Below are 129,055 nucleotides of genomic sequence, written 5' to 3'. Positions count from 1 at the left end.
CCTGGGATGAGGAGGTTGTAGTGAGCTGAGATCCAGCCACTGCACTCCAGCCTGGGCGACAGAGCGAGACTCTGTCTTAAAAAAAAAAAAAAAAAAAAAAAAAAGGACCTCTAAAGACTACTTTCTGAGAGCTGGGTGGTGACTTGTCATCTGACAGATCTGACAGGATGAGGGCAAGGGGCTCTTGGCGCTGGGTGGGAATAGCCAAAGTCGTGGGCAATCCTGTGTGACTGCTTTGAGCACCTGGAGCTCTTCTAGTCCCTGGTCTTCTCTGGTGACCCACTGGAGTGCCCAGTGCTTGTGGAGGCTTGCTGGCTCAGGGCTGACATGACTGAGTCTGAATCAACTGGGAGGAGACCAACTTCAAAAGTTTCATGAGCGTGCCTGGGTCTCAGAACTCTAAGGGGGACCTACTCAGGACATGAGGACGACAGCTGCCACTTTATCTGTTTGCTTTGCAGCAGCCACAAAGTAAACGGCTCAACTCCACACCATTGAGAGTCACTTGCTTCAGGGCGCAGACTCCAGCTGTGAAGACCCACTGCTAAGGTCAGTGTTGACCCACAGCCTGGGAGGTTTGACCTGGTACTTTAGAAGGCTACACGCCCTCCACCACAGGATTGAAAAAAAAAGAAAAAGTGAGTATATGAAACTGTTTCCTAAGGCTGGTGTTGGGAGATAAACCATCTTGTCAGTCATGTTTTATCTGGCTTTTACCATGTGCAGCCACAGAGGAGGGATGCAGGTTCACCCCTAAGTTTCCAAATTGTGGTGATAAGGTAATGAACGACTCGACCTAGTTGTGCAGAACAGGCCTTCCATCCTCCCTTGGGGAGAACTGGGGGGTTTGTGAAGCCAGATGAATGGGGAGGGTGGACAGGGAAGGAAAGAGAGGAGAGAAGTGAGGGTGTCATGGTTGGTGCTGGCTTGGCTCCCACTGTTGGTTCAGCAAGAGTGGGTATGGTGCCCCCTGCACTGAGCCCCTTGTCCAGGAGCTCAGGAGATGCCACCTTACTCGGTTAATTTTAAAACATTTTGTAGAGACAGGGATCTTGGCATTTTGCCCAGGCTGGTCTTGAATTCCTGGGCTCAAGTGATCCACCTGCCTCAGCCTCCCAAAGTGCTGGGATTACAGGCGTGAGCTACCGTGCCCAGCCGACACTTATATTTTTAAGAAAAAGAGGAAAATAGGCCAGGTGCGGTGGCTCACGCCTGTAATCCCAGCACTTTGGGAGGCCGAGGTGGGTGGATCACGAGGTCCGGAGATGGAGACCATCCTGGCTAACACGGTGAAGCCCTGTCTCTACTAAAAATACAAAAAAATTAGCCGGGTGTGGTGGCAGGTGCCAGTTGTCCCAGCTACTTGGGAGGCTGAGGCAGGAGAATGGCGTGAACCCGGGAGGCGGAGCTTGCAGTGAGCCGAGATCACGCCACTGCACTCCAGCCTGGGCAACAGATCAAGACTTTGTCAGAAAAAAAAAAAAAAAAAAAAGAATGACCATAGTCATGATGCCCAGCCTTAGCTGGGGTGTCGGTGTAAAGGTATTCTTAAACAGTCTTGTCAAGTGCAACATGGTAGCTTTTTTTCCTCTGCAATTTGGCAAAAAGTGTCAAAATTTCAAAGTGCAAACCATTTCATTGATTTCACTTCTAAGACTTCCCTAAGGAAACAAACAAGTGCCAATGATGTAGAGCAGCGGCCCAAACTTTTTGGCACCTGGGAATGGTTTGGTGGAAGACAGTTTTTCCACGGATTGCTGGGTCGGGGGGCGGGGATGGTTTCAGGATGAAACAGTTCCACCTCAGATCCAGGCATTAGATACTCATAAGGAGTGCGCAACCTAGATCCCTCGCATGTGCAGTTTACAAAAGGGTTCACGCTCCTATGAGAATCTAACGCCACCACTGATCTGACGGGAAGCAGAACTCAGGCGGGAATGCTCACTTGCCTCCTGCTGTGTGGCTCCGTTCGTAACAGGCCACGGGCTGGTAGCAGTCAGTGGCCTGGAGGCTGGGGGACCCTTGCTGTAGAGTATATGGAGGATGCCCCTTGCATCATTGTTTCTAATAGCAGAGCATCTGAAACGTGTGCAATCTGTCGGGGATGCTCCACCCAGGAAATCTTCACTTGCTGAAGTCCCTCAGCTTCTATGAGGGTCAGAAAATTACCTGAGGAAGCTATGCAAGGGGCGGGGAGAGCAGATTCTGGTGCCAACAGACTCCTTGCTCCAGAGCTTCCCCTTGGGTTCACCAGCTGACTGAAGCTGATATCCAGCCCAGAGACCACTTTCTTCCTTGGAGTTTGCTCCCTGCCCTTTCTGCTTCATTACACTTCTCTTCTCCTGAGAGCACTCCTTCAGCAAATCACAGGAACAAGAATCCCCATCTTAGGCTGTGCTTCTGGGGTACATGATCTAAGATACAGCCATTAAAAAGGGGTACCTGTACTTATATTCACTGACCTGGAAATATGTTCGTAATATATTAAGTGGATGTGTAATACTCGTTTTTTTATAAAAGCCCAATGAACATGTTTTAAAAACACAACAGAAGAACAGATGTCAAACCATATATTCTGTGCAGACTAATACACTGTGGAATTATTTTCTTAAGTGTGATAACGGTCTCATTTCCATGTAGGAGAATATCCTGATTCTTAGGAGATGTATGCTGAAAGGGCGGAGTCTTTCTGCAGTCACCATTCCGACGCATTTCCAAAATATGGGGTTGGGTGTGTGTGTGTGTACGCACATATATATATAGAGAGAGGTGCATGTCTGCATATATACACATATATGGCAGGGAGGAAGGGAGAGACGTAGGACCAGAGGACAAACATAGTGAATGCTGGTAATTGTTGAAACCATTAAAGGGCATATGGAGTTCACTGTATTGGTTTTTAAACTTTTTCATAGGTTTAAATGTATTCAAAATGTGGAAAAACGTTATCTTCTGAATGCTAGGATTACTATGATTTTAGCAATATCAGGAATTGTCGGACTTGGTGTCTCTGTTTTTGATTCTTGCATCTAAGGACTTTGTGTGCCTACACCTGCAATGCTGATGTCAATGTTTGTGACAAAGCTTGTTCTACCACTGTGGTGAAAACACTGACCCCAGGGGCACTGTACTCGGTGCTGGCTTGTGCCACCTACTAGGGCTGCATGTGAGCACTGCTTCTACTTTATAACTTTGACTTTAATAGTCTGTCAACTTGGTAGCTATATCTCAGCTGAACCGTGTACCTGGTAGCAGACTAATAATACACTTCCAGCATGAGCACGCCCTTTGATCCAACTCTTCCACTTATGGGAACCTAGCCAAAGGAAAAAACAGCACATGTGCTGATACTAGCAAATCATTAGAGACAATCTCAAGGTCCAAAAATGGAGGCTCGACTTCAGAATCTTATGCAATCCATGAAAGTTGTACTGCAGAAACTTTCACAGAAACAGCTGTACAGCTGTACTGTGTCAGCTAACAAGGAAAAAGATGGTCACAATATACAGTGAAATAAGCAAGTTAAATAATTGTATGGTATAGCTGGGCACGGTGGCTCATGCCTGTAATCCCAGCACTTTGGGACGCCCAGGCGGGTGGATCACTTGAGGTCAGGAGTTCGAGACCAGCTTGACCAACATGGTGAAACCCTGTCTCTACTAAAAATACAAAATTAGCCGGGTGTGGTGGCGCATGCCTGTAATCTGAGCTACTTGGGAGGCTGAGGCAGGAGAATCACTTGAACCTGGGAGGCAGAGGTTGCAGTGAGCCGAGATTGTGCCACTGCACTCCAGCCTGGGCAAAAAGAGTTAAACGCCATCTCAAAAAAAAAAAAGAAAGAAAAAAAAAAGAAAAAAAAAAGAAAATTGTATGGTATGAGCAAACTCTTTTAAAAATTACAATTATATCCACAGACTTGGAAGAACTTGCACTAAATGCTTAACTTTGGCTGTCTCTGGGTAGATGAAATTTTTGGTGTTTTGTTCTAATTGCTAATCTCTATTTTCTGACTCTTCTGTAATTACATGCATTGCCAAGCAATGAAAAAAAAAATACTAAAAGTAGTTAAGAGAGCTTGATACTTAATAAAGAAATCCAATTATGGCACTTCCTCATACTAAATTATAATTTAAGCATGGGGTTGCAGCATACCTAAATGTCTGATTCTTCTTATGTATCTACTTACAAGATGCAGCCCGCATTGTGGTCAAAACTTCAGGTTCTGGTCTTGGGGGAGCTGGGTTACATCTTGGCTCTGCCACTAAGCTGAGTGACTTTAGCCAGCCTTCCTAGCCTCTAGATCTGTCTTCATCTGCGTAATGGGGATGGTAATGATCATACTAACCTTATGGCTTGGTTGCTGGTTACACAACACATGGAAATACAGAATAAACTGCTTGGCATGGTGCCTAACGGTGCCGTGTTCAGTACATGGGACCGTTACTACTCAATTAGATGTCCTCGGCTTTCTTCAGGGGCCAGCAGATGATGTGAACGTGAACAGGAACCCCTGCCGAAGCCCAAAGGACTCCTCCAGGCATTGACAGCTATGCTGTGCATCTTGCTGGATGTTTTTCAGAGGAGGGTGCAGGCAAGAGCAAAAGCAGCAGTCCCAGGCTATTCAACTTCCACAAAGCCTCCTCATCTCCAGTTGGGAAGTACAGTTGCTGATTAACTTTGTTAACACAGCACAGTGCTCAGAAGGCCAAAGGTCAAAGACTAAGGTCTGAAGCCCCACAAGGAGGAAATACCCCTCCTCGTCATTACTGGGGGGAAAAAATTACACTTGTAAGCCACTTAGAAGGGAGCACCTTTATTTGGAAAACAGTAATTTCAAAATCATCTCCCGAACTCAGAATCGATGGGTCTGGGTAGATACCCTAAGTAAACAGGTGAAATCTTCACTAATTGTTCACTTATTAAGTAAAATTTTAAATTAACCGATTATGTACAGGAGTGTTTTTCACATTTCCTGATAAGAATCACTTGGAATGCCCTGTAAACACAGCCTCACTGGAGATTAATCCTATCAAATTGATTCAGCGAGTCCGAGATGGGCCAGTAATTTGGACATTTTTATTTTTACAAATGCTTCCTGATGATGACCAAGTCCAAGAAAATTTGGTAAACAATGGAAAGTTATCTGGAACATAACTTTCAGTTTTCTCTGCAGTTTTTAAGTGCTGAACTACTGATCATCCTAGAGATAACCCACTGAAAAGTCTTCTCTAATCCAGTTTTACAAAAGGAAAGTCTTTTTAACATTTGGTTTGATAAAATGTTTTCCGAAGAAATACTTTACTTGCCTGTTTTCATTTCTGGCCCATCCGTTCTACTTCACGTTTTCTTGAAGGGTCCATCTTCTATGGGTTGAGGCATAGCAATCTAATCATTTTTAAAATAAATGGTTTTTTTTTTTTTTTTTTTTGAGACGGAGTCTCGCTGTTGCCCAGGAGTACAGTGGCGCAATCTCAGCTCACTGCAAGCTCCGCCTCCCGGGTTCAATTGATTCTCCTGCCTCAGCCTCCAGAGTAGCTGGGACTACAGGCGCCCGCCACCACGCCCGGCTAATTTTTTGTATTTTTAGTAGAGACGGGGTTTCACCGTCTTAGCCAGGATGGTCTCGATCTCCTGATCTCGTGATCCGCCCGCCTCGGCCTCCCAAAGTGCTGGGATTACAGGCGTGAGCCACCGCGTCCGGCCAATAAATGGTTTCTTATTAAAGGATTGTGACATTTAATAGCCGTTGCTTGCTCTTGTCTTGCTCCCTTCTCTCTCGAAACTTGTTAAGAAATAACTCAATATTCTGGCTTTTCCACTTTAAATCTCATACTGACCAGCCCGTGTATGCCAGCCTCGATCTCATCGTTTTCTTTAACCGGTCCAACTCCCTTTGGCGTCCCAGTCAAGATAATATCTCCTTCTTCCAAGGTTATGATCTTAGAAACATAGCTGATGATGTAGGGGATGGAAAAAATCATGGAGGATGTCTCACCCTCCTGTCTGAGTTCGCCGTTGACCTTGAGCCAGAGCTTCAGCTTGTGAGGGTCAGGGATCTTCTCCTTGGGCACGAACGCGCTGACCGGGCAGGACGCCGTGAAGCTCTTCGCCAGAGTCCAGGGCAGCCCCTTCTTCTTGCACTCGTCCTGCACGTCCCGGGCGGTCATATCCAGGCACAGGGCATAGCCGCCCACGTAGTCCATGGCCGCGGCCTCGGGGACTGCGGGGCAGCGCTTGCCCATCACCACGCCCAGCTCCAGCTCGTGGTGCAGGTTGCGAGTGTACGCGGGCATGAGGATGGGCGAGCCCTCGGGCGCGTAGGCCGTGGACGGCTTCAGGAACAGCACGGGCTCGCTCAACACCGCGCTGCGCATCTCCCTGACGTGGTCCGCGTAGTTCCTCCCCACGCAGACGATGTTCTTTCCCCACTCCCAGAAGCGGGACAATGGCCTGGATGCTGCCATGATTGCCATCAAGTGCCCCTATAGTCACGTGGGCTGGGCCGGTCAGCTGATGCCTACGGCATCCCGGAGAGGACCAACTGCCTCGGAACGCTGTCCCCCGCAGCGACGGCCCGTTCCACCTCGCGATCTGCCGGGTACCCGGGCGGCGTGGCGCTCGGCCTCCAGGGATCCACTGTGCGGTGCCAAAAAAGAGGCGGAGGCTCGCGGCACAGCTCTCCCGGCGCAGCTCTCGGGCCGCCGCCGCCGCTCCCAGGCCCGTCTCCCGGCCCGTGGCAGTCGGGGCTCGCGGAGAAAACAAGTTGAGCGCGAGCGCGTTGATTGGTTGGCGGACGGTGCGAGGTGGACGCTGATTGGCTGAGGGCAGCGCGAGGCGGGCGATGATTGGCTGCGACGCGCCGACGCCGGTGTTTTGCAGCCCTGGGCAGCTCGGCAGTCCAGCCCGGCCCGGGTCATGGTGGTGGGCCGCGGGCTGCTCGGCCTCCGCAGCCTCGCCGCGCTGGGAGCCGCCTGCGCCCGCCGAGGCCTCGGTGGGTGCGGCGGGGCGGGGCGGGGCGGGGCGGTGCGGGCCGGGGGACGCGGGCCTGGCGGGGCGGGCAGCGGGCGGCGCCGGGCCGTCGTTTGGCGACCGCTGACGCGGTGTCTGTTGCGCAGGTGCCTAAGGCCGCTCTGCCGGGCTCGAGCGGAGGCGGCGCAGGCGCTGAGGCTGGCGCGGAGCGGGCGCGGGGCCGCGGGTGCGGAAAGCGCTAGGTAAGCAGGGCCAGGCCTGCGTCCGCCGCGGCCTCCACGCTCGGGCTGGGCCGGCCGCGCCCCTGACGCCTCCAGGGCATCGCGTCCTGCCCGGGCCGGCGCCGAGGAGAGCCTGGGGCGCGGCTCTGAGGCGCAGCGGGCAGGGCCCCGGGACGCCTGGCCCACCCCGCACCTGCTGCCCCGCTGCAAGGACCGCGGTCTCGTGGCGCCGCCTGCGGTGGTGGAGCTGCCCGCCCGGCGCCGGAGCCCCCCTGTCTGGGGACCCGGCGTGTCATTCGCCCGAGGTGGTCGCGAGGCCGGGCCAGGCCAGCGCCCCGGGCGGGTGCGCAGCGCAGGGCACTGGGCGGGCGGAGGCGCAGGCGGGGAGGCGTCCCTGGCGGTTTCCAGATCTCGCCGAAAGCTGTCAAGGCTCTGCAGGGGGTAGAATGTCGCCATTGCTAAGGAAAGGACATGGATTTTGAGGTCCTCAGAATTACAGTTTTAGGGACATTCATAAGGGTCCAGGCAGAGAGTTCCAGCGGGACTGTGTGCATCGGTAGGGCGTGCGTGCCCCATTCTAAGGGAGGCCCCAGCCCCCGTATTTGGTGCCGCCCAGTTCAAGGGAAGCAAGATGCTGTGAAACTTCCTGATTTAAAAAAGAAGTGCAGTGACGCACGCCTGTCATCCCAGCACTTTGGGAGGCCGAGGCGGGAGGATCGCTTGAGTCCAGGAGTTCCAGACCAGCCTGGCAACATGTTGAGACCTCATCTCTACAAAAACTAAACAAAATCAGCCGGGCGTGGTGGCACACAACTGTAGTCTCAGTCACTTTGGAGGCTGAGGTGGGAGGATCGCTTGAGTCCAGGAGGTCGAGGCTGCAGTGACCCGTGATCGCACCACTGCACTGTAGCCTAGGGGACAGAGTGAGACCATATCTCAATTTTTTTTGGGGGGGGCCAAACCGAACATGTTTCTGGACTTGGCCCAGGCCCCAGGCTGCAGGTCCTTGACCTGTTTGTACAAAGTATTACAGTTACAAAACAGCAAGCCGGGAACATTTTCCAGGCAGTGTTGGGCTGAGTGATATGGAAAGGGAATAAGGTTTCTGCTGGTGTTGGCACCAGCTGCGTCTTCCTCAGAAATAAAGGCACCTCCCTGGGTTGTCAGCTTCTTCAGGAGGCTGTGATGGTCCCCAGGGGAGGCTGAGCACCAGTTGTAAATGACATTTTCTTCACCTGGGCAGTGCAGTGGCCAATCTCGGCTCACTGCAACCTCTGCCTCCCGGGCTCAAGCGAGTCTCCTGCCTCAGCCTCCTGAGTAGCTGGGACTACAGGCACTCACCAACACGCCCGGCTAACTTTTGTATTTTAGTAGAGAAGGGGTTTCACTGTGTTGGCCAGGCTGCTCTCTTAACTCCTGACCTCAAGTGATCCGCCTGCCTCGGCCTCCCAAAGTGCTGGGATTACAGGCATGAGCCACCGCACGTGGGCAGTATTTTTGTTTGTAATGTTCTGCTCCTTGTTTGTGATGGAGCTCCTTTCCAGGAGGACGCCCGGCACTCGGAATCCTGTCGCAACCCTTCTGCACCCCACCTGCAGCCCCCAGCACCCACACTCTGCTTGGTGTGCTCCTTGGGCTGGGGTGGTACTGAGGCTAAGGGGAAGGGGAATATCACAGGAAGCTGCTCATATAGAAATCTTGGTATTATTGTTCCTGAGGAGAATGATCTGGAAAATGCCCAGCTGGTTGTCAGGCGGGTAATACGATATCTTTGTGCAGTGATTGAAACTATAGTTTGGGCAGTTTCCCCGGCTGTGGAAATAAGGTCGGATTCCGCATTTCGATGGGCCCTGGAGACGCGTGTGTCTGTCAGTTGGTGGCTGCTGCCCATTTCTGGATCCCTTTTGGGAGAAGCCCCTGCCGTGGCACCTACCCCAGGACTGCACTGTCCTCTGCCACCTTCTGTGGTTTCTTCCCCGTGTAGAGTGGAACTGAAGGTATTGTCGGGGCCCCCATGTATCTTTAGATTTAGTAGGAGTTTCATTGCTGAAAATATTTTTGCATTGGTTGACTGGGTGGCAGACACTTTTGTCCCTTGGTCACCCACTCCTCCCAGCTCCTGGGCCTTCTGGGCCCCTGTGGCAGAGTCCTTTGGGTCAGTTGGATGGTGGTTTTGTGTCCTCCACACTTGAATCTGGGGCAGTTGTGGCCAACTTTCCGTCTCAAAGGAACTGCTGATTTTTGTGCATATTTCACATTCGTGCTGTTCAAGAGCAAGTATTGTTTTTTTATTTTTTTCTTTTTTTTTGAGACTGTCTCACTCTGTCGCCCAGGCTGGAGTGCAGTAGGGCAATCTTGGCTCACTGAAACTTTCACCTCCCAGATTCAAGCAATTCTCCTGCCTCAGCCTGCCGTCAATTATTGGTTCTTTCTGGCTAGAGGCTGAGAAGGGCTGTGAGTAACTGCATGGAACGCAGGCTCGCTTAGTCAGTGGTGGCAGCACAGCTTGCTGCAGGGCAGATGGCCAGGCGGGGGCACCCCCAGTCTGTGTTCCCTTCTTCACATTCTGTCCCTGAGTCCGGGGTGTGAATAACCCAGCACTGGCAGTGGTTTGCCTCACAGTCACAAGCTGGCCGTCCTGTCCTTTTAGAGTTCTCAAAAAAGAAAATAGAGATCATAAGTCTGAAACAATTGATTTCCATGAATGTGAGCATGAGTTAGTTCCTGTGTTCTCCTCAGGGATATATGAAGATATTCCTTTTTTTTTTTTTAAGGAACAGGTTATTGTCTTGTCACCCAGGCTGGAGTGCAGTGGCACAGTCATAGCTCACTGCAGCCTCAAACTCCTGGGCTCAAGTGATCCTCCTGCCTCAGCCTCTGGAGTAGCTGGGACCACAGGCATGCACCAGCATGCCTGGATAATTTTTACATTTGTAAAGACAAGGTCTTGGCTGGGCGTGGTGGCTCACACCTGTAATCCCAGCACTTTGGGAGGCCGAGGTGGGCGGATCACAAGGTTAGGAGATCGAGACCATCCTGGCTAACACCATTAAACCCGTCTCTACTAAAAAATACAAAAAATTAGCCGGGTATGGTGGCAGGCGTCTGTAGTCCCAGCTACTCAGGAGGCTGAGACAGGAGAACGGCGTGAACCTGGGAGGCGGAGCTTGCAGTGAGCTGAGATCGCGCCACTGCACTCCAGCCTGGGTGACAGAACGAGACTCTGTCTCAAAAAAAAAACAGAAAAAAAAAAAGACAAGGTCTTGCTATGTTGCCCAGGCTGGTCTCAAACTCCTGCCCTCAAGCAGTCCTCCCACCTCAGTCTCTTAAAGCACTGGGATTCCCGGCAAGAACCACCATACCTGGCCAGAATATTCCTTTTCAAAGGAACCTAGAAAGGCTGGGAAGCACTGCAGCTTGCGCGTCCTGTCGTGGACAGCCTGGCGCGGACGCCCGCTGAGTTGTGCTCTGTGTCTGCAGGTCCAGCCCTGCTGGGAGTTTTCTACCACACACATTTGCGGAAGAACCTGACCGTGGACGAGGGCACCATGAAGGTGGAGGTGCTGCCTGCCCTGACCGACAACTACATGTACCTGGTCATTGATGATGAGACCAAGGAGGCTGCCATTGTGGACCCGGTGCAGCCCCAGAAGGTGCGCATGGCTGTGCCTGGCTCTCCCTACCCTCGTCACCCAGCTCGGAGTCCTCACCCCCGATGGGTTTCCTAACCGCAGTGTCCTTGCAACTTTGCCTAAGCTAAATGGAAATTAGTCTCCGGCCACTCTGTTAACAGGGCCCCAAGAAGGGTGGAGGCGAGAGGCAGTGACACAGAAAGCGCTGTGCAGTACAATCCTGGGCATTTGACTCTTCTTGGGGGCTTTCTGCCCCTGCATTGCTGCCTCTGGGGGTGGTGCCCTCAGAGCTGGAGGGGCTTGGAGCGGTCGTAGGTGGTCGCAAGAGTGTCAGGCTGAGCAGGAAGAGGAATATGCTTTCACTGGCTCTCCTGGAGCAGGGCAAGCCGGCAGGGTCAGGACGGGCCATGTCAGCGGCCCCTCATGGCGTGTCCTGGGTTCTGCTGGGCACCCTACCATGTAGGCCAGCAAGCCAGGCCTAGGAGTGTGACAGGCCCTTGTCCTTCCCCGGGGCCACTGCAGGTCGTGGATGCGGCGAGAAAGCATGGGGTGAAACTGACCACAGTGCTCACCACCCACCACCACTGGTAAGTGCCGCGTCTCACCTGGGGGTGCGGGACCTGGCTCACTTCTCGCCCTGGTGGGTTTAGGGACATCAAGGCCTGTCTCCCCCCACGGCTCTGTCTGCTTTGTGAGGACAGGCCCCCAGCAGACTTCTGAGAAAGACCCGGGACTCACCGTAGCCCCCAAGGGGCAAGTCTGGTGCTCAGTGACTCTGAGGCCCCGAGGGTGAGGGGAGAAGGCTACAGCCTTACCCTCAGGCCCCACCCCCCGGCTCTCTCCTGGGCCATGCGGGCTTGTGCCCTGGCACGTTGGCCTCAATGTTGGGGAGGAAATGAGTCTACAGGTGAGTGGTTTTTAAAAAAAAAAAAAAAAAAAAAGCAGCCAGCCGGGCACGGTGGCTCATGCCTATAATCCCAGCACTTTGGGAGGCTGAGGTAGTTGTGTCACTTGAGGTCAGGACCAGCCTGGCCAACACGGTGAAACCCAGTCTCTACCGAAAATACAAAAATTAACTGGGCGTGGTGGTGGGCGCCTGTAATCTCAGCTACTCAGGAGGCTAAAGCAGGAGAATCACTTGAACCCGGGAGGCAGAGGTTGCAGTGAGCCAAGATCGTGGCATTGCACTCCAGCCTGGGTGACAGAGCGAGACTCTCAAAAAAAACAAAGACAAGCAGCCATATCTGGAGAGGTTGGGTTTTAAAAAATCCTTGAAAATGGATGAATAAAATGCCCTCTGTGGGTTCTAGGGCTGGCATTGCCTGCTCAAGGCCGTTGTTCGGCTTTTAGAAATTTTTGAGGCTCTTCAAAGCTAGAGAGACTTACTTCTTTTTGCCAAGCAAGCGCCCAAGGGCAACCGGCACCTTTCTCCTGAGCCAGGACCCGTCTGGCACTACCCTAGGGCCTCTCAGCTGTGGCTTCCCCAGCCTCTGTGTTGGGGTGAAATGAAGCCTTTGGTCCTCTCCTTGGTAGTGGGAGCGCCGTGCTGGTGGCTTGGCCAGGGTTTGATGGAAGCGTCATGGTTCACACGCAGCTGGACTTAGGCCTGGAGAGTCTCAGGCTCTGTGAGTCGGGCCCCACGAGCCTCTTCTGGGTCATCAGAGGTGTCCGTGCAGGGACCTGGGCTTGAGGGGCGGTGCCTGCAGCCTCCCTGGCCCTTGTCCTGTGTGGCTGAGCTGCTGTCTCTCAGCACATTGGCCTGCCTGTCGTGCGAGGCCCCTGCTGCCACCATGCCTCCTCCTGGGGACCCTGGTGGTGGCCTCTGTGTGGCTGCCTGGCGCATCACAGCTTGCTGCAGCTCCCTGCCTCTCCCGGCCTCGCCGCAGACGTCTCTTTCTAACACTGTGGTGCTTTTTAGTTCCCCGGCCCCTCTAACATTCATGCCGGCACGTGAAGTCCTAAGCCAGGCCCTAGCTTCAGCGGGGTGGGGTTTGCTCACCGATGGTGGGTGGTGATGGGCAGACCAAGGCCTGTGGTGCCGCGCCCTCCTGCAGGGTGGGAGGGGCAGAGGGCAGCGGCCACCACTCCACCCTGTTATCTTGGGGCCCAGTGGTGCCAAGGCAGGCGGTTTCTGGTGTGGTCGCTGGAGTGTTCATGGGAGGCACACGAAGGAGTCTGTGATATCATGTGAGACCCGGGAAGGGCCCCTTCAACCGCCCCTTTCTGAAATGCGGGTCAGGCAGGCTCCCCTGGGGAAACCTGGGCGCGTAGGAGGCACCTCCACCTGCTGGAGCTGGCCCAGGCTGGCCTCCCCTGCAGACAGACCGCGTCTAGGGCCAGCTGCTCATCCCAGATGCACCCCAGGTGACTCCCATGCTGAACAGTTTGATCTCCTGCCAGAGTGTCGGGCCACAAACTGGGCAGCACATCAGGATCACCTGGGGGCCTTCAAAAATCAAAAATCCACCCTCAGGCCACGCCCCGGACCCACTGCACCAGGACAAGAAATCCGCCCCAGGCCTCTCCCCAGACCCACTGCACCAGGACAAGAAATCCACCCCAGGCCTCTCCCCAGACCCGCTGCACCAGGACAAGAAATCCACCCCCAGGCCACACCCCAGACCCACTGCCCTAGGATGTGGGGGTGGGAACCAGGTGGTGCTTTGTAAAGACGTGCAGGTGGTAACCCCAGGCCCCCACGCTCGGAACCCTGGCCATGGGATCATCCAGGTGTCTGTGATTTGCTTCCTCCGTTTCCTTTGTGAGTGCAAAATAAGTGTTGCGTTTGACCAGAGCTTAAGAGCAGCAGGCAGCCCCCTCAGCTCAGCAGGCAGCCCCCTCAGCTCAGCAGGCAGCCCAGGTCTCCTGTTTGACTTCCAGGGACCATGCTGGCGGGAATGAGAAACTGGTCAAGCTGGAGTCGGGACTGAAGGTGTACGGGGGTGACGACCGTATCGGGGCCCTGACTCACAAGATCACTCACCTGTCCACACTGCAGGTAAGGAGTGAGCCCTGCAGGTGCTCCAGCGTGGCCCTGCCAGGAGCGTGGGGGAGGGGGGGTCCCTCCCCGCATTCTCTCTGCTCCCTTACCCCAGTGACCCGGGAGTGTTCTCAGTGCTCCTCTGTGGCAGCGTGGATGGTCTTCTCTGTCTGGGCACAAGGAGAGGAGAGTGCAAAACGTGGCTGTGTGCGGGGTGTGAGGCAGGGCTCTGGGACCCTGGGGAGTGGGCAATGTGGGCAGGGTCTTGGTGCCAGAGCACAGCACATAGGTGGGAGGGCACTGCGAGGGGTTCTTCAGCCTTTTTGAGGGTGTGAACATTTTTGAAGTAAAGAATTGGGGCAGATGGGGACAGGAAAACAAAAGGCCATGTGTGGGAAGGAAAGCCGTCTTTCCTAGCCAGATGGCGAGCGTGGATTTGGCCCAGTTTTTTGAAGGAGGAAAAAAAACAAGCCCCTTGGTTTTTTACACGCTCTTGTTCCAGGGTGGCCCTGCACTTGGGGCGCACCCATGGAGTGAGTGAGTCCCCCAGTCCCGTGGTGGGGAGCACCTGCCCCACCTTCACGGGCATTTCCCTTGGAGCTGAGGAGGCCCCATAGGGCCCAGGCGGCGCGCCGTGACCCCGGGAGATGGCTCTCCAGGGTGTCTGGGAGCACACGCGGTCGCCTGCTTTGTTGAAGGTGGGGTCTCTGAACGTCAAGTGCCTGGCGACCCCGTGCCACACTTCAGGACACATTTGTTACTTCGTGAGCAAGCCCGGAGGCTCGGAGCCCCCTGCCGTGTTCACAGGTGCGTGTTCGGGTGTGGGTGGGGGCGGGGGTTCTTCGTGAAGACCCTGTGTCTCCTGCCAGGCAGGCTCACGGGGCAGCTTCGTGGCCTTCTCTGTTGCACCGGTGTGAGGGGGCCCAGGGGTGGGTGCTGGGGAGCCTCATGGTGGGGCTGGCCGATTCCTCCCATGATGGGTTTGGATCGTGGTCTGGAAGGAAGTTACGCCTGCAGCAAGGGCTGTGCTGGCGGAGGCTGCTGGACAGCTGGGGTCCGGGCGGGTCCCACGGGAAAGGAGTCAGTTTCTTCCAGCAGGGCAAGGGGTGGCTCAGCCCTGGGGCCGTGTTCCTTGATGCCGTAGTGTGGACTCAGGGACCTGTGCTAGTCTAGGGGCCCTGCCTGCCTCCCAGGGTGGCTGCAGACCTGTGGAGCCGCCTGTGGAGGTCATATGGCCAGGGGACGGCCTCACTGTAGGCCGGGCCCTTCATGGCTGCGGCCTTCTAAGGCAGTGTGGAGGCTGCTGGTGGTGGGGGCTGCCTCCCGTGCTTGTTACTGTGGCCTCGTCCCGACTGGCCTCAAAGTGCGGGGTTTCACCCGGTGACTCGATGTGGGCCTTGTACGGCTGGGAGGCCTCCTGGTGGGAGGTGGCAGCCCCAGCCTTGAACCCAGGTGGGAGTGACCCAGGGCCACACTCGGACCCCTGGGTGGAGTCAAACCAGGGGTGCAGGGAGAAGGTGTGGCCAGGGAGTCCCAGAGGAGGGCGGAGGGCATGGCGGGAGGGACGGGCGCCTCGCTGTGAGGGATAAGGCGCCTTCAGGCTGCAGTGCACAGGGCTGGGGGATGAGCCTGGGTGGTGCCGGTGTGGGAGGGATGGAGTTGGGGACCTCAGATTTAGGATTCTTCTCAGGGCAGCGAGCACTGAGTCCCTGGGTCTCACCTGTGCCTCCTGGGCTGTGTGCCTGGCGCAAGGACAGCCCCGTGGAGTAGAAGCCCCAGGCCCCAAGTTCGCCTCTGTCTGCCCTTCCCTATCTCTGGGGACTCCATGGCCTCCTGCTGGTCCTCAGACTCGAGGTCTAGGGCCCTTCAGGGGAACAGGCTCCCCACCGTCCATTCCCATCTCTCGTGCCCAGGAGGACTCCTGGCCTTGGCCTGTGCCCAGCACCGCTGCAAGCTTCTCTGCCCCAGGCGGTGAGGAGAAGTGGGGCGGCCTCCACTGTGCTGGGTGCCGGGCACCCTCCTCTCAGGGGACTGCCCTGTTTCTGGGGCCGACGGCCACGTGAGGTCAGCGAGGCCAGGACAGCCATGAAGCAGCAAGAGGAGGGCAAGCGGGGACAGAGGCCTGGGCAGTGATGGGGTGGGGATGCCGTCCTGAGGCCGAGGCCGGAAGGAGCCTGGGTGCGCCTGAGGTGCCCAGCGGTGTGGGCCGCATCTTCGCCATGGGTGAGAGGTGGTCCCGCTCAGCTCAGCCAGGGTGGAGACCTTGGTCACAGGGTGGCGCTGGCTGCTGGGGCCAAGGGAAGATGGGAGCCAGGCATGGGCCTGAGAGGGGCTGCTGCGTGTTCGGGGAGAGGGCTGGGTTTGTGAGGGTCTCAGAGCCACAGTTGGTGGGATTGGGGGCAGTGAGGGAGGAGTGACTTGGGTTTCGGGTCTGCACGGCCAGTTGGGTGGTTGGACTGTCAGCTGAGACTTGGAAGGAAATGTGGGAGCCGGAATGCAGGGGGGCTGAGTCTGGGCAGCCGTGGCTGGAGGGCAGCCAGGGTTCGGGGCCTGGGCCTTGCCGGTGAGTGTCACCCTGCTCCTGGCCCCCTCCTGAGTCCTAGCCACCAGCCTCGAGTGGCCCCCACCTCGTGGCTGTCCTTGTTTGCAGGTGACACCTTGTTTGTGGCTGGCTGCGGGAAGTTCTATGAAGGGACCGCGGATGAGATGTGTAAAGCTCTGCTGGAGGTCTTGGGCCGGCTTCCCCCGGACACAGTAGGCAGCGCCTCCCTGCGGGCCGGGGGGTGGGGGGCCTTAACCAGGGCGGGGCTGCTCTCCCTCCTGGCACCCTCTCACCGGACACCCCCCCGGGGGCATCCAGGTCCCGTCCCTGAGGACTTTCACGGGTGGTAACAGCCTTCCGAGCTCACCTGTCACCTCTCTCCTCAGAGAGTCTACTGTGGCCACGAGTACACCATCAACAACCTCAAGTTTGCACGCCACGTGGAGCCCGGCAATGCCGCCATCCAGGAGAAGCTGGCCTGGGCCAAGGTGAGTGGGGCCGACACTGCGCAATGCCTTCCTGTGGGCTGCTCAGGGCTGCTGTGCACAGCGGGGTCGCCAGAGTGGGTAGACACTCACACTCTTGAGCCCAGAGAGCAGGCCTGGGATTCAGGCCAGTGTGGCCCAGCTCACCCTGCATGGCAAACCCAGGGGTTCTATCGAGATCCCTCTGCCTCGGAGGGTCTGGAGTAGGCCTCAGACGCTGCGTGTCTAAAAAGTGCCCAGCCTGTTGCCACATTCTGAGCAGTAGGGTCAGGCTGGCAGCACGTGGCTCTGCTGGCTCTCCAGGCCACAGAACGTGGCTCTGTGTCCAAAGGACTGTTATCTCCATGGTGGCCCCACGTGAGCCTCCATAGCGTAGCCCAGGCCAGCTGGGCCAAAGACTGCCAGGAGCAGGACGGGGTTCTCCAGGGGTGTGTTTCCCCGAATTCACTGGAAACGGTGTCACAAGCACGCACGCCTGGGTGGTCTCAGGTCCACTCTGCTGAGTGGAGTGAGAGTCGCTGCCTCTGACAGGGCTGTTCTTTTAAATAAATCACCCGTTTTTTTGAGCATTTTTTCAATTTCTTAGAGTAGAGGTTAACATTATTTTACAATATTCACTCGTACAAATTCAAACGCTAAGTCAGATGAATCATAAATACTCATCTTTTTTTTTTTTTAATTGTTTTTGAGACGGAGTCTCCCTCTGTCGCCCAGGCTGGAGTACAGTGGCGTAATCTCGGTTCACTGCAACCACCACCTCCCGAGTTCAAGAAATTCTCCCTGCTGGCCAGGTGCGGTGGCTCATGCCTGTAGTCCCAGCTACTCAGGAGGCTGAGGCAGGAGAATCGCTTGAACCCAGGAGGCAGAGGTTGCAGTGAGCCAAGATCGCTCCACTGCACTCCAGCCTGGTGACAGAGCGAGACTCCGTCTCAAAAAAAAAAAAAAAAAAAAAAAAAAAAAATTCCCCCTGCCTCAGCCTCTTGAGTAGCTGGGATTACAGGCGCCAGCCAACACGCCCAGCTAATTTTTCTACTTTTAGTAGAGATGGGGTTTTGCCATGTTGGCCAGGCTCGTCGTGAACTCCTGACTTCAGGTGATCCGCCTGCCTTGGCCTCCCAAAGTGCTGGGATGACAGGCGTGAGCCACGTCACCTGGCCCGTGTATCTGTCTTGAGTGGACAGATTGCAGTTTGAGGAATGTTGATGATGTTTGCACTTGTGTAGTCCCCTCCACAGTCCAGATGTGGAACTTTCCACTACCCCAAAGGCTCCTGTGTCCCTCCCATGTGGCGTCCCCGCCAGCTGTTGCTCTGCTGTGACCTCAGGTCACTTTCTAGTTTCCCATGAACAGAATCTCATTGCTCCGTCATCTCTGTGGCATTCTCGGCCCCGCTGATGTTGGTGAAGGTCAGCCACGCTCTTTGCTTCTGAGTAGCCCATTGTGTGGAAATGCTACAATTTGTTTATGCATTTGTCTGTTTCCAGTTTTTTGCTATTTGAATAAAGCTGCTATGGACATTTGTGTACAAGTCTTTTGTGGACATGTTTTTATTGCTCTTGGATACTACCTAAGAGTGGAATTGCTGTGTTGTGTGGTTAAAGGTGTGAACCGTTTTCCAAAAATGGTTGTACTGTTCTACAGTCCCCCACCAATGCTTGAGTTCCGGGGCCTCCATGCTGTGCCAGCACTGCTTGGTGTTGTCGGTCTCTCCAATTTTTGCCATTCTAACTTGCCTGTGGTGGCGTCCAACTGCCTTTAAAATGTGGATTTCCCCAAGACTAGTGGGGTCGACCATCTTTTCATGTGTGTCGGCCTTTGGATGCCTTCTCATGAAGTTTATGTTCAATCTCTTGTCCATTTTAAATATTGGGTTTGGCCTGTTGGGCTGCTCTTGTAAGAGTTCCTTATATCATCTGGAAACAAGTCTTTGTGAGATATATATAGATGTGTGTGTGTGTGTGTGTGTGTGTGTGTGTGTGTGTATTTATTTATTTATTTATTTGTTTGTTTGTTTTTTGAGACAAAGTCTTGCTCTGTTGCCCAGGCTGGAGTGCAGTGGCGTGATCTCGTCTCACTGCAAGCTCTGCCTCCCGGGTTCACGCCATTCTCCTGCCTCAGCCTCCTGAGTAGCTGGGACTACAGGTGCCCGCCACCACGCCCAGCTAATTTTTTGTATTTTTAGTAGAGATGGGTTTCACCGTGCTAGCCAGGAAGGTCTCGATCTCCTGACCTCGTGATCCACCCGCCTCGGCCTCCCAAAGTGCTGGGATTACAGGCGTGACCCACCACGCGCGGCTGAGATATATATTTAAAAGATGTTTTTCTCTCCCAGCTCATGGCTTGCCTTTTCATTTTCTTAACATTGTCTTTTGGAAAATAGTTTATAGTTTTGGTGAAGTTCCATTTACTTATTTTTTGTTTGTTTCTTTTTTTTTTTTTTGAGACGGAGTTTCACTCTTGTTGCCCAGGCTGGAGTGCAGCGGCGCGATCTCAGCTCACTGCAACATCCACCTCCTGGGTTCAAGCGATTCTCCTGCCTCAGCCTCCCCGAGTAGCTGGGATTACAGGCATGCACCACCACACCCGGTTAATTTTGTATTTTTAGTAGAGATGGGGTTTCTCCATGTTGATCAGGCTGGACTCGAACTCCTGACCTCAGGTGATCCGCCCACCTTGGGCTCCAAAAGTGCTGGGATTACAGATGTGAGCCACTGCGCCCGGCCTACTCAATTTTTCTTTTATGTTTCTTGTGCCCTTTCTAAGATATCTTTGCATACCCCTAGCTCACAAAGACTTTCTCCTGTGTTTCTTCCTAGAAGTTTTAAAGTCTTAGCTTTTATATTTACAAACAATTTACAGTGTTCCCTTTCAAGATGGTGTTTGTGTGTGGTGCGAGGTGAGGGTAGAGGTTCACCCTCTTGCAGTGTGATCCCGACGTGTTCAGCGCTGTCTGTCGAAGGACTGTCCTTTCCTCCCTGGATTGCCTTGGCACCTTTCTGAAAAGAATGGGCCCTCTATGCCCGAGTCTGCTTCTGGTCTCTGCTCTGTTTCGTTGGTCTCTATGACTTGCCACGGTGTCCGAGGACAGCACCTTGATGACTGTAGCTCTGTGCTGAGTCTTGGCACTGGTATGTGTGAATCCTCCAGTGTTCTTTTTCAGAATGGTTTTAGTTGTTTTAAGCCTTTTGCATTTCCGTTTTCAGAATCCTCTCGTGAACTTCTATCAGAAAAGCTAGCCTGGCTGCTGATTGGGACGTTGTGATAACTGATGTGGCGAGAATTGCGATCTTAACACTGAGTGTTTCTGTGAGCTTTCCATCTATGAGTGTCTTTAGCTTTTCTCAGCAGTGTTTTGAAATTTGCATCTTCAAGGTCTTGCACGTGTACTAAATGGATCCCTAAGCACTTCTGGTCATGATTATTTGTTGATACTAGTTAGAAGTACAGTGGATGCATATTAACTTCCTGGGTGTCTTAGTCTGTGTGGTGTTGCTATAAAGGAATACTTGAGGCCGGGTGACTTATAAAAGGAGGTTTATGTGGCTCATGGTTATGCGGGCTATATAAGCGGCATGGCCTGGGCATCTGCACCTGGTGAGGCCTCAGGCTGCTTCTGCTCATGGCAGAAGGGGAAAGGAGCTGGTGGGTGTGAAGCATGTGGCCAGAGGAAGGAGAGAGTGGGGGAGGCAAAAGGTTCTTTTAAACAACCAGATCCTGTGGGAACTAACAGCAAAAACTCGCACTTGGAGCAGGGCACCAAGCCGTTCACAAAGTTCCCCCCATGATCCAAACACCTCCATTAATTGGGGATCAGATTTGAGCATGCATTTGGAGGGATGGACATCCCAGCCGCAGCCCCGTGTGAACACCCAGGAGAAGGGAGTGGCCGGGCTGGACGGGAGGTGTGTTTGACTTTTAAAGAAACTGCCAAACTCCCCTTCCCCAGTGCTTGTGGTGTTTGCTTTCCTGCTGGGAAGGCGTGGGCGCACCAGCTATTCCGCGGTGGAGCGAGCCGTTTGAAAGGAGGTGCTGGAGCCCGGTCCCTGGTGAGAGGCTGCCTCCTGCAGAGCACCTCCCATTCTGCGGCCTCTGGTTTTCTTAGCAGTATCTTTTGAGCAAACATTTTTAATGTTGATGAAGTCCAATAGATTCTTTTATGCTTCATTCTTTTTTGTCTCCCATCTAAGAAATCTTTGTTTATCCCAAGGTCAAAAAATTTTCTCTTGTATTTTCTTTTTGGAATTTGTATAGTTTTAAAACTTAGATCACTATGAACTCCCACCCCCCAAATGTCTGCTGGATCTGTAATGATATTCCTGCTTTTATTCCTGATTTTGACAATTTGTGCTTTTTTTTTTTTTTTTTTTTTTTTTTTGAGACAGCGTTTTGCTCTTGCTGCCCAGGCTGGAGTGCAATGGCGCGATCTCGGCTCACCGCAACCTCCACCTCCCGGGTTCAAGCGATTCTCATGCCTCAGCCTCCCAAGTAGCTGGGACTACAGGCATGTGCCACCATGCCTGGGTAATTTTTATATTTTTAGCAGAAGATGGGGTTTTACCACGTTGGCCAGGCTGATCTCAAACTCCTGACTTCCTGATCTGCCCACCTCAGCCTCCCAAAGTGCTGGGATTACAGGCGTGAGCCACTGTGCCTGGCCTGTCATTCTTTTTTTTTTTTTTTTTGGTTGGGGAGAGACAGCGTCTTGCTCTGCTGCCCAGGCTGGAGTGCAGTGGCACAATCTCGGCTCACTGCAACCTCCGCCTTCTGGGTTCAGGTGATTCTGCTGCCTCAGCCTCCCGCAGCTGGGACTACAGGCCTGTGCCATCATGCCTGGTTAATTTTTGTATTTTTGGTAGAGAGGGGGTTTACACCATGTTGCCTAGGCTGGTCTCGAACTTCTGGGCTCAAGTGATCCTCCTGCCTCGGCCTCCCAAAGTGCTGGGATTACGGGCCTGAGCCACCACGCCCGGCCTCATTCTTTTCGATAGGTGTAAAATATACTATTGCGTGGGTGTCACCCATAAATCATTTTACCAATCCCAATAGGAGGGACGTTGAGAGTTTTCAACTCCTTTTGCGCCCTGGAGTCCAGAACCCACACGAGGTGGAGCTTTTCTGAGCTGTGCTGCAAGGACTCACCTTATTTTTTTATTTTTATTTTTATTTTTTTGAGGCAGAGTCTCACTCTGTCACCCAAGCTGGAGTGCAGTGGTGCGATCTCGGCTCACTACTGCAGCCTCTGCCTCCCGGGTTCAAGCGATTCTCCTGCCTCAGCCTCCCAAGTAGCTGGAATTACAGACATGTGCCACCACATCTGGCTAATTTTTGTATTTTTAGTAGAGACGGGGTTTCACCATGTTGGCCAGGGTGGTCTCAAACTCCTGACCTCAGGTGATCCACCTGCCTCGGCCTCCCCCAGTGCTGAGATTATAGGTGTGAGCAACTGCGCCCGGCCTGTCGTTCTTTCTTTGGGAGACAGTGTCTTGCTCTGCTGCCCAGGCTGGAGTGCAGTGGCATGGTCTCGGCTCGCTGCAGCCTCCACCTCCTGGGTTCAAGTGATTCTCCTGCCTCAGCTTCTCGAGTAGCTGGGATTACAGGCGCCTGCCACCACACCTGGCTGATTTTTTGTATTTTAGTAGAGATGGGGTTTCACCGTGTTGCCCAGGCTGGTCTCAAACTCCTGAGTTCAGGCAATCCACCCACCTCGGCCTCCCAAAGTGTTAGGATTACAGGCGTGAGCCACTGCGCTTGGCTGACTGACCTTATTTTTGTCTTTAAATGCTTCGTACTTGGTAGGAAAAATAGCTAGAACATTAAAACTCGTTTTAATAGGTAACCTAAAAGCTTATGACAATTTGTACTTCCTCTGTTTTAAAGGTCTCCTTAGAAGTGTTAACTTTGCTTCCCTCATAGGAGGCAGACGGAGATTTCTTAGGATTGAGAATGTTGGTGGGAACACAGGGAATATTTTAAAACATTCTCAGATTCTTTTCACCAGAAGGGAAGAACAGATTAGTGAGAAACCATCTTGGCATCTACCAGACCCCCGCTTGGTGCAGCTCTACCAGCTGAAGAGTCACTCACCGACACCACTGCCCATAGCGGGTGGGGAACCTCGGGGGTGAGGCGCGGTCGTCTTGAGCCTGTGCGTGGGCACCGGTAGCTTCTGTCAGAGCTCTGCCCTGAGGCCCTCCTGGTGCGGCTGCGGTAGACGGGCCGGGGCTGCGTGGAGACCCTGCTGTTGCCGCCCTGTGTTTTCCTGCTAACTGTTGGCCCCGTGGCTGGGTTTGCATTCTCCTCCCCCCCGCCCCCACCCCATCTGCCCTGGTCAGTGCTGGTCAGAAGGGAGACCATCTCCATCTCGAGAGGAGGTGACCAGCTGCCTGCCTGCAGGGGCTTGGGTGGCCTCCCCTGCTGCTGGTCCCTGTGCCCCTCCTCCCCGTGCTTGCTGTGAGGGTGCAGCTGTGGCCGTTTCTTTTCTGTGCCTCCTGCATTGCTGTTACCTCCATAATGTGAAATGTGAACCATGTGAATGAAAAGGAAGCTCCGTCCCTGTCGTCCTCTCCAGGCCGGTGCGGGAAGGCGGATGTGTGGCTCATCCCGGACGTTGGCTTCTCTTCCCTCTTCCACACGTGCACACCTGCCGGGCTCTGCTCACCTTGCCTTCTCAGCCTTGTCAGTCGGGCAGTGTCCTAAGGTTACCAGGAGGTGTTCTGAAGCATCTTTTTTGAGATGTGATGTCGCTGTCACCCAGGCTGGAGGGCAGTAGCACAGTCTTGGCTCACTGTAGCCTCGACCTGTGCTCAAGCGATCCTCCCACCTCAGCCCCCTGAGTAGCTGGGACCAGGTGCCTGCCACCATGCCTGGCTAGTTTTTTGTATTTTTAGTAGACACAGGGTCTCGCCATGTTGTCCAGGCTGGTCTCAAACTCCAGGGCTCAAGTGATCCATCTGCCTTAGCCTCCCAAAGTGCTGGTATCACAGACGTGAGCCTCCGTGCCTTGTCTGCCATCCTGTGAAGTTCCCGTGATAAAGTGGCGCGTTTCTCTTGCAGGAGAAGTACAGCATCGGGGAGCCCACAGTGCCATCCACCCTGGCAGAGGAGTTTACCTACAACCCCTTCATGAGAGTGAGGTGAGGCCCAGGGCAGGTGGTGGGCGCAGGCCCCTCCCCTCTGGCAGTCCCACTGCTGCACACACAGCGGGTATGTCCGAGACCCCAGATGGCTGAGGCTGCCTTAGGGAGCTGTCGCAGGTGCAGCCGCAGAGCCCGAGCACTCTTCTTGAGGGGGGTCCGGCCTTTCCTGGCACCTTGGCCGGGGTGTGAGTCCTTCTGGACCCTGGAGTTCAGAACCTGTCAGAAGGGGAGTGGCTGCCGCCTCCCCGCCCTCCGTGTCCTCTTAGGGCTGGGCTCAGCCAGCACGAGTCGCCTTCCTCTGCAGTGGCCCTGGCTCCTCGGGTGGGCGGTGGGCGTGGCTCGGCACAGCCTGCAGCCCGGTGCTGGCCTCCGCAGGGAGAAGACGGTGCAGCAGCACGCGGGCGAGACGGACCCGGTGACCACCATGCGGGCCGTGCGCAGGGAGAAGGACCAGTTCAAGATGCCCCGGGACTGAGGCCGCCCTGCACCTTCAGCAGATTTGGGGATTAGGCTCTTTTAGGTAACTGGCTTTCCTGCTGGTCCGTGCAGGAAATTCAGTCTTGATTTAACCTTAATTTTACAGCCCTTGGCTTGTGTTATCGGATGTTCTAATGCATATTTATAAGAGAAGTTTAAAAAGTATTTATTCCCATAACTTCCCCTTACAGACTGTTTTCTTCTGGCCTTTAGGCCTCTGCTTGTCCCCTTGGGCCTCCTTCCTCCTCTGTGAGCCACTGCAGTCCCCCCACCCACACTTCAGGTCAGGCGTGAGCTGGTGCCTTTGCTGGGTGCTGATGCGACTGTCAGGCCCACTGCTGCGGTCGGTACCTTTGCAGCCTGTGCTTGTGGTCTGATCTGCTCAGGCCCCCGGCAGGGAGAGGTGGCCGTGTCTTCTTCCTGGAGGCGGCCAGATCGCGCGACCTCCAGGCAGTGCTCCTGCTCGGCAGTACCCACCTGCCTCTGCTTGAGAAAGCACAAACCGCCCTCTGGGGAAGCAGCCAGCTGGGGCGTGCTCTCGGCCTGTGACCCCGGGAGAGCTGGGTAGGTGGCCACATGTCCTGCCCGGGCTCTGGGTGTGGTTGGTGGCAGAGGGTCTATGAGGGAAGTGCAGGAAAAGGCAACCCCTAAGGCTAATCTCTAGAGCTAATCTGAAACTTAGGGCTGGGCGTGGTGGCTAAGCCTGTAATCCCAGCACTTTGGGAGGCTGAGGCGGGTGGATCACGAGGTCAGGAGATCGAGACCATCCTGGATAACATGGTGAAACCCCGTCTCTACTAAAAATACAAAAAATTAGCCAGGTGTGGTGGCGGGTGGACATCTGTAGTCCCGGCTACTCGGGAGGCTAAGGCAGGAGAATGGTGTGAACCCAGGAGGCGGAGCTTGCAGTGAGCTGAGATAGCACCACTGCACTCCAGCCTGGGAGACAGAGCAAGACTCTGTCTCAAAAAAAAAAAAAAAAATTTAATAATAATATTTTTAAAAAGTTACCTGGGCAGGGTGGTGTGCAGCTGTAGTCCTAGCTACTCAGGAGGCTGAGGCAGGAGGATCGCTTGAGCCCGGGAGTCCAAGCCTGCAGTGAGCGTTGCTTGTGCCACTGCATTCTGGCTTGGGGAACAGGGAGACCCTGTCTCAAAGAAATTAATCAATCATGCAGTTGAGTGGCACTTAGTCCATTCACAATGCTGCAGCCGCCTCTCGCATGTTCTGAAACATTTGACCTATTCACTGACTGACTGACTGCTCTGTCAGTGAGCTGTGAGGGGAGGTGACTCTGTGTGGGGCCCACACCCTCTGCCACCTGGTCCTATAGACAGACTCTTCTGAGTGGAGGGGCAGAGCGGCCCTGGGACCTAGGAGCAAGCCTGGCCGGAGGCTTGTGGATTGAAGAGGAAGGCTGGCACTGCACTTCTAGACCACATGCATGCCCTCCCCCCGGAGGGGTCACTGGTCTGTTCGCATACTCACAGACCCCTCTGGGATGCCACCAAAGCCAGGTGTGTGTGAGGAGGCAGGGCAGATTCCTTCTCTGGCTTTCTTCTCCCACTACCCCCACCCCAGCGCAAAGAGTTTGTTCTATTGGTCAGCAAATATTCTTAGGCCAGAATCTTAAATGTTTCCATTCTATAACACTGTGCTCATCTGTCAACCAATAAGTAATTTTAACAGCCCTCTTTGGATGCAACAAATGCCTGACATCATCTGATCTTTTATTTTCTTGAGACAGGATCTCGCTCTGTCGCCCAGGCTGGAGTGCCGTGGTGCAATCTCGGCTCACTGCAGCCTCTGCCTCCTGGGCTCAAGTGATTCTCTTGCCTCAGCCTCCTGAGTAGCTGGGATTACAGGTGCCCACCACAATGCCCGGCTAAATTTTTGTATTTTTAGTAGAGATGGGGTTTCGCCACGTTGGCCAGGCTGGTCTTGAACTCCTGACCTCACGTGATCCACCCACCTCTGCCTCCCAAAGTGCTGGGATTACAGGTGGAAGGCACTGCACCTGGCCCTGATGTCTGATCTGAATGGTAGGGGTGGTGGGGCAGGCAGTAGTTGTGGGAGTTGACAGTGCTTAGAGGGAAATTTATAGCTTTAACCACCTATGTAATAAAAGGGGGTCTCAAATAAAAAATGTTGGGCCGGGTACGGTGGCTCACACCTGTAATCCCAGCACTTTGGGAGGCTTAGGCGGGCAGATCATGAGGTCAGGAGATCGATACCATCCTGGCTAACATGGTGAAACCCTGTCTCTATTAAAAATACAAAAAATTAGCCAGGCGTGAACTTGGGAGGTGGAGCTTGCAGTAAGCAGAGATCATGCCACTGCACTCCATCCTGGGCAACGAACAAGACTCTTGTCTCAAAAAAAAAAAAAAATTGTCTTTGACCAGGTGCAGTGGCTCATGCCTGTAATCCCAGCACTTTGGGAGGCCGAGGTGGGCAAATCACATGAGGTCAGGAGTTCAAGACCAGCCTGGTCAACATGGAGAAACCTGATCTCTACTAAAAATACAAAAATTAGCTGGGCGTGGTGGCATGTGCCTGTAGTCCCAGCTACTCGGGAAGCTGAGGCACGAGAATCGCTTGAACATGGGAAGCAGAGGTTGCAGTGAGCCAAGATCATGCCATTGCACTCCAGCCTGAGTGACAGAGTGAGACTTTGTCTCAAAAAAGAAAAAAACTACAATTCTACCTTAAATTAGAAAGAAGAACAAATGAAACCTAAAGAAAGATTAGAGAGGAAATTAGTAAACTAGAAAGCAGAAAAACCAAAAGTTAGTTCCTTGAAAAGATCAACAAAATTGGCAAACTCTTAGCTAGACTGACTACCAAAAGCATGAAAGAGGGGACATCACTACCAATCCTACAGAAATGAACAGGACTTGGCCGGGCAGAGTGGCTCACACCTGTAATCCCAGCACTTTGGAAGGCTGAGGCAGGTGGATCACGAGGTCAGGAGATCCAGACTCATCCTGGCTAACATGGTGAAACCCAGTCTCTACTAAAACTACAAAAAATTAGCAGGGCATGGTGGTGGGTGCCTGTAGTCCCAGCTACTAGGGAGGCTGAGGCAGGAGAATGGCATGAACCTGGGAGGTGGAGCTTGCAGTGAGCTGAGATCACACCACTGCACTCCAGCCTGGGCAAAAGAGCAAGACTCCGTCTCAAAAAAAAAAAAAAAAGAAATGAACAGGACTTGGAATACTAGGAAAACTCTGTACCAACAAATTAGGTGAGACTGACAAACTCCCAGAGGGACACAAATCACTTAAATTGGCTCAGAAATCTGAGAAATTTAATAGAAAATCTGAATAGACCTATAACAACAAGAAATTATAGTAATGAAAAGTCCTGAGTCTTCCTACAGAAAGCCTGTGCCCACGTGGCTGCCACTGTGTACTGTCAATAACACCAACCATTCACAATCTTCAGAATGTGGAGGATGAGACACGCCCATCTGAGTCTAAGAGGCTAAAGGCAGCAAAAGGCATCATGATCCCCGCCCCCACCCCACAGAACAATGTCCATCATGAACACAGACATAAAGATCCTTAACAAAATATTAGCAACCCAAACTCAGCAACATCATACACCATGACCACGTGGGTGTATCACAGCAAAGTGAGGTTGCTTAAACATCTACAAAGCACTTAACGTCATAAGCCACATTAATAGAAAAACAGATGCCTGTAATCCCAGCACTTTGGGAGGCTGAGGTGGGCGGATTGCTTGAGCCCAGGAGTTCAAGACTAGCCTGGGCAATATAGCGAAACCCCGTCTCTACCAAAATAAACAAACAAAAAAAACAAAAATTAGCCAGGCATGGATGGGAGTACACGCTTGTGGTTTTAGCTACTCACAAGGCTGAAACCAGAGGATCATTTGTGCCCAGGAGGCGCAAGTTCAGTGAGCTGAGATCGTGCCACTGCACTCTAGCCTGGGAAACACAGCCAGAGCCTGTTTCCAAAAAAAGAAAAAAAAAAAGTACCCACAAGATCCATCTCAATCAATGCAGAAAAGCACAGGACAAAAGTCCCACACCTGTTCCTGATAAAGAATCTCACAACCCAGGAACAGAAGGGGAAGTCCCCAGCTGGAAAAGGCCATCTGTGTTAGGTTCCAATTGCTGCTGGGGTAGGTCACCGCCACCTCAGTGATTTAAAACAACACAAGTTTAGGCCAGGTATGGCTCACACCTGTCATCCCAACACTTTGGGATGCTGAGGCGGGTGAATCACTTGAGGTCAGGAGTTCACGACAAGCCTGGCCAACATGGCGAAACCCCATCTCTACTAAAAATACAAAAATTAGCCAGGTGTGGTGGCACATGCCTGTAATCCCAGCTACTTGGGAGGCTGAGACCAGAGAAGTGCCTGAACCCAGGAGGTGGAGGTTCCAGTGACCCAAGATCGTGCCACCGCACTTCCAGCCTGGGTGACAGAGCAATACTCCATCTCAAAAAAAAAAAAAAAAAAAAAAACCAAAAACCAAAACCCAAGTGTACCTTGCGGTTTGGAGGTCGGTAGTTTGACGTGGGTCTCATGGGAGTAAAAGGAAGGTGTGGGCAGGGTTGCGTTCCCTGCAGAGGCCCTGGGGGAGGCTCTGTATCCCCATCCTTTCCACAGGCACCCTTGGCTCGTGGCCCTTCCTGCCATCTTCAAAGCCAGCAACAGCAGGTCGAGTCCTCCGTGCCCCAAGGCAACTCCTCCTCTGCTTTTAAGGACCGCGCGATTCCCTAGGTTCACCTGGAAAAGCCATGCTACTCCATTTTGGGGAACTGACCTGAAATTGGCACCTCCTCTTGTTGGTGTGGCCTCACATCATCCCAGGGCCTAGGGGTTAGAATGTGGCCATCTTTGCGGTGAGCACTATTCTGCCTCCCATAGCATCCGTGAGAAACACAGCTGGCAGCGTAATTCATGGTGGCTGACGATGGTTCCCTCTGAAGGCAGGAACAAGGCGTTTAATAAGTTGCTAAAAATATATATATATTGGAAAGGAAAAGGTAAAAGTGTCTGTTCATAGCACGAGGATCCTCTACATAGCAAGGCCTATGGGACACACACAACCAGAACAAGGAAGTTCAGCTGGACCCCGGGATCCGGAGTTAACAGATTCATCCCCTTTCTATAGACGAGGAACAATCCAAACAAAACTAAGATGCCGTTCACTAGCATGGAAACTAGAACACACACTTAGGAGCCACCTTGGTGAAGGAAACTGAAGATTTATACACTGAAAATACGAGACATTGCTGAGAGAACTGGAAAGACAGCCCACGTTCATTGGGTAGGAGACTCCTATTAAGATTTCTGTCTCCCCAGATGGGCCCATAGATCCCATGCAGTCCCTATTAAGATCCCAGCAGGGGCCAGACACGGTGGCTCACACCTGTAATCCCAGCACTTTGGGAGGCCGAGGAGGGCGGATCACAAGGTCAGGAGATCGAGATCATCCTGGCTAACACAGTGAAACCCCAGCTCTACTAAAAATCAAAAAAAAAAAAAAAAAAAAATTAGCCGGGTGTGGTGGCGGGCGCCTGTAGTCCCAGCTACTCCAGAGGCTGAGGCAGGAGAACAGCGTGAACCTGGGAGGCAGAGCTTGCAGTGAACCAAGATTGCGCCGCTGCATTCCAGCCTGAGCAACAGAGCGAGACTCTGTCTCAAAAAAAAAAAAAGATCCCAGCAGGTATTTTGGAGAAAGTGACAAGCAGACAAGCAGATTCTAAATTTATATGGAAATACAAGAATCTAGACAAGCCACAACAGGTTTGAAACAGGATAAGTTGGAGGGCTCAGGCTGCCTGATTTCAAAACTCACTATAAAGTGTGAGTGGCAGGCCAGGCGTGGTGGCTCACACCTGTAATCCCAGCACTTTGGGAGGCCGAGGCGGGCAGATCACGAGGTCAGGAGTTCAAAACCAGCCTGGGCAATATGCTGAAATCCCATCTCTACTAAAAGTACAAAAATTAGCCAGGTGTGGTGGCAGGTGTCTGTAGTCCCAGCTACTCAGGAGGCTGAAGCAGAAGAACTGCTTGAACCCAAAAGGCGAAGGCTGCAGTGAGCTGAGATCATGCCACTGCACTTCAGCCTGGGTGACAGAGTGAGACTCTGTCTCAAAAAAAAAAAAAAAGTGTGGGCCGGGCACAGTGGCTCACACTCTGCAATCCCAGTACTTTGGGAGGCCAAGGTGGGTGGATCACCTGAGGTCAGGAGTTTGAGACCAGCCTGGCCAACATGCTGAAATCCTGTCTCTACTAAAAATACAAAATTTAGCCGGGTGTGGTGGTGCATGCCTCTAATCCCAGCTAATCGGGAGGCTGAGGCAGGAGAATCGCTTGAACCAGGAGGTGGAGGTTGCAGTGAGCTGAGATTGTGCCACTGCACTCCAGCCTGGGCCACAAGAGCAAGACTCCATCTCAAAAATAAAGTTTGACAGTGGTGGAAGGAAGGGCATGAAGATCAACGGGTCGGAGTCTAGAATAAATCCTTGTATTTGAGGCCATCTGATTTTTCAACAAAGATGCCAAGACATTTCAGTTGGGAAAAGGAGAGTCTAACACATGGCGTTGGGACAATTAGGTATCTGTGGAAGAAGTGACTCGAGACCCTTCCTCATATCCTCATAAACTAACTCAAAACGGATCACAGACCTAAATGCAATAGCTGAAGCCATCAGACTTTCAGAAGCAGCTGCAGGAGAACATTTCTGTCATCTTGGGTTAGGCAAAGAGTTGTTATAGGAAAGAAAAAATCAGTTGGAACTTGTCACAGTGAAAAACTTTTGTACTTTAAAAAGACAACTTTTTTTTTTTTCTTTTTGAGATGAGGCTTTGCCCCGTTACCCAGGCTGGAGTGTAGTGGCATGATCGTGGCTCACTGCAGCCTCAAGCAATCCTTCAGATCCAGCCTCAGCCTCCCGAGTAGCTGGGACCACAGGTGCATACCACCATGTGTAGCTAATTTTTGTATTTTTTGTAGAGATGGGGTCTTGCTATGTTGCCTAGGCCAGTCTTGAAATCTTGGGCTTAAGCAACCCTCCAGCCTCAGCCTCCCAAAGTGCTGGGATTATAGATGTGAGCCACCACACTGGGCCAAAAGACAGCTTTTTTAAAAAAAACAGAGAAGCTACAGGCTGGGAAAAATATTTGCCAGTCTTTTTTTTCCCCCTTGTTGATCCATCACTAAGAGCTATAAGTAATATACAAAGTCTTACAACTCAAGAACATACCCAGTTAAAAATGGGTAACCAGCAGCTTTGTACATGTTAAAAAAATAAAAACGAAAAGGGTGACTTAGATTATGTCACCAAAGACTGACATAAGAATGGCCAATAAACACATGAAAAGGTTTGACATCACTAGTTAACAGAAAAACATGAGTTAGAATAGCTTACAGGAACATACCAAATGCTGGTGAGAATGTGGGACAACTGCAACTTGCATACTTTGTAAAACAGTACACTCGACTGGGCGTGGGGGCTCACACCTGTAATTCCAGCACTCTGGGAGGCCAAGGTAGGCAGATCACCTGAGGTCAGGAGTTCGAGAGCAGCCTCGCCAACATGGTGAAACTCCATCTCCACTAAAAATAAAACAATTAGCTGGGCATGGTGGTGGGTGCCTGTAATCCCAGCTACTCAGGAGGCTGAGGCAAGAGAATCGCTTGAACCCAGGAGGTGGAGGTTGCAGTGAGCCGAGATTTGTGCCACTGCACTCCAGCCTGGGCGATAAGAGTGAGATTGTGTCTTTAAAAAAAAAAGGATGGGGGCCGGGCGTGGTGGCTGATGCCTGTAATCCCAGCCCTTTGGGAGGCTGAGGCAGGTGGATCACGAGGTCAGGAGATCGAGACCATCCTGGCTAACAAGGTGAAACCCCGTCTCTACTAAAAATACAAAAAATTAGCCAGGCGTGGTGGTGGGTGCCTGTAGTCCCAGCTACTCAGGAGGCTGAGGGCGGAGAATGGCATGAACCCGGGAGGCAGAGCTTGCAGTGAGCCAAGATCACGCCACTGCACTTCAGCCTGGGGGACAGAGCGAGACTCTGTCTCAAAAAAAAAAAAAAAAAAAAAAAAATTATGCCCACACTGGAAAACAGTTTTTTAAAAGAGATACAACACTATGAACCAGCAACTCCACTCCTAAGACTGTACCCAAGAAAAATGAAACCTGTGTCCAAAGACTTGCACACAAATAGAGTAGCATTTTTCACAGTAACCCCGAATGGAAACAGTCCAAGCCTCCAGCAACTAAGGGGGCGCCATGAACAAATGTGGCCACAGAGCGGAGCATCGTTCAGCTGCAAAGCACGAAGCATTACTCCGTGTCACGGCATGGACGAGCCTCCAAAACACCACATCCAGGGAAGAAACCAGATGCAGAGTGTACCGCTCATGTGGGAAAGGCGGAGGGCAGTGCTGGCTGCACAACACGCATTTCCTGTCACCGACTTGCACACTTAACAGTGAGAATTTTATGCTCTATAAATTATAAATCAATAAAACTGTTTTAGAAACAGAATCATAGAGTAAAGGGAACACATTACTTCATACTTAGTTATCTCAGCCTGTCTAGAAAACAGTTCCAACCCTGACAGACAGCAAATGAAATTGAGGAGAGAAAATGATAATGCATAATAGTATAAAAGCAACAATCATATAGAAAAAGAACCTAAAAAAATACATGCAAGAGCACAACATAGAAAATCTACAAAAACAGGAGAGACGCAAGTCCTAGGTAAAGGAGGAAATACTACATGTCCCCAGGTGGGAAGACTCAGTACAGGAAGACGTCACAGACTGCAGGGCTACTCAGAATTTGGTTTTGTTTTAGAGACTCAACAGCTGCTTCCAAGGTTTATATGGAAACGCAAAGGACTGGGAAGAGCCAAGATGCTCTTAAACAATGAGGCCCTACTCTACCAGATGTGAGAATTTCCTGAAAATAACAAGGAGACCCCATCTCTACAAAAAAATAAAAATTAGCTGAGCATGGTGGCACACAGCACACCTGTGAGTCCCAGCTACTTGGGAGGCTGAGGCGGGAGGATCACCTGAGCCTGGGAGGTTGAGGCTGCAGTGAGCCAAGATGGAGCCACTGCACTCCAGCCTGGGAAACAGAGCAAGACCGTGTCTCCAAAAAGAAAGAAAGAAAGAAAAAAAAACTCCAGCTTACCAAAAAGCCACCACTGTGCAGAGAACATGGCAGTGGACAGACAAAGGGGGCCAAGAATCCAGAAAGGGGCCCAGGCTTAGATGGGCTTGGTTTATGATGGGCAGTGACACCCCTTCCACTAAACGGCACAGAGGCTGATGGTAACCCCCACAAGGGAACAGTTAACCCTGAGCCCAGCCTCTCCCTCTTAGGAGGCCGATTAGAAGGGAAAACAGGACAGTGGTGGCACAAAATAGTACTTGAAACCGTAAAAATAAAATAGAGGACATTAAGAATTTTGCCATTTTCCCATCTGTATTAGTCCATTCTCACATTGCTATAAAGGACTGCCTGAGAGTGGGTAATTTATAAAGAAAAGAGGTTTAATTGACTCGCAATTCCACAAGGCTGGCAAGGCCTCAGGAAACTTACAATCATGGTGGGTAAGGAAGCAAACACGTGCTTCTTCACATGGTGGCAGGAGAGAGAAATTAGTGCCCAGTGAAGGGGGAAGCCCCTTATAAAACCATCAGATCTCATGAGAACTCACTTTCAAGAGAACAGGATGACAAGAACCACGCCCATGATTCGGCCATCTCCACTGGGTCCCGCGCACAACATTTGGAGATTATGGGAACTACAATTCAAGATAAGATTTGGGTGGGGACACAGCCAAACCATATCATTCCACCTCTGGCCCCTCCTAAACCGCATGTCCTCACAATTCAAAACACAATCATGCCCTTCCAGCCATCCCCCAAAGTCTTAACTCATTCCAGCATTAACCCAAAAGTCCAAGTCCAAAGTCTCATCTGAGACAAGGTAAGTCCCTTCTGCCTATAAGCCTGTAAAATCAAAAGCCAAGTGAGTTACTTCCTAGATACAGTGGGGGTACAGGCATTGGGTAAATACACCTATTCCAGATGGGAGAAATCGGCCAAAACAAAGGGGCTACAGGCCCCAGGCAAATCTGAAATCCAACAGGGCAGTCAAATCTTAAAGCTCCAAAATGATCTCCTTTGACTCCATGTCTCACATCCAGATCACACTGATGCAAGAGCTGGGTTCCCAAGGTCTTGGGCAGCTCCACCCCTGTGGCTTTGCAGGGTACAGCCCCCACTCCCAGCTGCTTTCACAGGCTTGTGTCAAGTGTCTGTGGCTTTTCCAGGTGCATGGTGCAAGCTGTTGTCGGTGGATCTACCATTCTGGGGTCTGGAGGATGGTGGCCCTTTTCTCACAGCTCCACTAGGCAGTGCCCCAGTAGGGACTCTGTGGAGGGATCCAACCCCACATTTCCCTTCCATATTGCCCTAGCAGAGGTTCTCTGTGAAGACTCTGCCCCTGCAGCACACTTCTGCCTGGACATCCAGGTGTTCCTATACGTCCTCTGAAATCCAGGCAAAGGTTCCTAAACCTGAATTATTTATTTATTTATTTATTTATTTTTGAGATGGTGTCTTGCTCTGTCACCCAGGCTGGAGTGCAGTGGCATGATCTTGGCTCACTGCAACTTCTGCCTCCCAGGTTCAAGTGATTCTCCCACCTCAGCCCCCCAGGTAGCTGGGACTAGAGGCGTGCACCACCATGCTTGGCTAATTTTTGTATTTTTAGTAGGGACAGGGTTTCACCATGTTGGCCAGGCTGGTCTTAAACTCCTGACCTCAGGTGATCCACTTGCCTTGGCCTCCCAAAGTGTTGGGATTACAGTCGTGAGCCATTGCACCCAGCTCCCAAACCTCAATTCTTGACTTCTGGGCATCTGCAGGCCCAATACCACATGGAAACTGCCAAGGCTTGGGGCTTGCACCCTCTGAAGCAACAGTCTGAGCTGTACCTTGGCTCCTTTAGCCATGGCTGGGAGGCAGGGCACCCGAGACTACACAAAGCAGCAAGGCCCTGGGCCTGGTCCACTAAACCAATTTTTCCTCCTAGGCCTCGGGGCCTGTGATGGGAGGGGCTGCCCTGAAGACCTCTGACATGCCCTGGAGACATTTTCCCCACTGTCTTGGTGATTAACATTTGGCTCCTTGTTATGCAAATTTCTGCAGCCAGCTTAAATTTCTCCTCAGAAAATGGGCTTTTCTTTTTTATGGCATCATCACGCTGCAAATTTTTCAGTCTTTTATGGTTGGCTTCCCTTTTAAACATAAGTTCCAATTCCAAACCATATCTTTGTGAATACATAAAACTGAATGCTTTTAACAGCATCCAGGTCACCTTTTGAACACTTTGCTGCTTAGAAATTTCTTTCACTGGCTGGGCGCAGTGACTCATGCCTGTAATCCCAGCACTTTGGGAGGCCAAGGCAGGCAGATCACAAGGTCAGGAGATCAAGACCCTCCTGGCCAACATGGTGAGACCCTGTCTCTACTAAAAATACAAAAATTAGCTGGGTGTGACAGCGTGCTTCTGTAGTTCCAGCTACTCAGGAGGCTGAGACAGGAGAATCACTTGAACATGGGAGGCAGCGGTTGCAGTGAGCCAAGATTGCGCCACTGCACTCCAGCCTGGGTGACAAAGTGAGACTCCGTCTCAGGAAAAAAAAAAAAAAAAAAAAAATTTATTTCACTAGATGCCCTAAATCATCTCTCACAAGTTCAAACTTCCACAAATCTCTAGAGCAGGGGCAACATGCCACCAGTCTCTGCTAAAACATAGCCAGAGTCACCTTTATTCCAGTTTCCTACAAGTTCCTCTTCTCCGAGACCACCTCAGCCTGGACTTTGTTGGCCATATCACTATCAGGATTTTGGTCAAAGGCATTCAGCAAGTCTAGGAAGTCTAGGAAGTGCCAAACTTTCCCACATCTTCCTGTCCTTTTCTGAGCCCTCCAAACGGTTCCAACCTCTGCCTGCTACCCAGTTCCAAAGTCACTTCCACATTTTTGGGTATCTTTACAGCAGTGTCCCACTGTAATAATAATTATTACAGTAATAATTTACTGTATTAGTCTTTTCTCATGCTGCTGATAAAGACATACCTGAGACTGGGTAATTTATAAAAGAGGTTTAATGGACTCACAGTTCCACATGGCTGGGGAGGCCTCACAATCATGGCGGAAGGCAGAGGGTCTTACACGGCGGCAGGCAAGAGAGCGTCTGCAGGGGAACTCCCATTTATAAAACCATCAGGTCTCAGCCAGGCGCAGTGGCTCATGCCTGTAATCCCAGCACTTTGGGAGGCTGAGGTGGGTGGATCACGAGGTCAGGAGATCGAGACCATCCTGGTTAACATGGTGAAACCCCATCTCTACTAAAAATACAAAAAATTAGCCGGGCGTAGTGGTGGGCACCTGTAGTCCCAGCTATTTGGGAGGCTGAGGCAGGAGAATGGCATGAACCTGGGAGGTGGAGCTTGCCGTGAGCCGAGATTGTGCCACTGCACTCCAGCCTGGGTGACAGAGCGAGACTCCATCTCAAACAAACACACAAACAAAAAACAAAAACAACCATCAGGTCTCATGAGACGTACAGTATGGGGAAAACTGCCCCCATGATTGAGTTGTTTCCACCTGTCCCTGCCCTTGACACATGGGAATTATTACAATTCAAGGTGAGATATGGGTGGGGATGTGAGGCCAAACCAAATCATCTTTGTTGTTGGTATCTGAGGAATCAAGCTCAACATTTAAGGGATATCATCTTAATTAAAATTAAGAACTCTTGCCAGCCCAGTGGCTCATGCTTGTAATCCCAGAGCTTTGGGAGGCCAAGGCAGGCAAATCACCTGAGGTCGGGAGTTTGAGACCAGCCTGACTAACATGGAGAAACCCTGTCTCTACTAAAAATACAAAATTAGGGGCTGGGCACGGTGGCTCACGCCTGTGATCCCAGCACTTTGGGAGGCCGAGGCTGGCAAATCACCCGAGGTCAGGAGTTTGAGACCAGCTTGGCCAACATGGTGAAACCCTGTCTCTACTAAAAATACAAAACATTAGCCAGGCGTGGTGGCTCATGCCTGTAATCCCAGCTACTTGGGAGGCTGAGGCAGAAGACTCGCTTGAACCTGGGAGGTGGAGGTTGCAGTCAACGGAGATCACACCACTGGACTCCAGCCCTGGTGACAGAGACTCCATCTCAAAAAATAAATAAAATAAAATAAAAATTAGCCAGGTGTGGTGATTCATGCCTATAATCCCAGCTACTTGGGAGGCTGAGGCAGGAGAACTGCTTGAACCCAGGAGGCAGAGGTTGCAGTGAGCTGAGATCGCACCATTACACTCCAGCCTGGGCAACGAGCAAAACTCCATCTCAAAAAAAAAAAAAAAAAATCTCACCAGAATCCTAACGAGAGGACGGAAAGGCCACACACCTGAGTGTGCGTGCTCAATGCTTTTGTTTTTTCTTGTATCTTGCAAATCAGAAATCAGCCAGCTAACTAGAAAATCGGCAAGAGACCGAAACCAGCAGTGGCTGAGGCCAGACGACCCCGTGGCTGTGTGCCGGACAAGATGCTCGGTCTCCCGGGTGATGGCCACCGTCCATTCGCCACCGGCCTGAGTGTAGACAGGTATGCACCCACAGGATGCAGAGCCACAGGGCTCGGTGGCATTGCTGGAAACAGTGAGAAGGACAGGGACAGATGTATTCCAGGACATGACCTAGACATGGCCTCACCTCCCTCGGGTCCTGTCCTACAGAAAGCCAGGCCCTGTGCGGCCTGAAGACAGGCAGAATGCGGCTCATGGAGGAGCCTGGGAGGCCACCGGCCTTGAGCCGGGAGAGGCCACGGGGAGTGGGGCCATTGGGGGTGGCGGCAGTGATGGGGGCCTCTGGAACTCAATGGGCTGAATGTGTGTGTAGGCCTCTGTGTTACCACAGGAATCAAAGGGGCCTGGAGCCCCCTTACGCGGCTGCCGCAACCCTGGTGAGGCTCTGCCCGCCCGCGACACCCGGCCCCTCCCAAAGGAAGAGAACAGGGACAGATTCTCCCTTCCCACCTGGAATGTGCGGGGCTCCCAGGTGGGGTGTGCGGCCTGACACAGGCCGGGTCCCCCACAGGGACCTCTCCTGAGAGGAGGCCGCCCAGGTCTGCTGGCCTCAGGCCCCAGGCCCCTGCTGAGTCTGCGTTTTCTGCTGAGTAAACGGATCGTGGGTCTTTCTGGGTGTGGACTTTCTCCCCGTGGATCTATAATTTCTCAGAAGAGGAGCCGAGACGCCACCTGGAAAATGATCAATTCTCGATAAAGGGAAGACGATGACAGTGGGCCGGCGGCTTCCCACAGCTCTGCACGGGGCCTGCCAGGTGAGGCCGGAGCTGAGGATGGGGTAGGGCCCTGGAAAGCTGCGGTCTCCCAGAGCCCCGGCTGTGCCCCCGCCTGCACCTCTTCTGGCTGCTTCCCTGCACACTTTCCCACTGCCGAGGGACTGGTGGGCAGGCCCCACTGACAGCCAGGGGAGGGGCCTGCAGGGACCTGGAGGGGAGGGGCTGCACCTGCTCAAGGCCCTGCGGGAGAGAGCGACTGGCTGGGAAGTGGTGTGAGCAGGTGGAGGGGAACCAGGGGCCTCTGGAGGCAGGTGGAGACGGAGCCCAGGGGTGGCCTCGGACATGGCTGGGCACACATTCCTGTGGCCTCTCTGCACACAAGTGGTGACTGTGGGGCGGCCAGGCCCTCACCAGAGCCTTGGGGGACAGCAAGGGGCAGGTGAGGCTTGTCTGAGGCACAAGACCTGGCTCCCATGGCCAGGCCACCCCCACACACTCCCCAAGGATGGCGCAGGGCAAAAGCAAACAGGCGCCTGCAGCCCTGCCAGGCATTCCTAGAAGAGGCTGGGGGCGGGGCAGTAGCCAGACACCAGCGCCCCTGGGGTCACGGGAGAGGCAGGGTGAGCTTGGGCCCTGGACAGCACCGTGGGCCTGAAGCCCAAACGGCAGCTCCCACCCAGGCTGTAGGGAACCCCCGGGAGGGCGGGTGGATGGCTGGCTGGGTGGGGCACGGGGAAGGGGCGGCAGCCCCTTAGCCCCACACGGCTGGCTGCTCAGGCCAGGGGTAGGGTCAAGACCCCAGGAGCTGCCCAAGGAGCCCCCTGCCCGCAACAGGACCTGGTAAAACCCTGGGCTCCCCAAACCTGCCTCGAGCCCCAGCCCCTCCCAGGCTGCTGCAAGGGGTCCCCACCCCAACCTGGCTGCCCAGCCCTCCCCAGTCAGCCCTGCAGGGGGCCCCGGGCACTGGCCGTCAGCCCCCAGGGCCGCATTACGGCTACCTCGGGCCCCGACGGAAGCTCCCTCACCCCCTGCACTGTCTGCACCCCAGGGCTCCGGGCTGATGCCGGCCGCCCGGCACGAGGGGGTTAACAGAGCCAGGGCCAGCTGGGTTGGGCCAGCCAGGTGACAGGCGCGGGCTGCCCCACAGTGGGGAAATCCAGAGGGCAGGGGTGGCCGGCACAGCAGACGTACCCTCCCTCGCTGCCTGCCTGCGGCCTGCCCTGCATGCAGGATGGCCCTGAGGAAAGGTGAGGCCCCCAAGTGCCCCGCCACCCACTCTAGGGGTGGCCAGTCTGTGACCCTGAGCCCACTGGGGAGATGCCGGGGTGGCCCCCAGGGAAGCTCTGGGGGGCTCAGCTCTGGGGGTCTGCGGGGGACTCTGGGGAGCCCACAGTCGGAAATGTGGCTGCTGGGGTTGGCAGGGGGACACAGCTGTGCCTGGCACCAGAGGGTCTCTGTCCCGTCCTCCACCCTAAGGGCGCTGGCAGCGGCACAGGGGAGGAGGGCCAGGTGCAGGCCAGAGCCTTCAGCTCCCAGCACAGCGGCGGGAAGTGCCCCGCACGGCCCGCGTCGTGGGCCCGGCCCAGGCAGGAGACGTTGGCTCACACCCCATTGTCTCTGTGGGGTGACCCCTTGCAGCTTCGGCCACCCCCAAGCCTGAGCGGAGCTCCAGAGCTGGCTCAGGCCACTCCCAACCCATCGTGACAGAAGAGCAGTCTAGGGAGCCCCACCTCGCCCCTGCCACCATCCCAGCGATTCCACACTCTCTGAGGATGGGGGGGCCATACAGTAGAGGTTTTGGGTCATCGCTGCTTGGGAGGCTGCTGGCCGGGTCTGTGGGGCCTGTCCTGAAAGGCAATGTGAGCTTTGGTGGCCGACGGTCCGGGGTTCCTACCTGTCCCCCGACGGCGGTGCCCCGGTCCCCTCCCACCAAGGGGACCCAACCAAGGCCTGGATGCAGGCAGGTGAGACCCCGCTGGGGGGGCCTAACTGGGGCAGGAGGTGCCCCCAGTTAGGGAGCAGGAGGTGCCCAGCTCCCTGTCCAGCCTCTGAGGGCAGTGAGCGAGTGCCCACCAAGACGTGCTCCAGAATATTCTGAAAATGGCCGGACCTTGGCCAATGGCTCAGTTCCCTCCCCTTCCTCTAGGCCAACGTGGCAGACTGGCCTGGCTCAAGCGCCTGCCTTGGGGGTGCGGCTGCCACATGGCCAGACAGCCCGAGACCCAGCCTGGCCGAGCCCACGTGGCCTGCGCACAGCTGGAGAGCCAAGCCCTCAGCGTCTGTGCAGCGGGGCGGGGTGGCCACTCCTCTGTCCCATGGGGTGGGAAGCGCAGTGTCAGCTTTTGAGCCGGAGGACCTGTGGGGCTCACCAGCTTCTTCGCATCTCAGCGGGTGACCTCGAGCCTCAGCTCACACCTGAGCGCCGCTTCCGGCTGTGCTGGTATCAGGATCACTCGGGCAGAGCCCTCCTCGGGCCGCCTCCCCAAGCCTCTCCCCCCGCAGGAGGCCTGGCCCTGGCGCTGCTGCTGCTGTCCTGGGTGGCACTGGGCCCCCGCAGCCTGGAGGGAGCAGACCCCGGAACGCCGGGGGAAGCCGAGGGCCCAGCGTGCCCGGCCGCCTGTGTCTGCAGCTACGATGACGACGCGGATGAGCTCAGCGTCTTCTGCAGCTCCAGGAACCTCACGCGCCTGCCTGACGGAATCCCGGGCGGCACCCAAGCCCTGTGGCTGGACGGCAACAACCTCTCGTCCATCCCCCCGGCAGCCTTCCAGAACCTCTCCAGCCTGGGCTTCCTCAACCTGCAGGGCGGCCAGCTGGGCAGCCTGGAGCCGCAGGCGCTGCTGGGCCTAGAGAACCTGTGCCACCTGCACCTGGAGCGGAACCAGCTGCGCAGCCTGGCACTCGGCACGTTTGCGCACACGCCCGCGCTGGCCTCGCTCGGCCTCAGCAACAACCGTCTGAGCAGGCTGGAGGACGGGCTCTTCGAGGGCCTCGGCAGCCTCTGGGACCTCAACCTTGGCTGGAATAGCCTGGCGGTGCTCCCCGATGCGGCGTTCCGCGGCCTGGGCAGCCTGCGCGAGCTGGTGCTGGCGGGCAACAGGCTGGCCTACCTGCAGCCCGCGCTCTTCAGCGGCCTGGCCGAGCTCCGGGAGCTGGACCTGAGCAGGAACGCGCTGCGGGCCATCAAGGCAAACGTGTTCGTGCAGCTGCCCCGGCTCCAGAAACTCTACCTGGACCGCAACCTCATTGCTGCCGTGGCCCCGGGCGCCTTCCTGGGCCTGAAGGCGCTGCGATGGCTGGACCTGTCCCACAACCGCGTGGCTGGCCTCCTGGAGGACACGTTCCCCGGTCTGCTGGGCCTGCGTGTGCTGCGGCTGTCCCACAACGCCATCGCCAGCCTGCGGCCCCGCACCTTCAAGGACCTGCACTTCCTGGAGGAGCTGCAGCTGGGCCACAACCGCATCCGGCAGCTGGCTGAGCGCAGCTTTGAGGGCCTGGGGCAGCTTGAGGTGCTCACGCTGGACCACAACCAGCTCCAGGAGGTCAAGGCGGGCGCCTTCCTCGGCCTCACCAACGTGGCGGTCATGAACCTCTCTGGGAACTGTCTCCGGAACCTTCCGGAGCAGGTGTTCCGGGGCCTGGGCAAGCTGCACAGCCTGCACCTGGAGGGCAGCTGCCTGGGACGCATCCGCCCGCACACCTTCACCGGCCTTTCGGGGCTCCGCCGACTCTTCCTCAAGGGCAACAGCCTCGTGGGCATTGAGGAGCAGAGCCTGTGGGGGCTGGCGGAGCTGCTGGAGCTCGACCTGACCTCCAACCAGCTCACACACCTGCCCCACCGCCTCTTCCAGGGCCTGGGCAAGCTGGAGTACCTGCTGCTCTCCCGCAACCGCCTGGCAGAGCTGCCGGCGGACGCCCTGGGCCCCCTGCAGCGGGCCTTCTGGCTGGACGTCTCGCACAACCGCCTGGAGGCATTGCCCAACAGCCTCTTGGCGCCACTGGGGCGGCTGCGCTACCTCAGCCTCAGGAACAACTCACTGCGGACCTTCACGCCGCAGCCCCCGGGCCTGGAGCGCCTGTGGCTGGAGGGTAACCCCTGGGACTGTGGCTGCCCTCTCAAGGCGCTGCGGGACTTCGCCCTGCAGAACCCCAGTGCCGTGCCCCGCTTCGTCCGGGCCATCTGTGAGGGGGACGATTGCCAGCCGCCCGCGTACACCTACAACAACATCACCTGTGCCAGCCCGCCCGAGGTCGTGGGGCTCGACCTGCGGGACCTCAGCGAGGCCCACTTTGCTCCCTGCTGACCAGGTCCCCGGACTCAAGCCCCGGACTCAGGCCCTCACCTGGCTCACCTTGTGCCGGGGACAGGTCCTCAGCGTCCTCAGGGGCCTGCGCTGTGCGCTTGCTGGAAGGCGCAAGGGCCTGATGGGGTGGAAGGCATGGCGGCCCCCCCAGCTGTCATCAATTAAAGGCAAAGGCAATCGAATCTAACAGGCACAGTGCGTGACTGCGAACGTGAAACCAGGGAAGGGGCTGGGTGCTCGGCGCGCAGCTGTGGTCTCAGAGCTTTGGGAGGCCGAGGCGGGTGGATCGCTCGAGCCCAGGAGTTCCAGAGACCGTCCTGGGCAACACAAGAGAGACCCCGTCTCTACAAAAAATAAAAAAAATTAGCATAGCATGGTGGCCCATGCCTGTGGTCCTAGGGAGGCCGAGGCAGGAGGACTGCTGGAGCCTGGGAGGTAGAGGCTGCCGTGAGCCAAGACTGCACCACTGCACTCCAGCCTGGGCGGCAGAGCAACACCCTGTCTCAAAAAAACCCACCTGGCTCAGGGGAGGGGAGGATGGTGTTGCCTGGGTACGCCTTGGTCTCCTCACCTCTCCTCCCCGGCTTGGCCACACCCAGGGCCCCCGCCTGGATCCCCCACTACCGCCCTGGCCGACTGCCCCACACCCATGTGTCTTCCTGGTCCCCGTGGCTGCCCCTCGGGCTCCCCCAGAACATCCTCCAGGAATGATAGCACCAACTCGAATCCCCAGGAGCTCTGCGTCTCACCCCTCTTCGAGGCATCGCCCTGAGGACCAGGCAGTGTCCCCGAGGGGTGTGGTCCAGGCAGCCAGGGCGCGGCTGAGGTGGGGTGAGGAGTGAGCGCGGGGCGGGCCGTCCGCCTTGCGTGGGAAGCCGCACCCCCTGCAGATGCCCCGGGCGTTTGTCTCTGCCCCCTGGAGGCACCGGCATCGTCAGCCCAGGTGCGCCTGGTGCCCTCTCACCCACCCAGAGGCCGCCCGGGTTGGTTCCCGGCCCCCACCTCCAGGGTCCTCTGCTGAAGGCTGAGCTTTTCCTTTGGGAAAAATGGCGCGTTCTACTTTCTGGAACGGCTTTCCTTTCAGGTCTCAATGGGAAGAGGTGCAGGGGACCCCTGGGATTGGAACTCCCTTCTCAACCTGACTTCTGGTCTCAGTCCCGGGAGGGGCCCCGTAGTGTCCCAGGGAGGCCATTCTTCCACGGCGAAGGGGCCAGCTCTCAGGTTTATCACAAAATCTCCCCAAATTCCCACCAAATAAGATGCAAACACATCAGCACCTAGGCCCAGGGGCTTGTTGACAACGGGACGAACGAACCTGCCGGCCTGGTCCAGTCCAACCCAGAAACTTACAGAAGCAGGTGCTGTCTGACCCCGAAGGACAGAAGACTCTAGAAACATCAGATTTGTCGCCGCAGCAGCGGACACGTTTAATGGCAGGCGCCTCTACAGTTACAAGACATGCCTGAGGTCAGTTCGCGCCCTTAGGGGGCACTCCCCGAGCTTAACACAGATGACAGCGACCCAGGGCGCTGGAGGCCCGGGGTCACCTGAGGACTGCAAAAGTCCTGCACTCTGCTAACTGTGTGGACACGCGGCTGCCAGGGGCACAGGTGGGAAACATGGATGGGAAGAGAACCCAGGCCGCCCCCGTCTCACAGCTGCAGAGCACGCAGACCACGGCAGAGCACGCAGACCACGGCACTGCAGGCCAACCAGGCAGAGCTGCTGGTGCGACACATCCCGGGGCTGGGCTGGTCGGGGAGACGCTCTCCCGCTGACGCTGCCTGGGCCTGCCCCTGCAGGGCCCGGGAACCGAGCCCAGGCCTCTGTTTCTCTGAGAGGCTGGAGCAGAGCCCTTGGTGGCCCTGGAAAGCGGCTGCAAGGTGGCCTTAGTCAGGGGAGGCACGCGGGCGTCGCGTCCAGAATCTTCTGGGCTATGGAGGTGAGTGCAGCGAAGGCGGGGCTCCCGGGGAACTCCTGGATGAAGTCGTGGCCCTCCTCCAGGGTCCTCAGGAGCGCAGGGTCCAGGGGCACGGAGCCTGCAGGGCACAGTGGAGGCGGTGGCGCCACGTCCGCACCTTCCGCTCCCACCATTGGCTCAGCTGGACGCACCCGAACCACCCATGGCCATAGAGGGGATTGAGGTGCTGCCAGACGATTTCCACCTGCAGACCCGCGGCCCTCCCAGCAGGCTGGGTCCTGCCACCCGAGAGGGCCCTGAGAAGGGCGCGGGTGAATGACCCACAGGTCTCAGCGGCACGGCGTGTGGCCCGAGAAGAGAGGAGGAAACCGCTCCCGTCCCCTCCTCTCCCTTGGGCACTGGGGGCATGGAGGTCAAACCCGCCCAGGGCAGAGATGGAATGGGAGGCCGGGACCCCAGCACCAGCTCGGGACACTCACCTAAGAAGGGCACCCCGGCGAGCTGGGCCAGCTCCTCTCCGCCGCCCCTGGAGAAGACGCTGGTGCACTCCTAGGAGACGGTGGTGAGCCCAGCACTGCCCAAGGCCCCCACCGGCCAGGTGCTGCCTCGCCCCCTCTGCAACCCCCGGGACTCACTGTGCAGTGTGGGCAGGTGAAGCCGCTCATATTCTCCACGATTCCCATCACCCGCAAGCCCGTCTTCCTACAGAAGGTCAGCTCGCGCCTCACGTCCCCCACGGACACCGCCTGCGGGGCAGGAGCCGAGGCCACGGTCAGCTAGGAGCACCGGCAGGGACACCCGCCCAGCCCTCTGGGAAGCCACCCACAGGGACTGGGGAAGACGCCGCAGCGGTACCTGGGGCGTGGTGACCACGAGGGCCCCCAGGGGCTGGTAGGGACGCAGGGCTTCTATGGTGGCCATGTGCTCATCGGAGGTCCCTGGGGGCGTGTCCACCACCAGGTAGTCCAGCTCCCCCCAGGCCACGTCGGACACAAACTGCTTTATCAGCGCTGCAAAGACGGGGCAGACGGGGCGGTCAGGGCAGGGTAGGTCTGCACACGTGGCCCTGCACCACTAAGAACCAGCCAGGTCAGGCCGAGGGGCTGCAGTCCATCAGGTGTCACTTGCCACCAGCTTCCATCACAGGCTCTCGGGAGGCCCTGGCCCGCTGCAGGAGTGCAAAGATGGTGCAGGGGCCATTACAGCATCCCTTTCTGCAGTGTCCAGCCCCTGCCCACAGAGCCCCCGCTGACTCCCCGAGGCCCCAAATCAGAACACGGAACCAGGACCCTCCAGTCGTCTGTACCCACACATGGGAGCACCCACATTCTCCGTGGTGGATGCCCCACTGGTGCACCCAGAGCCTGCGCCTCACTCCCACCAGCCTCTCCCTGCCTTTGGGGGCGTCTAATGCCACCTGCTCCAGAGGCACCAGAACCCCCTCAGCTCTGCCCCTATGACCTGCCACACTGCGGCCTCAGGTCCCTGTATGCCGTGGCCAGGGTCTCAGCAGACCCCACTCCCTCTGACCGGGAGTTGGGGACAGCTGTGTGGCAGCACGGACCCAACTGGAGACACACCGCCAGCCCGAGCCCTGTGCCTGGTCGTGGGTGTCATGTGCAGGTGCCCAGGAACGGGACTGGCTGCCGAAGAGGGACATTTCCACAGGAGAGGCCGGCACCGACGCTAACCCCCTTCACCAGGACAGCGGACGCGCCGCCCGGCCGTTACCGTTTTTCTTGGGGCCTCTCCACACCACGGCCTCGTCCGGCTTCTCCAGCAGGAAGCCCACAGACATGAGCGAGATGCTCTGCTCCCGGTCCAGGAAGACGGGTGCCCAGCCGCGGTCGCACTGGTGCACAGCCCTGCCCTGCGCCCCGAGCATGCGGGGGATACTGGGGCCACACAGGTCCACATCCAGGATTCCCACCTGCAAGGAGCGGCACAGCCTAGGCCAGGGGCACCGCCAGGCCTCCGCCGGGATGCGGGCAGCTGCCCGGGGCTCCGCCCAGTGAGGGGCAGGGCGCTCACCTTCTTGCCTGCATGGCGCAGTGCCAGGGCCAGCTCCGTGGAGATGGTGCTTTTCCCAACGCCCCCCTTTCCTGAGAGGACCAGGATGATGTGCCTGACGCCGGCCAGGTTTCCAGGCTCTGGTCAGAAACATGACAGAGAAGGTCAGGGCTCCTGGTGCCCACTGTGCCCACACACGCAGGGTCACCCACTGCCTCTTGCACCCACGTTCTGAGCGGGGCAGTGGTGAATCGCCAGACCCAGAGGCAGCCCCTGCCCCACTTTGCCCCGTTGTAAAGACCTCCAGGCAGGTCCCCTGCAGCCCCAGACCCAGGGGGGACCCTCTAAGACCACGGCACTCCCTGCACCTGCCTGAGGCGGCGCTGCTGAGAGTGGAAACTGCCCAACTCTCCTCTCGCTGTGTGCAAGGGTGCATGTGTTCCTTCGTGCGCAAGCGTGTGCAAACACACACGTGGGTGACATGATCATGAAACTGCCAGCCCCCTGCTATTTCTAACGGGAACCAAATAGACTCCACTCTTTCCCCAGCCAGTGCACCTGGGCTCGGCAGAGGCAGCAGAGGGCCCAGGGTGGGTGGCAACAACCACGCGTTGTCGCACACCAGCGTCCCCGGCTCTCGGACCCTGCAATGTGCGGTAGGTGAGGGGAGCCGGCTGCTTCCAGCACAGCTCCAGCTCCTCTTCCTTCCAGGGTCCCATCCTGTCCCTGCCACGCGGCAGGGGCTGCTGTGTGCAGATACCTTGGCAAAACCCCTGCATTCTCACCCCAGCGCCACCGCTGAGGCCATGCCCCTTGTCTCCAGCAAGCTGCTCCATCCCCGACAGGTCCTTGGAGGGTGCGTGTGAGGGGCTCAACACATGATGCGTAAAACCTGCCCCCTCCTGATCCGCCTCTCAAGGGCAGGTTCAAAGGCTCCCAAGTCCAAAGCCTCCTGGAGAACCTGGCATGCAGGCGGGTCCTCAGACCTACAGAGGCTGCCTGAGGTCTCCTCCAGGGGACGTGGAAAAGGCAGCCCCAGCCCCACACTCCTGCAAACACAAAGCCCCGAGACCACGGCCTCGTGGTCACCCCTGGGGCAATAAAAGAGGTTCTGACTTAAATTACTTCAACACCAAGAGGTACCGGAAGTGGCCCGTGCAGAGAGGGAGCATGCACTTCTGTAGCTGCCAGGGACTCTGTCAGGCCTGGGTCCTGACTGCCATGCTGCCATCAGTGCTGGCACCAGCGGCAGTGTTAACCTCCAGGGGCTCTCCTCGTTGGCAGAGGTGGGGGAACGGTGCCTGTCTGGTGTGTTGGGCTGAGCACCATGCTAAATGCAGGCCTTAGTGTCAGGAACCGGGACAACAACCCTGAGGGTTCCCCCAAGAACATTTCACTTCTCAGCAAACTGAGGCAGCTCCTAAGCAGATTGTCAGCAAAGCACAGTCAGCATGAGCCTGCCGGGTGGGGCAGTGGGGCTGGAAGTGCAGGAAGGAGGCGAAGCACCATCTCCCCGAGGAAGGCGAGTGCGCTCTCCATGGACAATGAGTCCCGGTCAGCCTTATGGGTTAGCAAATCCAGATCATTCCACGTTCTGGACAAATATATTTTTACAGTAAATGTATATTTTTATTTTGAGAGGGAGTCTCATTCTGTCGCCCAGGCTGGAGTACAGTGGTGCAATCTCGGCTCACTGCAACCTCCGCCTCCTGGGTTCAAGGAATTCTCGTGCTTCAGCCTCCCAAGCCTCAGCTTCCAGAGTAGCTGGGACCACAGGCGTGCGCCACCATGCCCAGCTAATTTTTTTTTTTTTTTTTTCGTAGAGACTGTTTCGCTATGTTGGCCATGCTGGTCTCAAATCTGACCTCAAGTGATCCGCCCGCCTTGGCCTCCCAAAGTGCTGGGATTACAGGCATGAGCCACCTTGCCCAGCCTAGGCCTTTTGAATTTTTATGTGCATATTTTCCCCGTTTAAAGAAAGCTTGGGGCCGGGCGCGGTGTCTCACGCCTGTAATCCCAGCACTTTGGGAGGCCGAGGTGGGTGGATAACCTGAGGTCAGGAGTTCGAGACCAGCCTGGCCAACATGGCGAAACCCTGTCTCTACTAAAAATACAAAAAAATTAGCCAGGCATGGTGGCGTGTGCCTGTTATCCCAGCTATTTGGGAGGCTGAGGCAGGAGAACTGCTTGAACTTGGCAGGTGGAGATTGCAGTGAGCCGTCATCGAGATTGTGCCACTGCACTCCAGCCTGGGCAACGGAGCGAGTCTCCGTCTCCCCCCAACAAAAAAATGAAAGCTTGGACTAGGTGCAGTGACTCACGCCAGTAATCCCAGCACTCTGAGAGGCCAAAGTGGAAGGATCATTTCGGTCCAGGAGGAGTTCCGCACCACTCTCAATAACGTATTCAGACCCCATGTCTACACATTAAAAACTTAGCCAAGCGGGGTGGTGCATCCTGTGGTCCCAGGTGCTCAGGAGGCTGAGGTGGGAGGGTCGCTTGAGCCCAGGAGGTCAAGGCTGCAGTGAGTTATGATCGTGCCACTGCACTTCAGCCTTGGCGACAATTAAGACCCTGTCTCAAAAAAAAAAAAAAACCTTCTATCAATCTCAGTAATATTCTTACTTTGTAGTAAGTCCGTCCTGATAATAAAGACAGGCTTTTCCAGGCTTCTCCTCTGGAATAAGACTCCAGCACTGGGCCAGGCGCGGTGGCTCACGCCTGTAATCCCAGCACTTTGGGAGGCTGAGACGGGCGGATCACGAGGTCAGGAGATGGAGACCATCCCGGCTAACACGGTGAAACCCCGTCTCTACTAAAAATACAAAAAATTAGCCGGGCGTGGTGGCGGGCGCCTGTAGTCCCAGCTACTCGGGAGGCTGCGGCAGGAGAATGGCGTGAACCCGGGAGGCGGAGCTGGCAGTGAGCGGAGATCGCACCACTGCACTCCAGCCTGGGCGACAGAACCAGACTGCGTCTCAAAAACAAACAAAAGACTCCAGCACTCGGTTTCTAATCTGTCAGAGTTGTGCTGCAAGACCTTGCTGTCCGAGGAATGTTTTCCTTTTGGTACCGGACTCGAGGTCTCTTAGAAGATAAACGCGGCTCCCACTACTCAGGAGGGCCCACGGCGCTGATCTGGCGAACGGATCGTCCCCACTGGTGTGAATTCTGTCCCGCGCCACTTACACTTTTCTGAACACTGAGAGCGCCACTTCCACAAAGAACTTAAAAGCATGCGAGATTCTGGCGTCCATCTTACTTTCATGACTGCGCGCGTGTGATTTATTTAGAGACAGGGTCTCGCTCCCGCCCGGGCTGCGGTGCAGTTGCAACCGCGACCTCCAGGATAGCGGGGCCCACAGGCGCCACCGCGCCCGCCTACAACGCGGTGCTCAACAAAGTTAACTTTAAAAGCTCCCCCAACTCCACCACTCAGGCCCTCCGAGATCACGGAGCTCCCACATCGAAGCAGGAGCACGCGGGAAACGACCCTGTTTAGAAAATGCCCGCGCCGCGGCCTCTGGCCCGGCCCAGCCACGCCGGCCGTGATGGTCGCACCGGAGGCGCGCGACGCAGCGAGGCCGCCCCGGGAAGGGACGCGGCGGGGCCCCAAGCGAGGCCCTGGCGCGGCTCTGCACCCTAGCCCGCAACTCACCGGCCGCCGCCTCCATCCCGCCGCCGCCAAGAGCTCGCGGCTGCAGTGCGCTTACGCCCGCGGGCCGTCAGCCTCCCAGCTAGAGCGAAGGGCCTTCCAACCAATGGGCAGTGCGTGCCCGCCCGTGGCTCTTCTTGACAGGCCTAATCCTGCTGTCCCAGCCAATCAGCTTGCCGGAGGAGCTCTCGATCCGGTCCCGCAGGTTCCGGCGCAGACGATGACACGGACCTACTTTCCGGTCAACGCGGCCTGCGGTACCACCTCCCACCCGGGTCCAATGTGCGCGCGGGCTTTGTCTCCAACCGCTTGGGAACTGACCAATAGGAACGTTGGATTAGGACTGACAGTTCCTGAAACCTCTCGGCAATAGCTTTGTCACCCGACTCCCGCCCCCTCTCCCGAAGCTCCGAGACAGGTGTGCCCGCCCCTCGCCGCCGGAGCCAATGGGCGCAGGGGGCGGGGATTGTTTACGTCTCGCTCCGGGGCGGAAAGTGGGTCAGGGCCGGGCCGGCGGAGCGCGCAGCGGGGGCTGCAGGTGAGCGGCGGGGCACGGGCCGACGTCTCGAGCTCTGGGCGGGCGCGCTGACCTTGCGGGCGCGGCGGTAGCAGCGCGGCCAGGGCGCCGCCTTTGTTCCTCTCCGAGGGCCGCGCCCGAGAGAGGCTTCCCCGGTGCCGCCGACTCCGGAACCCGCGCGCCCGCGGGAGGGGACAGCCAGGCCGGGCTGCCGCCGGGGAGGGCGGCTCCCGCTGCACACGCGCTCGCCTGGGGCTGGGCAGGGTTCGGCGGTCCGGGCGCCGCGATCCGCCCTGGCCTCCCTGGAACCCCACCCGGGGCCCAGCGGGCGTTGCCAGCCGCGAGCCCGGCGCAGGGGTCGGCCCTGGAAGGCTAGGCGGGAACCCCGGAGCTGGCGAGGGAGGTGCCAGGCAGGTGGCCTGGGAAGCGCAGACCTGGCCCTCGCAGCCTTTTGCATTTTATACCATAACAGCGGCCAGCGCTGAGCAGGTTTTAAGATTTGTGTTTCACGAGGAGCCCTGGCGGTAGCGAGCGGAGGGGAAGGCGAGCTGCGCGGCCCAGGAGATGGTGGCGGGAGGAGGATGCAGGCGGGTGCGGCGGTCGGGCCGGGCATGAGGGGAAGGTGTCGGGGAGCGGTCACGGTGCTTCTGGCATGAGGAACTGGGAGGCCGGAGATGCCATTTGTCAAACTGGACGACAGAGGAGGAGCGAGTGGAGGTTTTAGATGCCTGCGGGACAGGCGGGCGGGGCAGCCAGGTTCGTGAGGTGGAGCTGGAGAGAGGGGCTGGGATTCGCATTCCGGAGTCATGGGTGTCTGGGTGGCGCTTCACAGGATCTACCTGGGTTTTATTGAGCTGCTCAGATCCTGGCGTGAGGTACGGGCTCCTGAAGCGTTCTGGAGCCCTGGCTGGGCACCGGTGCGGCCCCTGCAGTCCCCACTTTAAGTGGGTCCGTGGCCCAGCCTGGAAGCTCAGGGCTGGGAGTGCTGTGAGTCTTCCTTTGCCCAGACCCTGTGTTTTCTTCTAGATTCTTTCCACCATGGCCAGACGCCCCCGGAACAGCAGGGCCTGGCACTTCGTCCTGAGTGCAGCCCGCCGAGACGCAGATGCCCGGGCCGTGGCTCTAGCAGGCTCCACTAACTGGGGCTACGACTCTGATGGGCAGGTAGGTCCCAGCGGGCGAGGCGGACGTGGCTGGCCTAAGGTGTGGAGATGCCCTAGGCAGGCAGGCAGGCAGGCATTACCTGAACAGGGAATCAGTCGGAGAAAAAGATGCTTCTGAGGCCAGAGGACCAGTCCAACCCTGGGCCTGTCTCCTGGATGCACCACATTCAGTAAGACTCTTTAATTTGGCAAAGGACACACACAGCCTCAGGGGTGACAGGACCTCAGAACACACTGCATTCTTCACTGTGCTTTCTCCTCTGAAACACATGGTGTATGGAGAGGTTGGCAGTTGCTTTTGGTTCATTCAACAGAAATTCTCCACTATGGGGCTGGGCACTGTGGCTCACACCTATAATCCTAGCACTTTGGGAGGCTGAAGCTGGAGGACCACTTGAGCCCAGGAGTTTGAGACCTGCCTGGGCAACATGGTGAAACGCTGTCTCTACAAAAATTTAAAAAATTTGTCAGGCGTGGTGGCACGTGCCTGTAGTCCCAACGACTCAGGAGGCTGAGCTGGGAGGATTGCTTGAGCCAGGGAGGTCAAGGCTGCAGTGAGCCGTGATCACACCACTGCGTTCCAGCCTGGGTGACAGAGCTAGAGCCTGACTCAAAAAAAAAAAAAAAAAATTCTTTGGTTTACCCAGCCCATTTCTGGAGGTGACCATTGTTAACTTGCTGGTTGTCCTACCAGACGCTGCTTCTGCCAGTACAAACACATACTCTTTGTTCACATATATGTGTGTTAAAAAACAAACAAAAAAACCCTGATCCTTGAAGGTAAAAATTTCTGCACTTGCTCAGGGAGGCTAGGAACCTGAAGGTATTCAGAACAGCTCAGGTGTTTGTCTGTCTGCAGCCCAGGTGATCTGACATGCTTGTGGGCTTTGCAGGCAGAGCTACCTGCACCCATGGCCCCTGACTCCCACCTTGGCAGACCCTGAGGGCAGCTGCCTGGCCTGATGGGGCGCAGTGAGGCTGGGAGGGGTGGGGGTCCCTGTGGGGGGTGATTTCCCAGTCAGTTTCCTGAGATCTCCCTCCGACCAGAGCAGGAGTGTGGCTGCGCCTCCCTGCCCCACTTCCAGCTGCCACAGGTCATGTGCCCTGGAGCAGTCTCTCCTGGCCTCGCAGGGTCATGGCTGTGGGATGCGGGCGTGTCCACAGGCCAGGCCAGTGTCTGACACACGCATGCTGCTTGTCCTCTGTCACCATGGGCCGTGTCCTTCCGGGGCGGCTGCTTGTGTGACCTGGTGCTGCTCTCTGCTGTCACAGCTCCCCTGCGCTGCTGTTCCGGCTCAGCCAGGTGTCCTGGGAGGGGTGGGCTCCTCTCCCAGTCCGAGTGAGGACTCCCTAAGCCCGGTGGGTCCATTAGGCCTTGGGGGAAAATTGGGAAACAGGGTCCTTACCCACCGGGTGGGGGCCGTCCTGGGGTCTCCTGGAGCTCCCTGCTTCAGCCAGGGAGAGGCCCCCACCTGCCTTCCCGCCCGCCTCCAGCTCCTGCAGGTCACATGCCTGAGCCTGACAGGCTCGTGGCTGTGGGATGCAGGCGTGCCTGCGGGCTCGGCAGTGTTCGACACATGTGCTGCTTGTCCTGTGTCACCAAATGGGCCTGCAGTGTGTTGTGAGCAGGAGGTAGGCAGTGGCATTCAGTCTTTCTCCTTCTCCAGGGAACCCGGCCCTGGGCCTGCAGTGCAAGTGCTCAGTTCTGTGCCCGGGCTCCTGACTCAGGGGGTCTACCCTGGCTCTGGGGACCCGTACTTCTAGGCAGTGGGGTAGAGTTGTCTGGGCCTGCCTTGTCTGTGGGGTGGGGCCATCCCCTCCAGAGAGGACAGTGTCCTGCCCTGAAGCTGGCTTTGGATAGGTCCACGTTCACCTGGTAGCTGGTGGCGCCCATGTCATGGTCCCCTGTGGCTTCTCCTGGGGATCACATCACCTCTCTGGACCAGCCCTCAACCCTCACTGTCACAAGGCCTCTGCCACAAGCCCCCCACGACCACTTAGCACTCTCCCTGCTGACCCCCCGGTCCATTCAGCCCCTGGGTGGCCCCCACACAGCCTGTGACAGGGAGGAGGCTGGGAGGGGCACTGCCTCCCACAAGGAGCTCACATTATGGTGGGAAGAGGCCAAGAATCAGGACCAAGGAGAACTTCAGTGAAGCAAAAGAAGAAAAATGGAACAGGGGTGAAGGGGCTGGAGAAGCCTCAGGGAGGTGACAGCTGAAACCTGCACCAGGAGGGGCGGGGCCTGTAGTGGGCACTGGGCAGTAGGACCCTGTGGTGAGCCAGGTCTGCTCAGGTAACAGGAAGGTCGTTGGGCCACAGTGTGGTGGGGACTGCCCTGAGGCCAGGTGGCTGCAGCTGGGCCTGGTGTGGGGGTGGTGGCCTTGCCTGGGGGCCCCTGCAGGGCTGGCCTAGCAGGGAAGGTGTCCACACCATCTCAGCTCTGGGCAGGTGGGGTGGACCTGGGGCTTATCCACCATCTAGAAACCACTTGGAGGCCAGGCAGCCTTGGCTACTGCTTAGTGGCTGGGCCTCCAGGGCCCTCCTGGTCATGCAGAATGGGGCAGAGCCAGAGCCCGTTGGGAAGGAGCCTGGCTGTGCGCTCGGGGTACTGTGAAGTCCCTGGAGGCCTGGACCCCCATCCTTTCCTGGGTGGGTCAGGGACAGGGTGGGACAGGGACAGAGGGCAAGGGTGAGAGGGTAGAGAGCGGGCAACAGGTAGGAACAGCCGGCTCTTCTCTCCCAGCACAGCGACTCGGACTCCGACCCCGAGTACTCCATGCTGCCGCCATCCATCCCCAGTGCGGTGCCCGTGACCGGCGAGTCCTTCTGTGACTGTGCTGGGCAGAGCGAGGCCTCCTTCTGTAGCAGCCTGCACTCGGCCCACCGGGGCAAGGACTGCCGCTGCGGAGAGGAAGACGAGTGTGAGCGTGGGGCCCAGCCCCTGCTGGGACTGCACTGCGGGCGGGCCTGGGGGCAGGCAGGGCAGAGCCCCATGGAGCTCTCAGGGCTGCCCCAGCCTGGGCCTCTCTTGCAGATTTCGACTGGGTCTGGGATGACTTGAATAAGTCATCAGCCACCCTGCTGAGCTGTGACAACCGTAAGGTCAGCTTCCACATGGAGTACAGCTGCGGCACAGCGGCCATCCGGGGCACCAAGGAGCTGGGGGAGGGCCAGCACTTCTGGGAGATCAAGATGACCTCTCCCGTCTACGGCACCGACATGGTAAGTTGCTTCGGCCCAGGGTGCTTCTGGGGAACCTGGCTCTGGCAGCCCAGCCCCGCGCCCTCTGCCTGGCCCCCGTTCCTAGATGGTGGGCATCGGGACGTCGGACGTGGACCTGGACAAATACCGCCACACGTTCTGCAGCCTGCTGGGCAGGGATGAGGACAGCTGGGGCCTCTCCTACACGGGTGCGTGAGGCCCAGGGTGGGGCGGGGCCGAGCCTGGAGCTCCCGGGCTCACTGCGACCCTGGCTGCCCCCAGGCCTCCTCCACCACAAGGGCGACAAGACCAGCTTCTCGTCGCGGTTCGGCCAGGGCTCCATCATTGGCGTGCACCTGGACACGTGGCACGGCACGCTCACCTTTTTCAAGAACAGGAAGTGCATAGGTGAGGCTGCCACAGGACTTGAGCTCCTCTCAGCTGTCACCCTGAGGGAGGCGGCCACCGCGCCCCAGCCCAGTGGACACTGAGGTTTTCTGAAAGGGTTCCTCCCAGAAGCCTGAGGCCCCAGGGTCCCAGGGGGTGGGACAGTGAGGCCAGGCTGGAGTGGCAGGGCCAGCGCGTGCACCCTGCCTTGCCTCAGCCGTGCCAGCTGCCCACCCGGGTGACTGTAGCGTGAGGTCTGAGGGGCTGCGCCCAGTAGCTGGCCCCTTCCCTGCCTGGGGTTCAGGCTGGGCCCCTCCCTTCCAGGTGTGGCAGCCACCAAGCTGCAGAACAAGAGATTCTACCCGATGGTGTGCTCCACGGCGGCCCGGAGCAGCATGAAGGTCACCCGCTCCTGCGCCAGCGCCACCTCCCTCCAGTACCTGTGCTGCCACCGCCTGCGCCAGCTGCGGCCAGACTCGGGAGACACGCTGGAGGGTCTGCCGCTGCCGCCGGGCCTCAAGCAGGTGCTACACAACAAGCTGGGCTGGGTCCTGAGCATGAGTTGCAGCCGCCGCAAGGCTCCAGTGTCTGATCCCCAGGCAGCGACCTCGGCCCACCCCAGCAGTCGCGAGCCTCGGCCCTGCCAGAGGAAGCGCTGCCGCCGGACCTGACTGACTTCCCAGTGGAACTGCCTTCTCGGGCTGGGACGGCCCCTTTCCTCTGTCCCTTCCTCCTCTGTCCCTTCCTTCCAGCCACACTCCAGGGCGGAGCTGGATGAGGCCCGTCCGGAGGGAGTCATCTCTTGCTCCCGAGGCTGGAACAGTCCTTTCTCGGGGGGGCTCTAGGGCCCCTCTGCTGCTGTGCTGGGTGGGGAAGCGGCTGCCCTGAGCCCCACGTCTTGTGGGAGGCTGCGAGGACGAGAGCCTGGCTGGAGGCCGCGTTGCTGTTCCCACAGGGCCTCGGTTTTTCCTGACTTGCTCTGCATGCTGTCAGCGGCTGCCCCACCGTCATAGACTTAAAGGACTGCAATAAACGTAGAGTTCATGTCTAACACCCACATGGCGTGAGCTGAAACGTATCCGTGCAGAGGCCAGGCTTGCGAGCATCCTGGGCCTTCTCCCAGGCCTCACTGCCCCTCCACATCCTTGGGAGTCCCTTACTGCTTCTGGCTGAGGGTGCCACCCCCCAAGCCTCCAGGTGGCAGTGGGGCCCTGGTGCTGCCTTCTGGTCCCTGCCAAGTGTGCGTGTGTGGGGGGCACACAGCCCTGCTGCTGAGCTCCCCTGTGGCCTACGTGTTCAGGACTCAGCACAGGAACCGCCAGCCATCTGCCAGCCAGAAGCCCCTCTTCTCCTCCCAGCTACCTAAAACTTCTCCTGCAACCACCCACCCTCCCCCTGAGGTCAGACCTGCTCAGCCAGAGAACCCACCCAGGCTGAGGGTCCACATGTGGCTGGGGTCCTCCCCCACTGCCCAGGGTGTCTGGTCCCCAAGGCTGCATGCTGTCCTGGTGGTCCCACTTGTGGTCAGGAGCCCAGGTCCAGCAGGAGATCAGGGTTGGCTGTGGTCAGGAAGAGGCAGATGCGGCGGGAGAGGTCAGGCCCCACCCTGCGGGGACGCGCGCCTTCACTGGGCAGCACAGGAAGGTCGGCTAGGAGTCCCATGCGCTCCTGCTCCGTGCTGCAGGCCTCAAGCGCCTAGGAGCAGGCAAAGGCATGAGAGGGCGCCTGGGGACGGGACTTCTGCACTTGGAGGGCTTCGAGGAGGCAGGGGCCCACCTGCTGCAGAAGGCGGGGCGAGGGGAAGGCTGTGACAACCGCATCAGCCACGGCTGGGCTGACCCGACTGAACTGCCTGATCTGCCTCCGCCAGGCCGCCTGCAGCCCTGTGCCGTCTCTTGCCACTGGCTCGCCGGCTGCCCAGCGCCCTGCTGTGCAGAAGGAGAAAGCCTGGGATTCTCGGTACTGCCTGGGGACAGGGAGAAGCCTTTTAGAACCTCGTGAGCAGCTCCCCAAAGGCCGGGGAGGCACCACCACCTTGAGGTGATCCTGCCCCCCTTCAGCCTTGGCATCACGCACTTGAGGGGATACTGGGCGAGAGCCTTGGTAATGGCGCACACGTGCCGACTCAGCTCCTGCCAAGAGGCCACCAGTAGCACGTCCAGGTTTGCCCAGAGCTGCAGGAGTACCAGGGCCTGGGGAGGAGGCAAGCTGGTGGGCACGAGCCAGAGGAAGGCTACCCGGGACACACAGCTGATAGCTGCCCCATGTACCATGCTGGGAACCAAACCCAGCCAGCAGCCCAATCACTGGGACCCAGGCCACCTGACTCACCCAGCTCAGACAGGCCCTCACCTCTTCCACCTCCGGCCAGCTGACGGCCACCTCGGCACCGGCCACCTTCGGGCTCTCTGGCTGCTGTGTCCCCCGGGAAACGTGCTGGCGAGACCTGAGCAGAGGTGACCGTTCCTCCCCGCTCCCCATGGGGCCTGCCCTGCCCGAGCTTGGCCTCTGCCAGAGCCCACCTGGGGAAGTGGGATCAGCTGTGCCACAGCAACACCAGAAGTGTGCCCACCTCCCCGAACCCCCGTCCCAGCCAGCCCTGCTGTGGGCATGAGAGTGAGCGGTACCACAGGTAGGCATCCAGCCCGATGACAGCCAGGTGGGGCCGGGCGGTGGTCTCGGGGGAGATCCAGGGCACCCAGCGGGTTGGGCCAGAGATCTGAAGATGAGAACGTGTGGCACAGTTGTTCACAGGAGGCTGCGGCCTACGGCCATGGGCCACCAGGCCACAGCTGGTTTGCAGAACAGCAAGCCTGAAAAAGAGCCAGTGGTGCCGAGAGGAGCCTCTGTTCTGTTACCCCTTCTGAGAAAACCAGCTCTGTGCCTCCCACGAGGCCAAAGAGGGTAAGGAGACCCTGGAGTGGCTGCTCGGGCACATGTCAGTTCCATTGAGCCCCTCATCCCGGTCCACCTCTGTACTCCAGCCTAGCTTTGACCTAGCACAAAGCAGCGGCTTGAGAGACACTGATCCTGGGACACAGGGACCTGGCAGGGGGTCTAGCCTAACCCCACGCTACCTGGCACAACAGCACCTGAGCACTGCTCCTCGCAGGCGGGGCCGGGCTGTCTGCTGTCAGAGGACGAAGCCTGCAGCCTACTGCCCGGACCCTGGCCTCCTGACACTTCTCAGGATCCTCTAGGAGCAGCTGTAGCCTCCGCAGGTGCCCAGGAGCTTTCTCCATCTCACCCTAGAAACCTCTACGGCTTTGGATCAGAGAGGAGTCCTGGCCTGCCCCATGCCCCCTCCAGCCCTGTCTACAAGGGCAGGGACCGGCGGAGCAGGCGCCTCCCGGCTGGGAACCCACCCCTCCTGATTAGAGAGGGAGTACTGCCACCACCCGAGCACCTGGGTCAGTGTGGCGACGCCCTGCAGAAACTCCTCGGGCTCCAGCAGCAGCAGCAATTCCTGTTCACCTGCAGCCCACACTTCAGGAGGCAGCTGTGGGGACATGGGGACGCGCTGCTGCCTGTCTCAACCCCGGGTGCCCCAGGGGCCCTGCCTGGGCAGTCCAGCAGCAAAGCGGTTCGTGGCCCCAGCCAAGCCCAGACCCTGACAGGCCTGCTCTACAGAAGCCCAGTGTTCCCTTTCCTGCCAAGGCCAAGCTCAGGCCAGGTCTCTGTGGCCGGCAGGAATCCTGACCACAGCCTGACTCGGGACAGAACCTTCTCCAGCCAGCTCGGCTCTATACCAGCAGAACGGCTTGGGCACCTCCACTTCCCGTTCTCCATCCTTGCTTTACCCATCCGCGAGACGCGCACGGCCCAGGGCCGCTACCTCAGGGACAGCTCCAGGGCTGAAATCATGGAAGCAAAACAGCCAACTCGGGGCTGGCCCTCGGGAACCCGCGACCACTCACGCTGCGGGGGCAGGGGTCGGGACTCGCTCGGGTCCACCGCAGGCTGCGGGCCGGGCGCTGGGGCTCGATGCGGCACTCGCAGCCCAGGGCCTCCAGGGCCTCCATCAGGACGTCGGCACCGGCGTCTTCCAGGATGGCTGGGACCGGGGGAGAGGAGCGCGGTCACTGCTTCCTTCCACCCTCGCGAGCGCCCTACCTGGGCGGGTGCCCGGACCGGGGAGTCTGCATTCGGCACAAACCCCCGACTGGGAGGCGGGCCCGGCCCCAGGCCCCTCGGCGCGCGCGCCCCGCCCAGTCGGACAGAGGGCGCCGCCTGGCGGAGAAAGGCCTTTCCTACCCCGAGTATCGCCCGTGCCCTCCGCCGCACCTGTGTCCACGCACACCGCGAGGCGCTTCAGGACCTGCTCCGGCCGCAGCAGCCGCAACGCCTCGGCAGCCGCCCTGCGCTCACCCGCTGGGTCCCGGGCTCTCGCGGCGGCCTCCGAGCCGGCGGAGTCCTCAGCGTCGGAGTCTGAGATCTCCCAGGTTGGAGGTCGCCGCTGACCGCTCCCGCCCCGGCCCCGGCAAGAGACCCCCGCCCTCCCGGGTCCAACCCGCGCCATGGCCGGACCGACCTCTTCCTCGTTTCCGGCCGCGACCGAACACTTTAGCCTGGGACACCGGCCTCTTCCGGTGACTTCCGGCCGGACCGCTGAGGACGCGGACCAGCCATGGCGCGGAAGAAGGTGCGTCCGCGGCTGATCGCGGAGCTGGCCCGCCGCGTGCGCGCCCTGCGGGAGCAACTGAACAGGCCGCGCGACTCGCAGCTCTACGCGGTGGACTACGAGACCCTGACGCGGCCGTTCTCTGGACGCCGGCTGCCGGTCCGGGCCTGGGCCGACGTGCGCCGCGAGAGCCGCCTCTTGCAGCTGCTCGGCCGCCTCCCGCTCTTCGGCCTGGGCCGCCTGGTCACGCGCAAGTCCTGGCTGTGGCAGCACGACGAGCCGTGCTACTGGCGCCTCACGCGGGTGCGGCCCGACTACACGGCGCAGGTGCGTGCACCCCGTCCGCACCCCGCCCCTGCAGCCGCCTGGTCTCCCCGCCTCCCCTCCTCCCTGCAGGTTTGCGTGGCTGAGGCTCCCACCTCCTGACCTCGGGGGCCGAGAGCTTTGCGAGCTGACCCCGCTTCCTTCTGGCTTTGCAGAACTTGGACCACGGGAAGGCCTGGGGCATCCTGACCTTCAAAGGTAAGGCTCGGGAGAGCAGGTGCCCGGCAGTTCGATGCCGACCGCCGACGGCACAGCAAGTGTTTTCAGACGCCTCTTTTCCTTCATCAGGGAAGACGGAGACCGAGGCGCGGGAGATCGAACACGTCATGTACCATGACTGGCGGCTGGTGCCCAAGCACGAGGAGGAGGCCTTCACCGCGTTCACGCCGGCGCCGGAAGACAGCCTGGCCTCCGTGCCGTACCCGCCTCTCCTCCGGGCCATGATTATCGCAGAACGACAGAAAAATGGAGACACAAGCACCGAGGAGCCCATGCTGAATGTGCAGAGGATACGCATGGAACCCTGGGATTACCCTGCAAAACAGGAAGACAAAGGAAGGGCCAAGGGCACCCCCGTCTAGAATGCCAGAACCAGCGGGTGGCCTTAGGGGCTGTGAGGCAGTGGGGACCTTATTGATGAAAGAAACCGTCTTTGCGTTACACCGGAGTCTGCCTCTCGGAGCAGGGAGCTCACCTTCCGCGACGTGTTCTGAGGGTCTGCATCTTACGGGGGAGGGCTGGGGCAAATCGCCACCTGTGCCTTTCTTCTGGCCCTGCTGCCCCCACACCCAACTCCGAGGGCCCACGCCGGGGAAAGCGGGAAGCGCTCGCTCCCTTTCCCCCATTAGTGCTCTCTCTGCCTGGATCCCGGCAGAAGCTATGAAAGGGAATAAAGAGAAAAGAAGTACCCAGGGTCGTGGTGTCTTTGCGCGCTGTCTTTAGGACCGGGGAGACAAGGGCTGACGCTGTGGTCGTGGCCCTGGCCGGGGGCGGGCGGGGGGCGCAGAAGGGGGGCGGGGTTCGGGCGGTGCGGAGCAGGGCGCCGCGTGGGTGGAACCACCTAGGCGGGTTGTGGGGGATACAGTTAGTGTCCGAGCTACTGGAGGAGACTTGGCCTCCGCAGCTGCCCTCCGGCCTCCCACGGCTGCCGGGTTCCGGGGTGCAAGTGAAGCAGCCTCCCCGCAGAGGCCGCCGCGCCCCGACCAGGCCTCTTTAAGCGCAGGCCCCGCCCCGGGCGCCACCGCCCCGCCCCGCGGATCCCGCTCCCGCACCGCCATCATGATCTGCCTGGTGCTGACCATCTTCGCTAACCTCTTCCCCGCGGGTGAGCGGCGCGGCGCGGGCCGGGGACGGGAGGCCGGTGCTGGGCCGGCCTGACGGCCCGTCCCCGCCTGCCCCGCAGCCTGCACCGGCGCACACGAACGCACCTTCCTGGCCGTGAAGCCGGACGGCGTGCAGCGGCGGCTGGTGGGCGAGATTGTGCGGCGCTTCGAGAGGAAGGGCTTCAAGTTGGTGGCGCTGAAGCTGGTGCAGGTGGGGGCGCGGTGAGCGAGCGGGGGCGCGGTGTGGGGGGAAGGGGAGCGGGGACCTGGGGACGCCTAGGTGCCGGGTGCGGGCGCAGGCGGCCTGACCCTTCCGCAGGCCCCCGAGGAGCTGTTGCGGGAGCACTACGCCGAGCTGCGTGAACGCCCGTTCTACGGCCGCCTTGTCAAGTATATGGCCTCCGGGCCGGTGGTGGCCATGGTGAGTACCTGGGAAGCGGGCGGGCGGCCCCGGGACCCCCACCCCCGCGTGATACCGTGCCCGTTCCCCCGCACAGGTATGGCAGGGGCTGGACGTGGTGAGCACCTCGCGGGCGCTCATCGGGGCCACGAACCCGGCCGACGCCCCGCCCGGCACCATCCGCGGGGATTTCTGCATCGAGGTTGGCAAGTAAGGCCCGCCCCGGGGACGGTCCCAGCCCCGTCCGGCCTCCCCCTGTTCAGCCTGCGTGGGACCCGTGCCGGAGGTCTCTTTCCCACGCTCACACCTGCCTCTTCCGCGCAGGAACCTGATTCACGGCAGCGACTCGGTGGAGAGTGCCCGCCGCGAGATCGCGCTCTGGTTCCGCGCAGACGAGCTCCTCTGCTGGGAGGACAGCGCTGGGCACTGGCTGTATGAGTAGCCCGGCAGGTGCGCGTCGCAGAGGCTCTCACACTCCAGCCTCCTCCAGGGCCCAGGTGGCCGGGCTTCTGGCCCCACCCCACAGCGCTTGGAACATCCCTTTGGACGGGCTGCTGAACATCCGCCTGTCTGGACGTTGCATGGAGGGTGGCGCAGGCCTCTCCAATCCCTGTCGTACAGGGCTTCCTGCCCGAGGAGCTGCTCCAGGAGCCTGCGCGGCTCGCCTGGAAACGTGCCAGGACACTGTCCTGGTGCCCAGCCCAACGTGGTCCAATGTTTTTTTATAATAAAGTGAAGTCTTCGTTTTCGTGTCGGTTTGGGCCCAGAAACAGGCAGCTACGACGTTAAGACGTTTATTACATACAGAGCAGATATGTGGGTTTGCTTGCAGGGCCAAAGCCTGAGGAGAATCGTCACCCCTCCCCCAGCCGCCCCACTGCTTAGCCCGGAGTCATTTTGAGATCCTGGGGGAACAGACGAGGGAGCGGACATACATCACAGTGGAGGTGGCAGGGTGGTGGGGAGAAGCCTGCAGCGCAGCGGCTGCAGCCCTCGGTGGCCAGCGGGGCTTGTGGGGCAGCTCCCCAAGATCTGTGCTTCTCTGGTTGGGGGTGGGCGCGGGGGCTGGGCTGCCCTCATAAGGGCCTCCCAGACAGGAGTGCAGTGGGCCTGGAAGGTAGGAATAGGCCAGAGAGGCCCAGCTGGGCAGGGAGAGCAGTCCAGGGTGGCGTCTGCCCTCTGCGGGCTTGGAGTCGGCTGGGGGCGGCTCCATCCTCAGCCCCACGGGCCTCTGCTTGGTGGCCTCTCTGTTGCTCCCTGGGAGCAGGCCACAGCGGGCAACCCTAGGCACTTAGTAGCGTGTCTGGGAGCTGGGCTCCGTGGAGCCCCGTGCAGGAGGCAGGCCCCGGGAGCACATCATCCCCCATCAACCTGAGGCTGAGCCTGTGTCCTAGGACTGATCCCGGAGAGGCCAGGGGCCTCCCCTTCTTCCTGAGGCCTGGGCCTGCCCTGGCAGCCTGAGAAATCCCACCCTGGGGGCTTCTGGGAGGGACAGGACTCCAGGGCCCGCTCCTCCAAGGTGAGTCTTCTGCCCAGGCAGAGCCTGGGGGGACACGGGTCAGAACGGGGCTGGCGAGAGCCTGCCTGCATGGGCAGGATGGGGTAGCAGTCTCTGTTCTCAAGCAGCTGCCCCAGGGAGCCGGGCCTCGTGCTTTCATGCCAGCTCCCTGGGCAGGGGACAGCTGGGGTGGGGACAGACAGGATAGAGGCTTGAGGACGGGGAGGCCCCAGAGAAGGCCGGCTGGGGTGCAGGCACCTGGGCAGCCTGAGGCCCACCTCCCTGGGCAAAGGCTAGTGCCTGGCCCAGCTCCCCTAGGCAGAGTGAGGGCCCAGGAGGCAGGGTGGCCCCATGAGCAGCATGCAGAGGTGGGCCCAGGGCAGGCAGCCTCGGCGGCGGGGAGCCCCTGCCTCCTCCAGGGGTGCTGGGGAGTAGGAGGCCCAGGGTAGAGCCAGGACCACCTCGGATTCTGCCTGCGCTGGGCCCAAGGTGCCCTGGACTTGAGGACTCTGGGCTGGAAGCTGGCCAGGAGCTGCCCGGGAAACTGTCCCGAGAGCATCTTCCCCTCGGGTGGAAGCACCCCTCCCCTCCTCCTCCCAGCTGATCCGCATCCCCGCACTCCCTGCCCGCTGGAGGGGCCAGACTCAGGTGAAAGCTGCAGGTTGAGAGGTTAGAAGAGGGGCGGCGGCGCCTGGCTGGCTACCCCGCGGGGTGGGCGGGGGTCAGGTGGTCGGGGGTCCTATGTACAGGTCGGGCCAGGCAGGGCAGCAGCTTCACTCGGGGGTGTAGGACACCTGCCACACGATGATGTGACTGCGCTCTGCCTTGGACAGCACGGGCTTCACCTGGCTCATGTCCCCTGCGCCCTCCTCCGTCTCGTCGTCCTCTCCGTCTCCTGCGGGCAAAGCAGCAGAGTGAGGGCCAGGCTCCCCCCGCGCCCAACCTCAGCCCTGTCCCTGGGCCCCGCTCACCAATGCGGAAGTCGATGTAGCCCTCCCCGCCGCTCAGCACCAGCACGTTCCGCACCTTCTGGCCCTCGACCTCCGAGGCAGGGGCAGCTGGCCCAGGGCCCTCGGCTGGGCTGTCCAGCACGCTCCCATTCAGGGTGGCCAGCACGTTCCCTGGGATGGCAGAAGCGATTCAGGACAGCGGCTTCCTGGGGGAGGCGGCGGCCACTGGCATGCAGGGGATGTGGATGGCAGGAGGTGCCCAGCCTCACCTGGCACCGAGACAAAGAACTTCACGGCATCGCGGTGCCCGTGGAAGCATAGCTGGGCCTGGGCCATGGAGCAGTAGGGGATGAAGCTGCTGGCCGCCCTGTCACTGCTGTCATCGCCATACACGTGGATGATGCCCCCGGGACGGGCGCCCTCCCCAGAGGTGGGGGATGTCTTATTGGCTGCAGGGAGAGAACCCAGAGGCACTGAGCCCGTATACAGGTGGAGGGTGGGAGAGGCTCCCGTGAGGGGACACGAGGTGGCTGGGCTTACCTCGGAGCCCCAAGAGCTGGCCTCGGTGCAGGACCACAGCTGGGGATATGGAAGGAGCATGGGAGAAGAGGACAGCGGTCAGCATAGGGGCAGCAAGGCACCCTCCCAGGTGGCCCTGCAGAGCCACCCCCTGTGAACCCACATACACCTCTGGCAGTACCACTGCCCCTGCAGGGGTGCAGGCCACTCACTCTCTGTCAGGGGGATGGAGATGACCACTCCGTTGCCGGTGCCCACCCAGAGCCGGCTGCCCGCGACAAGTAGGGCCGTGATGCGTACGAAGGAGAAACCCAGCTTGCCAGTGCCTGTGGGGGAGAGCGGTCAGGGTGGCTGACCTTGAGTCCCCCACCGCCCCACCTGGCGTGGCCCCTCACCTAGCATCTTGCTGACGTAGGGCTCAATGTCCACGTCCTGTAGATGCTGGTGTGTGTGTGCGTGGTAGAGCCGCAGGGTGGAGTCCAGGCGGATGGACACCCATACGCCATCGCCGATCCACGCCAGCTGCCGCACCTGGCTCTCCCGCCGCGGGTGGGCGTCAAATGACTTCTGTGGAGTCATGGCTGCCCATCAACAGGGCCGGGGAGAGGAGAGGAAGTGGGGAGCCCCAAACCTGCCACAGCTCCAGGGCCACCTGCAGCCCCCTCAGACCTCCCAGCCAGCGCCTGCTTTGCGCCTGTTCGGGCCTGAGTCACAGGTGGTACGGGGGGAGATGGGCCCCACGTAGGGCCTCGTGGACTTCCGTATGGAAGATGCGGGAGAGTTGCTGGCCAGCAGGAGCCTCTTCCCCTCCCCGGGGCCCTGGCCGGCACTCGCCTCTATCTGCATGGTCTTGGGCTGGATGACGTGCACCTTGTTCTTGTAGCCACACCATACGCGGTCGTACACAACAGCCATGCAGCGTATGGAGTGGTGCGGGTGGCCCAGGTCCATTAGGTGATAGTTGCTCAGATCCCACTGGCCATCTAGAGGGAGCCCCGGACACCTGCTCAGGCCTGGCCAGGCCCCACCTCTGCTGAGGGCATTGGGTTGAGACACCCACTGCCAGACTAAGGAGAGGCCTGGAACCCCAGAAGCCCCTTGGCTAAACACTGCCAGGGCCATCAGCTGCCACCCACACACCCCGTGCTGCCAGGCCCCACCTTCACCACGGTGGAAGATAGCCAGGGTCCCGTCCGCCAGAGCCACCAGCACACGGCCTTTGACATGCCTGAAACAGGAATGCGGTGAGCCTGGTTTGGGCCAGGCTGTGCCGGCCCCCTCCGCCCCGTTCCCCCGCGCCGCCCGGCCCTCGGTCTGGGGTCACCCACACCAGGCTCAGCACAGAATCCTTCAGCTTGATGGAGTGCAGGCACTTCTTCCAGTTGGCCACAGCCGAGTGCACATACAGCCTAGGGAAGGAAGCGGCGATGGGCGAGGGGCTCACCCAGGACCCTCCCTCCACCTTGCCCCGGGCCCTTCCTACCAGCCGTTCTGGGCTCCCAGCCACATGGTGGGTGCAGCACTGCTGCCTGCTCCCATGGGGTCCCCGCTGGGCTCTGGCTCTGGCCGTGTGCTGCTGCTGTCAGGCTCTGGCCCGTTCTCACTGCAGGAAGAACGGTGGCTCCAGGGGGGGCCACGGAGCACGCACCTGCCCCAAGACCCCGAGGCCCTTCCCACCTCTGCAAGCCTTCCCTCTGCTCCTGCCCCAGCCCAAGAGCTGACCTGCCAGGCTGGGGGCCAGAGGACGGGGTCGGGGCTGGGTCAGTGAAGACGTGCTCTGTGAGAGGCCCGGGCCGCAATGTGGCTGTCTCTGGCTCACTGGGCCCAGGGTCTGGCACCTCCGTGGCCTCTGTGGCCTCCTCTGTGGACTGGGACGGGTTGACCTTCCCGTTGGCGATGGTGGCCACCTCCCCTGTGTTAGGAGACGTGAGCTTGGGCTGGGCAAAAACGTGGGAATGAGGGGATGGGGGAAACTCACCCAGGACTCACCCTGCCCCTTGTCTAGCACTGGGGTGTCCCCTCGGGAGGAGCAGTTGCTCCGCGGCACGTTGCAGCGGGTGGCACAGCCCACCAGGGTGATACCGGCCAGCACGCCATCTGCGCCCGGGTCCTCTGGGTTCACGTCGCTGTCCAGGAACATCTCCCCGGGGGGGTAGTCGCTGTCGCTGGCCGCTGGGGAGAGGGACGGCCCATCAGCCTGTGCTGGGGAACCCACTACTGCAAGGGCGTGCCCAGCACTTACACAGGGGCAGAGGGAGCTGGGGCTGGCCTTCCACTTTCCCAGCAGACCCAGCTTCCACACATGCTCCACCCACAGCCCACCCACGACCCTCTGCCTGGAGGCCTGGGACTCCAGCAAGCCTGCTCTGTTGGGTGGGCCCCTGGGCCAACGGGAGCTGAGTAGTAAGACTCTGGTTCTGGGAGCAAACAACCTGTGATCCTGTGGCAGACCCTCAAGACCCCAGACGGCCCTGTGGTTTCACACCAGAGACCTGGCAGAGCCCTCGGCACCCCTTCGTCCTCCCAGTGTTGGGGCTGACCCAGAACATCACCAAGGCTACTGCCCACAGGGGTGACACGAAGCTCCTCACCCACACCCCCTTAGCCCCTGGTGAGGCCGTGAGATTTCGGCCCAACTGGAGGTTTCACATTCAGCATGAGGAAGTGTTTTCCGGTGGTCTCCGAGTGATGCTTCAGGCTGCAGGCCGTGCCCACCGTCGCCCTCTAACCAGGTGAGCATGGGGTCCCGAGTAGGTAGGGAGAAGAGGCCGAGGCCGCTGCGAGCTTCCTCCCAGCAACAGGGCCCAGGGCCTCACATGACTGGGTGCTGCCCCTCCCACCGTCCACTGCCACATTCCCGTGTCCACAGGACACCCCGAGAAGGCAGCTGCTGTGTGGCAGGGCTTTTACTTAGCTTGCTAGTAAAAGGGAGTGGCGCCCGAGTGGAAATGCCCACTCCGGCTGCTCACCGGGGATGCTGGAGATGCACAGCACGTGCGCGTTGCAGACAGTGAACTGGTCCACCACCGTGCCCGGCTGGTTGGCATCGATGATCACCACCTTGCTGGTGGTCAGGGTGCTGGTCAGGATCCACACCCGGCTGGAGGTGGCGTCCATTTCAGGGAGCTCCTTGGCCTGTTTCAGGGCACGGGATCAAGGTCAGAGCCCGAGCTTGAGGCTACCCGGTGGCAGCACGGGGCCATGGGGCTCCCAGAATCTGTCAGGATCCAGCCTTGACTACAGCTTGAGGGGACATGGCTGTCCTCCCCCAGGACCAGAACAATGCAGACTCAGGACTGCACTCTAAAGCACTCACAGACACGGTTTTGCCTCCACAGAGGAGGCCCCTGAGCTCCAAGAGGCCCAAGCTGGGCATAAAACTAAGCCCCCCACCCCTGGGAAGCAAGCTCTGCTGCCCCTGGGCTCCTCTGTGCCTGCTGCCTGCCTGACCCCTGCAGCCCAGTGCAGGCCCACTCCAGGCCACCTGGCGGGTGAAAACTGAAAACCCAGAAGGCGGCTCAGTCCTGGGGAGGGAAGACACTGCTTCCCGCAGTCTAGGAGCCCCTGCGCTGCCCTGCTTCCGGGTGCTGTCCCCAGCCGTCCTGTGTCTCACTCCCAGCATGCTCTGCAGCTGAGCTGTCCTGAGACTAAGCCAGGGAGGGTGCCCAGTGGCCTCAGCCATGCTCACCTTCTTCTTCTCGGGAGACGTGTGGGCGCTCTTGGGCTCGCCATCTCCTTCGCGGTCGCAGGTCAGGGGATCGCGGCCTGGCGCTGGCTTGACTCCATTCCCAGCGTCGTCCTCATTGGGCCTCCACCCGCTCAGGTTGACGCCCGCGGCACACCACAGCTGCAAGGGCAGGGCCGAGGTCGGGTGTCACCGGCACTCCCCAGCCTCCCGCTCGCCCAGCCAGCCTGAGTGGGGTCCTCGCGGGCTCACCTTCATGGTGGGGTCCTTCTCCACCAGAGGGCGGCAGTACACCGGCACCGGCACGTTCTTCATCCGCGTGTCCTCCTGGCCCCCGTTGGGACTCAGCTGCAGGGAGCAGGGAGGCGCCGTGGGCACGAGCCCTGGCTCCTACCCATCCCTCCAGAAATCTGAGACAGGTAGAGCTGCCAGCTTCTGGCGGCAGAGCCACTTCAAGACTGGAGGCAGGTGGGGGCGTGGGAGCCGCGGGGCTCCTTCTCCGACCCTCCAGACCCCTGCCCAGGAGGCTCACTAGGAACCTGCCAGGCCCCGCCCCACCCGCCGTCCTCTCCCACCCCCTGGCACTGCCCCGCCCTCGCCCCGCCCCACAGCGCCCCGCCCCTTACCCACGCCCCGCCTCTGCGGGGCCCCGCCCGGTCCCCGCAGCGCCCGCCCGCACCTGCTTGTACTTGGCGGGCAGGCTCCAGCCGCAGGCCTGCAGACGGCCGTCGTCGTTACGCACGTGCTCACGCACCTGGCGGTACTGCTCGCGCTTCTGCTCTCGACGGGCGGAGGACGTGCAGTCGCTGAGTGGAAGAATGATGGGTGATGTCTCTGTCCAGGGTGAGCGGCACCCACAGTGCCCCAGCTTTGTCCTGGGGGAGGTCACGGCAGGGAGGCCCGCCTGGGCCCATCCTCGCCTTTTCCCGGCCACCGGGTGCCCAGCTGGGAAGGGTGGCTTTCCCGGCACCAGGTGCCCAGCTGGGAAGGGTGGCTTTCCTGGCACCGGCTATGCCCCTGGGCTTGGAGGCCACAGCTGGCCCCTGCTCGACCCAGAGGCTGCTCTGCTGCCACAGTCACTGAGGGCTCCACAGACCGGGACCTGGAGTGCCGCCGGGGCACAGGCATGGCCAGCGACTCCCTGCTGGACAGATGCCTGAAATGGCTCCTTGCTGCAGAGGCCACCGTGGAGCCCAGCACAGCCCCCTGACTGTTGGTGGGCACAGCCTCTGCCAAGGGACATCCTGAACCAAATACTGTGGAGCCAAAGCAGCCCAGCTCCCTGCTGCAGGGAGGGGCAGGCAGTGTGCAGGGAGAGGTCACGACCCCTGGCATGTGGCCAGCAAGGTGGAGGCTGCCCTCAAAGTCCCGCTTCAGGGCCTGGAGGGGAGGAGCCTCAGGACAGGGCCTCCCCAACCCCATTGCAGGCCACAAGTGGGGGCTGCGGGACACTCACTCGTCAGGAAAGAATTCCAGGGGCCGGCTGCCCGCCGAGATCGGGCACATGGCATGGTTGCGGCGCTGGCTGAAGCCGGCAGTGGTGGGTGACTTGTAGTGGATGTTCACCGAGGGGTAGGGGCGCTTGGCCGGAGGGGGGCTGGAGGAGGAGCTGAAGAGGCGGCTGAAGCTGCCGGAGGCACAGGGAGGTGAGGGGTGGGCAGAGGACCAGGGAACCTCCCTGCCCCTTCCCCTGCAGCTGCTGCCCACATCTGCCAGGGGCCCCCAGCTTACAACTGCCAGATGGTCGACTTCTTCTTCTCCTGGACGGATGGGTGCTCTCGGGACGCTCTGCAGGGGAGGGCACAGGGAGCAACCTGCTAGTGCCCTCACTCCTCCCTTACCTGCAACTCTCTGGCTCCCACCAGGAAGCACCCAGCGCACGTCAGTCCCCCCAGAAGACAGGGAGGTGCAGAGGAGGGAGCCGCAGTCCTGCCGTCAGGGATGATCCCGCAGCCCCTCCTGGGGTGGCCGCAACTCCCACCTGATCATCTCAGTCCACCGCACAGCCTCCTGCAGCTCCATCAGCCGCTCCTTGTACTGGTTCCGCTCCATGAGCACACGGGCCATCTCCACCCGCGTGAAGCGGCGGCGCTGGGCCATGGGGATTTTGTCCTGCGGAGGGAGGGGCACAGAGGCTCAGCCAGCCCTCGGAGGCCGGGTGACACCTGCTTCCTCCTGGGGTGCCTCCACGTATAGGTGGATCTCAGTGCCAATTTCTTTCAGATCCTCAGGCAAGAAGCGGTGTGGAGGGGTGTCGGCAAGGGGGGAGGGGAACTCGGAGTCGGCCTGACCCTGCCAGGGCTGCCGTGACACGCGTGAGGCATGATGTGGGTGATCTTCCCTACATGTCCGTGGAGGCCCCAAATGCCTCAGGTGAGGTGCAGGTGGGACTGGTCCAGTGTGAAATGAGCAGATGGGACGCTCTAGAAGGGTCCAGCCAGCTGAACGCTTTGGGTTCTGACAGACCCGTGTGGGGCCTGCGGTCTGCTCCCCTACCCAGGGCTGCTCAGCAGAGCTGCAGGGAGCGGGGAAGTGCGAGTCCCCACAGGGCACCTGGCACTCAGCGCTCCGTGCTTGCAGGTGCACGTCCAGCCTCAGGCCGTGACAAGGGGCAGAGGCCCAGGACCGGTGGCACCTTCAGCTCACGTAGGAGGGGCTGCGGGGGGGACATGACTCGCCTTCCACTTGTGTTTCTCCTAGACCATGGGGGTGCGGGGTGCACGGGATGGCAACCTCACTTTATGGTCACCACGGCCCCCAGGTGACTGAGCTAGTGCAGGTGAGGCCGGCATCCTCCCTGGAGCCGGGCCTGCTCTCCTTAAGGAAGGAGGCCGGTGGCCAATGGACAGGCAGTGCTCTCTCTGGCCTCTCCCCTGGAGGGGTGGTGGTTCTAAAGGGGAGGGCCTGCAATGCCTAGGCAGCAGAGAGCTTGCCCTGGGGCCTCCCGGGCTCCTCAGGGGTGGAGTAGGTCCTGAGAAAGGGACAGCAGGTGACTGACTTGGAGCACTGGCCAGGCTGCAGAGCCAGGGAGACCCGCTTGTGACCATACAAAAGGCATGCACCAGGACTTGGGTGCTGACAGGGGACCCGGCATCCTGCCAGGGCTGTGGTCCTGCCCAAGGGCCTGGTTCTGACTCCATGTGGTCTCAGGAGTGGGGTGGCAGATGATGCCACTGGGGTCAGGTGTCACCCAGGAGGGGTGGGAGAGCTGTCAGCCCAGAAGAGCCGGCGAGTCCCCAGGAGCCCACCTGGGCCCCCTGCCCATGCCCACCCCAGCCCTGCATGTGAATAGTGGGATATACTGATTCTGTACAGAGACAGAAGGGCCGGTGAGTCCCCGGGAGCCCGCCTGAGCCCCCTGCCCGTGCCCACCCCAGCCCTGCATGTGAATAGTGGGATATACTGATTCTGTACAGAGACAGAAGGGCCGGTGAGTCCCCGGGAGCCCACCTGGGCCCCCTGCCCGTGCCCACCCCAGCCCTGCATGTGAATAGTGGGATATACTGATTCTGTACAGAGACAGAAGGGCCGGTGAGTCCCCGGGAGCCCGCCTGGGCCCCCTGCCCGTGCCCACCCCAGCCCTGCATGTGAACAGTGGGATATACTGATTCTGTACAGAGACAGAAGGGCCGGTGAGTCCCCGGGAGGCACCCGCATGCCCATGCCCCGAGTGTGAATAGTAGGATATACTGTGTGTGAATGGTGAGTGGTGAATGGTGGCCGCCCCGCCTGTGAATGGTGAATGGTGGCCGCCCCACATGTGAATGGTGAATGGTGGCCGCCCCGCCTGTGAATGGTGAATGGTGGCCGCCCCGCCTGTGAATGGTGAATGGTGAATGGTGGCCGCCCCGCCTGTGAATGGTGAATGGTGGCCGCCCCGCCTGTGAATGGTGAATGGTGGCCGCCCCGCCTGTTAATGGTGAATGGTGGCCGCTCCGCCTGTGAATGGTGAATGGTGGCCGCCCCGCCTGTGAATGGTGAAAGGTGGCCGCCCCGCCTGTGAATAGTGAATGGTGGACGCCCCGCATGTGAAGAGTGAAGAGTGGATGTACCGATTCTGTACAGAGATAGCTGCTTACATCCTCCGCCTCTTCTTTGGGTTCACGGCGGGCGATGATGGCCTCGGACTTCACTCTGTGAGAAGGGGAAGGAGGCAGGGAGGGTGAGGGCCTCCCAGGGGCCTCAGGAACACACAGCGGGCAGTGCCCGCCCCGAACTTGTGTCCTTGCCTCTGTGCAGGGCTGGGGGCTCTCCCCACAGGGACCCCTTCAGCAGCCGTTTGGTTCAGGGCCCTGAACGCTTCTTCCAGTTCCCTGGGGACAGGTGGCCCTGAGCCACTGCTGCATGAGTGCTCTGAAGCCCAGCCGTCCATCCTGGCTGCCCGGGAATGCGGAGGGGGGCAAAGCAGAGGGGCCCTGGCTTTGGCAAACCCAGAGCAGATCTGGGTCCCTTCTTGGGCAGAGGCATGGTCTCGGAGCGCCCACACCTCCTCTGTCCATCAGAGAAGGGCTGGACCCCCAACATACAGCTCTCCGGGGGCCGTGGCCAAACCTTGGCTGATCAAAGGGCTGGAGGAGTGGGATGGTGGGAGCTGTGCAGAGAAGGAACGCGTGAGACAGGCCCAGCGTGCGCTGTAGGAGGCTCAGGAGGAGACCACGGCCCCACTCTGCTGGTCGGGGTGGAGTGGCTGTGAGCTGGAGCTGGAGGTAGGTAGGCTATGCACAGAGCCACTCAGGCTGGAGAGCAGGCACTGGAGGAGGCAGCCACTCCAGAGCCCTGAGGCCGGGGTCCCTCTCTGACCAGCTTTCCATGCCCTGCCCTCACCTTTTCAGTTCCTCTTCCAGCTCCTTGATACGGTTTTCCAGCTTGACTTTGGCCTGCTTGGCAGCCTCCAACTCGCCCCTCAGCACCTCCTGCTCCCCGGACAGCTGGTCGACCTTGGCAATCAGGTCGTTCTTCACCACGTTCAAGGCGTTTCTTTGAAAAAGCAGAAAGATGGGAGTGCCACGAGCGCGGCATACAGGTACGTGAAGGGGCCTTGCCGGGGCGCCTGCACTTCCGCCCTGGAGAAGGCACAGCCTGGTTAGGAAGGTGGCTGAATGGGAGACCCCATCCCCATCTTAGCTAAACCCTATAGCACCCTTGTTAGAGGCTCCTGGAGACAAGCTTCCTAAAGAAACCAGGCAGAGTCCTGCTCCAAGCTCCTCCCGCCAGAGATGAGGACAGCTGCTGGCGTTGGAGCCAGGTGTTCCCCAAGGCACCCTCCGGCCCGGCTCACTCTCCCAGCCCTGACAAGGAGGGCTGCCTCAGCCCCAACACACAGGAGAAGGGCACTCTTACTTGGTTTCCAGAAGCTGTGAGTTTTCCAGTAGCAGATTCCCCACTTCTTTGCCCATTCCTGAAACAGAAGGTGCGGAGGTTTCACCTGTGCCCTTCAAAACAGGACACTGATGCCGCCGCACCTGCCTCAGGGCAACAACGCTTCCAAAGAGGGTAGCCTGGCTGGGGGTGACGCCCGATCTACAGGGAGCGGGGGCCGTGAAGGGCGGGGCTCATGCTGGGCCCGCAGTCTGTGCACAGAGCAGGCTCCCAGGCCTTGGGGTGGTTCTCATGTCCGACCAATGTCACAGGCCGGCTGGCCGGGCGCAGGCCCCTGAATGGCCACTGGGCTGCCATCTCAGTGCCCCCAGCAGGTCCGTCACCAGGCAGGCCCTCTCGGAGCCACCACCCTAGGCGAGTGATGTTGGAGCTGCGGTGAGGGGACAGGTGGGCAAGGAGAGGCCTGGCCCTCACGGCAGGGCCAGCAGGGCTGGGGTGCGGCGATGGGGCACGGCTGTGAGGACAGGGCTCCCTGGCTCCCTGGCAGGACTGATGGCTTCTCTACCAGCAGGCCCCAAGTGGACCTGGACTGATCTCCCTGCAAGCATGCCCCAGAAACCCCAAAAGGATGGAAAGAAACTCCAAGGTCCTGCCCTCCCACACACTCCCCCACTGTGTATGCAGTCATGAAACAGCATCACACGCCTCTGTGCCTGGGCTCAGGGGTCCTGCCTGCTGTCTCTATTATGACCTCCCTTGCCTCAAACATGGGCCTTCCTCCCCACAGGCAGGGTCTGCCCGGTGCTTGTGGGGGTTCAGAGAGGCTGGGGCTGCCCTCCTCGGGCCTTCAAGTCTGTCCCTTGGGGGAAGTCGCCACCTCCCACAGCCCAGAGGCAGCCTGGACAGAGCGAGCTTCACTCAGGGCTGCCCCCCTGACCCCGGCGGCCCCAACACTGTCCCCATCATGCAGAACAAAGCAAACGGCTCATGAAGCAGGAGACCATGTCGGGGTGGAGGAGCGACGCACGCTGGAACGGGGCCTCAGCCTTACCAAAGAAATCATCGCGCACTAGGGAGCCGTCCCCGTCCCACAGGAGATGGGCAACCAGGGCGGGAGGAGAGGGAGAAAGGGAGAGAAGAGAAGCGCGTTAAGCCCGTGTGGACAGCAGGCTGGGAGGAATTCAGAGCGGGGTCTGCTGGGTTAGGGTGGGCGCAGGAGGGAGTTAGGAGGGCAGGAGATGGGATGGAGCCAGCTACTCCTTCTGGAAAGTTTATCCTTGGGGTTACATGAAGACTGCCAGGCCAGTGTCACCTGTGGAGCAGGAAGCTAACATCTCACCCCAAATTCTGGGCTGGGTGGGGCTGAAGGCAGAAGGCACCCCTGTGGGGATGGGCTGTGCCTGGAGGCTGGGGGGCTGCATCTGGACAGCCTCTGGGTGGGGCCTCAGAGCCTCCTGCTGTGCAGCCAGAGAGCAGGACTCGGCCTGTCCACCCACGTGGGGAGGGGACCCCGGGCTGGGCTTCGTAGGGGCCTCAAGGACCCCTGACTTCTGGGGTGTGCCTGACAGCAGGGGAGGCCCCAGAGCTGGCCTTGGCCATGTCCAGTCACTGCCGTGCGTGGCTTAGGGCTCCGCAGGGCCTTCAGAAATGGCCCGCGGGGGACTCCTCAGGCTGGGGGGGTTGGATATCCAGGTCATTCTCAAGTGGCTGGTGGAGCAAACCGAACAAGCTTCCGAGCGGCGGTGGCTGCGAGCAGAAGCAGAGGCGCTGCGGCGACGTGGGGGGCAGTCCACACAGCCACGGTGACGGGATAGCTCGGGGCATCCCCCGTCCACCCACCCCCCCACGTCACACAGAGGGGAGACAGACAGGAGAGTGAGATACTCACCTGAGAACTCCCCTGGCGAGTCCAGCAAGGCACAGAGAGGCAGGGAAGGAAGGGACAAAGGTCAATTAGCGACTGGAACTAACAATAAAGAAATTCTTATTACAGAAAACCCAGCAATGATTCGGCCGCTCCCATGTTGTAGGGCAGGAGAGAGAAGGAGCAGCCTCCAGCAGGTCCCGGTGCCCCGTGTGCCCAGGCAGAGGCCTGCAGGAAACCAGGCCCAGGCGCCGTGGTCCAGCCCAGGGCTGTGTTGCCGAGCCCTGACCCTGAAGCCTGCTCCCCTCTGCTCCCATCGCCCATCAGGAGGGCAGGCCCCCTGCAGCCCCCATGATGCAGGCCTGTGAAGAGGAGAGTGTGTGTGGCAGGGTGTGGCAGGTACCCAGCCTCCAAAAGCCCCCCAGCGTGGGCGAGGGAGAGAGCGGCGAGGGAGACACCGCAGACGCAGGTCTGGAGCTGGACTCCTAGGCTCCTGGGTGAGCCCGGGTAGGGCAGGACCTCGGTGAAGGATGACTGAAGTCACAGTGGGAGCAAGGGCCCCACTGTGGAGGGCAGAGAGAACATGCCAGAAAGCAGAGGAGGGCTGGGGAGCGTGGGGCGGGCGAGGCATCCTCACTGGGTCCTGGCCCCTCCCTGCACAGGAGGCTGGCGAGGGAAACGCTCTGCGGGAAAACACCACTTCCTCCAACAGAGGTGAGGACGCGGTTCTCTTCTACTTGGTTGTTTCACACAGAAAGGAAAATGGCATTAAAAAGTCACTTGAGCCGGGCGCGGTGGCTCACGCCTGTAATCCCAGCACTTTAGGAGGCTGAGGCGGGCGGATCACAAGGTCAGGAGATTGAGACCATCCTGGCTAATGCGGTGAAACCCCGTCTCTACTAAAAATACAAAAAATCAGCCAGACCTGGTAGCGGGCGCCTGTAGTCCCAGCTACTCGGGCGGCTGAGGCAGGAGAGTGGCTGAACCTGGGAGGCAGAGCGTTGCAGTGAGCTGAGATCGTACCACTGCACTCCAGCCTGGGTGACAGAGCAAGACTCTGCCTCAATTAAAAAAAATGTCACTTGATTTAGATGACAAAACGGCTGTTTGTTATCGGAATTCCAATAATAAAGCAATTCCCAATTCGAGAGCGGATGTCCTTCTCTCTCATCTTGGCTTCCCAGGGCAACCACTGCTCACGGCCAATATTCTCCTCTCAGGTTTCCTTCTAGATAAGCAACAGGTTTCAAAGAACAAAAACGGGACCCCATTATCCATCTCTCTGGGAGGCTTCCTGTGTTCCACTCAGCACTTTTATGGGACTTTCCTGTGCTGAGGTTCCTGGATGCCTTTATTTATTTTTTGAGACGGGGTCTCTGTTGCTCAGGCTGGAGTGCAGTGGCACTATCATAGCTCACTGCAACGTTGACCTCCCAGGCTCAAGAGATCCTCCCACCTCAGCCTCCTGAGTAGCTGAGTCTACAGGTACATGCCACCACGCCCGGCTAATTTTTGTGTGTGTGTGTGTTTTTTTTTTTTTAGTAAAAATGAGGTCTCACTATGTTGCCCAGGCTGGTCTTCAACTCCTGGGCTCAAGCAATCTGCCCACCTTGGCCTCCCAAAGTGCTGGGATTACGGGTGTGAGCCACTGTGCCTGACCCCGGTTGCTTTTTTTAGATGGGGTCTCGTTCTGTCACCCACGTTGGAGTGAAGTGGCGCGATCCACCTCCCAGGCTTAAGCAGTCCTCCCCATCAGCCTCCCAAGTAGCTGGGGCCATGGGTGCGCACCACCATGCCCAGCTGAGTATTTGGTAGAGACGGGGTTTCGCCATGTTGCCCAGGCTGGTCTTGAACTTCTCAGCTCAAATGATCCACCTGCCTTGGCAGGCATGAGCCACCGCCCCTGGCCTGGTTGCTTTCAATGCCCTGTAGTGTTTCTCTATGGGAATATCTCATCATCTGTCACTGTACCCACTCCCCCGAGACTTCGGGTCCCTGTGTGAGGGCTTGAGGTACTTTTCAGCCCTGTGACTGCCCGACTGCTCCCTCGAAGGAGCGTCTCCAGCTGCTGGTCCACCGCCATTACCACCCGCCAGTGCTTGGTGGGGCTGCACCCATCACCCCTGGCTGGCATGTAGGGCAGCACCTGCTCCACCCTAGTCAGCCTCGATTGTCTTATTTTCAATCTTTTAGGGAAAACGATTTCTTGATTTTCTCTTTATTTCTTTATTATTTCTGAAATTGGGCATCTTTTCAGATGTTTATTGGTATAGCCTATAAATTTCCTTTTCCTTTTTTTTTTTTTTTTTTTGAGAAAGACTCTCACTCTGTCACCAGGCTGGAGTGCAACGGCGCGATCTTGGCTCACTTCACTGTAACCTCCACCTCTCGGGTTCAAGCGATTCTCTTGCCTTAGTCTTCTGAGTAGCTGGGATTACAGGCACGTGTCACCAGGCCCGGGTAATTTTTGTATTTTTAGTAGAGATGGGGTTTCACCATGTTGGCCAAGATGGTCTCGATCTCTTGACCTCGTGATCCGCCCACCTTGGCCTCCCAATGTGCTGGGATTACAGGCATGAGCCACCGTGCCCGGCCAAATTTCCTGTTTTATTTTCTGACACTTCCTATTGTACTTGGCTTTTCTTTCTTTTTTTAATTGTCAAGGACTTGCTTTGTTGTCCAGGCTGGAGTGCAGTGGTGCGATCACAACTCCCTGCAGCATTGGTCTCCAGGATTCAAGCATTCCTCCCGCCTCAGCCTCCTGTGTGGTTGGCATGATTCCCAGGCTACACATTAAACTCAACTTGAGCTAAAATTCACTTCAGCTATGTCTGTGGCTGCTACATGTGTACACCACGATGCCAGGCTAATTTTTGTACTTTTTTGTAGAGAGGGGGTCTCCCTATGTTGCCCAGGCTGGTCTTGAAGTCCTGGGCTCAAGCGATCCTCCTGCCTTCGCTTCCCAAAGTGCTGGGATGACAGGTATGCGTCACCGTGCCAGCCTTTATTTTGATTTTAATGATGTCTCCATCATTAGCCACAGCCGTCATTATGTTCCTTTATTTTGATTGTAGTGATACCTTTTCCAGTTATTTTTTATTTTCTTTTTCTTTCTTTCTTTTTTTTTTTTTAGACAGAGGAGTCTTGCTCTGTCACCCAGGCTGGAGTGCAGCGGCATGATCTCAGCTCACTGCAACCTCCGCCACCCGGGTTCACGTGATTCTCCTGCCTCAGCCTCCGGAGTAGCTGGGATTACAGGCGCTTGCCACCACGCCCAGCTAATTTTTTTTTTTTAATCTTTAGTAGAGACAGGGTCTCTACTAAACATGGTCTCACCATGTTGGCCAAGATAGTTTCAATCTCTTGACCTCATGATCCGCCCGACTCGGCCTCCCAAAGTGCTGGGATTACAGGCATGAGCCACCGCACCCGGCCCCTTTTCCAGTTCTACTATCCTTTGTTGACGTTCTTATTTTTCTGAGACAGGGTCTTGCTCTGTCCCCCACGCTGGAGTGCAGTGGCGCAATCATGGCTCACTATATCCTTGAACTCCCAGGCTCAAGTGATCCTCCCGCTTCAGACGCCCAAGTAGCTGGGACCACAGGTGCCAGCACACCCGGCTGCGTTCTGTTGTCCTCGTAATTGTGTGCTTAGATCTTTAATCCACCTGGAAATCACTGCTGTTTATGGGGAGGTCAGGCTTAGACTTCATTTCACACCAGCAGCAACTAAGGCAGTACATTTACTGACTCATCTGCCCGTTTTCCACGGTTTGAGATGCCATACTTGTCATACGTAGATGAATTCCCCATGGCTCCAGGTCTGTCTTGGCTCTTGGCCCTGAGCTCATGAGCTCGTATCACGGGTTTGTTGCTGCCTGCCTCAACTGCCGCAGCTTTATGTGGAATCCCACAAGCTTTTTCTCTCCCCACATTTTCTGGGATATTCTCACGTTTCCTCTACTGGATCAACTTCAGATCCATTCATAGAGTTCCAGAAAAATCTCCAACAAGCATATGGGTATTTTTACTGGTAATGAACGGATTCCTGTGGGAACGGTGGGCTGCCTGTGATATCAGCAGACAGCTCACAGGGCGTGTCTTCAGGTCGGGACATGTGGCAACACCCTCTGCGTGTACGGCTTCTTTTATGTCTTTCAATGGTGCTTTTGAATCTTACACAGGCTTGTCTTTTCTCAAGGTTATTTGTGGATATTTTCTTCTTCTTTTTTTTTTTTTTTTTTGAGATGGAGTCTCGCTCTGGAGTGCAGTGGCATGATCTCAGTTCACTGCAACCCCCGCCTCCCAGGTTCAAGTGATTCTCCTGTCTCAGCCTCCTGAGTAGCTGGGACTACAGGGCCCACCACCACACCCGGGTAATTTTTGTATTTTTAGTAGAGATGGGGGTTTCACCATGTCGGCCAGGGTGGTCCCGAACTCCTGACCTTGTGATCCGCCCACCCTGGCCTCCCAAAGTGCTGGGATGACAGGCATGAACCACCGTGCCCGGCCTATTTGTGGACAGTTTCTACGTCTGGCTACTACATCGGTGGAATCTCTCCTGAGGGCTGCCTCCTCCATGCAGAGCAGAGCGGAGAGAAAGATCAGCTGTGCGGATTCCAGATTCCAGCTCAGCAATGCAGGGCACGTAGTATAACTTCTCTGAGTATTAATCATTTGTAAAACAGAAAAATAAGTTCCTCAGTGAATATTTGCTGTGAAATTCCCACCAGGTAGTGCGGTAATAGCTGGTACAGCTCCCAGCACCAGCGACGTACTCAGTGAGTATTAATTCCTTTACTCCCTATTAGGCCAATTTTTTTTTTTTTTTTTTTTTTTTTTTTTGAGACAGAGTTTCGCTCTTACTGCCCAGGCTGCAGTGCGGTGGTGCGATCTCGGCTCACTGCAACCTCTGCCTCCCAGGTTCAAGCAATTCTCCTGCCTCAGTCTCCCAAGTAGCTGGGATTACAGGTACCTGCCACTGCGCTCAGTTAATTCTTCTGTATTTTTAGTAGAGATGGGGGTTCACTATCTTGGCCAGGCTGGTCTTGAACTCCTGACCTCATGACCCACCCGCCTCGGCCTCCCAGAGTGCTGGGATTATAGGCGTGAGCCACTGCGCCCGGCCGGTCCTATTATACCAATTCTAAGACGTACATTTTTTTCCTCATGTTAACATTTCTGAAATTTCAGTAGGTCTTAAAGAATCACTGTCACATTATAGTTTAATTTGCAGCAGTTTTTTCTTTCTTGAAGATTCCTAAAATAATGGTATGTGGGGCTGGGCACGGTGGCTCACGCCTGTAATCCCAGCACTTTGGGAGGCCGAGGCGGGCAGATCATGAGGTCAGGAGATCAAGACCATCCTGGCTAACATGGTGAAACCCCGTCTCTACTAAAAAATACAAAAAATTAGCCGGGCATGGTGGCAGGCACCTGTAGTCCCAGCTACTCGGGAGGCTGAGGCAGGAGAATGGCATGAACCTGGGAGGCGGAGCTTGCAGTGAGCTGAGATCGTGTCACTGCACTCCAGCCTGGGCAACAGAGCGAGACTCCGTCTCAAAAAAATAAATAAATAAATAAATAAATAATGGTATGTGGGCTGGGTGTGGTGGCTCACACCTGTAATTCCAGCGTGATTTGGGAGGCCAAAGTGGGAGGATCACTTGAGTCTAGGAGTTTGAGACCAGCCCTGGCAACATAGCAACAGCCCACCTCTATAGGAAACAAACAAACGAACAAACAAAAAATTCTCTGGTGTTGTCTGAGATTCGATGGAATACAAGAGATGCCCGACCTGGGCTCTTTTTATTTCTCCATCACCAAAGGAACTCAGAGTAAAAATGCTGAGAGAGGTGCAGGGCCGCCCACGTAGACGCTGGACGGAGGGATGTCGCTCTCCACCTGCCGATTTTTGGCAGAAGCACCCTCCCGTCACGTGCAAAGCTGACGTGTTTCTGAAATGATGCTCTTTCCCAGATCTGTGCAGGCTCCAGGCTCTCCCCTGCTTGGCAGCCACACAAGGGCGTACTCCTTTTCCTGCTGTCTTCAGGAGTTCGTGCCCATTCTGCAGCTGAGCTGGACATGGGGCGAGTTGATTAGGGCAGAGGGGCGCAGGTCCCAGCTCATTCGTCCATCCTGGTTGCCAGAGAGCAGGCTCCTCTGTTTCAAAAACCTTCCATCAACAGATTGCAGCAGCAGGAGGTCCCCACTCATCAGGACTGCCTGACTTTTTCTTTTCCTTCTCTCTTTTTTTTTTTTTAAGAGACAGGGCCTCACTCTGTCACCCAGGCTGGAGTGCAGTGGTGTGCTCACAGCTCACTGCAGCCTCAAACTCCCAGGCTGAAGTGATCTTCCCACTTCAGCTTCCCAAGTAGCTGGGACTTACAGGTGCACACCACCATGCCTGCCTAATTTTTTTATAAAATGTTTTGTAGAGATGGGGTCTCGCTATGTTGACCAGGCTGGTCTTGAACTCCTAGGCGCAAGTGATCCTCCTGCCTTGGCCTCCCAAAGCTCTGGGATTACAGGTGTGAGTGACTGTGCCTGGCCTCCCTGCCTTTCTTATACGCATTACGTTTAAGGCTCTGGAAAGGCACCAAAAGGTCTGTTACTCCCAAGAGCAGCCTGTCATGCCAGCCTGAGCTCGGCAATGCCCAGATGACCAGCACCCTGCAGAGTAGGGTGGCAGAGCCCAGAGTGCACAGAGGGCGTGGAACGCACAGTGACTTGCGGCCTCATCGTGGAGCGCACAGTGACTCGGCCTCCATCGTGGTATGAGAAAAGGACTGCCTCAGGGTCTTGTGGGAAAGCAGACTCCTGGCCAGTGCCCTCTAGGTGGGCGCTGCAGGGGGTGGCTGTGCAGCAGGGCGAGGCAGCACAAAGGCCACGGGTTGGGCACAGGGTACCACAGCCAACAGGGTGGGCGGATGTGCAGGCCACAGAGTCCCTGGTCGGTGAGGAAGCTGCCAATCCTGGTCATCTCTTGGAGCCGGGCGGGGGTCAGAGTGTGGCTGGAGCACGATTCACAGCCTCCCAAAGGTGGAAAGCACCAAGCAGGGGCCCATTAGGGCAAACAGGTGAGCACAATGTGGTCTGTCCATGCAACGGGCACTACTCAGCAGTGAAAAGCCAGGAGGCACTGACACGCTGCAGCTGGGATGGACCTTGAAGACGTGACGCAATGTTAAAGACGCCAGGCAAAAAAGGCCCATTGCTGTGAAAGGTCTGGAACAGGCAAATCTACAGAGACAGAGCGTGGATTTGTGGTTGCCTGGGGCCGGGGAGGAGGGGGAGACAAAGCGACTGCTCATGGGCACGGGGTTTCCTTTTGGGGGTGAAGACGATGTGACTGTCAACACCGAGCATGCTAAGACCCACTGGACTGTACACCGTAAGTGAATGAATTACACAGTGTGGAAATCACATCTCAATAGAGCTACTGAACAGCACAGACCTTGCTCAGAGTTAGGGCTGCTGTTCTGGGTTGGACCGGCGTTCAAGTCCGAGCTCTCACCGTCATCTCACCCTCCCTGACCTCAGTTTTTTTTCTGAGACAAGAGTCCCTCTCCCTGTCACCCAGGCTGGAGTGCAATGGTGCGATCTCAGCTCACTGCAATCTCCGCTTCCTGGGTTCAAACAATTCTTCTGACTCAGTCTCCTGAGTAGCTGGGATTACAGGCGCCCGCCACCAGGCCCAGCTAATTTTTTTTTGTATTTTTAGTAGAGATGGGTTTCACCATGTTGGCCAGGCTGGTCTCAAACCCCTGACTTCAAGCAATCCACCCGCCTCGGCCTCCCAAAGTGGTGGGATTACGGGCGTGAGCCACTGTGCCCGGCCTGTTTCTTCATCTATAAATGGGGACACTGGCAGGAGGACGGCTTAATGCTGCAGTAAGGACCGACGGTGGCCGTGCCGGTCAGTGCTGCCACCCACAGAAATGATACCGCCCACAATGAGAAGGGCAGCTGCGACCTGACACTGTGTGTTCTGCGTACACATGTGTCATACCTCTGTGGGCCATGGGCCATGGTGCCTGGTAGGTGTCACCAAGACATTAAAACAATCGGCCAGGAGTGGTGGCTCACGCCTGTAATCCCAGCACTCTGGGAGGCTGAGGCGGGTGGATCACAAGGTCAGGAGATCAAAACCAGCCTGACCAACACTGTGAAACCCCATCTCTACTAAAAATACAAAAATTACCTGGGCATGGTGGTGCATGCCTGTAATCCCAGCTACTCAGGAGGCTGAGGCAGGAGAATTGCTTCAACCCGGGAAGGCAGAGGTTGCAGTGAGCCAAAATCGCACCACTGCACTCCAGCCTGGGCCACAAAGTGAGACTCCGTCTCAAAAAAAAAAAAAAATCATCATAGCATGGTGGGGAGGTTCCCTCTGGTTTTTACTCTCTTCTTGGCATTTGCTGATATTATTTAAATATTATTATAAGCATATATAATTTTTTCAAAAAATAAAAAAATAGCGAAAAAATATACATTATCGGCCGGGCATGGTGGCTCACACTTGTAATCCCAGTACTTTGGGAGCCTGAGGCAGGTGGATCACTGGAGGTCAGGAGTTCAAGACCAGCCTGGCAAATATTGTGAAACCCCGTCTGCACTAAAAATACAAAAATTAGCCGGGCGTGGTGGCGCATGCCTCTAATTCCAGCTACTTGGGAGGCGGAGACAGGAGAATTGCTTGAACCTGGGAGGCGGAGGTTGCAGTGAGCCAAGATTGCGCCACTGCATTCCAGCCTGGCGACAGAGCGAGACTTTGTCTCAGAAATAAATAAATAAATAAATAAACATTATCTGAATTATGTAGAGTGGAAGGATATCAAAATATTAAAACAGATTACCCCTATTTAGCAGAATTTTTCTGAAGATTAATCTCCTTTGGATTTTTTATATATATTTTTGCAACACATGAGAAAAGTTCCACAGAAAATTCACAGCACCAAAGTGCGCCCTCACCGCCTTCCTGATCTCAGAGGAGCATTCCATCTTTCACCATCGAGTACAGTGTGTCCAACACTACTGAAGTGAACACTTCAACTCGGTTAAGATGGTAAATATGATGTTACTTATACACGGCCTCTACTGGGGCACTTTCTGACTCAAGCCAGGCTGAGACAGGCCTCCCTGTCAGGGTGAGGCCCTGCTGGTGCTCAGCACCCCACATTACTCTGCTCCCTGGAGGTCCCCCTGCCCCAGATAAGACAATCAGCTCAGGAGTACACCAGGAGGCAGCCTGGGATCCAGGAGCTTCTCACCCTGCGGGCTGGGGGAAGCAAGGCCATGGCGAAAGGCTCGGACCCTGACGCGTGCAAGGGGACAGACTGGGCTGTCCTACTGCCCGCCTGTCATGCCTGAAAGCCTGGGGCTCAGAGCCACATGGCCAGTGCTCAGCTGCCAGCAGACGCCATGAGCACAGGAGACTCTGCGTGCTGACAGGAAGCAGGTCCTGATGTCTGCAGCCGCGGCAGACCTAGGCACAGGGGTCTGGTGTAGACCTGTGGCGCCGAGGTGAAGCCAGGGCTGTCTGCGGAGGAGTGGGCAAGTGGGCACCCTCCCAACCTCCTCCAAAGTCAATGGTCCTAGGGCATGTGGCGAGGCTAATGGGCACGGAGCAGAGAAGCGGGCACCCTCCCAACCTCCTGGAGAGTTGGCAGCCCTGAGGGTGTGTGCAGAGGATGGGGCGAGGCTAACAGGCATGGATTTCTTTTAGGGATGGCGGAACATTCTAAACTGAGATAGTGGGGGTGGCCGCCCCACCTGTGAGTATGCTGTAATCCACCGCACCGCGCACTCGAAGGGGGTGAATTTTATGATACAGTCGACCCTCAATACCCACGAGTTCCGCATGTGTGGATTCAACCAGCCTCATAGAAAATGTACAGGCCTGTGGTGGCCGAGTCTGTACTGACGTGTACACTTTTTTCCTGTCATTATTCCCTCAACGACACAGCATAACAGCAACTACTTACACAGCATCTACAACATAACCTAGAGGTGACTTAGAGTACACGGGAGGGTGCAAACACTACACCACTTCAGAGCAGGGACTTGAGAAGCCTCAGATTTTGGCATCCTTGGGGCAGTCCAGAAACCAATCCCCTGTAGAGATGGAGGGACAATTCCATGTGAAACGCAACTCAATAAAGCTGGAAAAAAAAAAGGTTCCTAGCTCACAGCTGACAGAGGACTTTCCTTTCGTTACAAACAAAGCCAACAGCAGAGAGCCCCAGCACTGTGCAGGCACAGCGGCGCGGGGGAGGGCTTGCGCCTACCTAGGAGGTCGGCCCCTTCGTCCACATCCCCGATGGCCTCAGACCCTGCCGTCGACAGCTCGTGGTACAGGGAGTCGGTGTTGATGCCGAAAGCTTTGTTCACGATGCCCTGGGTTGGGCTGTTGGGATGCACAGGTCGGGAGAGAGAGCAGACTCAGTGGGCAGCCCGGAGTGGCTGCATCTGCAGACTCTTCCAACACCTCCCACCGTGGCCATTCAATGCCCACACTGCCCTGCAGGCCGGTCGTGGACGGAGGCAGTAGGCCACAGCCTTGATGGTTCTCCCAGCGGTGGCAGAGGAAGCCTTCACCAAAGACACCGACTTGGATAAATACTGAGCCCCCAGGATCCCAGGGCCTGGGCTGAGCCAGTACCTGCTTCCTGTGCGGTCCAGGCGGGTCTCTGGACACATGTCCAGCTCTGGCGTGGAGTCAATAATGTCTTGAACATCAGACCACTCGTCACTGCTGCCCATGCCTAGGGGAGAGCACAGGGGCACCTGGGGTCAGGAGAGGGTCTGGCAGCCTCTGCCCTGCTCACGGCTGCCCTCGGAACCTGAGTCTGATGGGCTAGAGCTGGACCACCTGCTAGGTGGGGATGATCAGAAAACGGCTCTTCCCAGGCTGACTGGGCAGAGGTCGAACCCCAGCAAAGCAGGCGTCTGAGGCGGGGCCTGGAGGGGGGTGGGTTGCAGCAGCCTCTCTGCATGGGAGTGTCAGCAGTAAGCCCAGTCCCCAGAGATCCCACGTCCAAGCAAGCCAGTGGCTGGACCTCCTCTCGGCCCTCATTCCCCTCTTCTCTTTCCCTCACTGGCCTGTGTGCCGTGGGGCAACGCAGGTTACTGGTTAGTGGGGCTGTGTGCCATGGGGTGACGTAGGCTACTGGTTAGTGGGGCTGTGTGCCGTGGGGCGATGCAGGTTACTGGTTAGTGGGGCTGTGTGCCGTGGGGTGACGCAGGCTACTGCCTTAGTTGTGTCTCCCCAAATCCATATGTTAATAGATACCCCCTAGCATGACTGTATTTGGAGGCTGGGCCTTTCAAGAGGTGATTATGGTGAAATGAGGTCACGTGGTGGCTCTAATCCAATGGGGCTATGTCCTCATAGGAGTTGGAGATGAGGACACAGACACACCCAGGGGATGCCCGTTGAGGACACAGGGAGAAGGTGGTGTCTACAAGCCAAGGAGTGGCCGCAGGAGGAACCCACCCTGCCAGCGCCTTGATCTCGGACCCCAGCCCCCGGGCTGTGAGGAACACATCTCTGCTGCCTGCACTGCCCGCCTGGTGCATGAGTTTCACATCTACCCAAGCCAAGCCCTGCCTCCTGCCTGAGGGAGCCCAGAGCCCCAGAGGTGGGCACCCACCTATACTGACGTTGCGCATCTCCTGGGTGACCTGGACTTCCATGTTGCGGCTGTCGCGCTTCTCCCGGGCGCGCTTGCTGTTCTTGGAGCCCACGCCATAGTCCCCCAGGGGCTGCAGGCTCTCGTTGAGGGGTGTGACGGCGGCCGAGGGCACGGAGGATGTGGGCGTGTTGGACTTGGTGCCCGTGGTGCTGGGTGTGGCGGCCGCCGAGGACTGGCCTGACTCGGACATTTCATCCTGTGGACACTAAGGCCAAACACAGGGAGGAGGGAGAGTGAGTCACTGCAGGTCCCTGGCCTGCGGCTCCGCCGTGGCTGCCTGAGGCCCCGCGCACCAATGCTTTGCACTTTGCCTCGCTCAACACCCTGCGGGCCAGAGCTCCTCTGCCGCCCGCCGGGCTAACCCTTCCGGGCCTCACCACTCCCGAGTGGCTCTGCTTATCCGGCCACTGACTCCGGCTCCTCAGAAGCAGGGCCACCCTCCTGAAATGGCTTGGAACGGGGCTTTCCACTGGCGCCCTCCCCAGACGATTGCTTGTAATGGGCCAGCGCCTCGCCGGGGACACAGCGGCAGCCCCCTGTAGCTTGTGGCTGTTCAGAAACAAGTCCGGCCCAGGTAGGGCACAGGGCTCTGACTGGGGACCCAAGAAGGGCTGGCCGTGCCACCACCGCTGCCCCGTCACCATCACTGTGCTGAAGAGCTCGAGGCTGGGCCCACCCGCGCCTGCCCCATGTTCCTCCCCGGGCTCAGGTCAGGGGCAGGGAGTGACCAGAAGGTGCTGACCCTGTGGCTTGACTGGACCAGAGCTCAGCCCTGAACACCAGCGCAGGCGCAAAGAAACCACAGTCCCTGCTCACAGAATGGGACGCCACCAAGACATTCTGGAGGGTGGGGGCAGCCCGGATTATGAGAAACTGCAACCAGCCGTCTACCTCAGGAAGCTTGCTAGGGAGGAGCGCATTCTATGTGACTAACGCGGAATGCGAAACAAACATTCTTTCCAATGGTCTTTCCTAACAAAGATACTGAACCAGCCCGAGAAAAAGAGCCCCAAACGTTCTCGTCTTAGCTGACCTGATCACCCCCTATGGCAGAGCTTGCCCGTGGCCCCCGGCCCTACTTGAGGTGTAGGAAAGTGCAAGGCCTCAGAGGCACCCAGGTGGCTCCTGTGCCTGTCTCAGGCAGCCGCTGGGGGGGGTCCCGTGGTCTCTCAGAGGGCGCACCGTGGAGGACTCTACTGCTAAGGATCTCACCCGGGGAGGAGCTGTCAAGGGGGTATCCAGCCCTCTCCACAGCTGACTTATACTGGCCTTTAAGTGACCAGGGCAGACGGGACTTCCAGAAGTCATGGCCAGTTCTGACCTCTGCCTCTGCCCAGCCTCTCTGGTCACCGCCAGGCCCAGGGCATGGGGCCTCTCAGTACCGGACACGGCCACTCGCTCAGAGGACAGATTTCTGCTTCATCTACCAGGCTCCTAAGTTTCTCTAGAAGGAATCTCAAAATGACACACCTTCCTCTATAGTAGCTATTCTCAGTTGGGCTGACTGCCTCGAGGGGATGCTTGCAAAGTCCAGAGACATTTTTGTGGTCACAAATGAAGGGGGTGCTCCTGGCATTCGTGGGTGGAAGCCAGGGATGCTGCTCCACACCCACCGTGTCCCAGCGGCCCAGGGCCACGCATGTCCAGCCCCAAAAGATGAGCAGTGCCGAGGGAGAGCCCTCACACGGGCGCAGCCTGCCTCCCGGAGTGGCTTTGTAGAAATGTCTGCGGCGGCCTGTGGCTCTGCAGCTATGCCCGGTTTGAGAGGAAAACCTTTGCTCTTCATGTCACTCCCCACGCTGGAGGAAGCGAGTACCGCTCATGCAAGAAGTCTGTGCTGACGTTCTCAAAGAACCTGTCTACCCAATGCATCACAGGCACCTGGTGTCTCACCGACTCTGCCACCACCCGGCAGAGAGAAAACAGGGAACCCCATGTGGCCATTCAGGGTGTAGCTGTGCACATCAGACAGACGCTTCTGGGCCACCTTCCTCCACGGCTGGGTCCCCGGCCTGCTCCTGACCCTCATGGTGGCTGCGGGGAATTCTGCAGTCTGATTGCGCCTCCCCTAGCTCTCCGTCACCCTACAGGGCCACCACTTACCCACGGGACACTCCCCCTGGCCACAACTTACCTAAAGGCAAACCTCTCAACCTCCTAAACATCAACGTGTAGCAGTGACCTCCAAATGCATTGAAAGAACCCAAACTCTTAGCGGTCATTCCTCACCATGAGTAGCCACAACTGTTTGGTTAAAACACTGAAAATACAGTACATAAAAACAAAAACAAAACAAAACAAAAAACAACAAAAAAATTAAGAAATTAGAAAAACTTCAAAACCTAGAGCATAAAATAAAAAGAACTTAAATGTAATAATTTAAAATAAAGAAAAATCAAATAAAACACACCTATGAACGAAAACATAAAACGCTACAATTTATGAAGAGAGAGACGATGTCGGACAACGCAGGAGGTGAAAGGAAAGACATCATGAGAAGAAGAGCGGGCCCAGAGCGGGCGCGAGAGGCAGCCCGGAGGCCAGAGAGCGTCAAGCAAGGGCTCCCCCCGGCTGAGGCTGACGTGTCTTCAGACGCCTATGGGCAGGTCCCAGCTCCAGGCCCGGGGAGTGTGAGCCAGAGACAGTGAGAGGAGGTGGGCCCAGGTGGCAGGGCTGGGCCCAGAAGGCCCGGGGAGCCCGCAGCCCTGCCACCCTCTCTCCAGCCCCGAGCACAGGGAGGACAGGAGAGCGTTCCAGGTGCCATGAGGGAGCTCGCTCCCAGAGCAGCGCAGCAGCAGGTGGGCTGACGGAGCAGGAGCCTGCAGCAGCCCCCACAGGCACGATGGACACTTAGAGGTGGAAGGACAGTCGGCAAAGCGTGCAGCAGGAAGTAAGCTTCTGGAGAAGTCCCAGGCCCCACATCCACCAGCCCAACCCAGCCCACAGGCCCCAAGGGCTCTGCCTCTGTGGACATCCTCCGACAGCCCCTGTGGGAAATCCACCAGACCCGGGGTCACCTCCTCTTCCCAGGAAGGTGGCTGTCCTTACCTGGCACTGAGGCCAGTGAGCTCACAGGCCAAAACCGGCAGCAAGCGACCTGGGGCCCTGAAGGAGTGGCCTGGCTCCGGGCCCCTGCGCTCTGAGGTGCACTCACCGGCTGGCTGTGAGAACCTGCTGGGGCCCCCGCGCTCTGGCTGTGAGTACCTGCTGGGGCGAGGCTCTGCTTTCTCAAACTCGGGACCCAGGAGGCGTTACCAGGGACAGGCAGGGAGGGGCCCAGAGAAGAGGAGCTTTCTCCTCACCTTTCTGCCAGCGGAGGGCAAACCCCACACTCTAGACACTGATGTTCCTCCGAGAGTAGAGGCGCGGCTCTCAGGGGCAGGATGTGTCTGGCTGGAGCCCGGGTGAGCGTGAGGCTTTATGTGGGGGTGTGGTTTGAGAGAGGATCACTAAGCTCAACCCTGACAGGCACTGTACACCTCTGGCTACAGAGCGGTCTATCCAAGGGCAGGGAGGTCTAGCCTGGACTAGCAGGTGCCGACACGAGGCCGCGTGGAGCAGCCACAGCCACACAGGGCCTGCTGGGCAGCCCGAGCCCCTGACACCCTGGCTGGGTTTCTCCATCCTGCCACACACAAAGGGAGAGGGCGAGTGGCCCAGAGAGCTGTGAAGGGCTGCCTGCAGACGAGGCTCCCGCCCCAGTGAACGGGGAACACCAGCAACAGGGAGGAGCCTCTCACTCCACGGCACGGCTACAAAACCTGGTAGCTGGAGCTGGACTGCAGCTGGCCGAGGTCACTCAGGTGCCAGTGGTCCCCCGCAGGCACGAGCTTGCCCCCGATCTGTGCACGTACCGTGCCGTCAGCCAGGGGGAACACGTTCAGGGAGGTGGGGCGCTCCTTCCTGCTGAAATGGGGGGCGAGAGGAGAGGAAGCGATGGTCAGAGGGTGGCCGTGACGATTTCCCAAGCCCTCCCAGGGCAAGCAGACCTCGAGTGATGGGGCCGCTCCACGCCAGCCCGCAGCCCAGCTCGAGCATCTACTCAGTTATGATCCGACGTGGCGTTTCCCCTCCCACGATGCTGCAGTTTCTCATTTTTATTAAGTTCAATTTTATTTTATTTTATTTATTTATTTTTTTTTTTGAGGCGGAGTCTCGCTCTGTCACCCAGGCTGGAGTGCAGTGGCACGAACTTGGCTCACTGCAAGTTCCAACTCCCGGGTTCACGCCATTCTCCTGCCTCAGCCTCCCACACCTGGCTAATTTTTTTTTTGTATTTTTAGTAGAGACGGGGTTTCTCCGTGTTAGCCAGGATGGTCTCGATCTCCTGACCTGATGATCCGCCTGCCTCGGCCTCCCACAGTGCTGGGATTACAGGCGTGAGCCACCGCGCCCGGCCTAAGTTCAATTTTAAACAGACACAAGCCGGGTGTGCTTAGACACCCCACAGCAGAGCCAGCCACGGGACTTGGCATCACGGTCAGCGCTGCACGGCCACCATGAGCAACGCCTTTTAGGACCATGGTCTTATGTGTGCCCAGCCCTGCCTCCCTGTGGTGTTACTGCCAGCCCTGCCTGTTCCCCTGGCGCCAGCAGAGGGAATCCAGCCTTCCTGCCCCTGCCCTTGTTCCTTGGCCCCTCCTGCCTATCCTCATTACTCCTGTTCATGAGGCTGCCTCACTGCAAAATATCTGAACACGACACATCCAGAGTAAGGACTGACCCCGTCACATCTGCTGGAGCCGGAGCCTGAGCCTGAGGGGCGTCTTCTCCCTCCCCACGTGTCCTCTCTGCTGTCAGGGAGCCCCGAGCCTGAAGACGGACCCTGGGACAGCCTGGCCTCGGACAGCCTGGCAAGACAGTGGGAGCGCCTGGGAGCTGGAGCTGTCAGGACAGTGCTCAGTGCCCCCTGCTGTGGGCTCAGTGCCCCCTGCTGTAGGCTCAGTCCCTAGGGATGACCTCCTGTGGGCCGTAAGCAAGAGCAGGGATGGAGCCCAAGGTCTCCCTTCACGTCCTCCTCCACGGGAGGTTTCCAGTCAACAGCCCAGAGGTCCCAGAGGCCAGGCTGGCTCCTCACCTCTTCAGGTCTGGGGGCAGGCCACGTGGTCAGATGCTGGAGCCCACACTGCTCAGGGCTATTCAGGACAAGAATTAAGAGTCTGCTTGCACCATAGCCTCAGCTGCTTACATCTCAGCCCTGAGACTGTGGGAGGGAAGGGAGCTTCCTCAGGGGTTGAAGGAACCTGCTCTGGCCATGCCTGGAGGATGCAGACGGCGACAGGGGAACACAGTGGCCGCCGCTGACCAGGAGCTCCGCTACCTGGGTGGAGAGCTATGAAGAATGACCCTGGGAAGGGGTCTCTTTGTGGGGTGCATACAGCTCTGGGGACTGGCCGCCTGCTCTGTTATGTTCGGGACAACACCGTATCCTGTAGCACGAGGGAACCAGGGCCGGCTGGGACTGGGCTGTGCCATCTTGGCTGCTGGTCCATGGCACTCAAGCTGTTGTGACAACAGCCATGAGGTTCCCTGGCCACCGTGAAGGCACCCAGCCACCAGGCCCAGGGAGCATGACCCCAGTGGGAGGCTGGGCCTCAACAGCCCTGTCTGCACCAGGGGCCTCCTGGCCCCACTTCCACTGAGCTCCCAACGCTGGTGCGGGGAGCGCCTCTCCTGAGGCCCAGTTCTGACGCCATCAGACACGTCTCAGTCCCTAGACCGAAGCCGATGCGGTCCTGGCTGTCACCAGATGCTACAGGGGACAGCAGGGTCAGAGGGGCCTCTGGTCTCCCAGGAGGCCAAGGGAATGCACGTACGGCTCTCCCACCCACACAGCTCCATGCTGGGCCACGGCTCAGCCAGGCCACCACCTCTGACAGAAATCACCCAGGATTAGGAGCTGCCTTCACTCTTTCCTTTGCTCCTCCCCACCGGCCCTCAGGCCCTGGCCTCAGACTCGTGAGTGTTTGCCGACTGACCCCGTCCTCCCGATTTGTCCTCGCAGCTCCCTCAGGGGATGCAGATGCTCCCAAGTTCAGAGACCACCCCCCCCAGGGGTCACGCCACCCTGGGGGGTCACGCTGCCGTGGGGGGTCATAGGTGTGTCACCGGCTCTGACACAGGCTGGTGAGTGAGGGAGCTGGGCTATGAGTCCAGGTCCGACTGATGCAGAGAGGGGCCCTTCCTTGGCCCGTCGCACCCCGAGTCAGCACCAGCCCCACCTGATGCACACCCCTCCTTAGCAGGAGTCGGCGCCGTGCCTTTGTCTGTGACCAAGGCGGCGCTTGTGGAGCGAGGGCAGAGTGTGGGCGACCTGGACGGCGCTGCCCAGCTGCGTGGCTTTGCAGGGGACCCGGTGGTCGCCACCTTCTCAGTGTCAGTCTCGTGAATGTGGCCAGACGGCCCTTCCGACCTCTCACATCTGCCACAGGAAACACCTCACAGCAGACCAAGCAGCCTTCCTGGCCTGGGAACTGACGCCCTAATGTGCCTGCTGGTCGGCCCCCAGCACCACAGTGGACACACCTCTTGGGTTTTACCTTTTCCTCCACGACTGACGAGGACTGCAGGGCAGCAACAGACACGGCAGCACACGGCAGCGACAGCACAGAGGGCGAGACAAGGAGACAGGCGTTAGAAGGCGTGGGCAGCAGTGTGCGCACACGCCACACGGATGGTCAGCATGTGGTGATGGCACAGAGGGCGAGACAAGGAGACAGGCGTTAGAGGGCATGGGCCACAGCGTGCGCACATGCTCACATGGACGGCCACACGCTCACACGGACGGTCACAGAGACGGTCACGCGCATACACGGATGCTCACAAGGACGCTCACACGGTTACGGACGGTCACACGCTCACACAAATGGTCACACAGATGCTCACACGGACGGTCACACGGAAGCTCACACGGATGGTCACACGGAAGCTCACACGGACGGTCACAGGGATGCTCACATGGACGGTCACACGCTCACATGGATGGTCGCACGGACGCTCACACTCACACGGATGCTCACACGCTCACACGGTTATGCGGACGCTCACACGAACGGTCACACAGATGCTCACACGGACGGTCACACGGAAGCTCACACGGACGGTCACACGGAAGCTCACACGGACGGTCACACGGAAGCTCACACGGACGGTCACAGGGATGCTCACACGGACGGTCACACGGATGCTCACACGGATGGTCACACGGAAGCTCACACGGATGGTCACAGGGATGCTCACACGGACGGTCACACAGATGCTCACACGGACGGTCACACGCTCACACGGACGGTCACACGGAAGCTCACACGGACGGTCACACGCTCACATGGACGGTCACACGGAAGCTCACATGGACGGTCACACGCTCACACAAATGGTCAGATGCTCACACGGACGGTCACACGGAAGCTCACACGGACGGGCCCACGGAAGCTCACACGGACGGTCACATGCTCACACGGACGGTCACGGGGATGCTCACACAGACGGTCACACGGAAGCTCACACGGACGGTCACATGCTCACACGGACGGTCACAGGGATGCTCACATGGATGGTGACATGGATGCTCACACGGATGGTCACACGGATGCTCACACGGACGGTCACATGGATGCTCACACAGATGGTCACACTCACACAGATGGTCACACACTCACACGGATGGTCACACGCTCACAAGGATGCTCACATGGACGGTCACTCTCACACGGACGGTCACACGGATGCTCACATGGACGGTCACTCTCACACGGACGGTCACACGGATGCTCACACGGACGGTCACATGCTCACACGGACGGTCACACGTTCACATGGATGGTGACACAGACGGTCACACGCTCACATGGACGGTCACACGGAAGCTCACATGGACGGTCACACGCTCACACAAATGGTCAGATGCTCACACGGACGGTCACACGGAAGCTCACACGGACGGGCCCACGGAAGCTCACACGGATGGTCACATGCTCACACGGACGGTCACAGGGATGCTCACATGGATGGTGACATGGATGCTCACACGGATGGTCACACGGATGCTCACACGGACGGTCACATGGATGCTCACACAGATGGTCACACTCACACAGATGGTCACACACTCACACGGATGGTCACACGCTCACAAGGATGCTCACATGGACGGTCACTCTCACACGGACGGTCACACGGATGCTCACACGGACGGTCACACGCTCACACGGACGGTCACACGTTCACATGGATGGTGACACAGACGGTCACACGCTCACACGGATGCTCACAAGGATGCTCACACGGTTACGGATGATCACACGGATGCTCACACGCTCACGGTTATGCGGACGCTCACACGGACGGTCACACGCTCACACGAACGGTCACACAGATGCTCACACGGACAGTCACACGGAAGCTCACACGGACGGTCACACGCTCACACGGACGGTCACAGGGATGCTCACACGGACGGTCACATGGATGCTCACACGGACGGTCACACGCTCACACGGACGGTCACACGGATGCTCACATGGACGGTCACACACAGATGGTCACACACTCACACGGACGGTCACACGCTTACACAGATGCTCACACGGACGGTCACTCTTGGACGGTCACACGGATGCTCACATGGACGGTCACACGCTCACACGGACGGTCACGCTCACATGGATGGTCACACGGATGCTTACATGGATGGTCACACTCTCACATGGATGGTCACATGGATGCTCACATGGATGGTCACACGGATGCTCACACGGATGACCACACTCACACAGACGGTCACACGGATGCTCACATGGACGGTCACATACTCACACAGATGGTCACGGATGCTCACATGGACGGTCACACGGATGCTCACACGGACGGTCACACGGATGCTCACATGGACAGTCACACTCTCACGGATGGCCACATGGATGCTCACATGGGCGGTCACACTCTCACATGGACAGTCACACGGATGCTAACACAGACGGTCACACTCTCACACGGACGGTCACACGGATGCTCACACGGACGGTCACACAGATGCTCACACAGAAGGTCACACAGATGCTCACATGGACAGTCATGCTCTTACACAGACGGTCACACGGATGCTCACACGGATGGTCACATGGATGCTCACATGGGTGGTCACTCTCACATGGACGGTCACACGGATGCTCACACGGACGGTCACACGGATGCTCACACGGACGGTGACACTCTCACACGGATGGTCACACGGATGCTCACACGGACAGTCACACGGATGCTCACACGGACGGTCACACTCTCACACGGACAGTCACACGGATGCTCACACGGACAGTCACACGGAAGCTCACACGGACGGTCACACAGAAGCTCACATGGACGGTCACACGGATGCTCACACGGGTGGTCACACACACTCTCACACGGGCGGTCACACGGATGCTCACATGGATGGTCACACGGATGCTCACACAGACGGTCACACAGATGCTCCACGGACAGTCATACAGATGCTCGCACGGGCGGTCACGCTCTCACATGGACGGTCACACGGATGCTCACATGGATGGTCACACGGATGCTCACATGGACGGTCACACTCTCACATGGACGGTCACACGGATGCTCACACGGACAGGCACACGGATGCTCACACGGGTGGTCACACGGATGCTCACATGGACGGTCACACTCACATGGACAGTCACACATGCTCACACGGATGGTCACACGGATGCTCACATGGACGCTCACACGCTCACATGGATGCTCACTCACATGGACACTCACATGGAAACACAGACGGTCACATGGACCATCGCACACTCACACAGACGGTCACATGCTCACACGGATGCTCACACGGATGGTCACATGTATACTCACATGGACGGTCACACTCTCACATGGACAGTCACACGGATGCTCACATGGATGGTCACACTCACACGGACGGTCACACGGACGGTCACACGGACGCTCACACGGACGGTCACACGGATGCTCACACGGACGCTCACACAGACGCTCACATGGACGGTCACACTCACATGGATGGTCACACGTTCACACGAATGATCACGTGGATGCTCACATGGACGCTCACACGCTCAAATGGACGCTCACATGGACACTCACACGGAAACACGGACGGTCACATGGACCGTCGCACACTCACACAGACGGTCACATGCTCACATGGATGCTCACACGGATGGTCACACGTATGCTCACATGGACGGTCACACTCTCACATGGACAGTCACACAGATGCTCACATGGACGGTCACTCACACGGACGGTCACACGGACGCTCACACGGACGGTCACACGGATGCTCACATGGACGGTCACACACGGACGGTCACATGGACGGTCACACGGACGCTCACACGGACGCTCACATGGACGGTCACACTCTCACATGGATGGTCACACGTTCACACGAATGCTCACGTGGATGCTCACATGGACGCTCACATGGACACACGGAAACACGGACGGTCACATGGACCGTCGCACACTCACACAGACGGTCACATGCTCACATGGATGCTCACACGGATGGTCACACGTATGCTCACATGGACGGTCACACTCACATGGACAGTCACACGGATGCTCACACGGACGGTCACACGGATGCTCACATGGACGGTCACACTCACACGGACGGTCACACGGATGCTCACACGGTCACACGGACGCTCACACGGACGGTCACACGGATGCTCACATGGATGGTCACACGGACGCTCACATGGATGGTCACACTCTCACATGGATGGTCACACGTTCACACGAATGCTCACGTGGATGCTCACATGGACGCTCACACGGAAACATGGACGGTCACATGGACCGTCGCACACTCACACAGACGGTCACATGCTCACACGGATGCTCACACGGATGGTCACATGGACGCTCACACGGACGGCCAGCATGTGGTGATGTGAGACATGCAGGGCAGCCGTACCCCGATGAGACAGAAGCCACACACAGGCACCCAAGAGGGACAGACATGCGACACACGAGCCCTCTTGGCTTTGACAAGAGGCCCTGGAACAGGGCTGTGTGGCAGTTCAGCCAGTGCCACATGTCCCCAGTGCCGTGCACTGCGCGAATGTCTCAAGACAGCGCCTGGCACGTGTGTACACATGGCACGCAGTGACGGCACACATGCGGCCACACAGACACACACACACACTCTGCAGCAGTGGCCCGAGAACACTGCCTGGCGTTTGCACTCACACCGACTGCATTCCAGACACACACTCACTAAGCCACGCCAGGCGTGAAGGAAAATGTCCATCTGGGTCAGGAGGGAGGGCGCCCAGCGCTGAGGATGGACGGCGCCCTCATGGTGAATCAAGGGGTTTTGGCTGAGCAGATGGGACTGACTCAAATATGTGTCCCCCAAGGGACCAAAGGTTGTGGCAGGACAGAATCCACACCAGAGAAGAGAGAGCAGGTGTCCAGCAGGGACGGGCTCCTTCCAGCTCAACTGCCCAGCAACAGCATACATCACCAAGGCCTGTCCCAGCACCCCTGACCCCACAAAGGCAAGCACTCGGGACAGGGGAGGGGGCCGTGCCTTCTTCCTTTAGCCGGCTCATGCCTTCAGAGGCACAAGGCTGTGGCTGCCATCCACGCCTGCAGGCAGGTGGCAGACAGCACGTGAGCCCCACCTTCTCCTTCCCGGCCAGGGTCTTGGCCTGGGGAGGCAGGGGACACACGAGCCCGGAGGTGGCTCTTAATGCCACCACTGCAACAGCAGGCGTGACCGATTCCATGAGCTGGTGATGCAGCTCAGTACCACTGCTGGCCAGGGAGGGAGGCAGGGGTAGCCCAGCCATAGCCCTGCTCCTCTGTCGCCCCCATGGAGCATGCTCCTGTCCGGGCCACAGCACGCTCAGGGAGACTGGGCCGCCAGCCCCAGCACCTTCTTCCCGCAGGGCCAACATCTTCTCACATGCTGTGGAGATCTGGCAAGGAGGCCCAGGGGCCAGAGTGATGTAGCTGCTCAGACCCCACTGCAGAGTGCCTTCTGGCTGGATCCAGTCATGGCAACCAAGGCTTTGGCGTAAACCTGGATAAGAGACCCCTCCTTCTCCTACAGAGGTGCAGGGGTCCTGTTTCACAAATGGAGGCTTCCTGGGGTCCGTGGCTGGGGAAGGCCCCTACCACACAGCCACTGCTGCTGGCGTTGCTCCCACGGCCGGTGCCAAAGGTCCTGTGTGCCCAGAAGAAGTGAATGGCTGGGGCCAGGTCAGGCAGAAGGACCTGGTTGTGGCAGCGCTGACAAGAGAGCACCCCAGATCCATCCCTTACAAAATGATTGAGGGGCTTCTTCCAGAGGGCACCGTCTGGTTCCCTGAGGGGGAGTGCAGCAGCCCTGACATAGCCTTCAGGAGCCGTGGCAGAGCTGCAGAGGGGACCCCAGCAGTGGGGCCCTGACAAGGACGAGGTGCACCACCATGGGGCTTCCCACTGAACTCTCAGCACCAGGACGAGCCGAGGGACGGGCACGGCGCCCAGCCCAGACTCAGCTCAGGTCCCTGGGTCCTGCGGGGACACCTCGACAGCAGGTTCCTGGGCCACCTTCTGCCCCACACCATGAGAGAAACATGCAGGACGAAGTACTCCTTGCCCCGCAGCCACGCGCCTCTTCCAGGTAGGCCTGGCCTGGCCCATGACGACGGCAGCGTCAGGCGGCTCTGGAGCTGGGGCAGCCTCTGCTCTTGGCTGAGCTCACATGGCCCTGGGGCTCTCAGGACCTCTCGGGTGTTGTCTGTGGGCCTGGGGTGGGGATCACTGCAACTCGGAACCTGGGCTCTCGGCCGGCGTCCTGAGTTCACACGTCACACCTCTGGGATCTGGGATGAGCTGGGCACACTGTTGCTGGGCTCCTCCTGCTCAGGCGCCCTCCGACACAGCCTCAGAGGCACTCCTGTCTGAGGCTGCGCTGGCAAGGAGGCAGCTGAAGGTTCTGGAATGCTGCAGCTCCCAGGGGATGGCCAAACTGTCTGCCTCTGCCCCCAGCTCCCCTGAAAAACAACACAAAGATCCCGGGTCCAGGTTCGATTTTAATTCCAGTTAGCTTGGAATCCTCTTCCAACTGCCAAGAGCCAGAGGTGAGGATGTCCCAGCGTGCATGCCACGAGACGGGAGCTGCGAATGAGAATCTCCCACTTTGGGATCTGATGGAAACACCTGCAAGGCTTTCACAGCTTGCCAAGCTGGCATCCACACGCCCCGGCATAGTTCTCATGGTGCTCCAGGTGGGCGGATGGCTGGCGCTGCCCGTTCTCGGGGCAAGCTGGCATCCACACACCCTGGCGTAGTTCTCATGGTGCTCCAGGTGGGCGGATGGCTGGCACCGCCCGTTCTCGGGGCAAGCTGGCATCCACACGCCCTGGCGTAGTTCTCATGGTGCTCTGGGTGGGCAGATGGCCGGCGCCGCCCGTTCTCAGGGCAAGTGCTTATCACAGGACAGCTGCAGGTCCCTGCTCCAGCTGAGAGCAGCGAGACTGCCTGAGGACCTGCTGCTGCAGGCTCCACGGCACGCCCCTAGCCAGCTGGGCCTTCGCGCACACCGTGCATTTGCTCTCACGTCCAGAGACTCGGAAGCAGAGTCTGACAGCTTCTTCTGTATCATCCAGAACGTGACCCATGAAGCCCAGAGCTGGACGTTCTGACCCTTCTCGTTTGCAGGTGTAACCCCCAGAACAGGCAGGCACGATGCAGCTTTTGCAGCTGGCCAGGCCTTGATGGGGTGTGAGGGAGGCTTTTGCCATCGCAGCCCTGGCTGTGGGAGGCTTGGGGGCAGAAACAGGCTTCCCCCCTTCCAGCTGCCCCAGCTCTGTGGGACGGGAGCTTCTGACTTCAGGCCCTTCCTCCCCGCTGCTGGAGACTCGGAACGAGAGCGCCAACCTCCCCAGCCCAGGTCACGTCTCTGGTCTCCCATGGCCGGTCCCCTAGAGCTGCAATACCCTGGCAAGATCTCTGATGCTCTGCTCCCTGGGGCCTGCAGCCCGGCTTTCTCCTGACTCAAAGGGCACAGAAAACGGAGAGGAACCCATTCTGGGCAGGCTCCCCCAACTCTCCGAGGAAAACCAGCACCAAGCCCTGGAAACCCACCGGTACCCCCACCCTGTGGAAGGAATAAGACTCAGTGCAGGGCTGGCCAAGGTTCCTGGGCTCATCCACACAGTATTTGAGGCAGTATGTTCTAGAAAGTCCCTCAAACACTAAACCATTGCCCCTAGGGGAAAAATATGTACACATGCAGGTACGCGTATAAGATTGTGATCTCAAATCCTCAAAGCAATGCATTCCGGTCAGTTCTACTTCGTTTATTTTACAAAAACGAAAAGGAGGTTGGAAATATAGGGTGGCTGGCCACCCTACTAACAGGAAATCCTCAAAGCAATGCATCCTGGTCAGTTCTATTTCCTTTATTTTAAAGGAAGTTGGAAATATAGGGTGACTAGCCACCCCACTAACAGGTGCCACAGCTGGGCTTGGAGCCCCTGGAACTGACCCTAGAACTGGCCTCATGCGTGACACGCGACACTGCCTGGCCCTCCTGTCTCCTCTCCGGGCATCTGGGTAGGAGGTGAACAGGAGGGCAGAGCATCGCCTTGTCCCACCTCTGTGGGGAGCCAGCACAGGGACTCCCGTTTCTCCCTAATGTGTGTCTGTCTGCAAAGGACTGTTAAGTGCTCTGAGTACTGATTCCCTTTCTTTCTTTTTGAGACAGGCTCTCACTCTACCACCCAGGCTGGAGTGCAGTGCGCAATCTTGGCTCGCTGCTACCTCCGCCCCTGGGGTTCAGGCGATTCTCCTGCCTCAGCCTCCAGAGTAGCTGGGACCACAGGCATGCACCATCACACTGGCTAATTTTGTTATTTTTATTATTTATTATTTATTTATGTATTTATTTTTGAGATGGACTCTCTGTCGCCCAGGCTGGAGTGCTGCGGCGTGATCTCAGCTCACTGCAGTCTCCGCCTCCCACGCTCAAGCAATTCTCCTGCCTCAGCCTCTCTAGTAGCTGGGACTACAGGCATGTGCCACCACACCCAGCTAATTTTTGTATTTTTAGTAGAGACGGGGTTTCACCATGTTGGCCAGGCTGGTCTCAAACTCCTGACCTCAAGTGATCTGCCGGCCTCAGCCTTCCAAAGTGCTGGGATTACAGGTGTGAGCCACTGTGCCTATCCTTTTTTTTTTTTTGACAGAGTCTCACTCTGTCGCCCAGGCTGGAGGGCAGTGGTGCGATCTTGGCTCACTGCAACCTCTGCCTCCTGGGTTCAAGTGATTCTCCTGCCTCAGCCTCCAGAATAGCTGGAACTACAGGCGCCCGCCACCATGCCTGGCTAATTTTTTATATTTTTAGTAGAGACGGGGTTTCAACATGTTAGCCAGGATGGTCTCGATCTCCTGACTTCATGATCCGCCCTCCTTGCCCTCCCAAAGTGCTGGGACTACAGGAGTGTTTCGTAGAGACGGGGTTTCACCATGTTAGCCAGGATGGTCTTGATCTCCTGATCTCGTGATCTGCCCACCTCGGCCTCCCAAAGTGCTGGAATGACAGGCGTGAGCCACTGAGCCCGGCCTAATTTTTTGTATTTTTAATAGAGATGGGGTTTCACCACATTGGCCAGGCTAGTCTCGAGCTCCTGACCTCAAGTGATCCACCCACCTCGGCCTCCCAAAGTGCTGGGATTACAGGCATGAGCCACCATACCAGCCTCTTTTTTGTTGTTTATTCTTTGACCTCACATGAGCAGATGATTTTCTTTTTATATTTTTTTAGAGACGGGGCTCACTCTGCTGCCCAGGTAGGAGTGCAGGGGTGCGACTGTAGATCACGGCAGCCTCCAGCCCCTGAGCTCAAGCTATCCTCCTCTCTCAGCCTCCTGAGTAGCTCGGACTACAGGTAGTTATTTGAGGCAGTATGTCCTAGAAGTGCCACCTCATGCTTAGCTAATTTTTAAACAATTTTTTTTTTGTAGAGACAAGATCTTGCTGGTTGCCCAAGCTGAGCTCGAACTCCTGGGCTCAAGTAATCCTCCTGCCTTGGCCTCCCAAATTTCTAGGATTACAGGCATAAGTCACTGTGCCCGGCTGAGGTCACAGATATATTTTAGCGAGTAGATACATTTGCAAACACAGAATCTGTGGATAGTAAGGGTTAAATATGCGCAAGCTGCCCAGGGCCTCCCTGACTGAACTGCGGACCAAGCAGAAGGGACACAGGGGCTCGACACATGTCCGTCGCCCAAGGCCGCCCCCCCACATCCCTGCTCAGCCACGCTCCAACCAGCTCCCTCCTCCTGGGTCTCCAGAGTGTTCCCTGTCGTCCTGAGCCCAGAGCGCGGGCCATAACAAGCACTACGACCCTGGCCCGTGCCGCGTCCTGCGTACCTCCACCCCGCCACGCCCCGCGTACCTCCGCCCCGGCAGGCTGCTCTCGGTCTGGCTGTTTCCTCCGACCTGCTGCATCTTGGACCTCTCAATGTGCTCCACGTAGGTCTGTATCATCTGCGAGGAGGGAAATGCCTGCATTAGCGCTGCCGTGGGGGGCTGTCTTCGTCCCCTCTCTAACCTGTGAGGCTTTTCCGGCTGCCCTGTGCAGGCAGAAATCAAGACAGCGTCCTGGAGGGGAATCTAACCAGCCTGGGGCTGACAGCCTTCAAGCCTGGCAGCAAATGCTAGAAAAGGGACATGCTAGGGAAGAAAACCACGGTCCGCAAGAGTCGCAGGCGTCAGGCCGCGGCCCTGTCTCCAACCCTCGTCTCCGCGCTTGCCTCTGGGCGCCCACCTCTGTGTGCCGCTGGTGCAGGGCATTGTACTCCTTCTTCATCTCCGACTCCCGCTCCTCCAACCGGGAAACTGGAAAACACAATCACTGTCTGAGCCACACAAGACGCTTCTCCATGGCCCTGAACTCTTGGGTTGTAACCGCAGAGGGAGGGGGCTCCAGGACAAGGCTGGGACTCTGGGTCCTGGGGCAACCAGCAGCAGCCCGGCAAGTGCAAGGCCGTCTGGGGGGCTGCTGTGCCCTGTGCCATGGGAGAACACTCAGCTCTGTGAAGGCCGCCTGGGGGGCTGCTGTGTGCGCTGTGCCATGGGAGAACACTCAGCTCTGTGAAGGCCATCTGGGGGGCTGCTGTGTGCGCTGTGCCATGGGAGAACACTCAGCTCTGTGAAGGCCGTCTTGGGGGCTGCTGTGTGCGCTGTGCCATGGGAGAACACTCAGCTCTGTGAAGGCCGTCTGGGGGGCTGCTGTGTGTGCTGTGCCATGGGAGAACACTCAGCTCTGTGAAGGCCGTCTGGGGGGCTGCTGTGTGTGCTGTGCCATGGGAGAACACTCAGCTCTGTGAAGGCCGTCTGGGGGGCTGCTGTGCCCTGTGCCATGGGAGAACACTCAGCTCTGTGAAGGCCGTCTGGGGGGCTGCTGTGCCCTGTGCCATGGGAAAACACTCAGCTCTGTGAAGGCCGTCTGGGGGGCTGCTGTGTGTGCCCTGTGCCATGGGAAAACACTCAGCTCTGTTGGGAGTTAAATATGGGGGTGGGGAAACCCACAGGCGCTCTCTGTGCTAAAGTCAGCCACAAGCTTCTGAGATGCAGGCAAAACCCAGGCACGCCAGGCACAGGCAACAGGTGCACAAGAAGCTTGCGGGAGGAGGCGGGATTCAAAGTGAGTAACCTCCTGGACACGTCAAAGGGTCGTGTCTGGCAGAACAAGCAGCGAGGTCCCTCACACACGCCGAGGGCTGGGGAGGCCAATCATGACTATGTGCCTTCCGGGCTGACAGTCATGTCTCCCTTAAACGGGAGGCCCCCCGTGACACCAACACGGGCCCCTCTGGCCCCAGACGTGATCTGCCCAAGAGACACAGAAGGAGCATGACAGGCCGACGGGCAGCCGCAGCCAGGGGACCCCACTCTATGTCACGCCAATGGTGCATGCGTGCCCCCGGCCTGATGGCCGCCTCCACAGCTGTGTTCAAACCTCAGCTCTGTCCTGCAGCCCACCAATGGGGAGGGCTGACGCGGCGAGGTGAGAGACAGCCTCAGGGAGCGAGTGGCCGGGACTCAGCTGGTAAGGTGCTCCACCAGCTTGTGCCCTGTCCTCGGCGTGGTGCCCTCCCATCCTCCCCAGCTTTCTGGTGTCTGTTTAGAAATGACTTCACAGATTATATGGCTCAACATCTCACTTTGGCCATCCTGCTCTGTGACCTGGGGGGGGTAACTGGCCCGGCACATCCTTGGAGGCCGCGGCGGCCTACGCTGGGCTCTCGCATCTCTACCAGGCACCCAGGGTAGAGGTGCACTGCCGGCGCGGGGATCTCACCCTGAGGAGCAGCATAGGCGTCAGCGCCAGCAGTCAGTCCAGTCTTCCCTAAGAAGCCTGAGGTGCTTACAGACATCACACCTGACACGCGTGACTCAGACACAGCACCTCACACGCACGACTCAGACACAGCACCTCACACGCACGACTTAGACACAGCAGCAAACATGCATAACTTACAGACGCCGCACCTGACACACGATGTACAGACACCGCGCACAACACAAAACTTACAGACATGACACGTGACACATGTGACTCACAGACGCTGCATGCAGCAAATGTGACTAACACATGTGGTAAATAACACACGGCTCACAGACACTGCACACGACTCACACAGACGCCGCACACAGCACACGACACTCACACAGACGCTGCACACAGCAAACTCACAGACGCTACACACAGCACACGAGTCACACAGACCCGCACATAGCACACGTCACTCAGATGCCGCACACAGCACACAACTCAGATGCCGCACACAGCACACGACACAGATGCTCCACACAGCACACGACACTCACAGACCCTCCACACAGCACACAACTCAGATGCCGCACACAGCACATGACACTCACACAGACGCTCCACACAGCACACAACTCAGACGCCACACACAGCACACAACATTCATCCACAGCACACAGCACGACTCACACAGATGCCGCACACAGCACATGACACACAGACGCTGCACACAGCACACAACACACAGACACTGCACACAGCACACAACACACAGACAATGCACACAGCACACGAGTTATAGACACTGCACGCTGCACACATGTAACCGGCTGCTGGAGGAGGGAGCCAACCAGCCATCCCAGGCTTGTGCTGACCCTGGCAACGGCTGTGGCCCCGGGAGAGGCTACCTGTCTGTGTGAGGTCAGAGCCCCACAGCCTCTCTGTGAGCTCCCGCTGGGGCAGAGTACAGCCACCACCTGGAGGGAGCCCGGGGCCTGCTCTCTGCACTCATCTGGCCCCAACTCCTGGTGCTGGCCCAGTGAACAGCCTCAGCCTGTAATTTGATTTTTTTTTAGACAGGGTCTCACTCTGTCACCCAGGCTGGGGTGCAGTGGCGTGACTAAGGCTTACTGCAGCCTCTCCCTCCTGGGTTTGAGCAATCCTCTACCTCAGCCTCCCGAGTAGCTGGGCCCACAAGTCTGTGAGCCACCGTGCCTGGCTAATTTTTGTATTTTTTGTAGAGATGGGGTTTCACCAGGTTGCCCAGGCTGGTCTTGAACTCTTGAGCTCAAGGGATCCTCCCCCCTCAGCCTCCCAAAGTGTGGAAGTTATGGGTGTGAACCACTGTTCCCAGCCTTGCCTGTAATTTGAGCTTGTGTTTTTCTCCTTCTAAGAAGAGAGCTGAGAATGTTTCACACATGAAATGTACTGGAAGCCGAGGGACCAGGAGAGACTCTGTAATTATGGAAAGGCATTACCTAGGTATGCTCAGCATGGGTCTTAGGTTTGCTTTGCGTTGTGAATGCCAGCGTGTTTCCATGTGTGTGGAAGCTGCCACCGTGTTCACCCTCTGGCCCCCAGACTCGTCAGCAGGTCATTGTCAGCACAGCAGCCTTTAGGCCTTGGCTGGGGATAGGAGTAAGTCTAACATATCAAAACAGTTTCTTTCCCCAATTTGATCTTAACTTTTTAGAGATGAAGGAACCTGCTGTTGAGGTAGCTAGGGAAACCGCAGCCGATTGGTTTCAATCATTAAAACATCTGGGGCCAGGCGCGGTGGCTCGCGCCTGTAATCCCAGCACTTTGGGAGGATCACGAGGTCAGAAGATCGAGACCATCCTGGCTAACACAGTGAAACCCCACCTCTACTAAAAACACAAAAAATTAGCCGGGTGTGGTGGCGGGCACCTGTAGTCCCAGCTACTTGGGAAGCTGAGGCAGGAGAATCACTTGAACCCAGGAGGCAGAGGTTGCAGTGAGCTGAGATCGCACCATTGCACTCCAGCCTGGGCAAAAACAGCGAAACTGTGTCTCCAAACAAAACAAAACATCTAATTACAGAAAAGGAAAATTACACAGGAAATCATCACTTCTTCTTTTTTAAATTTTTTCTTTTTTTTTTGAGATGGAGTCTTACTCTGTCGCCCAGGCTAGAGTGCAGTGGCACGATCTTGGCTCACTGCAACCTCCGCCTCTTGGGTTCAAGCGATCTTCCTGCCTCAGTCGCCCGAGTAGCTGGGACTACAGGCGCCTGCCACCATGCCCGGGTAATTTTTGTATTTTTATAGAGACGGGGTTTCGCCATGTTGGCCAGGCTGGTTTTAAACTCCTAAGCTCAGGTGATCCACCCGCCTTGGCCTCCCAAAGTGCTGGGATTACAGGTGTGAGCCACCATGCCCGGCCTTTTTTTTTTTTTTTTTTTAAGAGATGAGGTCTCTCTGTGCCCACACGGCAGTCTCAACCTCAGCCCAGCTGAGACCGCAGGCGCATGCCATCACGCCTGGCCTAAAACATTGACAGCAGAGTTTAAGCAAAGACTTTTAAAGGTAAGTAAACCAACTGTTCTTATAATAATAATAATAATAATAATAATAATAAACCCCTTTTGCCACTTCGCCTTGCAGGGGACAGACACCCTGATCAGCTGTGCCCCCCACCTAGGCGCTGTCACTTCAGTGGGGCTACACCAGCGGGCCCACCCTCCTGCCTGAGAAGGAGCCATCACTCCTCAGCAGTGTGAAGAGGTGGGGACCCCAGGGGCTGCAGGAGCTCTGTTCAAAAGGTTCAGGAAGGACCTTCAGGACCACAGACTTGTGATCTGGGGGTCAGAATTCACTCTGAAGCAAAAGTGCTATGGGGCCACAGTGGCCTGATTTACTTATTTCCACACACAGTCTGGGGCCCATTACAGAAACAGGCAGCAATGCAAAGAGCTGGAATACATGGCTGAGGCTCCCACTGGGCTTCCTCTCGTCCCCCTGTGTGGAAGGCGCTCCATGTCCACCCCAACCAGAGCCGTCCCAGAGCAGCGCCCATCAAGTGCGCCTCCAGGCTCCCGCCAGCCACTTACTCTGATCGGCATAGTTCTTGGCCTTCAGCTCCAGCTGGCGCGTCTGGAACTCGTAGTGCTCCACCTGGATTTGCAGCTCTTTCTTCTCTTGTTCCAGAGCATCTTCAAACTCAATGAATTTCTGTGCATGGAAGGGAGGGAAAGAGCAGTCATCAGGAGTGAGTGTGGAGCAGCTGCCTTTCACTTGAAGGGCCGCAGGCTTTGAGGGCCCAGGGGCCAAAGATGTCCCCAAGGCCACAAGCTGGCCCATGGCCAGGCCGGAATGGGGGCTTCCTGCCACGTGGCTGTGGCCACCACCCTCCTCAGGCACAGTGAGGAACCATGAGGGCAGGGCGGGAGAGCCCTCCAGGACTGCATGATTGCACCCTCCTCTCCTGGGAGGATTTGCTGTGAAGGGAGCCTGTTGTTTCCAATTACGGCTGCCTTCGTGGCTGCATGAGACCCGGGCAGCAATGCGGGGCCCTGCACTCAGAAGGCCCCATACTTGGCTTGGCTGCTGCCATCTTGAAATGTTGCTAATTTTTGAACATAGAGCCCTGTGTTTCCATTTTTACACTGGGATCCATGAGCACACAGCCAGTCCTGTCCTCTCAACTCCACGCCTAAGAACAAGGTTGAGCCTACTTTTCTGCATCTCAGTTGCAGCTCAGCTCAGGACACCATCGTTACTGGGATAACCAGCAACACAGTCTTGCTCCTAGTTATTAAATAAAAAGGCAGGGGGATTGGTCTAGGTTTGGAATCTTAACCTTATGTGGTAAGTTTCAGGACAAAATTATTATCAAACCAAGTGAAAAGAAAACATTTTGCAAAATAAAAGCAGCTCATAAAAGGTCTGAGGAGCATGGGGGCCAGTGAGGCCCCAGGTGTGGCCGGGCATCGATGCCATAAGTGTAGTTCCTACAGCAGCCCAGAGAGGGAGCTGTTAACACCTCATTTTTACAGAGTAGAAAACCGGGGAATATTATCAAGAAATTTCACTGGAAGAAGTATAAATATCAACTGGGCTTTTGTTTTGTTTTGTTTTGTTTTAAGAGAGAGTCTCGCTCTGTCTCTGAGGCTGGACTGCAGTGGTGCGATCACATCTCACGGCAGCCTTGAGCACCTGGGCTCAAATGATCCTCCTGCCTCCACCTCCTGAGTAGCTGGGACCACAGGCATGTGTCACCATGTCTGGCTAATTTTTAAAAATTATTTGTAGAGGCCGGGCACAGTGGCTCACGCTGTGAGCCACCAGCCTGAGTGAGTGTTTGAGACCAGCCTGACCAACATGGTAAAACCCTGTTTCTACTAAAAAATACACTGCAACCTCTGCCTTCCGGGTTCAAGCGATTCTCCTGCCTCATCCCAGAACTTTGGGAGGCTGAGGCAGATGGATCATGTGAGGTCAGGAGTTCGAGACCAGCCTGACCAACATGGTGAAACTCTGTTTCTACTAAAAAATACAAAAATTAGCCTGGTGTGGTGGCACACACCTATATTCTCAGCTACTTGGGAGGCTGAGGCAGGAGAATCGCTTGAACCTGGGAGGTGGAGATTGCAGTGAGCCCAGATCACCCCACTGTACTCCAGCCTGGGAGACAGAGCAAGACTCCATCTCAAAAAACAAAAACAAAAACAAAAACAAACAAACAAAAATTGGCCAGGCACGGTGGCTCACGCCTGTAATCTTAGCACTTTGGGAGGCCGAGGCAGGCGGATCACAAGTTCAGGAGATCGAGTCCATCCTGGCTAACACGGCGAAACCCCGTCTCTACTAAAAATACAAGAAATTAGCCAGGCGTGGTGGCAGGCGCCTGTAGTCCCAGCTACTTGGGAGGCTGAGGCAGAATGGCGTGAACCTGGGAGGCAGAGCTTGTAGTGAGCCAAGATAGCGCCACCGCACTCCAGCCTGGGCGACAGAGCGAGACTCCATCTCAAAAAAAAAAATTTTTTTTTTTTTTTTGAGATGGGGTCTTGCTATGGTTCCCAGGTTGGTCTCAAACTCCTGGGCTCAAGCGATCCTCCCACCTCAGCCTCCCAAAGCGCTGGGATTATAGGCCTGAGCGACTGCACCCAGCCTCTGCTGGGTTCTGAAGACAAAAGAGTTTCTCAGAAGATGGGAATATCAACCGGGCGGTGGATTTCATCTTTCAGGATATGGAAGATCCATGGGTAGTGGCCACAGCTGTGTTCCCTATAATAACTCTACCCACTCTCCCACCCGGATACTAGGTTCCTCGACGCTTCTTCCTATAGCAGCAGCTTCTAAAAAGGTCTTTGTGTTGAAACCACTGGGGCTCTGCCCAAGAGGTGACTCATTCTGTGCAGTTACTGAGAGGGCAGAAAACCACAGAGGAGGTGGGAGGGGCAGGCAGGGAGCAGGAGGCAGCAGGAAGAGTCTGTGTTACGGGCATCACATGCAACTTAAGGAAAAGGAGGAAAAACAAACACTCCACAGCTGAGAAAATGCATGACTTTTTTGTGCAGCGGTACAAAAAATAAAAATAAGTGATTTTGAATTAACTGTGGCTAGAACTAGCATATGAAGAACACACACATGCTATTAATCGACTGATAAGAATTTTTAACAAAAAGTTGTCTGGGTGCGGTGGCTCACACCTGTAATCCCAGCACTCTGGGAGGCCGAGGCGGAGTGGATCACGAGGTCAGGAGATGGAGACCTTCCTGGGTAACAGGGTGAAACCCCGTTTCTACTAAAAAAAAATTAGCTGGGCGTGGTGGCGGGCGCCTGTAGTCCCAGCTACTCGGGAGGGCGAGGCAGGAGAATCACTTGAACCCGGGAGGCGGAGGTTGCAGTGAGCTGAGATCGCGCCACTGCGCTTCAGCCTGGGCGACAGAGCAAGACTCAGTCTCCAAAAACAAAACAAAACGAAAAAACAAAGTTTTTATAGGCCCGGAGCGGTGGCTCATGCCTGTAATCCCAGTACTTTGGGAGGCCGAGGCGAGTGGATTGATTGACTCCAGGAGTTAGATGCAACATGGTGAAATCCCGTCTCTACAAAAAAATTAGCTGGACACGATGGCATGTGCCTGTAGTTCCAGCGAGCTGGGAGGCTGTGGTGGGAGGATCACCTGAGCCCAGGAGGTCGGTGCTGCAGTGACCCCAGGAGGTCGGGGCTGCAGTGAGCCCTGAGGCTGGCACCACTGCACTCCCAGATGACAGTGAGATCCTCTCTCTAAAAAAAAAGATTTTGTAGACATAGGATCTCACTATATTGCCCAGGCTGGTCTCAAACTCCTGGACTCAAGCAATCCTCCCGCCTTGGCCTTCCAAAGTGCTGGGATTACAGGCATGAGCAAAGGATTTTTTTTTTTTTTTTTTTTTGAGATAGAGTGCAATGGCACAATCTCAGCTCACCGCAACCTCCGCCTCCCGGGTTCAAGCGATTCTCCTGCCTCAGCCTCCCGAGTAGTTGGGATTACAGGCATGCGCCACCACATCCAGCTAATGTATTTTTAGTAGAGATGGTGTTTTGCCATGTTCGTCACGCTGGTCTCAAACTCTTGACCTTAGGTGATCCACCCGCCTCGGCCTTCCCAAGTGCTGGGATTACAGGCATGAACCCCCATGCCCAGCCTTTTTTTTATTTTGAGACAAAGTTTTGCTCTTGTTACCCAGGCTGGAGTGCAATGACATGACTCAGCTCACTGCAACCTCCGCCCCCTGGGTGCAAGCAATTCTCCTGCCTCAGCCTCCCAAGTAGCTGGGATTACAGGCACCCACCACCACGCCCAGCTAATTCTTTGTATTTTTAGTAGAGATGGGGTTTCACCGTGTTAGCCAAGATGGTCTTGATCCCCTGACCTCGTGATCCACCTGCTTCCGCCTCCCGAAGTGCTGGGATTACAGGCGTGAGCCGCTGCACCCGGCCTGGCCTGGATATTTTTTAAAGTAGGTAATTTTATTTCCTGTTACATAAAAAATGAAAATAATTATATAAACAATGTATGTTTTTGCAGGAAAATCACTGTTAGGTAAAAACAGAAAAAATTTTAAATCATGAGTCTCGGTCTATAGGGTCAGTTAAAATTGTGTGACGTGCTTCTGGATTTGTATGTGTGTGTAGAGCAGATGTACGATCACCTTGTACACCGTGTTTTGTAACCTGATTTATTCACTGATTTATATTGAAATGCCTTTCAACACCAACAGGCGTATTCGACCACTTCCATTTTTGGCAGGTGTGTGTTCTGCTGGGAGTGTGTGTGTAGAGCACAGTTTGCTCAATCCATTATCTCTTTATGGACTTTCAGGTTGCTTTAAAATGTCTGCTATTATAAAAAGCTGGCCGGGCACGGTGGCTCATGCCTGTAATCCCAGCACTTTGGGAGGCCGAGGCGGGTGGATCACCTGAGGTCAGGAGCTCAAGACTAGCCTGGCCAACACGGTGAAACCCCATCTCTACTAAAAACACAAAAAATCAGCTGGGCGTGGCGGCGTGCGCCTGTAATCCCAGCTACTCAGGAGGCTGAGGCAGGAGAATTGCTTGAACTCAGGTTGCAGTGAGCCAAGATTGCGCCATTGCACTCCAGCCTGGGCAACAAGAGCGAGATTCCATCTCAAAAGAAAAACAAACAAACAAAAGCTGTGTGCACACACGTCTTTGTATAGTCACCTGCTGGCTTCCTGCTCTCTGAGGCTGTGGTCATGCACTGCTAAGTGACTCTTCAGAGGGTGTCCCAACTTACACTTCCCACTAAAAAGTGGGACAGTGCCCTTTTGTAGAACTCTCAACATTTCTTTCTTTTATACTTTTTGGTTTGTTTTTGAGGCTTTTTTTCTTTTACTTTTATTTTTCAATTTTTTGGGGACAGGGTCTCCCTCTGTCACCCACTGCAGCCTTGACCTCGTGGGCTCAAGCAATCCTCCCATCTCAGTCTCCTGAGTAGCTGGGCTCACAGGCACGTGCCACCACATTGGGCTAATTTTTGTGGTTTTTTTTTTTTTTTTTTTTTTTTTTTTTTTGTAGAGATGGGGTCTCCCTATGTTACCCAGGCTGATCTCAAACTCCTGGGCTCAAGCGATCCCCCCTCAGCCTCCCAGAGTATTGGGATTACAGGCATGAGCCACTGTGCCTGGCTACATTTTAGTCTGTTTCTGAGCCAGCACCACAGGTTTTTAAACTGGCGTTGTGGTGTTATGGTACTTTCTAGTATCTAATAACTGCTCTCCCTCTTACATCTTCCTTTTCAACATTTTCCTGGTTATTCCTAATTTCTCCTTCTAGATTGATTTGAGAATCATTTTGAATCACCTACATACATATTTATTTTTTGGTTATGCATTTCACCTGTCAGAAAGCACCAGGTCTCTGTCCCTTAGGAAGGGGCCATTTTTTTTTTTCTTTTTAAAGATTGGGTCTCAGGCTGGGCACAGTGGCTCACAGCTGTAATCCCAGCACTTTGGGTCGCTGAGGCAGGAGTGTCACTTGAGGCCAAGAGTTCGAGCCCAGCCTGGGCAATATAACAAGACCTTACCTCTACAAAAAATAATTAGCTGGGCACAGTGTTGCATGCCCATAGTCCCAGCTACTTGGGAGGCTGAGGCAGGAAGATTGCTTGAGACGGAGTCTTGCTCTGTTGAGATGGGTCTTGCTCTGTTATCCAGACTGGAGTACAGCAGCATGACCAAGGCTCACTGCAGCCTTGACCTACCTACTGGGCTCAAGCAATCCTCCTGCCACAGCCTCCTGAATCACAGGCACTACAGGCGTGAGCCACCTCGCCCAGCCCCTAATGTTGAGTCGTTTTCAGTGAGAAGATGCTAGGGCTAGACTTGGGGTGAGAGAAAACTCATCTTGAGGAAGTGAAGAGTCCTCTGATGGGGCTTCTGGCGGTGGATGCTGGAACATTTCTTTTTTTTTTTTTTTTTTGGAGACGGTTCTGTTGCCCAGGCTGGTGTGCAGTGGTGCGATCTTGGCTCACTGCAACCTCCATCTCCCAGGTTCAAGCGATTCTCCTGCCTCGGCCTCTGACTAGCTGGGATTACAGGTGCCCACCACCATGCCCGGCTAATTTTTGTATTCTTAGTAGAGACGGGGTTTCACCACGTTGGCCAGGCTGCTCTCGAACTCCTGACCTCAAGGAATCTGCCTGCCTTGGGTTCCCAAAGTTCTGGTATTACAGGCGTGAGCCACTGTACCCGGCCCAGAAAATATTTTTATTTAAAGATCATTGGCTGGGTGCGGTGACTCATGCCTGTAATCCCAGCACTTTAGGAGGCTGAGGTGGGGGGACCACCTGAGGTCAGGAGTTCAAGAGCAGCCTGGCCAACTTGGTGAAACCCCATCTCTACTAAAAATACAAAATTAGCCAGGCATGGTGATGCATGCCTGTAATCCCAGCTACTCTGGAGGCTGAGGCAGGAGAATCTCTTGAACACGGGAGGCAGAGGTTGCAGTGAGCCGAGACCATGACATTGCACTCCATCCCGGGTGACAAGAGTGAAACTCTGTTTCAAAAAAAAAAAAAAAAAAAAATCATTTACTTCCGATTTAAGAGAACCAAGAATTTTCAGCCGGGCTTGGTGGCTCAAGTGTGTAATCTCAGCACTTTGGGAGGCTGAGATGGGCGAATCTTGAGGTCAGGAGATCGAGACCATCCTGGCTAATAGGTGAAACCCCATCTCCACTAAAAATACAAAAAAGATTAGCCGGGTGTGGTGGCAGGCGCCTGTAATCCCAGCTACTCAGGAGGCTGAGGCAGGAGAATGGCAGGAACCTGGGAGGCGGAGCTTGCAGTGAGCCAAGATCGTGCCACTGCACTCCAGCCTGGGCGATAGAGCGAGACTCTATCTCAAAAAAAAAAAAGAGAACCAAGAAGTTTCAGTGGTGGGGACTTGGGGAATAGAGATGAATTTAAGTCTATAAAGCACAATTACAAAATATAAACGGAGCTGAGAAAAATAAAGTTTTAACTATCAGCATTTTTGTTGAATGGGCCTGCATAGTACTAGATTATAAAAAAATAAAAGAACTACCCAGAATACAGCACGGTAGTATCTTGGTCCCAGAGACCTACTGAAGGTGTGACAATAGCAAAGTGAAAGGTTTCTGTACATGTGCTCGTGATCCATGCTGCAGGGCAGCGTGTATTTGACACGACTACCTATCTAACCGAGTCTAGTGAAATGCTGTGTGGCATCTGCACATGAGAGGCCACCTATGGGTCACCTTTGAGCATCCCAAGGAGCAATGACTTGAGATTACAAAATGAAGGAAAACATGGGTGTCGTTCCTCAGTCGAGACACGAAACAACTCTCACATCTAGGTACCAATATGCCACAGGATTCCCTTTTTAGACATGTTTTTAAGATGTACTTCCCCATCCCTCCCACGACCAAAGGGCTCTGCTTGAAAATTAAATTCAACTTATGTTTTCAGAATTTGCTTTTTGGTGAATTTCTTTTTTTTTTTTTTTTTTTTTTTGAGATGGAGTTTTACTCCGTCACCCAGGCTGGAATGCAGTGGCACGATCTTGGCTCACTGCAACCTCCACCTCCTGGCTTCAAGTGATTCTCTTGCCTCAGCCTCCCAGTCTCCTGAGTAGCTAGGATTATAGGCACCCACCACCACACCTGGCTAATTTTTATTTTATTTTTTTTTGAGACGGTGTCTCGCTCTGTTGCCCAGGCTGGAGTGCAGTAGCGCAATCTCAGCTTACTGCAACCTCTGCCTCCCAGGTTCAACTGTTTCTCCTGCCTCAGCATCCCGAGTAGATGGGATCACAGGCGCCCACCACCACACGTGGCTAATTTTTTTTATTTTTAGTAAAGATGGGACTTCACTGTGTTAGCCAGGATGGTCTCGATCTCCTTGACCTCGTGATCCGCCTGCCTCAGCCTCCCAAAGTGTTGGGATTACAGGCGTGAACCACTGCGCCTGGTCATACCTGGCTAATTTTTGTATTTTTGGTAGATACGGGGTTTTGCCATGTTGGCCAGGCTGGTCTCAAACTCCTAACCTCAGGTCATCCACCCACCTCAGCCTCCCAAAGTGCTGGGATTAGAGGCGTGAGCCACCATGCCAGCATTTTCAGTGAATTTCAAGATACATACTGAAATAACCTGGCTGGGCACAGTGGCTTACTCCTGTAATCCCAGCATTTTGGGAGGCCAAGGTGGGAGGATCACGAGGTCAGGAGTTTGAGACCAGCCTGACCAACGTGTGAAACCCCATCTCTACTAAAAATACCAAAATTAGCCGGGCGTGGTGGTGCGTACCTGTAATCCCAGCTACTCAGGAGGCTGAGGCAGGAGAATCTCTTGAACTCAGGAGGCAGAGGTTGCAGTGAGCTGAGATCGCGCCATTGCATGACAGAGGGAGACTCTGTCTCCAAAAAAAAAAAAAAAAAAAAAAAAAAGAAATGACCTGAGAGCACAGGGTCTTCGAAAATCTAGTAATCCAAGCCAGTTTTTTCACTATTCCGTAGAATGATATCATCCTTCCTTTTATATGTAAACAAAGTTAACGCAGTGACTGACTTTTAATGTCCAATATAAAATCAAGATGACAGTATTCTGGACTCAGAAGGTCAGAGCAATGGCCAGGTAAGTTCTTTCACAGGGCGATCAACAGGCTTTTGGTAACTTTCACAACCCATGGACACTTTCCTGCTGAGTAAAGTAATACATTAAATCCAAACCTCGGCCGGTACAGTGGCTCCCGCCTGAAATCCCAGCACTTTGGGAGGCTGAGGTGGGCAGATCACGTGAGGTCAGGAGTTCAAGACCAGCCTAGCGAACATGGTGAAACCCCATCGCTACTAAAAATACAAAAAATTAGCTGGGTGTGGTGGTGGGCGCCTGTGATCTCAGGAGGCTGAGGCAGAATCGCTTGAACCCGGGAGGCAGAGCTTGCAGTGAGTAGAGATCATGCCATTGCACTCCAGCCTAGGCGACAGAGTGAGACTCTTGTCTCAAAAAAAAAAAAAAAAAAAAATCCAAACCTCTCCTCTCATACGTTTGTTAGGCCAGGCTCACCAACGAGAAACAATTCAGCTCTGGCTGGTTGGTTAGAAACGAATCTTGACACGAATCAAAGATCTCGTTCTTGTGCAATACCGATCAATTTATTTCCTTCCCTGGGAATGAGGGCACAGTATGAATTTCCAAAGGAAAAATGCTCATTTTTGGTCTTTTATCTTAAACAGGAAGACAGCTGCCGGGCACATGAAGGGCCTGGCAAATGCCCTTCATGGCTAGTTCCCAGGTACGGGCAGGGACCTCGCATGGCTGTGGTTACCCAGGGCTGGCAGGGGGCAGTCAGAGCTCTTTCCATTTCCCACAACTGCCTGGCCACCTAGGTCTAAAATGCAGAGAGAGGATGTGCAGGGGGTGGCTCTGGAGTTACAAAGCTGCCCCTGAAGCCTGCTGGACGGGACACGGGTCGAGGGAAGGACATTTCTCCATTCAGGTATTACGTGCGGGGCTGAGAGATCTGGCCACCAGCTTGGGACTCCAAAAATCAGGTTGAAAAGTAAGGCTTCCTCACATTCTGTGAAAGGGACTGCTGGGTTCAGTGTCCACGTAAAACAAATCCCAACTGGTTGAATACGGACTGATTTCAAGAATGGGTAAGACAGATGGGAAATAGATATATATATATTTCCCATCTGTCTTACTAGTACATATACATTTGTATTGGGAAGTATATATATAAATTTATATGGTTGGTACCAGCGGAAGAAAAATGAAGATAAAACTAAAACCCCAAGTTAAATGTCCCATCCTATGAAACATCTCCCTGGGAAAAATTATTCTCAAGTAAACTTTTATTCTCCGGTGCATTCTTAGGAGTTTACATTGGCTTCTGAAACTTCCTAATCAGCCCCAACCTCCGACTCCCACTGGTTCCACTGAACGAGGGGCCTGCTAACCGTGCCTCAGTTCACTCTTCTCAGTAGACAAAGGGTCCCTGCTCTCAAAACATGAATGCCCTAACCTGAGGCAGGGACGTAGAGACACACGTGTGCAAGGGCCCACTGGGACTGTGCGTATATCTGGGAATTCATTTCCTGGGGAGCAGGAAAGATGATGGGCAGGCTGGCTGAGGAAAGGTTAGGGAATAGGAGCCCCAAACTCCCCAGAGGCCTGGGGAGGAAGGGGCACCCAGAAACTGTAACAAAAGGTAAGTTTTGAATCTGGTTGTTAATAACAAGAATTGAAATGTCCTAGACCCTGTGTGAGAAACATACCACACGGAGGAGAGATCTTGAGGAAAGGCCCTGTCGCGTTTCATGTGGCATGCCCTGGATCTCTTGCCGTAACAGTGGCTCAAAAAAAAATGCAACAGAGTAATGATGTTGTGGGCTCTAAGGGTCTCCGCAAAGACTCATTCCCCTCATAAGCGGATTCTAGTCTCTGGGTTTCACTGCCAGCCTGCCCCAGAGCAGTGCTTGGCCCAACACCCTGCCACGGGGTGAGCGGGCTTACAAACTATTCATGCGTGAAGGTTACGTAAAAACAAGCCGCCCAGCTCCCCTGCAGGCAGGCGGATGGACAAACGGCACTGCTGGGACCCTGCTTGGCCATGGGGGAAGGACACACACAGCCTGGGTGAGTCCCCGAATCACTGTACCGAGTGGAAGATGTCAGAGGAAACCACGTACGCACTGCAGGAGGCCATTATGCAAAGCTCTAGAAGATGCAAATTAACCTACAGTGACTGAAGGCAGGTCAGTGGTTACCTGGGGACAGGTGGGGCAAGGAGGGGTCGGAGGGGGGTTACATAGGACACAGGGAACTCTGGGGTCCGGGCGTCTACGCTGCTTGGACTGCAGGGATGGCTTCTGGTGTTTATACGTATTTCAAAACTCATCAAATTGTACTCTTTAAGTATGTACAGTTCAGTGTATGTCAATGATACTGCAATAAAATTGTTACCCACAGAAAGAAAACAAAAAGCAGCCCAAGGCGAAAAAGTCGATCCTGTGCCCTGAGCACAGGCAGTCCTGAGGTGCGAGCGGTTTCCCACCAGGCTCTTCTTGGCCTTTCGAGAACTTCAGCCCCTCTCTGCTGTTTCCTGTCGCTGGCATCCACTTTCCCATCTCACAATATTTTCTCCTGTCTGGTCTCCTGTATCTGAAACCCACTGCTACGGGATCTCCCCTCTTTCTGGAAAATGTTCATTAAACAGGAAACAAACCCACCCTTTAAGCATCTTCCTTTCTTGCATGAAGCTGAGTAACTCACCATCTGCCCTTGCTTGCAGGCAGCTCAGCTAGACTGCCCACAGCCACACTGTCCAGTATGGAAGCCCTGGCCACATGTTTACATTAATTAAAATAAAACACAGCCGGGCATGGTGGCACGAGCCTGTAGTCCCAGCTATTCGGGAGGCTGAGATGGGAGGATTGCTTCGGTCCAGAAGTTTGAGACCAGCCTGGGCAACATGGCGAGACCTCATCTCTGAAACAAGTAAATACAACTAAAAATCCAGTTCCTCAGTTCCATGAGTCGCGCCTAAAATGCTCAGCGGCCCTACGTGGCCAGCAGCTACTGAAGTGGACAGCACCAAATACAACAGTTCCATCATCCCAGAACGTTCTGTCAGACAGAAAGGCTGCTCCAAAGAGACAGTCCTTGACCTTCTGGAACTGCACAGTTTGGTGAGATGTGTGCAGAGACAGAGGAAAGCCGGCTTCCCCTTATCCACACACACAGATGGCCAGCATCTCCGGGTGTGCCGAGAAAGAGAAACAACAGGCTCAGGCTGAATGAACCAAAGGGTGCCGGCCCCTTGTTGGCAGGGAGCAGCTTAACTTGCGGAAGCCGGGAGAGAGGCCTGGTGGGGGCCCAGCTCCCCAGGCAGGGGCGGCAGAGTGGGTGATGGGGGCTTCTCTGCAGGTGCACTGCGGAGGCAGACACCAGCAAATCAGGCAGAGATGGGAACTGGCCAGGTAAACCCCGAGGGTGGGGTGGGGGCAGGTGGTCTAGGAGGCAGGAACTGCAGGTCTGCAGAATGGGGGGCGGCCAGAAGACCAGAGGCAGATGAGGCTGGTGAGAGGTGGGCCCAGTGGGGGGCCACCTGGGGGAGACAGCCTCACTCTGTCCACCCAGTGTCCTGGCCCACCTTGTCACTCAGATCCCCTCATGTTATCACCATCTGAGATGTCCAGTCTGCCCCAGGAGAGCAATCAGCTAATCCCCCTGCCTGGAATTCAGCCTAGCACTCAGAGACCAGATATGCTTTGTGAGGGTTCTCTGGGCTGGCAAAGTGGCGGGGGTGGGAGTGGCCGGGAGACCCTGGGATGGTGGTGACTGGAAGCAGAAGGCAGCAAAGGAGATGAAAAGTGGGGACATTAAAGAACTCCTGAGGCTGGCCGGGCGCGATGGCTCATGCCTGTAATCCCAGCACTTTGGGAGGCCGAGATGGGTGGATCACGAGGTCAGCAGATCGAGACCATCCTGGCTAACACGGTGAAACCCCGTCTCTACTAAAAACACAAAAAATTAGCCGGGCGTGTTGGCGGGCACCTGTAGTCTCAGCTACTCGGGAGGCTGAGGCAGAAGAATGGCATAAACCTGGGAGGTGGAGCTTGCAGTGAGCCGAGATTGCGCCACTGCACTCCAGCATGGGTGACAGAGCGAGACTCCATCTCAAAAAAAAAAAAAAAAAAAGAACTCCTGAGGCCAAAAGAACACCAGGACTTAGTGGCGGCTAGATACTCGGGGTGACAAGGGGAGCTCAGGACCTCAGTTTTCTTTTTTTTTCTTTTTTTTTTTTTGACGGAGTCTCCCTCAATTGCCCAGGCTGGAGTGCAGGAGCGTTGCAATCTCGGCTCACTGCAACCTCCATCTCCTGTGTTCAAGCGATTCTCCTGCTTCAGCCTCCCAAGTAGCTGGGACTACAGGTGTGCATCACCACGCCCAGCTAATTTTCGTATTTTTAGTAGAGACGGGGTTTCACCATATTGGCCAGGCTGGTCTCGAACTCCATACCTCATGATCCACCCGCCTCGGCCTTTCAAAGTGTTGGGATTACAGGCGTGAGCCACTGCGCCCGGCTTTGGGACCCCAACTTTCAACAGGGCAAAGGAAAACAAGTCCGGAGAGCCGGCACCCCATGCAGCTCCTGGCAAGCTTCTGTAGTGATTTTCATGCACTAACAGCTCATCCTCCCGCCCTGGTAATAAATGGGAACCTGGGAAAGGGGCCCATCCAAAAATCTTGTGCCCCTCACCTGATGCCCATCTGGCACAGATTAAGGATCTGGCAGGCTCTGCATGCCATGGGTCTTCCTGCTGAGGCCTGAGGACATGCCCCATATCTGGTCCCCAGGGCCCATGAGCCAGACTGAGGCACAGCTGCAAAGTGACTGACCTGTGTTGTCGCAATGGTCAAGGTCGCAAAGAGCAGAGAACGAGAGGCCACCGCAGAACACAGGACACAACAAGGACACAGGGACCCCTGAGCCCCTTACACAGCCAGAGAAAGCAGCGTAGGAAGACGCCCGCACTTGGGAAGCTGGGTGAGGAGTGTTAATTCTGCAACATTTCTGTACGTATTTCAAAATGGTTTTTAAAAACTTAAAAATGAAACAGATATTTCATTTAAAAATCTTAATTTTGGAAGAACTGACTTCTCTCAGCTCTCGACCCTGTCTGACTGCTGCCAGCGTGGCCCGGGGGCTCCCGCAGCGGAGCGGCAGAGGGGCAGGCTGCGCCCAGCGGCCTCCAGGCCACTTCGGCCTCTGTCCCGTGTTCTCGCTGGCTGGCAGGTACCTCCTTCTCCATGGTTCCTACAGGTATTTGCTCCACTTTTTAGGGAGACTGCTGTACTCCTGGTGAGTGGTGCAGCTACACCAGGCCAGCTTTCAGAGGCACCTAGGAAAGGCAGCTCTGGCAGCCCCATCTTGATAGCTTCATTTAAAAAACATTTTTTAAAAAACTGTTCTTAATATCATAACGTGGCAGGAAAAGAAATCGCATACTCTGGCCAAGCAGTGGTGAATTTACTATTTGTCATATGAAAAACAAAAATAAAAATTTCTGATCAGCATCTTAATTCACTGATGGAAAAGACTTCCTGCAGATCGTCTGGTGCAGAGGAGAAAAAAAGAAGAAAAAATGGCAGACTGATCATCTCTGTAGAGCGGGATTATGGTGTTTGTTTTCTCCTGCTGAATCCTACCCAAATAGTCTATGAAATGGATGACATTTATTTATTTATTTTTATCTATTTATTTATTTTGAGACAGAGTCTCACTCTTGTTGCCCAGGCTGGAGTGCAGTGGTATGATCTTGGTTCACTACAACATCTGCCTCCTGGGTTCAAGTGATTCTCCTGCCTCAGCCTCCTGAGTGCTGGGACTACAGGGGCCTCCCGCCACACCTGGCTAATTTTTTTTCTTTTTTTTTTTTTTTTAGTAGAGACACGGTTTCGCCAGGTTCGCCAGGCTGGTCTCAAACTCCTGACCTGAGATGAGGAGGTCAGGAGTTCAATGTCAAATGTTGGGAGGCTGAGGTGGGAGGATTGCTTGAGTCTAGGAGTTTGAGACCAGCCTGGGCAACATGGCGTGACCTCATCTCTCGCCTGCCTCAGCCTCCCAAAGTGCTGGGATTACAGACGTGAGAGCCACTGCGCCTGGCCGGTAACTTTTATTTAACTCGGAAAAAATAAGTTTTGGATAAAACTGTCTTCCCTTGCATCCTTTCCTTACATAGCATCAAATGCCGAATGATCAGCAAACATCACGATCTGGGCTTGTTGAGAGAACACCCACTCCAGCTGCCTGCCATGAGCCTGGGGGGTGTTACCAGCAGCAGTTTCTTTAGGGTTAAGAAGATTTTACGGCAAATAATGACCACTAATACTCACATGTCATCTCTCACACCTTATTTTTCCTCTTGTAAGCTAAGCAGTTGATCACTACGGGAGAAGGGCTCTTTGCTGCCTGGGTAAGCCCAGCAAACGTGGTGGCTCTGCCCGGCCCTCCTCTGGAGCTGCACCGGACGGTGCGTGTGGAGGCAGCATCTGCTCCTTGCCAGCCCCCACCCTGTTCAGCTGCTGTTTCCCACCTTCTTCTTTTCCACTGGGAAATAACTTGAGGGTTTTAAAAAACTTTGTATCCGGGAGGTGGAGCTTGCAGTGAACCGAGATCGCGCCACTGCACTCCAGCCTGGGCGACAGAGCGAGACTCCGTCTCAAAAAAAAAAAAAACAAAAAAAAAACTTTGTATCAGAGCCTGCACAACCAGAAACTGCACTGTCTGGTAGGCGGCTAGCAATGTCCGGTGCCTGCCGTCCACGGCGGCGCTGAGAACCCGTCAAGGGCTCTGCCCTGACTCTGCTACATCTGCCTGCCCACAATTCTCCAGGCAACCAACAGCCAGTGATGGTGCTTGGATCTTGAGATGAAACTGACTTGCAAAGTCCGCGGCCACTGCAGCCCAGCGAGGGGAAGAGGATGGACCCAGGGTGTGTGGCTCCTGAGGGCCGGGCTGACACTCAGGCTGGGGTCTGCAGACTCCATAGCTTGGGTCAGTCTCTCGGGAGACCCCACCCTCTCTAGCTCCTGTCACTCTCATACACTCAGCTGCCTGTTATCAGAGCACATTGGGAGTCACTGTGGTAATGACCGGCAAGAAGATGGGAACAGGGATGTCTGCTCTGCTCAGGTTTTTATAAAACCCTGCGGATTCTGTCTGCTCAGAAGCTGCAGTGGCTCAGGTTACCCATCTCTGACTAAGCCTTCTTGAGCAGAGTGGCTGGGGATGGAGCTTCTGCTGACAGCTCACCCAGGAGCTCCTCTGCAACAAGACACGCCTGCAGCGTGTGACGTCCTGCTCCCCTCTTATCAGACACACGTCTATGTGATCACAAGTCCCTGCCTAGAAAAGATGCCGACCCACAGGGCACAATGGTCTACAAAGTTGGAAATGAAGGTCTGCTTGATTCAGTAGAGGAGTAGGCATGCCAAATGTTGACAGCATCGAGCCCTCTTCCTTAGTTGTAAAGCCCTGAGGTCTTTCCAAGGGCGCCCTGTTAGCGTTTAATCATAGCCTCCATGCTGGCCAAGCATTGGCTGGCTTCGGGGCTCAGCTCCCGAAGCTCTCGGTGCAGCTTCTCTAAAGCGCTGGGGCAATGGTGGGTCTCAGACTAAAGGTGATAGCTTTGCAAACCACACGCACACCCGCCAGCTTGGTTCAGCGGGAGCCCTGGGGGAGGGCAGATGCACTCACAGCAGCTTGCATGTGAACCGCACAGAGCTGGGCAGCACCTATCCTGTGCAGAGCTCATTTTTAAGCGGCAAGGTTATAATTCCTAGCCTTAACGTTGTCCATCTTGATTTTCTCCTTTCAGTTCCTTCTCGTCCACTATACTGACCACACAGGTACAAGGTGAAAAAAAGAAACCCACCCGAAATCTAGGTCAGGCCACTGAGTGTGGGAGAGAAGTGGAGGGCGGTGCCCAGCACAGGGGGCAGCCACAGCTCCACAGCTGAGCGAGGGCAGCCCTGGCACTCCAGGCTTCTGGAGAGCAGCCCTCCGGTGCCTGCAGCTGCCTGACATGGAAGCAAGTGCCCAGGCCGGTGTCGGGTTCACTCTGCATCCTGGCTGGGCACTTCTGGGGTGGGTGACCTTGGTTCAGCCCCTCCACTTCTCAGGACAAGTTTCCTTCCCAGTAAAATGCCTACAGTCACCCTGAGCTCCAAAATCCATGAACCTTTGCGTTCCCTTAGGTTGAGAGCTTTAACTCAGCTTTGCTGGAACCGGGGCATTCCAATCAACGCATAACCGCCTCGCGACAGACACGAAGCCCAAACGCAATAGAAACCACAGGAAAGGAGGAATGATACAACATACTGTTATGATTTTTATAAACACGCTTTAAACCAAACTAGGCCATAAATCACCTTGGTTTCAGAAAAAGCCAAAATACTGACACAATCTTTTATTTTCCTATTAAAGTCAAGAATGTGTTAAGCCGAATTAATTGAAAAGGAATTGAAGCTCATTTCCTAAGACACTTCTATTCATAAGTCAAACAGCATTACCTAACTCCTAGAATGAGAGAATTTCTGGGCTTGGAGATCGCCTAGTGCAATTCACTCCTTTGATGGAAAATCAAACCCCAGGCAGGCGACAGGCCAAGGTCACAGAGGCAAAGCAGGGATGGGAACCAGCCTCCCTGAACCTGTGTCTGACAAAGGGCGAGGCTCTGGGCCCACACACAGGCAGGCCGAGCTCAGTATCTGATGGTGAATGAATGAAGCTAAGTGGTGCTCCCCACAGGGCCCGGCTCTTGTAACTGCTTCACAGACAAGCGATTTCCAGGTTATGGAGACATCCTAGCACAGAATTAAACGCTTCAAACTCAGACTTTTAACTCCTCAGAAGCCAGAGTGGAGTTTCTCAGCCCTGGCTACATCAGCTAACAATCTCGCCAAGCAAGGAACCAAGGGGGCAAAGACATCACCTCCAGAAACTCGAGTGTTCCTTCTGCTGACAGAGGAGCAGCCCGCCTGCGGCCTTGTTCTGTGTTTACATCAACCACCCAATTCACCCGTGTCACAGACCTTCAAAATACGGGATTAGGGACAAGGGAAAGGTCTCCAACATCATCCACAGACGGCTGCAGCCCCCTAAGAACACCAAAAGATTCCTTTTCTAGATGGGTTTAGAATGGCAGCCAACAGAGGCAGCACTTGGGGTCGGGAAACGGTTTTGACTGAACACACGCACGAAAGCAAAGGGAATTGGCATGCAGAGGTGGGTGGGGAGGGGAGAGTGAGGCCTGGCTTTGAAGCTGAGCTCCCCGGGGATGACGCCAGGCACATCGGGTTTGGGGCTGAAGGTTCAGGGCTGGGGGCACGGAGGAGGGGGCCAGGGCCCAGGCCTGGGCGGAAAAGGGGGTCCCCGGGAGTCGGGGTGGGGTCCCGGGGCAGGCGGGGGGGTGCTCTAGGGAGGTGTCTCACGGCGGGCAGAGGGGGTGGGGAAGTCCCGGGGCGGGGGATATGGGGTCCAGGCGGGTCTCGGGGCGGGGTCTGGGGGTCCAGGGGTCCCGCGGTCCGGGGTGCCGGAGCGGGGTCTGGGGTCGGGACGGGTGTTGGGTCCGGGGCCCGGGGCTGGCTGGGGGTCCGGGACGGGGATGCGGGCGGGTCCCGCGGCCCACGCACCTCCTCCGCCTGCCTGCGCAGCGCCTTCTCACGCTCGTACTGGGTGAGCAGCTGCTCGTTGTCCTCGCGCAGCAGCTCCAGCTCCACCTCGTGCTCCTGGTTCTCGCTGAGCACCGAGTCTAGGTTCTCCAGCACGTTCACCACCAGCGGCATGAGCTCCTTGACCACCTCCTCGTCGTAGCAGTGGATGAGGCGCTCGAACTCGCGGTAGATGGAGCCCGCCAGGCCCGACACCCGCTCCGACATCACCGAGCCGGAGCAGTAGTCGTCCTGGTACACCACCACTCCGCCGCCCTCGTCCATCTGGATCTCCATCATCGCGGCCACCGCCGCCGCCAGCGCGGCTCGCTATCCGGCCGGCGCGCCCGGCCCTCCCCAGCTGCCTCAGGTTCCGCAGGCCGCAGCCCGTCGCCTCCCGCAGCTGCTGTCGCCTCAGGGCTCCGCCGCCGCCGCTGCCGAGGCTGCGCCCGTCACTCACTCGCCGGAAGTCCCGCCCTCCAGCCGGAGGGGGCGGTGCCCGCGCGTCCCGCCGCAGCTGCGCCGCCAGGGGGCGCAGGGACCGTGACGTCAGAGGAAGCCGGGCTTCGGGCCGGAAGCGCGGGTGAGCCGGGCGGAGGGAGCTCCCGGCCAGGCCGGTGGGATCCGCGGGGCGGCAGTGGTCGCTTCCCCCAGCGCGCTGTAGCTTGCTCATGTCCCCGCCACCGTGGGCTTCCGGTGACCTCGATCCTGTCTCCAGGCTCTGCACACTTCCGCGGACTTAGGTGAAGGCTCAGCGCCTGCGCCTCAATCCCGGCCGCCCTGATGAGCCTCCGTTCCCTACAGCACCGCGCCCCGCTCAGTGCCTCCCCTCTCCTAATGCCTTCCCCACTCAGCTGGCTCCTCCCGGGATTCTGTGAATGCACCCTCAACGCCCATCTCATCCTGAAATCCAGCAGCGTGGCCTCCTTCCTTTCGCCCACTTCTCCGTACTGCACTGACTGCTTCAGATTTTCTTTTTTTTTTTTTTTTTTTGAGATGGAGTCTCGCTCTGTCGCCCAGGCTGGAGTGCGGTGGCGCGATCCTGGCTCACTGCAAGCTCCGCCTTCTGGGTTCCAGTGATTCTTCTCCCTCAGCCTCCGGAGTAGCTGGGATTACAGACCAGCTAATTTTGTATTTTTAGTAGAGACGGGGTTTCGCCATGTTGGCCAGGCTGGTCTCAAATTTCTGATCTCAAGTGATCTGCCCGCCTCGACCTCCCAGAGTGTTGAGATGACAGGCGTGAGCCACCGCGCCAGTCCAGACTTTCGGTTTCTTTTCAGCTACGTGCAATCTGTTTAACCCATCCACTGGGTTATTAATGGCAGCGATTTTTTTTTTTTTTTTGAGAC

General features: G+C 57.0%; 9 protein-coding genes across 29 annotated transcripts; 5 read left to right on the top strand and 4 right to left on the bottom strand.

The window, feature by feature from the left end:
• Positions 1 to 4,797: 4,797 nt before the first annotated feature.
• Positions 4,798 to 6,473, bottom strand: FAHD1 (fumarylacetoacetate hydrolase domain containing 1). The gene has a single exon (XM_055364929.2). The coding sequence runs from the start codon at positions 6,471 to 6,473 to the stop codon at positions 5,799 to 5,801; it is 675 nt and encodes a 224-aa protein (XP_055220904.1). The 3' UTR covers positions 4,798 to 5,798.
• A 367-nt stretch (positions 6,474 to 6,840) lies between these two features.
• On the top strand, positions 6,841 to 24,620 carry HAGH (hydroxyacylglutathione hydrolase). Of its 3 annotated transcripts, XM_031002662.3 has the most exons (10): positions 6,882 to 6,991; positions 7,116 to 7,211; positions 10,671 to 10,843; positions 11,345 to 11,409; positions 13,703 to 13,820; positions 14,501 to 14,609; positions 16,453 to 16,556; positions 16,731 to 16,832; positions 23,883 to 23,962; positions 24,341 to 24,620. In XM_031002662.3, the coding sequence occupies exons 3-10, from the start codon at positions 10,739 to 10,741 to the stop codon at positions 24,438 to 24,440; spliced, it is 783 nt and encodes a 260-aa protein (XP_030858522.1). In that variant the 5' UTR covers positions 6,882 to 6,991; positions 7,116 to 7,211; positions 10,671 to 10,738; the 3' UTR covers positions 24,441 to 24,620. The 3 variants fall into 3 exon arrangements, with proteins under 3 accessions (XP_030858523.2, XP_030858521.1, XP_030858522.1); XM_031002661.3 differs by lacking the exon at positions 7,116 to 7,211 and having other exon boundaries at positions 6,858 to 6,991; XM_031002663.3 differs by lacking the exons at positions 7,116 to 7,211; positions 14,501 to 14,609; positions 24,341 to 24,620 and having other exon boundaries at positions 6,841 to 6,991; positions 23,883 to 23,955.
• Positions 24,621 to 37,722: 13,102 nt separating this feature from the next.
• IGFALS (insulin like growth factor binding protein acid labile subunit) lies at positions 37,723 to 43,488 on the top strand. 2 transcript variants are annotated; one of them, XR_010131485.1, is made up of 3 exons: positions 37,723 to 38,117; positions 38,609 to 38,852; positions 41,316 to 41,458. XR_010131485.1 is itself a non-coding variant. In XM_004056964.5 (2 exons), the coding sequence occupies exons 1-2, from the start codon at positions 40,045 to 40,047 to the stop codon at positions 43,115 to 43,117; spliced, it is 1,818 nt and encodes a 605-aa protein (XP_004057012.4). In that variant the 5' UTR covers positions 39,439 to 40,044; the 3' UTR covers positions 43,118 to 43,488. The 2 variants fall into 2 exon arrangements, 1 of the variants encoding a protein (XP_004057012.4); XM_004056964.5 differs by lacking the exons at positions 37,723 to 38,117; positions 38,609 to 38,852 and adding an exon at positions 39,439 to 40,060 and having other exon boundaries at positions 41,316 to 43,488.
• A 1,031-nt stretch (positions 43,489 to 44,519) lies between these two features.
• NUBP2 (NUBP iron-sulfur cluster assembly factor 2, cytosolic) lies at positions 44,520 to 50,860 on the bottom strand. Of its 2 annotated transcripts, none has more exons than XM_004056963.5 (7): positions 50,707 to 50,860; positions 47,070 to 47,188; positions 46,770 to 46,968; positions 45,894 to 46,048; positions 45,674 to 45,784; positions 45,518 to 45,587; positions 44,520 to 45,156 (listed from the first exon to the last, which is right to left on the bottom strand). In XM_004056963.5, the coding sequence occupies exons 1-7, from the start codon at positions 50,720 to 50,722 to the stop codon at positions 45,011 to 45,013; spliced, it is 816 nt and encodes a 271-aa protein (XP_004057011.1). In that variant the 5' UTR covers positions 50,723 to 50,860; the 3' UTR covers positions 44,520 to 45,010. The 2 variants fall into 2 exon arrangements, with proteins under 2 accessions (XP_004057011.1, XP_018867382.1); XM_019011837.4 differs by lacking the exon at positions 50,707 to 50,860 and adding an exon at positions 49,674 to 49,794.
• Positions 50,861 to 51,122: 262 nt separating this feature from the next.
• SPSB3 (splA/ryanodine receptor domain and SOCS box containing 3) lies at positions 51,123 to 57,031 on the top strand. Of its 3 annotated transcripts, none has more exons than XM_004056952.5 (7): positions 51,123 to 51,241; positions 52,247 to 52,384; positions 55,130 to 55,307; positions 55,421 to 55,608; positions 55,694 to 55,796; positions 55,870 to 55,995; positions 56,299 to 57,031. In XM_004056952.5, the coding sequence occupies exons 2-7, from the start codon at positions 52,259 to 52,261 to the stop codon at positions 56,643 to 56,645; spliced, it is 1,068 nt and encodes a 355-aa protein (XP_004057000.1). In that variant the 5' UTR covers positions 51,123 to 51,241; positions 52,247 to 52,258; the 3' UTR covers positions 56,646 to 57,031. The 3 variants fall into 3 exon arrangements, with proteins under 3 accessions (XP_004057000.1, XP_063555969.1, XP_063555968.1); XM_063699899.1 differs by lacking the exon at positions 51,123 to 51,241 and adding an exon at positions 51,290 to 51,709; XM_063699898.1 differs by lacking the exon at positions 51,123 to 51,241 and adding an exon at positions 51,739 to 51,976.
• Positions 52,550 to 60,493, bottom strand: EME2 (essential meiotic structure-specific endonuclease subunit 2). Of its 5 annotated transcripts, XM_004056954.4 has the most exons (9): positions 60,259 to 60,493; positions 59,892 to 60,028; positions 59,381 to 59,473; positions 58,602 to 58,693; positions 58,327 to 58,420; positions 58,051 to 58,166; positions 57,751 to 57,940; positions 57,403 to 57,669; positions 52,550 to 55,287 (listed from the first exon to the last, which is right to left on the bottom strand). In XM_004056954.4, the coding sequence occupies exons 1-8, from the start codon at positions 60,491 to 60,493 to the stop codon at positions 57,499 to 57,501; spliced, it is 1,128 nt and encodes a 375-aa protein (XP_004057002.1). In that variant the 3' UTR covers positions 52,550 to 55,287; positions 57,403 to 57,498. The 5 variants fall into 5 exon arrangements, with proteins under 5 accessions (XP_004057002.1, XP_055220902.1, XP_063555967.1 ...); XM_055364927.1 differs by having other exon boundaries at positions 52,550 to 53,757; positions 54,491 to 55,287; positions 57,751 to 58,420; XM_063699897.1 differs by lacking the exon at positions 59,381 to 59,473.
• A 108-nt stretch (positions 60,494 to 60,601) lies between these two features.
• Positions 60,602 to 61,826, top strand: MRPS34 (mitochondrial ribosomal protein S34). Of its 2 annotated transcripts, none has more exons than XM_004056956.4 (3): positions 60,602 to 60,922; positions 61,075 to 61,117; positions 61,208 to 61,826. In XM_004056956.4, exons 1-3 carry the CDS (start codon positions 60,602 to 60,604, stop codon positions 61,498 to 61,500), a joined length of 657 nt encoding a protein of 218 aa, XP_004057004.3. In that variant the 3' UTR covers positions 61,501 to 61,826. The 2 variants fall into 2 exon arrangements, with proteins under 2 accessions (XP_004057004.3, XP_018867383.3); XM_019011838.3 differs by having other exon boundaries at positions 61,187 to 61,826.
• A 101-nt stretch (positions 61,827 to 61,927) lies between these two features.
• Positions 61,928 to 63,387, top strand: NME3 (NME/NM23 nucleoside diphosphate kinase 3). 2 transcript variants are annotated; one of them, XM_004056955.5, is made up of 5 exons: positions 61,928 to 62,243; positions 62,322 to 62,452; positions 62,561 to 62,662; positions 62,739 to 62,851; positions 62,966 to 63,387. In XM_004056955.5, exons 1-5 carry the CDS (start codon positions 62,198 to 62,200, stop codon positions 63,081 to 63,083), a joined length of 510 nt encoding a protein of 169 aa, XP_004057003.1. In that variant the 5' UTR covers positions 61,928 to 62,197; the 3' UTR covers positions 63,084 to 63,387. The 2 variants fall into 2 exon arrangements, with proteins under 2 accessions (XP_004057003.1, XP_018867379.1); XM_019011834.4 differs by having other exon boundaries at positions 61,978 to 62,243; positions 62,739 to 62,843.
• Positions 63,388 to 63,419: 32 nt separating this feature from the next.
• Positions 63,420 to 128,191, bottom strand: MAPK8IP3 (mitogen-activated protein kinase 8 interacting protein 3). 9 transcript variants are annotated; one of them, XM_055364909.2, is made up of 33 exons: positions 127,689 to 128,191; positions 109,567 to 109,687; positions 104,988 to 105,058; positions 104,616 to 104,707; positions 94,711 to 94,734; positions 91,933 to 92,077; positions 88,130 to 88,376; positions 87,139 to 87,241; positions 86,765 to 86,883; positions 76,501 to 76,512; positions 75,664 to 75,681; positions 74,634 to 74,691; positions 74,118 to 74,270; positions 73,373 to 73,427; positions 71,275 to 71,405; positions 71,025 to 71,081; positions 70,750 to 70,920; positions 69,973 to 70,099; positions 69,546 to 69,641; positions 69,297 to 69,455; positions 68,578 to 68,743; positions 67,598 to 67,780; positions 67,331 to 67,520; positions 67,092 to 67,211; positions 66,937 to 67,017; positions 66,769 to 66,836; positions 66,443 to 66,591; positions 66,004 to 66,175; positions 65,821 to 65,934; positions 65,630 to 65,668; positions 65,359 to 65,538; positions 65,111 to 65,260; positions 63,420 to 65,034 (listed from the first exon to the last, which is right to left on the bottom strand). In XM_055364909.2, exons 1-33 carry the CDS (start codon positions 128,004 to 128,006, stop codon positions 64,913 to 64,915), a joined length of 4,011 nt encoding a protein of 1,336 aa, XP_055220884.1. In that variant the 5' UTR covers positions 128,007 to 128,191; the 3' UTR covers positions 63,420 to 64,912. The 9 variants fall into 9 exon arrangements, with proteins under 9 accessions (XP_055220884.1, XP_055220881.1, XP_018867372.1 ...); XM_055364906.2 differs by having other exon boundaries at positions 73,346 to 73,427; positions 127,689 to 128,190; XM_019011827.4 differs by lacking the exon at positions 94,711 to 94,734 and having other exon boundaries at positions 73,346 to 73,427; positions 127,689 to 128,189.
• Between the last annotated feature and the right edge of the window lie 864 nt (positions 128,192 to 129,055).

Source organism: Gorilla gorilla, chromosome 18 (genome assembly GCF_029281585.2).
Source record: "Gorilla gorilla gorilla isolate KB3781 chromosome 18, NHGRI_mGorGor1-v2.1_pri, whole genome shotgun sequence".
NCBI lineage: Eukaryota > Metazoa > Chordata > Mammalia > Primates > Hominidae > Gorilla > Gorilla gorilla.
This window is presented reverse-complemented; position numbering and strand designations above follow the sequence as displayed.

Excerpts from the sequence above, each read along its gene's own strand:
- FAHD1 (XM_055364929.2), bottom strand. The coding sequence starts at position 6,473 with ATGGCAATCATGGCAGCATCCAGGCCATTGTCCCGCTTCTGGGAGTGG.
- HAGH (XM_031002661.3), top strand. The coding sequence starts at position 6,916 with ATGGTGGTGGGCCGCGGGCTGCTCGGCCTCCGCAGCCTCGCCGCGCTG. Across the intron at positions 6,992-10,670 it reads CTGCGCCCGCCGAGGCCTCG|GTCCAGCCCTGCTGGGAGTT; the intron begins GTGGGTGCGGCG and ends CTGTGTCTGCAG. Across the intron at positions 11,410-13,702 it reads CTCACCACCCACCACCACTG|GGACCATGCTGGCGGGAATG; the intron begins GTAAGTGCCGCG and ends TTTGACTTCCAG.
- NUBP2 (XM_004056963.5), bottom strand. Across the intron at positions 46,969-47,069 it reads TGCGCCATGCAGGCAAGAAG|GTGGGAATCCTGGATGTGGA; the intron begins GTGAGCGCCCTG and ends CGCTCCTTGCAG. Across the intron at positions 45,157-45,517 it reads CGCCGGGGTGCCCTTCTTAG|GCTCCGTGCCCCTGGACCCT; the intron begins GTGAGTGTCCCG and ends TGTGCCCTGCAG.
- SPSB3 (XM_004056952.5), top strand. The coding sequence starts at position 52,259 with ATGGCCAGACGCCCCCGGAACAGCAGGGCCTGGCACTTCGTCCTGAGT. Across the intron at positions 55,308-55,420 it reads CTGCGGAGAGGAAGACGAGT|ATTTCGACTGGGTCTGGGAT; the intron begins GTGAGCGTGGGG and ends CCTCTCTTGCAG. Across the intron at positions 55,996-56,298 it reads CAAGAACAGGAAGTGCATAG|GTGTGGCAGCCACCAAGCTG; the intron begins GTGAGGCTGCCA and ends CCTCCCTTCCAG.
- EME2 (XM_063699895.1), bottom strand. The coding sequence starts at position 60,493 with ATGGCGCGGGTTGGACCCGGGAGGGCGGGGGTCTCTTGCCGGGGCCGG. Across the intron at positions 58,421-58,601 it reads GGGCTGGATGCCTACCTGTG|GTCTCGCCAGCACGTTTCCC; the intron begins GTACCGCTCACT and ends ACCTCTGCTCAG. Across the intron at positions 57,670-57,750 it reads CGCCCCGCCTTCTGCAGCAG|GCGCTTGAGGCCTGCAGCAC; the intron begins GTGGGCCCCTGC and ends GCCTGCTCCTAG.
- MRPS34 (XM_019011838.3), top strand. The coding sequence starts at position 60,602 with ATGGCGCGGAAGAAGGTGCGTCCGCGGCTGATCGCGGAGCTGGCCCGC. Across the intron at positions 60,923-61,074 it reads GGCCCGACTACACGGCGCAG|AACTTGGACCACGGGAAGGC; the intron begins GTGCGTGCACCC and ends CTGGCTTTGCAG. Across the intron at positions 61,118-61,186 it reads GGGCATCCTGACCTTCAAAG|ACGCCTCTTTTCCTTCATCA; the intron begins GTAAGGCTCGGG and ends AAGTGTTTTCAG.
- NME3 (XM_004056955.5), top strand. The coding sequence starts at position 62,198 with ATGATCTGCCTGGTGCTGACCATCTTCGCTAACCTCTTCCCCGCGG. Across the intron at positions 62,244-62,321 it reads CGCTAACCTCTTCCCCGCGG|CCTGCACCGGCGCACACGAA; the intron begins GTGAGCGGCGCG and ends CCTGCCCCGCAG. Across the intron at positions 62,663-62,738 it reads CCGGGCCGGTGGTGGCCATG|GTATGGCAGGGGCTGGACGT; the intron begins GTGAGTACCTGG and ends TCCCCCGCACAG.
- MAPK8IP3 (XM_055364906.2), bottom strand. The coding sequence starts at position 128,006 with ATGATGGAGATCCAGATGGACGAGGGCGGCGGAGTGGTGGTGTACCAG. Across the intron at positions 71,406-73,345 it reads GCTATCTCTGTACAGAATCG|GACAAAATCCCCATGGCCCA; the intron begins GTACATCCACTC and ends CTCCCTCCGCAG. Across the intron at positions 65,539-65,629 it reads CCAGCTCTTGGGGCTCCGAG|CCAATAAGACATCCCCCACC; the intron begins GTAAGCCCAGCC and ends CTCTCCCTGCAG.